The 127440-nt window shown below is 47.9% G+C and overlaps 3 protein-coding genes across 9 annotated transcripts; 2 read left to right on the top strand and 1 right to left on the bottom strand.

Annotated features, from left to right (window-relative positions):
* Positions 1-3107: 3107 nt before the first annotated feature.
* Positions 3108-4801, bottom strand: EGR4 (early growth response 4). Its single transcript, XM_042812710.1, has 2 exons — positions 4663-4801; positions 3108-4390 (listed from the first exon to the last, which is right to left on the bottom strand). The coding sequence occupies exons 1-2, from the start codon at positions 4799-4801 to the stop codon at positions 3108-3110; spliced, it is 1422 nt and encodes a 473-aa protein (XP_042668644.1).
* A 23488-nt stretch (positions 4802-28289) lies between these two features.
* On the top strand, positions 28290-79924 carry ALMS1 (ALMS1 centrosome and basal body associated protein). Of its 7 annotated transcripts, none has more exons than XM_042811944.1 (19): positions 28290-28378; positions 31884-32018; positions 32961-33156; positions 40194-40311; positions 41533-43672; positions 46866-47025; positions 48644-50188; positions 50898-51028; positions 56894-58631; positions 59958-60068; positions 61362-61532; positions 65000-66150; positions 69611-69713; positions 70600-70857; positions 71910-72154; positions 72733-72916; positions 73112-73175; positions 75780-75879; positions 79582-79924. In XM_042811944.1, the coding sequence occupies exons 1-19, from the start codon at positions 28325-28327 to the stop codon at positions 79624-79626; spliced, it is 8649 nt and encodes a 2882-aa protein (XP_042667878.1). In that variant the 5' UTR covers positions 28290-28324; the 3' UTR covers positions 79627-79924. The 7 variants fall into 7 exon arrangements, with proteins under 7 accessions (XP_042667878.1, XP_042667883.1, XP_042667882.1 ...); XM_042811949.1 differs by having other exon boundaries at positions 70600-70779; XM_042811948.1 differs by having other exon boundaries at positions 69614-69713.
* A 6374-nt stretch (positions 79925-86298) lies between these two features.
* ADAM33 (ADAM metallopeptidase domain 33) lies at positions 86299-110865 on the top strand. Its single transcript, XM_042812620.1, has 24 exons — positions 86299-86443; positions 88593-88675; positions 94062-94138; positions 96453-96528; positions 96854-96930; positions 97159-97345; positions 97820-97885; positions 97995-98066; positions 98513-98679; positions 98781-98865; positions 99464-99606; positions 100789-100966; positions 101347-101436; positions 101785-101980; positions 102732-102840; positions 103295-103499; positions 104584-104661; positions 105566-105674; positions 105896-106046; positions 106666-106759; positions 107139-107384; positions 107735-107898; positions 108681-108698; positions 109772-110865. The coding sequence occupies exons 1-24, from the start codon at positions 86320-86322 to the stop codon at positions 109821-109823; spliced, it is 2847 nt and encodes a 948-aa protein (XP_042668554.1). The 5' UTR covers positions 86299-86319; the 3' UTR covers positions 109824-110865.
* The last annotated feature ends 16575 nt before the right edge of the window (positions 110866-127440 follow it).

Below are 127440 nucleotides of genomic sequence, written 5' to 3' on the forward strand. Positions count from 1 at the left end.
CCCCGCGGGCAGCACCTCCATGGGGCCGGGGAAGGAGAGGGAGCGGGGGGGGGTGTAGGGGGGGGAGCGGGAGGGGCGGGAGGAAGAGGAGGAGGAGGAGGGCAGAGGCTGAAGGCCCTGCTGGGAGGAGGGAGCGGGGGCTCAGGGGGGGCTGCGCATGGGGAGCGGGAGGAGGATGGAGGGATGGATGGAGGGATGAGGGATGGAGGAAGGAGGGTCGGCAGGATGGAGGGATGGAGCGCCCGCAGCCGCCGCCTCCTCCTCCTTTGCAGCTCGGAGTGCCGCTCGCTGCTGCTTTCCTCCCGCACAGCTCCCTCTGCCTGTCTCCCCACGAACACCGCGGGCCCTCCGCCGGGCTTCGCTGCCATGCGGCACCCGCATTCCCCAACACGCATCCCTCCTGCCCGCCCTTCCTCTCTTCTGCCCCCCCACAGCCATTCCCTGCCCTCGGCAGCAGCCGCCTGGGATTGCCGCTCAGCACCCCCCCCCACAGCATCCCATGGGCGGGTGGCCATGGGCATCTGCACCACTGCGTCCCCCATCCGTGGGCGCAAGGAACACGGCTTGGTCCTGAAACGGTCCCTGAGCATCCTGGCTTGACCCTGGACTTTGTCCTGCTCTGATTCCTGAGCCCCTGTGTTTGGTGCCCAAACTCCCAGGCAGTCCCCATGCTTGGTCTCCATCCAAATCTGAGTGATCCAGGCTGCATCTCAGCTTGATCATAATCTGGTCCCCAAACAGATTAACCTGGTCCCTGAGCATCCTGGCTTGGATCCCAAACACCGAGCTCCCCATCTTGGTGCTGGTCTGGTCCCTGAGCGCCCAGCTTTGTCCTGATCTGGAGCCTCAGTCACTGTCTGGTTCTTAGTAGAGTCCTGGCCTGGATCATGGTCTGGTATCAGAGAATGCCTTGGGTTGGAAGATCTCAAAGACCATGTAGTCCCAACCCAAAAATCTCATCTTGGACCTCGGCTTGGTCCTGATCTGTCCCCAAGCACCGCACAGCAGCCCTTGCCTTATTCCTCCTCCAACCCCAAGCACTCCAGCTTGGTCCTTGGTGCCAAAGCCACCCAGCTTTGGTGTTCCTTTCTTTGTGAACACAGCTGTGGGGAGATGGCATGGGGAGACCATCCCTGGGGACAAGCAGCTGTCCCCATGCCCAAGAAACCCTGAAAGGTTGGGGTACAACCTGCCCCCATCCTGCCCTGAGTCAGCTGCATCCTCCATCCCTTCCTCCCTCGATAGCTCCGCTCATGGAGCAGAGCTTGGAGGCTTTACAGAGCCCAGAGCTTTTGCAGAGCTTTCAGGCTCTCATCAATAATGGATGAACCTTGGGAGGGGTATTAATAAAGCCTCATGCATGATGCATGGCTGAGTGGCGTGTGGGAATTGCGTGTGCCCTCTCCTGGTGTGGTGCTGCAGTGGGTGCCAGCAGGAGCGCACCCAGAGGGGATGAGCACCCTTGGGTGCCAATGGGGGCCTGAGACTTAAGGACAGGTGCAAGGAGACTTTTAGGACGTAGGGCACCAGGTACAACTGTCCACATTCCACCTCTCCGCAGCCCTGAAAGACCTTTCGTCCAAGTTCCCAAATTCATTTCCCACCCACGGCCACCCCATGGTGTGGGGCAGGGGGTTCTGTGGGAATAACACGGGATAACGGTGTCCCTCATAACTGTGTCCCTCATCCCAGGAAGGATGCTGCAGCCCAAACGCCAACAAAGAAGCTGAGGGATACCGAGGATGGAGCAGGAAATCTCTATTCCTCCGTAAAGCAGTTTTGGCTCAGATCGCCAATTTTCTGAGATGGTAACGAGGAGAAAAATAACCTCGATCCCTGAGGCCCATTTTCCCCCCGTTTCTTGCAGGATGCCTCCTTCTTGCCCTCTACCCAAGCCTTGCTGGTGCTCAGAGGCACACATCCTTTCCACCGCTTGCATCGAGACCCCCGGGATGCCGTGTCCGTGCCTCCTTCCCGCAGCACAGCCCCACAGTGCCCCCATAATACCGCAGGGAGCGCGGGTTGGGGCCGCCCGAGGCTGAGCCGACTGCGGGGCTCCAAGTAGGACAAATCCCTCCAGGAGCAGCGCTGGGCTGGTGCCCAGGGCACAGCATCCGCAGCCACGTTGCTCCCTGCAAAGCAACCCAGAGCCACGGCGTCCTTCTTGCAGAGAACCCCTTCCCCTCTGTGCCTTGGGACAGAGCTGCCCACCCTGCGACAGGGGGGTGAAGACCATCCCCGCTGATGGGTTCTCCATCCCTGCTGATGGGTTTCCCCTCCATGCTCAGTTATTTGGGCCCTTTCCCCCCCTCCTCGTGATGTGGCAGCTAAAGGTCAAAACAAAAAAAAATGCAGCAGAAATCCCACGGCCATCGCGGGTTTTGAAAGGCAGAGAGAGCTGGGATGAGAACAAAGCTTTAATTATAAAAATAGACACGGCTCTGCAATAGTCCTGATAGATTCTTTTTACAAACAGGAAAATATTTATAACCGGAATTACGACCATCACCGTTCCTAAAGGGGCGCCGCCGCTCACCGCTCTCCATCGTGAAGCCGCGCGGCGCCCGCTCCTCTGCCACTGCCTTCCATTGGCAAAGCACTCCGTGCGCCCGGAGCGCCGCGTGCAATGCAGGCGAGGCACAGCTTGCTGCAAACGCAGCCCCAGCCCGTGTGTCCGTGAGTATAAAAACGGTGGGTAATCCCCTTCTGTACACTGTATTCGGCCCTGTTTTCCTCCTTGGAAGAGGAGCTGTAGGGATGACTCAGTCTCTGCAGGTTGGAGATGGCTCCATTGGCTGGAGGTGTTGATTGCAGTGGTAATGGTGGAAAGTCTTGGTGGCAGATGGACTCGATGATCTTAGAGGTCTTTTCCAACCAACCGTTCCGTGATTTTATGGCAATGTGAGTCGTTCTGTCCAGCGCTGCCTGGTCCGAACCTCTCCTCCCCAGCGCTCCTTCTGCGGCAACCTTCACTGGCACCTTCTCCATGGCTGAACCACCTGCAGGTTGTTCCCACCATGGGATGTTCCCACCACGGGATGCTCTTCCATGGGACGTTCGACGTCCTCTATTGGGAAACACCACCTCCCATCACCAACATGGGGCTTTCACAGCGTGCCGAAGGAGAGACCCACCGAGAAGAACCCCAAGCCTTTGAGCTTCTCCTCCGTCCGCGCTTTCTGCTTCAGGTGGACTTTGCTGTGTCGCTTCTTTTCATCGCTACGGGCGAAGCGCCGCCCGCAGGTGTCACAGGAGAAGGGCTTCTCACCCGTGTGAGTGCGGATGTGGGTGGTGAGGTGGTCGCTGCGGCTGAAGTTGCGCAGGCAGATGCGGCACTGGAAGGGTTTGTGGCCCGTGTGGATGCGCAGGTGCCGGTTGAGCTCATCGGAGCGGGCGAAGCTCCGCACGCAGTTCTCCACTGGGCAGGCGAAGGCTTTCTCGTGGGGCTTGGGGCAGAAGCATTTGGAAGAGCACTTGGTGCGGCGCGTCTTCTTCTTGGGCTCGGCTAAGGTAGGAGGGGTGGGCAGCAGGGAGGGGACGGAGGTTGGCACGGGGTGGCCTAAAAAGTCCGTGGGGGGCACCGAAGGTGAGGGATGGGGATGGAGGATCTCGGTGGAGCCCATCAGACCTGGAAGGACGTCGGGTTGTGCCAAGGAAGAGTCGAACTCCGGCATCAGCTGGGCAGGGAGGTTCTGGATTTTGGTATCAGCAAAGTTCTCCGGCTCACAGCCAAAACCCAAATTGGTGCTGGGGAAACAGCCAGGATCCTCCGTGAGGCTTCCGAGCTCTGCCTGGCAGCTGATGGTCAGCGCATTTTCCATCTTGGAGCCCAATGGATGGAACATGGCCTGGCCGCTCTCCCCCGCTGGGAAGGTCTCGGTGGGATGGAAGCCAGTGGGCAGGAAGGGTTGATGCGGGGTGATGGGCTCCCACTGGGCACAGGGGGCTTTGAACTTATCCAGCGCTGTGGAGCTGGAGGGCAGCTTGATGTCCTGCTTGGTGTCCAGCAGCTTGCTCTCGAAGAAGCACTGGGAGGTGGTTCCCAAGGAGGGCTGAGGCTGCAGCGGGTGCACGGCGTCCGCAGAGGGGAAGCTGCCGTAGCTCTGCTCGGCGAAGGGGGCTTGCATGGAGCCATTCATTTCAGGCTGGCAGCTGGGATAGATGTCCATCTGGTTGGGTGCCACCTCAGGACAGGGATAGAGCGCATCCAGGTGTCTTTGGTGGCCTTCAGAGGTGGCGAAGGGGGAGATGCCCAAGATCCCTGACATCAGGTTGAAGAGGGACTCCTGGTCCTGGGGGTGCTCAGGCACAGCCTTGATGAAGAAGCTGCCGGTGTAGCTGAGCGAGGGGGACAGCTGGCTGCCCAGGGGGGGGTATTCCAGCAGCTCACCTGGGGATGCAGAATGGAAAACGTTAGGAAGATAATGGGGTGCAGGCCGGGAGACAAGAGGGAACGGTGGGAGTCGGATGGTGCGTCACTGTGTGGTTTCCCTCCCCCCCCTCCCCCCGGGGACGCACAGGGAGCCGTGGGCTTCACCTCCCCACCCCCACCCTGGGCACTGCCTGACCCACAGCCAGGGGCTGCAGGGCAGAGGAGGGGATGCGCTCGGTTCCAGGCAGAGGAATGCAGTCCCAGCAGGGTGCCCCCGGCCCTGCCCTTACCTCCGAGGAATTCGGCCTCTTCCAGAAGTTGCTGCTCAGGCTGCCCCAAGCCCTGCAGGTCCCCGGCTTTCATCTCGCAGCTCTCCTCGTACTTGGAATACAACTGGTCCGAGCAGGAGAAATCCATCACGTTGAGCATTTCGCTGGGATGCAGGGATGGATCAGACGGAGTGGGCTGGGGGATGCTCCGGGTGAGCCGGGAAGGAATGCTCCAGGGATGCTTCAGGTTATCCAGAGGATGCTCTGCAGTACCCGAGGTGATGCTTGGGGTTATTCGGATGGTGCTTGGGATGCCCTGGAGGATGCTTAGGGTTATGCAGAGGATGCTCAGGGTGCTCCAGGAGGATGCTTGGGGTTATCCAGGCGATGCTCCGTGGTGCCCTGCGTGATGCTCGGGATGCTCAGAGTGATGCAGGGGATGCTTGGGGTGACGCAGGGGACGCAGGGGGTGCTCGAGGAGCTCGGTGAAGGTGCCGAGGACCCTGCAGGGGAGCAGCGAGGCGCTGGGAACAATCCTAGAGACGCTGCAGGATGCGTAGGGCAATCCGGAGGGTAAGGAGGAAGGTGCCGGGGGGGCTCGGGGCGGTGCTGGGGATTCGGTCGGGGTTTCCGTGCCCGGGGGGGCGGGAGGGGGCCGGCGGAGCAGCGCAGCCCGTGCGGACACCCGGCTCTCCCTCCCCGCCACCCCCTTTATAGCTGCAGCGGGGCTGCTCCGACCCTTCCGCCGCAGCCATTTCTGGAGTCCCCAGTGAGGCTGCCGTGACGTAAATGCCCATACATGGACTCAGGATGTAGGCTAGGGAGTCCCAATAAGGAAATCTCTCCCGTGACGCGCTGCCCCTTCCCTCCCCCCACCCCTCCCTCCGCCTTTTCTCTCGGTTGTTTTTTTTCCCTCTTCCCCCCCCCCCACTTTCCCTTTCTCCTTCTCTTTCTCTCTTTTTTTTTTAACTATCAATCTCGAGATCTCAACAAATCGTTGCGAGCCGCGCGGGCGCTGCAGAGCCGCGGTGCCTTGGCTCCGCGTGTGCGCGCTTGTCTGTGCCCGCTCCGTGTGCCCGTGCATCCGCGTGCATCAGTTCACTCGCCCAGCGACGCGAGCTGATGCGCGCACACCTCTATCTGTGCGCATTCACGTGCACTTCCATGTTATCTCTGTGTATTTCTGCACGCGTCCCTGCGTGTGCGCGCAATCCCCGTGCCGTGCAAGCGCGCACACACACGCACACACACGCACGCACACACACGCACGTGTGCACAACCCCCCCTGGGTCCCTTGGGAGCCCCCAGCCCCGCTCTTGGGACGCAGCGCCCTCCGGATGCGGCCCCGAGCGTCGGGCTTCTGGCTCCGCTCCCAACGTGGGCTGCTGTTCTTCCAGATTTACATCTCCCCAAGCTCTTATTCGCCTTCTGCTATATCTTTTTTTTTCTTCCTTCCCCGTGAATTGCCTTTTGTTGCTCTTGTTCCTTCTAGAAGCGTGAAAGGTGTCGGCTTTGAGGTTTCTCCCTCCCTTCCCGAGGAGGTTTTTGCAACGCTTTGCCGTTCCTGCTGGCATTTTGCGCTCAGATCCCGGCTGTGCGGCTGCTCCTGCGATGGGGCGAGCAGCCAAAGGCTGCGGGCAGCTCCTCCTGCTCCCCAGCCCTCCCCGCACGTGGCTCCCACCCAGCACGGTGCCACATGCACGGATTCAGGCTGAGAAAAGGCACACTGACCCCATCGATGCGCCCAAAGGAGATGTTTTAAGGGTAGACGAGACAGGAGCAGTGATTTGGAAGGCTCTTTCCAATGCTGCTCTCAGCATCTTGAAATCTGCACTGAAGAAAGCCCGCTTGTCCGGCTTCATCATTTGGAGATTTCCAGCTTCCCAAACTTTCCATATTTTCAGTTTTCCAAATTTCCAAAAGCAACGTGGATTTAAAGCCCAGCCCAGCAGTGGCCATGCCTTGGTGAGCTGGCATTGAGCACGGTTGGTTTGGGCAAAGAGGGGAAGGCTTTCTCAAGGTGATTTGGAGCCCACTAGAAAGTAGTTGTAGGGCAGTATTCGCAGTGCAGCCCAATGGGAAAGTCAGCATTGGACGTGAGCACTGCATGTGGGATGTGGCTGCGGTGGGAAGGAAGGAGAAAGCTGCAAAAGGGCTGGGAATTATAGAGCCATGGGATGGTTTGAGTTGGAAGAGAACTCTAAGGGTCATGCGGTCCAACTCCCTGCAGGGAGCAGGGACACCCACAGCTCCATCAGGCGCTCACAGCCCCGTCCAACCTGATCTCCATGGGGCGTCCAACACCCCTCTGCAAGCTGTGCCAGGAAGGGATGAGACCCTGCTCCCCAGCAGAAGCATGGTTACAGCTTTGCTGGGATGCCGGGTGCCCACGGCTGCACCTACGGGACCAAGCAAGGGTGCAGTGCTATTTGTGGCTGGGCCGTGACTCATGGCTGCACCTTGGGCAAAGCACTCTCAGATGTGTCTCGCAGAGCTTCTCCTCTGTCAAAAGCACCGAGATCTCTGGCAGAGAAGTGCAAAGAAGCATTAAGGCTGGCTGGTGATTCAGGGAGTGTCAGAGAATAGGCTGCGAGGTTGGGGATGGAAACAAAACAGCCCCCACCCGACCCCAGCACGTCCCTCAGTGCCGCATAGAACCAACCACGGAATCCTCGAATGGCCTGAGTTGAAATGGACCACCATGATCATCCAGTTTCAACCCCCTGCTATGTGCAGGGTCGCCAGCCACATCTCCACTCTTGTTTTATTTGGGTGTGCCGAGCTGGATGTGGTTTGTCAGCACTGCGCAGGGGGATGTGGGGTCGTAGGGTAAAGTCCTCACTCTTGCGAGGAAGGCAAGACCTCCTTTTCTCCTGGAGGCAAAAAAAAATTGCTCCACCTGTGTATCTTAAAGTAGTGGCGGCGTTTCAGTTTGAGGCAGGAAAACGTTGTGTTGTCTGCAGATTTTGTCTGCAGAATCACAGAATGGTTAAGGTTGGACGAGACCCCTAAGAGCATCACGTCCAACCATCAACCCATTAGCTGCTGCTAATCACACAGGGGTGGCTGCAGTGGTTTGGGTACGGCCCTGTTGACCCAGTTCTGCTTAGAATGAGAGAAACAAAAATGGATCGGCATTAGAAAATCAGTTCTGCAATCTGTAAAGGACTCCTTTTGTTGGCAGCTCCCACTGCGGAGCTGTGGCCGCGTTGGCGAGGGCGGCATCGGCTCTGAGCAGGGAGGTGACACCACCAGAGATGGCTCCAATGAGGTGCATGAGGTCATGGAAAACGTGACTGGGAGCACAGCCAGGCCCTGGGGCTGGCTGCTGGCACCAGGCTTCGGTGCACAGAGGGGCACTTGGCTCAGGAGGACGTGGGATAGCCTTCCTACGGTGAATCGTGTCGTCACAGAGGGACGGGGAGGAAATCCATGCACCGGGGCCAGCTCTCTCCCTGTTTTGTGGGGAGAGCAAATGGAGCTCGTATCTTGCCCCAGTTTTCAGGTCCTGATGTTTCCCAACGGGGTTTCCAGCATGGAAACGAAGTTCTAACTCTTGAGTTTGTCCCATTTCTCCTTCAGTTTTCACCCTTAGGAGCATGATCTGGGCTCTTCCCTGTGCTTCCAGGGGGATTTTATCACAGCCACAGAATGGGACTTTAAAGTCCCCCCCCTGGCCCCAACCCCTGCTGTGGGCTGGTTGCTCCCCACCAGCTCAGCCTGCCCAGGGCCCATCCAACCTGGCCCCGAGCATCTCCAGCTCTGGGCAACCTGTGCCAGGACCTCACCTCCAAGTAAAGAAGAACTGTGCTCAGGCTGGAATCCATCTTCCCAAAGGGATGGGCTGAGCACAGGCTCATGGCAATGCCACTGCCACAGCCAGACTTAGTCCTGTGTAGTCATAGATGATGTTCAGGGTAAAAGATAACCCCCATGTGCCTTCTTTCACACCCCAGATATTCATGGCTCATGCTTCTCCTGCATTAAAACAGTGCCCTATATTCAGTAGCTCTTGGTATTTTTTTTTCCCACTGTCCAGTTCCTTTTTGAACCCTCAGTGCTGCGAGATGAGGAGTGGTTTTGGTAAATAAATCTCTTTGTTAATTCAGACATGCTCTGAGGATTTAAGGCTTGCAACTGGGTGAGCTTTAAGGTCCCTTCCAATCCAAGCCATGCTATGATTCTATGATTCTGTGATTCTATGATTCTACGATGTGGAGGTTGGAACTGGGTGGGTTTTAAGGCTCTTTCCAAGCCAACCATTCTATGGTTCTATGATTCTGTTATTTAGGGGTTGGAACTGGGTGGGCTTTAAGGTCCCTTCCAACCCACGCTATGCTCTGATTCTGTGATCCTATGGTTTGGGGATCGGAACCGGGTGTGCTTTAAGGTCCTTCCAAGGGAACCGACCTATAGTTTGATCTGTGGGATTGGAACTGGATGAGCCTTAAGGTCCCTTCCAAGCCAAGCTATGCTGCGACGCCGTGATTTGCTGGACACCCCGGGTTGTGACGGATGGAGCAGCGATTCCTCATGGCTCGCCCACAGGAGGTGACACACCGACGGGCCGCTGCCCCACTGCCACATTTCCATTCCTCGCCCCACATCTCCTCCAAACATCGACATGCCCTTCCAGGATAACTTCCCAAACACATCGCTCTGCATTTCCATGGCAACTGGCACACGACCAGCCCTGCCGGCTCCGCAGCAAAGCCGTTCCCAGCTCTGCATTGAGGATGCTCGGTGACAGAGGGGATGACATGGAGGGGTCGAGGAGATCGCCTGCACCGCCTCTGCATCCCTCTGGGGGATTTCTGCCCACCATCACCTTCCTTCTGATGGCTACAGCAGGTTTAAGCAGCAAGGCTCTGCGAAATGTCTGCCAAAAGGGTTTTTATCATTGCCCAGCACGAGTGAGGTTTGCTGGCTGGAATTTCAGCGCTGAGCCCGGCGGGAGGTCAGGGCGGATGGCTATCTGCCTCTGGGTTTTATGTTGCTGTTGTTGAATATCACCATATTCTTTGGGTGCTCGGCTATGATGCTGTCTCTTCCTGACCTCACCCTTTTGGGCTTGCATCTCCTGCATGCTTGCTGTTCTACCAGCTTTGGGGTGAAATCCCTCCAATGTGGGAGCAGGCAAGGACAGCGGGGCAGCCCACCTGCCATTGAGCCGCATCCTAAAAATAGGGTTGGATGAAGTCAGCTCTTCTCCTGCCCCAACAAACGATCGTGTCCAAACTGATCCTAAAGGCAATGTGTTGATGCAGATTTCCTGCTCTCCTTCATCCTGTGTCCCAGCCACAGTATTTTTAGCGTGTGGTTTTGCAAGTGCTTGGGCTCAGGACAAGCATGGGGAGAAGATGGAACTGTCAGGAGAGCAGTGACTTCGCTGGGCATTTGTGGGCACAATTCCTGGAAGTGAAGCAGGAGGGGCTGATTTTCTCAATTTCTTTCCAAATTCACATTTTCCTTTAAGATTCTGTCTTAGCAGCATGCTGATGGGAAGCTGCAGGCACTTGAAGCAAGCCCTCCTTCCAGCCTGAATGAAATGATTCACTGAGCCCCAAATAAGCCTTTCTCCACTCATTCTCACGCTGGTTTTTCATCACCTCTAGAAACGCAGTGTATCGTTTAATAAAACGTTACTTAAACCATTGAACTGCTTCATTTTTGACTTCTGAAACCTCCAGAGAGCTTTGACCTCAAAGCCTGAAACGAAACAGCAGCGTTGAGCTCCATACTTGGGAGCTGCCTGGCTCCCAACCCAGCCAGGATGAGCCAGCGGAGATGCCCCAAGCACGACATAAAGGCTACCACCATCCTGAAACAGAGCTGCCTTGCCATCAGATAAAGGCATTCATTAAGAAACCATTAGAATAAAATCCCTCTAAGGAAGGACACATAAGAACGGCTCTGCTGGCTGCAGTGCTGTCTGGTTCACATGGAGCACATTTCTGTGCCTCCTGCGCTGGCTCACCTCCACCCATCCCTTTCTCCATTGCATCTGGCAGGTTTTGAGATCCAGCCACCATCACTTCAAATCGGATATTAGGAAAAGGTTCTTCTCCACAGGCTGCCCAGGGGGGTGGGAGAGTCACCGTCCCTGGAGGTGTCCAAAAACCGTGGAGATGTGGCACTGAGGGATGAGGTCAGTGGGCATGGTGGGACGTGGTGGGGTTGGGCTTGGGGATCTTGGAGGTCTTTTCTAACCTGAATGATTCTATGATCTCCCAGTGCCCACAGGATCTGGGAATGGGCAGAGGACATCCTTGATAGGCTCCATGCCAGCAGCACTATTTTCTGCAGCCACTGGCACAAACTAAGCGGCACGGCCAAGGGCACGCAGAGAGCCTGGTGCACAAACAGTGGCCAAAGCCATGCTTCGTGTAGACAGTGCTGCTTTTCTAACTTGCAGGAGGTACCTGAATTTATTCCCGTGTTCTCATTAGTGAGGGTTATTCGTTTCCTTGACCAGCTCACTGCTCTTCCTCAGGAATGCTTCCAAGACGCTCTCCAGAACCATTAATCAGAGCAGCACAAAGATATATTAACTCTCTTCTCCACGAAATAAAACCATCAGCCTCCCAAGCTGCCTTTCTGTGCCATCCATCCTTCCTTCCAACTAAATTTCAGTGCTGTCGCCGTCAGCTGCTGAAGAAGGCAAACCCATCTATCAGGTTCTGCTGTGTTGCTTGTGGTTACAGCATCGTGATCTCGGCGCTTATCCCAAATACAGCTGTGATGCTGTGATTTCGCCGTTCGCTTTCATAACGCTACTAAAACCCCTGATGATGTTCACATCAAAGGTTGGAAATTCATGGGACTCTGCAAATTAACTGCTCTGGCCTCTCGGCATAGAATTAAGAGAACTAATAAATATAGCGTGGTATGCAAATGAATCCAAGTTGTATCTGTTCTCCAATGCCCCTGCCTAGCTACGGCAGCTGCAGAAGTTGCCTTCTTTGTACAACCCCTGAAAGGAGGCTGGAGAGAGGTGGGGGTCAGCCTCTGCTCTGGGGTAATGGTGACAGCAGGAGAGGTGATGGCCTGAGGTTGCACCAGGGGAGGTCAGGTTGGTTAGTAGGAAACATTTCTTCTTGGAAACAGCAGTCAGGCACTGCCCTAGGAGTGGTGCAGTCACCGTCCCTGGAGGTGTTGCAGAACCATGGAGATGTGGCACTGGGGCAGTGGGCAAGGAGGGGTGGGTTGGGGCTGGATTTGGGGATCTTAGGGATCTTTTCTAACCCTAATGATTTTGTGATTCTATGATTCTCACTTGTAGGAAGGAGGCGGCTCAACTCAGGCATGAATGGAACAAGTGTCACTCTCAGATATATAGGTTAGAAAGCACTTTTTATCCCAAAACCCTCACTGGAAAAATGCCATGGGAGAAAGCTGGTTTTGCCTACTGCTCAGTATGCCTGAAACCGCATCTTGAAGGTAATTGCTACAGATTGCCAGCACCTGGAAGGAGACAGCAGGGGAACACAGGTGCAGATGAATATACCCTCCTCCAGGCATCCATCAGCAGCCACTGCCAAAGGACTCCATGGCCCTGTAGATTGACTTGAAGTGACGGAGCCTGCGCTGCTGCAGCAGGAAGGCATTCCACTGCTGAGGTGCAGGAGGAAGGACATCCTCTTGGGCATCCCTGCTTTGGACTTAGAATCATAGTCATTAAGTTATGATCCCCAAGTCCAAGCCCAAACCAACCCTCCCATGCCCACTCACCATGTCCCCAGGCACCACATCCCCATGGTTCTGGGACACCTCCAGGCATGGTGACTCCACCAATGGAGTCAGTCCCTGCTGGAGTCCATCTCGGCCCTGCAAGAGGATAATCCTCCAGTTTGAGAACAGGCCATCAGGGGACAGCTGGGACTGCTGGAGCTGGGGTGAGCCAGCATGTGTTGATGTGGATTACCTGGCTGCATGGTGTCTGGGTTTGCACTCACACACCCGGTTGGGTCAACGCTGCTTCTGCATGAGTCTGGAGTGGGACAGTCAGCACGGCTGGATGGTGGGATAGATGCTCTTGGAGGTCTTTTCCAATCTTAATGGTTCGGCGATTCTATGACTCTGGAATCAAATGAAGCTGGAACAGAGCTCTAAACAGTGCCATTAGGGAGCCATATACAAATGTTGAGCTGAAAAATGAGGGCCAGGGGTTTAAACTTTCCTATGAACATACAAATGGCTCACGATGCAAGAAACACCCATGCAGCCTGAAAGAGTCGTAAAGACAAAGCATCTCACGTGGCCCACTGAAGGGCCCTCCGAGGGGTCTGTGCTTTTGTTTTGTCTCCTCTGTGATGTGTTCCACAGAGGACCAAAGCTGGCTGCTTCCAGGCGAAGGGGACCCAAATCTCTTTGCCACCAGTGGGGAAGAATAAAACAAACCCAACCAGCGGGCAGTCGTAGCGAGTTTCATTGCTTGGTGCCCACAGCTACGGATGGAACAGTGGGAATCCTGCCTTACTCCAGTGTGACAGGGCAGGGCTCATCTTGCTACGGCTCACTGATGACAATTAACAAGAGTGGACAACTGATGGACATGGAGCAGCCACCTGCTAGGACACTGCAAGTCTCCATAGGAACCCCGACAAGAGCCCAGCGCTGACGCAGTGATGGCAGGGATGAGGCTGCAGCAGGCTGGTGGTGTGGGCTTCCTGCTCGGATGTTTCAAGGAAAGCAGGATGCAACTGCTGGAGACAACACAGTGAGTGTGGCAGGGGACAGACCCAGGTCTGGGTGCTGTGACAGCGGGTGGTGACAGAGGTATGCTCAACTCATGCTGGCTTCCCCTTTGCTGCTCCAGTTCACGGCTAAAAATAAGCAGAAGAAGGAGCTGAGTCTGCTGCGAGGAACTGTGGAGCAATAGACAAATAGAAATAAAAAGCCATGTCCCTGAGCAGAGACATTCCTGTTAAATCTCTGCTTTGGAAACATCCCCAAATTAATGCATTCCTCCAAAAAGCAAGCATTCCCTTCCAGCATGGTCAGGGAAAGCCTCTAGGATGAGGATGCAGTCAGAGAGGACACTCATTTTCCAGTTTGTCCCAGGCAGAAGAAGTGTCTGGATGATGCTCTCAGCCATACAGTCTGATTTTTGGCGTGTGTTTTGTGGAGCCAGGAGTTGAACTCAACAATCCCCATGGGTTCCTTCCAACTCGGGACATTCTGTGATTCTCTGATTTATAACCCAGCAGTCCTCAGGGCACAAATATGATCACAGCTACTCACTCTTCTGTTGGAAACAGAGCCAGCTTTGTCACGGACCACGCTGATACGCTCTGCTTCCACTTCCACGTGACATTTCCTTCTATTTTTCCTTCTCCTTTCAGAATTCAGATTCAATCAGTGATAGCAAAAGGTCAGATGCCCCCAACACACTGGAAGCGCGGATGCTTCAGAGGAGGAAACGTGCTTTGTTTTCCAAGCAGATGAAACGAGACCGCGTTTTGTTGGCACTTCCACGGCACTCTGTGGTGACCAGATGAACGCCTCAAACGTGGGCCGTATCAAACATCACAGCTCTGCCCTCCCTCCTTGCTCTCTCCAGTGACACAACCCCTCCGCAGTCACTGAGCGCGGTGATGAATCCCAACTGATATCTCTCCCATGAGCTCAACCAAATGCCGTGCCATTTTGCAAATGCCAGGCTCTCGCTTGAACCGAGAGTGGAATGTTTGGTTTGTTTCCGACTACCAGGTTTCATTTCCCCTTTGTAGCGTTTAGCTTCATGGAAAACAGGCGTTGCATTTTGATTTCCATTGAATCGCAGAGCCAAGCCCAGCGCTGGAGCCAAGCGGTTGACACCGACAGAAGATCTGACTCATAACACTTGGCTGGGGTTGAATTACTCTTCCAGAGAAGACCGAAGGCTCTCAGCCCTGAGACCTGGTTAAAACCCTACGGCGCTCTTTGCCAGAATGTCTGTGTAGCTCTTCATTATCACCCCCAGCACTTGTTAGATCAGGGTAATTTGGAACGAAAGCTATGTAATGCGTATGCTAAATGCTTCTAATCAACGCTTCCAATTTTTCTGCCATTCTTCTGGGGGAGCTTTCCCACAGCAACACAAACAGCATCTGCCTCCAGCTTGCACAGCACAGTGTTGCAGGATAGATTTCCCTGGGTAGGAAACGCCAGAATTCATCAGGGTGACACCAGCTGATGTCAAAGCTACAGGAACGTGGTACATGCCACGAGATCCTGGTCCCAGAATGATCTGTGCCAGAGGACAGTTATAGGCTGGATGTGGCTCTGGGCAGCCTGGTCTGCTGGTTGGTGACCCTGCACATAGCAGGGGGTTGAAACTAGATGATCACTGTGGTCCTTTTCAACCCAGGCCATTCTGTGGTTCTGTGATTCTATAGCAAGCCCTGCCTCCTTTCTGCCTCATCTATCTCTCCCTACCTCTTTGTTCCTCCTACACGAGAGAAACAGACCTCACCCCACCGTGATGCCTTGGGAAGAGGTGGGCAGAGTCCTGCCTTCGTGTCAGTTCTTGCCCATATCATCCTTGGCACTGGCCAAGAAAGTTCTCCTGAGCTGCTGTATTCCTAACGCAGGAATTGGAGCAGGCAGTAGAGCGCGTGTTGTTCACACTCAGGAGCTGTGGAGGGCTGAGATAGACTCAACCAGGGCAAAACAGTCACAGATCCTGTCTGTCAAGCTGCCATAAATCTGACCGAACTCAAGAAAAAAAGCCAGGTTTGTTAAAGGCATCCACCTCCCTGGGCACGTTGAGGTGGATTTTCCCAGGATAGGTATCTCCCTCATCATCCCACGTCTTATAAGATTCCAAAATACTTTTCAATCTAACTAAACAACGTACTCTTTTCTTCCCCTCATTCCTGAAAACCACAGAACCGTTTCATCTGAAACTTTACAGCTGGAGAGAGGCATTTGGCCCAGAAACGTCTTGCCCAAACGATTACTCTTTGGCAGAAGTTCTGAGCACCTGAAATTGGGCGTTGGAAATGGGAAAAGCCTCGATGAACAAAGCAGGAGCCAGAGGAGCCGGCAACGGACCATATATGTTATCTACAGCAACGGGTCCTTCCGCTTTGTTCCTCAAAGCAAACTTCATTTTAGTTAAACGTTCAGCATCAATGCCTGCAAAGCTCAAAGTGGCAAAATGCAGAAACACCGGTGCGCCTCCTACTTGTCTGCACTGCTTTCTCCTGGCCGTTGCCTTGCCTAAAGGCCAAAACCGTGGATATTCCAGCCCTTATGATCCAACTCTGCTTCAGCTGTGAATGAATCCCCAAATAGTTGTCTTCTCCTTTGGAGGAGGTGGGTTTCCTGGGTCTTCTGGTTCAGGTGAGGCAGGCTTTGTCTCACAACAGCAGGCTCCGAACTTGGGTTGTATGGATTTCCGAAGGAGACCAATTCCGAGCTTCTAAAATCTTGGTATAGTGAATTTCCATCTGCTCCACAGATGGAAAGATACAGCAATCGTGCTGATAAAATTACTGAAAACTGCAACACGCCCACAGCACATTGGCTACCAAATTTTTTTTGCATGCAAATTCGGGTTGATCCTGTAGCCAAAAACGGCAACGGGGAAAGCAATCTGAGGGGACGCATTTCCTTCGTACAACATGGTGCCCAAGAATAACGACGTGTGCTTTGTGTGGCTGTGTGCTGAAGCAGCCAGGATGATTCATCAATTGGCAAAACGGGAGCGTTAATCACCGTGAGAGATCAAGTATTGGAATATCACAGGCATGGCAAAGGCAATTGAAAACCGAATAGAAAAAGGGTTGTGCAGGGGGAGAGAAACTGAGAAGGGGATGGGAGTGGAAAGGGGATGTCGCAGACAAAGAGGACTCTGGAAGACGAGGACAGCTGCATTACAGGCAGGGGGTGACAGGACAGCGGTCCTGAATCATAGAATCAGAGATCTTGGGTTGAAAGGGACCTTAAAGGCCATCTAGTTTCAGCCCCAAATCTCCAACTTCTTATTTCCCAGTGCAGGCTGTTGGTTGGGCTGAATTTCTGCTCTGGCTTGGGATGGGATCCTTTTGGGATCCTTTTGAGCTGGGTGGCTGCCTGTTTGGCTTCATATTCTACTTGTAGATCACAAACTGGAGTACAGTCTTTCCCAAAAGTGCAGAGGTTCCTCTGAATGACAGAGGTTGGACCAGTGTCTACCACTCGGCGTAGACACCTGTGTGGTGGCTGCAAAGAAAGAGCACTACAGTGGGCAAACTATTGCTTAAGCTTGCCTGGCAGGTAACTCGGGTTAACTCAGCTTTATTTTGAGTGTAACACTGGGAACACGAGGCCTCCACGCACAGTGAGCTTTGCCCACAAAGAGTGATGAGCCATGTAAGTGAACGAGGTGGGCAGTGATCAGCAGAACCAGTGAAGCCTGATGTCCTACAGAGCTGTAGCTCATAATTGGGTCCCCCGGTGTTTCAGAAGGCTCTAATTAACAGACTCTATAAAAAGCCTCCTGCGGCTGGGCAATTCACAACATTTGCTTGCAGCTTCCCAATGGCTATCAGCCAGTTATTACTTTATCCCTCCTAAATCAGGAAGATAAACAGAAAGAGAAATGCACACATAGGCAGGATGCAGTCACCTAAGCCTTGTTTCCAAGGAAGCCGGGCTCACAGATGTCTCAAGGAATTAGGACGGACATCTTACACTTCTCAAGTGTGGGTTCACAAACTCCCACACTGAGAGTGACCTGCCAGACAGAAGTCAGCATCATGCTTCTCTATAACAGGCTCCGACAATGCAAGCGTGTGAAAAGGCAGCTTGGCGACATCTGAAGAGGCATGAGAGGGAGTAAATTTTTTAGTCAAGCATTTTTAGTCAATCACAGTTTTAGAGCTGTTTCCGTATTGAAAGGAGTAATGGAGAATAGGAGAAGATTGAAGGAGCACAGCTCAAGCGATTCACCAAGAACATATGGGTCAATAGGTGGGGATGGGCTATGAGTTTAATCTTCTGTGTTGGGATTTCAGGATATTAATGAGGTGCTGATGACTCTCTGCAACGCAGAACCATTAAGGTTGGAAAAGACCTCTAAGATCCCCAAGCCCAACCCATCCCTCCCATGCCCACTGACCACGTTCCTCAGTGCCACATCTCCATGGCTCTGGGACACCTCCAGGGATGGTGACTCCACCAATGGACTCTGTTGGAGTCCATCTTGGCCCTGCAAGAGGGTAATCCTCCAGTCCAAGGATGGGACAGCTGGGACTGCTGGAGCTGGGGTGAGCCAGCATGTGTTGATGTGGATTACCTGGCTGCCTTCTGTCTGGGTTCACAACTCGGACACTTCAATCTGCTCAGATGGTGCACGGCAGAGCAAATGTAAGCGTTCCAGGGAGTGTGAATCAGTCCATAGGCTTCATTGAGAATGCACTGTGAATCCATCCACAGGTCTGATCTCCATTGCCTACATCGGAGCTTGGATGCCTGCTGTACAAGAGAGCACCCCCATGTACATGTGTGGATCAAGGTCCAGCTCATCTGCTTGTTTTCTTCCAGTATAGATAAAGTGGTGTTTCTCATGCTTGTAGCCGAAGGAGAACAATTTATTCATTGGACTACATCTAGGATAACCCAAATAGCATCATAACTATGAATGAATAAATGAATAAATGAAAGACTGGTTCAGATAGCACCACTTTGAATTGTCCTGTGTGGAGCCAGGAGTTGGACTTGATGCTCCTTATGAGTGCCTTCCAACTTGGGATATTCCAAGATACTGTGATTCTACTTATTATGATTTCTATGACATCACAGGAAGCCCAGGGACTGAACATGAGAATTTAAAGGAGTTGGCTTTGAACCTGGCTTTGTCTGTCTTAAGAAGAATCCAACATAGGGCCAACCAGGATGATTAAGATATTGAAGCACTACTATGAGTCCGTAGAATCACAGAGTTAGAAGGGACGTTTAAAGGCCACCTGGTCCAACTCCCTGCAATGAACAGGGGCACCCACAGCTCCATCAGGTGCTCAGGGCCCCATCCTACTTGACCTTGGATGTCTCCAGGGACCAGGTATGTAGCACCTCTCTGGGCAACCTGTTCCATAGTCATCTATCGGTTATCTATAACACTGGGATATGTACAAACATATTACCAACGCTTCTTCCCAATCTCCAGCACTGTCTTTAGACATAAACAAAATAGGTGGTCATCTGGAATAGCTTTGAGCAGCACAAAGCCAGCTCTGAACATCCCACCTGCAGCCACAGCGCCGTGCAGCTGACACTGGGTTAGAAGCAGAGCGGACAGCCCTCACAGGGAGGGGACAAGCAGGTCAGGATCCTGGCAAGAAGTGGCCCAAGCCTTCCTGGCTGTGCTCCATGCCTGCTATGCTCCATGCCTGCCGTGCTGCAGACGGAGAAGCAGTGCAAGGAAATCAGTTTGTGCAGAGCAGATACAATTTTGCCTGCGGCGCTGAGAGCGCATAGCCAGCTCTGCCAGCTCCTCTGCCTGCAGAATGAAGAAGCGATGATAGCAATATTCAACACGAATTCCCACCTGCCTCACATGGCTGTGCTGGGCTTTGAAACCTTAGAAAGCTGCATGTAGGAGATGCTACGTAAGCACAAGTTATTATTATTATTAAAGAAAACATTACAGGTGAGCTGTTAGTCCGACAAATGGGATTATCAATGGAATTACACTTTTTATTGATCACCTTTCATTTTGTTTCATCTCCTATTTCTTTTCTTGCCCTTAGCCCCAGGCCTGCAGTCCCAATGGTGCTCCTGATGCTGCAGATGAGCAGTGAGCTGTCAGCACCAGCTGATGAGAGCATGTTGTAACCCAACCAGAGCCCATCAGCAGCAGGTGATGGTGATTTAGAACTGATGATGGCTGAGACCTGGTGGACATCTTCTGCACCAAGGTTGGCTGTGCTGCCAAGTAAACGTCATTGTCACATGAACTCAACATGTCATAGAACCATAGAATGGTCAGGATTGAAAAGGAACTCAAAGATCACCTAGTTTCAACTCCTCTGCCATGGGCAGGGTCGCCAACCACTAGAGTGTCAAAGCCAAGTGCACATCTTCAAGGAAGGCTTTTGCACAGTGCGGAGCTCAGTGCCTTGCTCTGCAATGAATGGGTGGCCCAGCTCATGACAGAAGAAGAATGGGAAGGTTGAGCAAGGAAAGCTCATGACTGCTCTCATGATGGGAACAGCAGAGGCAGTTCCTCCCTAAGGTCAGGGATTTTTCAAGAGCCAAGCCCCCAACAAGAGTTCTGTCTCCATCACAGTGCAGTTTGGGTTATTATTTCTTACGCCTTTCATGTGTCAATCATAGAATCATAGAATCACCAAGGTTGGAAAAGACCTAAAAGATCATCCAGTCCAACCGTTCACCTATTCCCAATAGCTCCCACTGAATCATGTCCCTCAACACAACATCCAGTGAATATTTCCTTCTGTGCTTGGACAGTGCTCAGTACAACCAGTTTCTGTTTCCGGCTGGGCTTTTGAAATGATCAGATAGAAATAGATGTTTTTTAAAACCACATTTCCTTGGAGTGATTTGGTGTCTAGAATTGGCAAGGTTTCAGGTGTAGATACCCGGCTAAAAAAAAAAAGCATGGGAAATGAGAATGGAAATGGTAATGTAATCCTCATTTCTGATCAAGGAAAATCTTGCTTCCTTCTTGATTGTACTGGGAAAGAACAAGTGGGACAACGGGATCCTTCAGAATGCACACCTGTGACTGTTGCTTTCCTACCACTTCCCCTTCCCAACCACCCCATCTGTCCAGAATGTTCATTATCTCCCATTTGCTACATTTTCTTTTAATTGCTACGTCTAATTTATGATGCTGTTACATTCTAAAATAGATAACCTGTGTGGCAGCATGCATTCCTAAAATAATCAACTTCATTAATGTCATTAAGATCCGAATCATCTCCTGCTTCTGCTCCTCAACGTTAAATTGAGGAATGAGTATTTAAACAAGACAGTTTCTCAAGTTGGTCCCTTGCCTTTATCAAGTATAAAAACTCAGTTAATGTTAAAGGTTTCTATCTAAGAATAGTACTGCACTGTATTTAATAGTAAAATAATAATTAAAATAAAACCCCAAACCCTTCCATGAAGTAGGAAACAGAATGTTAAGCACCGTAAGTTTCCAGACATTCGTGGCATGACTAATAGCAAAGCGATGATTTTAGAGTGGTCAGAAACCAAATGACAAGGATTTTGTATGATACCCGACTATGAGAAGGAGATGATTGTGCATTTAACACGGGGTGACGGTTTATGATTCGTGGGACTTTCGTTGCCAGGCTAAATTTAAATCGTTAATTTGCTTAAATTGAAATTGCTCAGTCTGCTTACAGCCTTTTCTTAGCCAAGGCTGAATCCGAACTAGAGTTCTATGTTATTAGTCTTACTTCAGAGTTTGATAATTGCAGGTAATTTGAGGACGATCAGAAAGTTAAAAAGGAGGTTTTCCCATTACCCCAGAAGAGGATTTGGGGGATAGAGGTCAAGTCTTATACAAAGCTGAGGCCTTTTTTCCTGCTTTTGAGAGATGAAGGCTGGGTGGCCATCGCTGTGAGTGAGCTGCTCTTATTTTATTGAACACGTATCATTCAAATGCCTTTCAGCCCTGCACACAGACAAGTGCTGCACCATGGGCTGCACGAGCGCAGCAATAAAAAAAGGCAGTCTGCCTCTCAAAGGCTACGGACTGAGGATAAGGCAAGAGATAACAGATGGAAACAGACAGATGGAGGAAAGCAAGAAAACAATGATACAATGTCAGCCAGCATGACGGGAAGTCAGCTCAGCACCCCAGGAGGCTGTTGGGCAGCTTTCTGCAGGAATAGCAGCAAAATGCAGGCAGTGGCACGGCAAAGGGCTTGAAGGTGCTTATCTGCACACCAGCATGGAGGTTGGGCAGCAGCACAGATGAAGCAGAGGCTGGCGACGCTGGCAGAAAGAACTGCCTTCCTAAGACTGATGTAAGGTGAGGGATGCATGGCAGTAAGTAAAAAGGGTCTTGGAAATGAAGAGCAAGCTCTCGAGTTGGAGGCAGTGGAGAGGAGGGAGCCAGAGGGTGCAGCAAATAAAGCAATAGAGCAAAATGTTGGGTTTTGCAGCTGGCTTTGAATAAGCACAGGGGTTAGAGATGGTCCAGAGGAGAGCCACGAAGATGATCAGAGGGCTGAAGAACCTTCCCTATGGGGGGAGCTGGGGCTCTTGAGCCTGAGCATCCAGCTATTGAAAAGGATTTGTGCTGGGAGAATCCAAGACAGATTTGGTATCTCTATCCTCGGAAGCATTTACTGCACAAAGCCCTAAGCAACCTGGCCAAATTGGATCTGATAAATGAATTCCAAACAACCCTTCCAGCCCTAACCATTTCTATTGTGCATTCACTGAGTGTAGAGGTGGAGAGAGAAAGGAAGGTGGGGCAGGAATGGGGGTGGCAAATGGGTTTCAGAGGGGGGGTGATGATTAAGATGATAGAATATGGAACAGGTTGCAGCTCTGATAGCACTGGAACAGGTTGCCCATGGAGGCTGTGGATGCCCCAGCCCTGCAGGCATTCAAGGCTGGATGTGGCTCTGGGCAGCCTGGTCTGCTGGTTGGTGACCCTGCACATAGCAGGGGGGTTGAAACCAAACAATCATCGTGGTCCTTTTCAACCCAGGCCGTTCTATGATTGTGTTATTCTATAACAGACCTTAAGGCATGATTGTATTCAGTGACAAAGAAGATAAGCAGTGAAAAATTAAGAGTGTAAGAAAGGCAAGGGATGAAAGGGAGAGCAAAAGAGATCAGTAGACAATGTGAGATTCTCAATGCAAGTGTGGGGATGATAAGGAACTCCTGCATCAGTGACCACGGAAGAGAGAAAGAGGCAGACGGAGGGCAGAAAGCACAGACACAGGGCAGAGTCATACTACGTTCTGTGCATAAACTCTTGGAAGTATTGGGCAAGATCCTTTTCTGACAGAGAAGCAGATCAAAGAAGAAAGGGAACCTCGAGGAGCTAACAGTGCAAGAATCGAACGGTGTATGAGCCAGGTAGCAGAACTCAAGATTGAGTGAATTAATTCAAAAGAATGAGTGTCTAATGGATGAAGTCACCCTTGCTCTTTAATGTCGGGATTCATCAGACCAAAGATAGACTTTTATAGTACAGGTATTTCTATTTGAGCAAAACACCCCAGGTTCCCTTTAAAGTCAACAGAGAACAGAAACTTTGCAGGCATGCTTCATCTCATCCTAAAATAGATGTTTAAAACAGATCAGCTGACTCATGCCCTAAAAGAGCATGATTTTTCCCCACAGATTACAAAGGGAGCTGACACTCCAGAGTTCAGATTAGAAGTGCGTACAAGGAACATAACTTGAGGTGACTGCCACGCTGCCTGTCCATCCCAACCAGCCTGCATCCTGGTCTCAGGGTTGAGTGAAGCCTGGGCAGCCTTGTGCTGGGAAGGAAGGGCAGAAGAGGCACAGATAAAAGAGAGGGAAGAGAGAAAGAGAGATGGAGACGAGAGAGCTGAGCACAGAAAAGAATTCGCCAGCGCTGCTCATCCAGGTGTGGTGGAAAATCTGTCTGTGGCTTTACAGCTAATGCTGAAAGAGAGCAGGCTGCTTCAGAAAGCCATCAGAGATCGTGCCTGCAGAGCACTGAGTGAGTGGCTCCCCTTGAGAGTGCTGCAGGTACAAGGCTGGGGCTCCTGATACCAGGAGCATGTCAACACGCAAACATCTGCAACCAAACGAGGTTTTTACTTTCCCTTTACGGTCAATTAAAATCTGAAGATCAATTCTGTTGCCCAGCCATCGGCATCGGGTGCTACTTGAGATGCCCAGCGGTATCACGTGTCCATTTCCATAAGGGCACAGGTCTCCCATAGGTCTGGTGTCAGATTTACCAGCTCCGGATAGACATGCCGTGTTGTCTGCCCCATCTCAGGTGGCAGTAGATGTGGATAAGCAGCAAGAGGAGAACCTAGAGAAGCACAGGAATGATTCAAACGACCTGACAGGAGAGAGCCCATGTCAATAGCTGAATGCCCACCGAAAGCTGTGAGTGAGAGACGAGGCACAAACGATTCTGGGGAGCTCTGCCACCAGAGCTGAAGGACTGATGGGTGGCACAGACAGAATGTGTACCGCAGGTGCTATCCTAATCCTGTGCGTAAAAGAAAGATTCCAGCTTCCAGCTTCCAGCACTGTCAGTTTGTCATTCTTTGTTCCCACTAAATTCACTTATTTTTTATTTTTCTACCCCTTTTTTTTTTGTTTAAACTTAGCACATAATTCAAGGAACGTAACATTTTAGTTTGACAAGTGGTTTATTCAGGCAGCTGATTTACCAAATCCAAGGCTACTCCCTACAGACTGCTACCAGCAATGTAAGCGTTCCGGTGTAAACCTCTGATTTAATTAAAGAACAAGTTAGACCTCCAAACATCATCTCAGCTGGAAAATCCATAATTAGTTGTACATTTTTCTGAAGGAGCTTTTCCCCCCCCATTTGTCTGAAACCAGGAGAAGGGCTCCATGCATCCATCATAATTTCCCAACGCTTTCAGCTCAGGCATTAGAGACGCTGTGTGGGCAGATTTAATAGGTTCTTTCTAGCTTCCTGGTGGGGAGGATTGCATAACATGTGAGTCAAGACACAAGTCCTCACACTGTGACTGTGACACTCGCAGGAGTGGCACTGTCTGTTGTCAGCTGGGATTACAACAAGCAGCACACCATCCTGCTTGGGGTCGCTGGAGAAAGGCTGATAAAAGTATTCTGCTTTTGCTTCAAAGCAGGGCTTAGCATCACCCACTCTTTGGGAGGAAGGTGCTGGAGCTCCTTTTCTTATCCCAGCTTATCCTTTCACGCTTGGCATTGGATCCTAAGCTTCCTCATTCAGAGGATAAAGCTTTTTTTGGTGATGAGCCCTCCTGCTGAACGTTTTAGAGTCCTGATTTCCTCACAATCTCTTTGGGGTTGATTTTGGCCCTGATTCAGAGCCTTCTGATGCAGTTTTCCCCTCTAAATGGGATAGAAATTCAACATATTATGCAACACTGATAGAAATTTCAAGCTTTCTACACGTTCAGGTCCCTCAAACTGGAGTCTACTTCACAAAATCATACAATCACAGAAAGGCCTGGGTTGAAAAGGACCACGATGAGCATCCAGTTCCAACCCCCTGCTGTGTGCAGGGTCACCAACCAGCAGACCAGGCTGCCCAGAGCCACATCCAGCCTGGCCTTGAATGCCTCCAGGGATGGGGCATCCACAGCCTCCTTGGGCAACCTGTGCCAGTGCTTCACCACCTCTGTGTGAAAAACTTCCTCCTAATATCCAACCTAAACCTCCCCTGTCTCAGTTTAAAACCATTCCCCCTTGTCCTGTCACCATCCACCCTCATAAACAGCCGTTCCCCCTCCTGTTTATGTGCTCCCTTCAAGTATTAGAAGGTCACAATGAGGTCTCCCCGGAGCCTTCTCTATCTGTTTTAATTAAACACTTTCACTGAGGTCTCAACTGGAGCCTCAGTTTCTCGGGTGCTTTTTCATGAGGCAGAATCCAATGCCAAAAGCTCTGCCATTAACGTCATCAGCACGAGTCAAGACCTCATTTCTCACTATTTCTTTCATTGTAGTAATGAGGGACACCTCTATTTTATACTCTGCTTTGCAACGAGTGCATTATTTAAGAGTTATATTTTAATACATTATATTTCACCTTTAAAAGCCCTTGGAATTCATGGAGTTTTGGGCAAAGCAAAAGGCTGTGCTGGTTGGGCCTGTTTCTCTCTGATAATCTTCCACAGCAATGGGCTGCTTTTAATTCCTGCCTGATCTTCATTTCAAGTGACATTTAATTGGAAAGGATTTTAGCATATTACATCTCAGACTGAGTAAAGCTCTGGATATTGTTAGAAAAATTAATAAAGAATTTGAGCAGCTTCCTGTATGATGTGCAAGCGATAAACATTCAGAAAACCCTTCCTCCACCCCTCTCTGCCTGTGAATTGCTCTTCTAAAAATAAAGGGTATGACAGAATTTCTGTATTGTATGACAAGAGAAGCCCTTCAGTCATTCGCAGCTGAGAAAAGCAAATGGCAAGCTTTCTCACAGATGACATTTGGAACTGTTATTAGCACTACAACGTATGGGCTAAACTCTGTTCTCCCTTGTACCACTGTAATTAGGGGAAAATGGCACTGAAATCAAACAGGCTATTCCCTGTACTTCCCAGCAAAAGCAAGGATGGAGGCTGATTCTTGCGGAGGCATCCACTTATTGCTGCCTCTTCCTCACTCCAGGCGCGCTCATATAAAGCACTTTCTTCAGCCTCACCTTGTTAGGTGATGGCTTTTGGGGATGTGTGTAAGCAAGGATGGCCCTGAAACCAGCAAAATTCATCGCCTTTGTAATAGCAGATGGGTTTGGATTTAAAGCCGCATTTCCTTGTCAGCATTTTAATTATTTTCAGGGATATTTTCCTTGATGTATTTTGCTCTTCTGATTTATCTAGCGCTGAAAAAACAACACCCAACTGACTGCAGCATCAACAGAGACAGAAATGAACATACAGTGCCCTTTGGGAGATGTTACGTTGGATACGTGGCAGATAACTGCTGTGAGGAGAATAAATAACTCGGGAGGCAGAATGTTGTGGAAGCTCCTTTATTTTTTCAGCCTGTTTCAGCTTCCTTCTGCTTAGCAGAGAATGAAAACTGGTGCAGTTATTTATGGTCCGATACGTAGAGAGGTGGACAGTCGAGATCTATATGTGTATGGACAGCTGGACATATTGCTTATAACAACACCAGAAAAGCGTAATTGCTTTTGAGAAGGAGCTCAATAAGCTTATGGATGATTAAATCATGCTCTGTCTGTGCAGCATGGATTGCAAAGCTTCAATCAATGACCCTTGAGACTTCTCACTCCTCCGTAGCTCTCAAGCCACAGGGGAAGGACTGTGCCATGTCAGATTGATGATCTGCATCTGCTGCTCTGGCTTCACCTGCTCCTGATCCTTTAGAGGAAAGATAAGCAAGGAAAACCCAGCTGGATGAATGGGAATGAAGGGGGAATTCCTCCCTCATCCTTGCCGATGAGCAGCCAAAACACAGAACATCACTGCAGATGGGAGCAGTTGTACCGAATGGGAGCGCTGGTGTAAAATGTGGGGCTCACATTCCCTCATGGCATCTCAAAATGAGAACCATCAGAGGAGCTCAGTGGCATCTGGACCTAATGGGGGCCTTGTAGAGACCCTTCTTAACCTGGAAGCCTGGTAAGGACCCATCTTGACTCGGAGGCCTTCTCATGGAATCACAGAGTCATTAAGATTGGAAAAGACCACTAAGATCATCTAGTCCAACTGTGAGTCCATTGATGCTCGTAGGAACTCATCTTGACTTGAAAGGGTTGTAGGAGCTTGAAGGGAACAGACTCTTTAGCAGATTGTGTTGTGATAGGATGGGGGAAGAGGGGACATCTAGAGTGGATAAAAGGAGAAGGTTTTTACAATAAGGGCAGTGAGGCAGTGGCACAGGTTGTCCAGAGAGATGGTGAGTGCCCCATAACTGGAGACATTCAGGTCAGGCTGGATGGGGCTGTGAGCATCGACAGAGCTATGAGTGCTCCTGTTCACTGCAGGGAATGGGACCAGATGGCCTTTAAGGATCTCTTCCAACTCAAACCATTCTATGATTCTATGAACTCACTGAATCAAGCGCCTCGCAGAGCCCCATCGTGACATGGCCAGTGGGCATGGTGGGGTGGGCTGGGGTTGGACTATGTGATCACAGGGAGGTGATTGTCCCCCTCTGCTCTGCTCTTGGGAGGTCCTATCTGCAGTGCTGTGTCCAGGTCTGGAGTCCTCAGTACAAGAAAGGGAGCTGTTGGAAAGGGTCCAGAGGAGAGCCACAAAGATGAGCAGAGGGCTGGAGCACCTCCCTACAAAGGCAGGCTGAGGGAGCTGGGCTTGTTCAGCATGGAGAAGGCTGCGGGGTGACCTCAGTGCAGCCTGCAGTGCCTAAAGGGAGCCTACAAACAGGAGGGGAATCAGCTCTGTGAAAGGGTAGATAACAGCAGGACGAGGGGAAATGGTTTGAAGTTGAGGGAGGGGAGATTGAGGTCGGATGTGAGGGGGAAGTTCTTGACAGAGAGAGTGGTGAGGTGCTGGAACAGCTGCCCAGAGAGGCTGTGATGCCCCATCCATCCCTGGAGGTGTTCAAGGCCAGGCTGGATGGAGCCCTGGGCATCCTGGGCTGCTATGAAATGTGGAGGTTGGTGGCCCTGCGTGTGGCAGGGGGTTGGAGCTTCATGATCCTTGAGGTCCCTTCTGACCCTGGCCATTCTGTAATTCTGTGATCGCACCGGTCTTTTCCAACCCAAATGACGGTAATACTCCTACTGACTCCAGCTCGCTCTATGGCAGCCGTGCCGTGCAGCCACCACACCCACACGTGTGGAACCCCAACTCCCATCCCCCACGCGCGCACCACACCGCCCGCCCACTTTTTCCCGCGCTCTCCCTCAGCCGCCGCTCGGCGGCGCCCCGCCCGCTCCCGCCTCCAGCGGTGGCCGTTGGCGCATGCGCGGGGCCGCGACGAGTCCTTAGCGACGGGGCGGCGGCGCATGCGCAGAGTGGGCGCGCGCGGAGGGCGCCTGGTAGCGGGGCAGCGCGGCGGCCATGGAGCCGGGAGAGGAGGTGGAGGATGAGGAGGAGGAGGAGCAGCGGGTTCCTGTGAGTATGAACAGCGCTGAGAGGCTCGGTTAGACGGGTTTTGAAGGGGTTATCCGGCAGGGAAGGTGTGGGTGGGGGACGTGAGCCCCCACAGGCCACTGTTCTCCTTCTCTGGGTAGAGAGGGGCTGCAGCTGGCCTGGTCCCTCCCTCTCCATCCCTTCAGTGTATGTGTGTGTGTGTGACATTGGCCTGCTTGCTTTGTGCCTTCCTGGCTTTGTGCAGTGCGGATGGAGCAGCCTCTCAGAGCCCCCTGTGACCCTGAAGGGCTCTGTGTGATTTGCAGCACTGGAGATGAGGAGATTGTGGATCATAGAGTTGTAGAATAGCCTGGGTTGAAGAAGACCACAATGATCACATAGTTCCAACCCCCCTGCTATGTGCAGGGTCACCAGCCAGCAGATCAGGCTGCCCAGAGCCACATCCAGCCTGGCCTTGAATGCCTGCAGGGATGGGACATCCACAGCCTCCTTGATAGGTGGGGAAATGATTTCCAACTCAAAGAGGAGAGACGTAGACTGGGTTTGAGGAAAAATGATGCTAAAGGTGGTGAATCGCTGGCACAGGTTGCCCAGAGAGGCAGTGGGTGCCCCATCCTTGGAGGCACCAAGGTCAGGCTGGACAGGGCTCTGAGCACCTGGTGGAACTGCGGGTGCTGCTGTTTGTTGCAGAGCAGTTGGATTAGGTGGCCTTCAGGGTCCCGTCCAACTCAAAACAATTCTCTGAAACCAAAAAGCTCACTGCAAAGCTTCACCTTGGAGCTCTGAAGGATCTCTGAGGTCGCACAGTGGTTGCTGTCACACTGTCTGCAGACGTTCCCCAGGAAGAATGATGGGTTGCTACAGGATTCAGTCTTACCTGGGCAATCAATAGGAATTAAATGAATGGAAGCAGTCGGTTGAGTAAGTGTGACATGGTAAATGCAAGTCCAGCCTCAGCACATGTAAGCAGAGGGGTTCAAGTGGAGCAGTTTGGAAGCTTTTTGATGAAAAATGTTCACAGTGTGACATTAGGAAACAGAAGATCTTATGTGATTGTGTGCCCTTATGTATGTTTAAGTAGAAACGAAGTTTATCTGCACACTGATTCGCAGACATAACTTTCCTCATTAACATCACATATAACTTGTGAGAAAGTTACAGACCAGTGAGCTTGCCTCCTGCGTCTCATTTTGTCTTCTTGGTGTTCATCATAGATCAGATCATTTTGCCTCGTTTGGGGTTCTTTGTTTTGTTGTCTCATGGTAGCCATCGACTTCCTTCTCCACATTTGTTTAGCCCTGCGGTTTTGCTGCTGCTCTGACAACCAGAGCTCCGAGCTGGGAATCCCAGATGGACCTGAGCCAAGCATGCTGCCAGCACACTGCCTGCTGTGAGTGGGGGGGATGCAGTGCAGATGCCAGCTGCATCTTCTGCTTGTCCTGCTGTGGCTGCTCTTACACCTTTATTGTGTTTTTGTTGCAAGAGGCGTTTGCTATAATTTCAATCAGCAGAGAGAGGCTGGCTCTGTAAGCCCATCTTTGTCAAAGTTGTCACGCCCAGGGCTGTAGTTTTATGAGTGCCATATATCAGCAAGCTTCTACTGAAAGGACTGAGCGGTGTGTGCTACCGTGCCCTGCTTGCTTCTTCTCTGTAGGCAATAAAGCAATGCAGCTTGGTAGTAGCAGGCTGTTAACTGTGTTCAGAACTGCCTAAAGAAACATGTAGTCGACTTACATACCAAATTTTTGCTTGCTAAGGAGGAACAGAGGCTCTACTTTCCTTCTGAAGGGCCATTTTATGGTTGTTGAAAGACATTATGGAACTTCTGAAAGGTGTTGAGCTATGAAAATGAGATGGAACTCTGTAGCCAACGTAGTGCTACTACTTATTGTTTGTACAACTTCACAGTCGATGAAGACAGTTTGTTTTTAATTGTGAGGATTCTTGAAGCCTTGCCTTATTTTGAGTGGTCTGTTGGTCAGAATAAAGCAGGGAGGCTTGAGTTTCGGTGTTCAAGCATTTGATGGTGCAAAACTGAGAAACTTTCATGTTTCTTTCTTCATCAATGATGAATGTCAAACAAGAACTGTTCCTTTGGAAAGGAGAGATGATTTCCATTATGGTGTTCATATCATGTGAGGTTCCTTTGAAGAGCAGTGCTACTCATGTGCATGAAGCTGCGCTACCCAAGAATGAGAAACTACAGCTGTGAAGTGTTACGTTCACAGCATCATAGAATGGCCTGGGTTGGAAAGGACCACGATGCTCATCCAGTTCCAACCCCCTGCTATGTGCAGGGTTGCCAACCAGCAGACCAGGCTGCCCAGAGCCACATCCAGCCTTCCAACTTCCTCCTAATATCTAAAGCATTCTCATAATGCTGAGCTAAGCTGCATCTCTTGCTGATGAGCCATTTTGTCCAAGATACACATTTTGCTAATGGTCTGATGCTGATGATATATAACGCTTGGCTGTGAGATTCATCTCGGGGTCAGCTTTGGTTGGAGGCCTGCTGTTCAGCTCTCAGTGCTTCAGAGACTGCACTAAGGGATCGAGATGGACAGGGTTTGCTCACCATAGGTTATTTTAAAGAGGAGAGTAAAGAATAAGATGCACAGTTCTGTTGTGTAAGTCTTATGTTCATTGTGTGCATCTTGCTGTCATTACTCATCCATTCTTCTGTTCTCTAAAACACTCAGCTAATTACTTATGCTCAGCATAGCTAAATAAAATCAGTACCTATTTCTTTTTGGCACAGTTGGGTCCCCTACCTGATGCTATTAATTTCCATCTGAATTAATGAAATTGTCCTTTGAAATCAAATTTTCAGTATTACACCTCAATTAAATTATGGAATAGCTGCTGGAATGTTCTGAATTCAGAGCTGCTGTCGTGTGCACTTCAGTGCCACTTCTTTTAATTACTTGATTATATGAAGAAGAAAAACTAAGGGAGTGCAATGCAGTAGTGACTGAAGGTATGGGTGCAGGCTGCAATTATTGCCTTTAGCTTTGTCACAGAGCCCAAGCTAACTTCTGTGTGTGCAGAGAAACGCTTTGAGACAGTGTTGGACAGCTGCTCCCTGTGTTCTGGGTTCCTCAGTGCTTCAACACCTTGTGTGGAAGGGAAATGTGAGCACAAATATTCTTGCTGTTCCAAGTGATTTGCTTTGTTGCCCTGTACAGAAGCTGTAGGTGCAGTTGTGTAGGGCTCCCAGATGACCCATAGCTGCCTGCAGGCAGCATGTGGGATTCTGGCTGTGGTCAGCAGTGCTGGGCTGGCTGCATTCACAAGCAGCCCCCTGGGCTCAATTTTTGTGTTTTAAAGCAGCAAATGAACCTGCCCTTCTTAGCTGAGTGTCTGGACCCTGTGGAATTTCAGTCACTGGTTAGATGTGGTGGTAGATGACTATCTTACGGTACTGGAGATGTCTTGTGTATTTTCTTTTTCAATAATAGGCTATGAAATACATGTATACATACCCAGAAATTACATTTTGCTTTAGAAATGTGAGTTTTCCTTTCAGCCTATTGCAACAACTCCGCCACGCCGCACTTGGAGGGAGGAATCCTTAAGCCAAAGCAGCAGTGAGACCCAGGCCTCAGCTGCCAGCGGGATCTCCCTGGGAGAAGCAATACGTCAGAGAACGGCTGCTCATCAGGTATTTGGGTTGTGCTTCTATGAGTTGTGGCTGAAGTTTACTTATGGGATTTAAAGTAACACAGACTGCTTTATTTTGTGCAATTGGGAAGTGCTTTGCTTAGTAGTTGCCAGCTGCACGCTGCAAGCCGCCTTTACTGTGTACTGTTGGGTACTGTATCACCCAGCATCTTCCTGAAGCATTTGTCTTCATCAGGGCTGTTCTTTCTGAGTGAGAAATTTCACAAAGATGATCAGAGAGGCTGCAGCACCTCCCTACAAAGACAGGCTGAGGGAGCTGGGCTTCTTCAGCCTGGAGAGAGAAGGCTGCAGGGTGACCTCATTGCAGCCTGCAGTGCCTAAAGGGAGCCTACAGACAGTCAACTCTTTGAAAGGGTGGATAACAGCAGGATGAGGGGAAGTGAGAGAGGGAAGGATTGAGGTTGGATGTGAGGGGGAAGTTCTTGAGAGAGAGAGTGGTGAGGTGCTGGAACAGCTGCCCAGAGAGGCTGTGATGCCCCGTCCATCCCTGGAGGTGTTCAAGGCCAGGTTGGATGGGGCCCTGGGCAGCCTGGGCTGCTATGAAATGTGGAGGTTGGTGGCCCTGCGTGTGGCAGGGGGTTGGAGCTTGGTGATCCTTGAGATCCCTTCCAACCCAAGCCATTCTATGATTTTGGTTTGGAAAAATTTTCTGCTTTTGTCAGATTTGGAGAGAGAGCTCAGTTTCTGACAGGAGATGGAAGGCTGGTGATCAGTAGGTGGTAAGAACTGACAACAGACTTCAGCAGTTCATGACTGCATTGTACTTCTTTTACATCTAAAAACTGAGTATTTGCATAGACAGTATAACTTAGAAGCAACAGTTTTGCTATTCTACAGCATAAGTTTTATTTCCTTGGAAGTGCATCTGATAAAATTTTCTTCTTGATCCTCGTGCACGCTTTATCTCTCTGCCTGTTCTTAGGAAATTGACTCATGGTATCAGCTTCCAGCAGAGGTGGATGCCAGCCATTTAACTGCTGCCTCAGAGACAAAGCTTGGCCTGGCTTCTGATAGGAATGACCTGACTGAGTTCCCTACCCTGGAGGAAGGAGTGTTGCCTTCAGCAGAAACATCGAGAAGGCAGCATCCTGAAGATACAGTGCATGGCTTGCTGCTGGGTATGTTCAACATGGCACTTCCTTCTTGACTTTCAATTTAAATCTGCTGGATGATTAGGATTTTACTCTTCTTTAAAAGCAGTCTTCAGCCCGGATTTGTCGTCTCATTTTGAGAACTGCTGTTGACAAAATACATTCTCTTTAACATTGTTGTCAAATCACATCTTCAGAATGAGATTGTTTGTACCCCTTTCTCATGAATTCAGGCTACTCTACGCTCCTTTCTGCAAGATGTGTTCAGATAAGTGGTAGTTCAGCAGCCACACACTTCTATAATGGTACTTGATATTCTGTTAGTGGTCCTAATGACTAACACTAGAGTTTGGGTACAATTTATATTATTGTCAGAAACACTTTCTAATTCTAACTGGGAAAGATAAGCCTTTCTGTGGCTTCCCTTCACATCTAATCACTGTGATGTAGTTGAAGATTGATCTGAAAGTTCTCATCCATTCTGGATTATGTTTCATTTTCATCCATGTGGAGACAGAACATTCCATTTAATTCTATTTCTATGATGTATAATCCTCATGTACTAGCAAATCTTATGAGACTTCTGTTAGTATCACAGCATTATTCTCTGCATCTTAAGACACCAAGAATGACACAACCCTACTGATTTATTATAGTAATTTGGAATTATCCTCAAAATGGTGGAAATGAGACGATTTTTTTTTTCCCCCTTCATTGCAATTAATCATAGCAAGTGCATCTGTCCCCAGCAAGAGATACTAATTAATTGTGGAAGTGGAGCCAATTTTGATTGGATCTATTTTTCTTTATTGCCTTTATTTATTAATTTTTAGTTTTTTTTTAAATCTTCAACCTTAAGCTCTGGCAATTGATTTATTAAGGGAGAGAAGTGACTGGAGAGCAGCTCAGCAGAAAGGGACCTGGGGGTGGTGGTGACAGCAGCGTTCCTGGCAGCCAAGAGGATAAACCATGTTTTGGGGTTAAACTGCATTTAAACAGCACAGCATGTGGATGCCCCATCCCTGCAGGCATTCAAGGCCAGGCTGGATGTGGCTCTGGGCAGCCTGGGCTGCTGGTTGGTGACCCTGCACACAGCAGGGGGTTGGAACTGGGTGAGCACTGTGCTCCTTTGCAACCCAGGCCATTTTAGGATTCTGTGATGGCATTTCTGTTTCCTTGCATCCAAGTTACCATATTAAGACTTCACCCACCCGTCCCTCAGCCACGCTCCTTGTCCATTGGGTGCAATACAGCTATTGCATGTAGGCCTAAAGTTGTGCTATAAATGTTAGTTCTTTTCTTTCCTGACACCCCATCAAGGCTCCTTTTATGCACCTACTTGCATTTACTTCTTGAAAACTCACTTCTGAAGGATGCTGTTACAAAATCTCAAGTGTTTCTTTTTGTATTGATTTTCCTTAGAGGTTCACTGCAAGATCAAGTGTTACCATTATGGTATTTTTGTGACTCACTTTTCCAGGATGTAACTGACATTGCTGAATAGAGCTGTCTCTAAGGCTGGTTTCACTGCGCCACTGGGCCATTCTTTTCAGGAACAAACAAAATAATTACAGGCAAATAGCATGATTGCTTGTGATATTTTAAAATAAGCCTCTGTTTCTTCCAGTTAACTGCAAGTTCAGCTTGCAGTTTGCTGTTCCTCTACCTGCTTGTTCTCATGCTGCTCTTTGTTCTGAAGCTGCTTAAGGGGATGAGTTTGGAGTTGCCTTGGGGGTATAACCTGCTAGGTATTCATGGCTCCTACAGGCCTTATGGGTTCAGTGGTGAATATCACTGTGCTGTAATGCTAATCTGTTCCTTTTTCAGGAAGTGTTTTGAATCCCCTTTTGGTGGTAGCAAGAAAAAATAAGAATGACAGTTGTGTTGAAATAGTTCCTGCTGCATCGTGGAACAGATTGACAAAGCCAAGAAGGTTTTGTTTTTGTTTTGCCTTCTTTTTTTTTTTAATCTTCCACAAATGGCAATTTGACTCTGGCATTCAGGATTGTCAGCAGGCTGTAAGATAAAATAGCATGCCCAGCTTTGCTTGTTCAGTGAATTCAACTGTGAGGAAGCTTTTGACCTTCAGAGCGACAGCAGGAAGAATTACTGTTTTGACACAAGATCCTCAAAGAGTGTCGTACTGACGTCACTTGCTGCTTTAAGCATCAAGCACCTGCTTCTCTGCCTGCAAAACCTGGGTTATGGCTGAATGTAATGAGCCCCTCCATCATCGTAAGCATCCAAAATATGATAGCAGTGATCTTTTTCCCTCTAGAAGAAAGAAAGTTACTGAAAGCATTAGACTTTGTGTGCTGTAAGATCGGAGAAGGTTAAAATAAAAAACCATGCAAGGTAAAACATTTGACGTGGGTGGAGTTGCATGGCATGAAATGTCACTTTTGTAGCCCTGTTAAATGTCAGCTGTTGTGTTGATGAGGGTGGTTGTGCAGGGGACAGGCTGGAGGAGAGGATTTCCACCAAGGATGTGACTGCAGTGAATCTCAATGACTCCCTTTTCCTCCTTTTCTCTGTTCCCTTTTTCTTCCCTCTTCTTGCTTGGCCTTATCAGTCAGCTGCTGCTTCAAGTCACTGCTCACCACTGCTCCTGTGATGGGAAAGCTCTGGGGAAGGTATTGTCTGACAACCTAAGGCACATCCCTGCTACAGGGCAAAGCCAGAGCCCTCTTTGAATCAGGGAAGCAAGACTGAAGTGGAGGCTAGGCTGGGGGTGCAGTTTTGGCTATATTTAGTCAGCTGAAGGCTGCTTCTGAAAAGGAAGAGCCTGGATTTGCGTCGTTTGTTCCTGCTGCATCCTGTAGCTGTGTGAATCAGTGCAATCAGATCAGTTTGCTGTTGGGACTGAAATGTGGCCATCTCCATTTCTAACTAACATTACGTTTTGTTTGGCTTGAAGTACTGCTGTCTGTTCAAGGGAGGGAGAAAGAAAAAGAGTGAGGGAGCACATCCTTGGGCTGGTGTGGAGTGACTGGGGCTTTCTCTTGCCGTAGTGCAGTTCTGATGCTTCAGGTGCTGTTGGAGAACTTTGGGGCTCCTGTTCAGGAGTTCTGAAGGAAGCTGAAGAGGGAAGGAAGAGAGAATTGAAGCAAAACTTGTGCTGTTGAATATAAATGCTGAATCTATGAATGTTCTATCTGAACTGCCTTGCATGTCCTGTAGAGAGCCAGCAATGTAGGAACATGTTGATGCATTCAGGAGTATCTTATTTGTCATCTGAGGTTTGCATAGCTTCAGGGTTTTATGTTGGGCTGCTGTTATACGTTGTCTGAAATGCTCCTAACTACCACAGTTCTGGTCTTCTGTACATACAAGATGTGATTAGGTTGCCCTCCTTCAATACACTGAACAGGTCTAGCAGGCACCTGTGATGACAACTGGGCCTCAGTTATAGGAAGATTTCTATGATTTGCCATGCTGTGCTGCCAGGTGACCCAGAGTGCCCAGCATCAGCGATGCAAGCTGCTCATTGCTTGGCAGACATCTGCTTCATCCATGTGCCTGCTTTGTAAGAACACAGAGGTGTCTGGAGGCCAGTTCAATGGTTGCAAACAGGACAGGGCCAAGAATGGCTGCTGAGGGGACAAGATGCACAATAAAAAAACAACAATATGAAGACATTTAGCCCTGCAGAGAAGGACCTGGGGTGTCCTGAGGGATGAAAAACTGAATGTGAGCCAGCAGTGTGCTCTTGCAGCTTGGAAAGCAAATGGGATCCTGGGCTCCATCAGAAAAGGGGTGGCCAGCAGGGACAGGGAGGTGATTGTCCCCTTCTACTCTGCTCTTGGGAGGCCCCATCTGCAGCAGTGTGTCCAGGTCTGGAGCCCCCAGTACAAGAAAGACAGGGGACTGTTGGAGAGGGTCCAGAGGAGCCACGAAGATGAGCAGAGGGCTGGAGCACCTCCCCTGTGAAGACAGGCTGAGGGAGCTGGGCTTGTTCAGCATGGAGATGAGAAGGCTGCGGGGTGACCTCATTGCAGCCTGCAGTGCCTAAAGGGAGCCTACAGACAGGAGGGGAGTCAGCTCTGTGGAAGGGCAGATAACAGCAGGACAAGGGGAAATGGTTTGAAGTTGAGGGAGGGCAGATTGAGGTTGGATGTCAGGGGGAAGTTCTTGACAGAGAGAGTGGTGAGGTGCTGGAACAGCTGCCCAGAGAGGCTGTGATGCCCCATCCATCCCTGGAGGTGTTCAAGGCCAGGCTGGATGGAGCCCTGGGCATCCTGGGCTGCTATGAAATGTGGAGGTTGGTGGCCCTGCCTGTGGCAGGGTTGGAGCTTCATGATCCTTGAGGTCTTTCCAGCCCAAGCCACTCTATGATTCTGTGATGCACACCTGTGTAGTGAGAATTTCCTGTATGTCACTGTGTGGAGAACGCTGATCATTTTTCATCACTTTGAGTTCTAGGTTGCATTTCTTAGCGCAAATACTGAGCAATACTTACATTTGATCAAGTATATCCTCAAAGCATGGATTTATCAGCCAAATGTTGTGACTTTGTGTGTGTACATACACATGTGTTTTATCAGAACGTGTAGATGCATTAAAAATTGTTTGGCAGGATCTGTTTTTGACAGCAGTTGACACTTTGTTTTCCCAATTACTTTTCAGTTCCCTCCCTCGTAGTCTTTTTGTCTCTTCATTTACCAAGGCAGCACTCCCAGGCTGCATGGTGCTTTCTCTTTAATCACTGCTGATTCTCAGTTTAGCTTGAAAACACTTTTTCATTCAAAGTGAAGAAGTTAAGCTGAAAATGGAGAAAAGCTGCTTCTATTGTGTGAGTAAAGTAAGTTGCCAGTTCTGAGAAGGTGAGGTCTATCGTGATGTGCGATGACAAGTCCAATTCAATAACTGCAATTACTATTTCCTTTGTTCAGTAATATCATTTTAAATGCAAAACCAGATTTGGGAGGAAAGAAGTGCATGTAATACAGCTAAGGGAGTTTGGCTTCCAACTTGCTTAACATTTCTTGAAATAAATGCTACGGTTTGCCTGTTGTTTCAGTATTTTCAAGTATAATAAAAATGAAAAATAATGACTTGAATAAATATATAGTGAACAGAACAAATGTTTGATTAAATAACACTGTAAACTTTGTCTGTTCCCAGTTAGTGTTTGGGAATGAGAAATCTACTGTGCTGAATGTATTTGATTCTAAGCCAGTATCAACCACTGAAAGCAAGCCTCTGTTTTCTCTAAGCCTGAAATGTTACAAATGACAGTGGATTAAATCAATCTCCTGTTCCTTGGTTTTTAAATCATGATTCAAACCATGAAATCACAAGTACAGATCAGTGCTGTAAATGTGGCCACGCTCCTGATAGCAGCCTGACGCTGCTGTAAATGAGACATCCCTGACCTTGCTCCCTTTTGCCCTTGGATCCTGCTTCTCCTACGCTGCTGCTGTCAGTGTTTTCTTCTCCTCTTTTTGTTCTTTCTTTCTAACTACTTTTTGTACCATTTCCATGCATGCTGTAATTTTTTCACCCTGTTTTGCACTGATGCTTACCAGTCTACATCAGAGCCTCTTCTGAACGCTTTCTTTTACCAAGTTGCTCAGAAGCAGTGCTACTTTTTAATTATTGTTACCACTGTGTTCCTCAAAACTTCTGAAAAAGCAGACAGCCTATCTTACTTTTCCTATCTGTTTGGTATTGCAAATATTTAAGACGAAAGTGCAGTGGAGTGGTGAGTAATGCAGTGCATTTACCTAACGAAGCAGTGGGGAGAGTTGAGCTTTGGAGAGGTACTGGATGCTGGGAAAACAGATTCCCTGCTTGAGTTGCTGCAGCATGCTTGTGCCATCTGTACTATAGATGCTAAGGTTTAAGTTTGGCTTCCTTTAGGAGACATTAGGCCTGCCATGTGGTGCAGCCAGCTGCTGAGGTAGAAGGGAGTCTTTGAAACTGTGTAGCATCTATTATTATTCTGTCTGCTGATGGGATGGGAAGTAGGGCATTGCTGGGCGATGTAGAATTATTTCTGCTCTGTTAGTTGTGCTCTTGCTATGTAATATTCTAAAGTAATTAAAGACGTTAATTGGAAGTATTAAATTACAAGTGAATCAGAAAGGTCATCTTGTGGTTGGATAACACTCATCAGGTGATGTAATACACTGTGTGGAAAGCCTCAGGGTAAAGCTGACGTATGGTTGAAGTTGATTCTTTGTGTGTAATGGCTCTTATCTGATGTGATTATGCTTCTGTCAGTGATGCAGAGTATAGTTTGTTTGTGATGCTTGAGAACTGAAGAACCTAATTGAAATCAGTGAGAACTCTGATGCTGAAATTGAGACTCTTGATGACAAGTTGCTTTTTAGCTTAAAAGCGTGTGTTTGCTTACAGCAGTATTGTAAGTAACTGTGTAGTCATTTCTGTCTGTCAGATGCAAGTTTGTAGTTGGTTTTCTTTTTGTGGTATAAAGCATTTCCCTTTGTTTTTGTAAGCATGGAATTAGAAAGGTTAGATGTGCCAGGTAGCTCAAAGAAAATCAATAGAAACTCAACAATAGAAACTCAAACTTCCTCCTACGGTAGTAAACAGTGGTAATAATATCATGGTGGTGACTAAATGTTGCTATTACTTGCATCTTTAAACTCGAAGGGAAACTGTACAGCCTTTGCTGTAGTCAAAACTTACGGTGACTGGAGAAGACAGCAGTGTTTTATTGTTGCAATGAATGGTGATCTGGGTGGAAGCCCTGCAGATGTCCTCCAAGTATGCATGGAAATCACTAGGGGAGGTGCTGACTGATGACTGGAAAAGGACACAGGTGGGCACAAAGATAAATCGAAGGATAAGAGGGTAAGTTAGGGATGTCAGTGTCAAGCAGTGCTTTGAGATTGGTGAGAAGGAACCTGAGCTGTGTAGGTAAGACACCTGAATTTAGCACATAAGGAAATAATGCTTCAGTAGAGTGATTGGTGGGGTTACGTCCGTTTGTGTGGTTGGCATCCATCTGGGTTTGAAAGCTGTGTTAGTTGCCATGTCAGTTTAAAGAGGGATTGCCTTACAAACTTTTATTACTGTGGTGGTGTTATTTTTAACAGGTATGCAGGACAGTCAGTTCTCTCCCTGTCTTCCATTGCTGATGTATTCAACACCAGGCCAAAGGATTTTGGATGAGACGCTTTTCCAGCAATCAGAAAGGGATTTCATTCATTTAAGGTAGGATCAAGTTACCTGGTGCCATGGCAGAATACAGCATTTTTTTTCCTGGCTGGCCATAACTTGTCCTTCCTTTCATAATTACCATTTTACAGTCACAGAAATAGGACAAAATGGTTTCTTTTTTATTTTCCTTTTAGTAGAGAGAAGCCTTTGTTAGAGTTCTTTGCTTTATTTTGCCTACAGAAGAGTTTGAACAAGAGGAAACCTGAACAGACCTCGTGAACTCTTCATTCCAGTGTACCTGAAAAAAAATGAGCAAATGAAGAACTCTGCCCTCCCTGACATCTCTTTAGATTCTGAAATAAAATGTATTGAATTCTGGGGATAAAAATCTGATCCAACTTGTATTTCAAATAATAATGAGTGCATTTACAGGCATGCATGTACTTTATACCTTCTGCCTGGAAGTATTTAAGGCCAGGCTGGCTGGGACTTTGAGCAAGCTCATCTAATGGGAGGTGTCTCTGCCTGTGCCAAAGGGGTTGGATCTAGGTGATTTATTCTATATGTGCTTTGTGTGTATTAATGTGTGATTTAAAAACTTCATTTGTTTAATGAAAAGTACAAATTACTGCACTAGCAATTTCCATGAAGTCCTTCTCAAAGCCTTCATATGAACGCGTGGCAAATGACTCTCATGTGAAGAAGGCAAGAAATCTTTACCCTCTTATTGAAGAGGGAAAAAGTCTGTGTATAAACATACATATCACAATGTCACAGAATCATTAAGGCTGGAAAAGATCTCTGAGACCACCTAGTCCAACTGTTCACCTACCAACAGTGTTGCCCAATGAACTGGTTGCCTGACAGTGTTCCTTAGTACATATCACATACAATATATATGTTTTTGTATGCTTTTGGAAGTATGTGAGCAACTTTTCTATTTTCTTTGGACTTTGTCTGTTTTGCAGTTATTTAACTAATATGCATTTTAATTTGTGACATACAAACAAGCAAAATCCTCCAGTTTTAAACTGACTAGAAAGAATGATGTACTAAGTTGAAACTAATTTCATTTTCTGATTTTTATGTTGCAGTCAGTAGAGCTCTCTGATATTATTGGGACTCTCCCCTTTATAGAGGTTGCATTTATGTGCATGTTACTAAACCCTAATTGGATTAAGTCCTCTTTTAGCCTCTTACACTAAAGCAGAAAATACAGCTGTTGAAATGGAAAAACGTCACCAGAAATGTTCTTACTGTGCCCCTTTCTTGTAGAGGAGTTCCTGATGTTTCTGGTGCTTCCGAGCAGCGTTCAAATCCTTTGCACATCCCAGAAGCTGCCTGGCTGACAGATGTTGAAACGCCCTCTGATGCTCCCAGTGACTGCTGCTCCTTGTCCCAGCATCCCCTTTCATTCCAGCAGGCAGAACCTAGTGATGCCAACTATTTGTCTCAGCAAACCTCTCGTTCTTCTGAACCACTTATGAACAAGGAGGCGAGTGAAGACTGCAAAAATGATGTTAATGAGAGGGCATCGATCCCCAGGATGGGTGACAAAGCAGTGAACCAAATGGAAGCTTCACTTGTAAAGCAGACCTGTGGTACTTCTACAGAAGGTGACTTTTTCACTTGTGACAACAATGTGCTGGCTCCAGTTTTTGAGCTTTCAGGGAAAGAAAAAGAGTTACTGAGGCGTGATGAGTTCTCATCTTCTGAAAGCTCCTCTTGTAAAACAGCTTTGACAAAGAATTCAGGAAAAGGTGAAAGAGAGATGCAAATGGAAAAGGTAAAAATGGCTGAGAGTGAGTCAGAAGGGTGCCTGAGACATCCAGAGAGGCTGGAAAAAGTTCCTGAGCTTGGTTCTTCTCAGATGTTATCTGATGATTTGAAGAAAGACAGTGGTAAAAGTTCAGGTACACAGGATGTGTTTTCTGCAAAGACTTCAGAAATTGCTGGAGAGTCCAGGGGGCGCCGAGTGGATTTGAGTGACTTTGGAAGCATGAAGTTTGTAGCTGTTCCTAATGAAGTCCAGGGAGCTTTCCTGGATCGTGAGGAGAAGCAAGGTTTGAGAGAGGAGGAGTTGAGCCCCATTGTGCCAAGCACCAGTGATAGTGCCCCCAAACAACCAGTCGTGACCAACATGGAATCTCCTCCTTCCTGCAGTGAGAATGCCCATGTGGAAGTGGAGCCTGGAGTTCACAAGGCTGAATTAACTATTTCAGATGTTTCCATAGAAAGGGGACATAAAGTTACAGACATTTCCCCTTCGCTTAATTGCATTGTAGATGATGGCTCGTTCTTTAGACACTTCTCCCATCCAAGCTATCAGTCTACTCCAGGGATACTGTTCAACAAAAATGTCAGGGCAGAAGTGGGTGCTCGTGTGATCAAATCAGATGTTCAAGCCTCTCCTTTATGCCTAAACGAAGACAATTCTGGGAAGTCATCTACCAGTACACCTACATCTGTTGAGAAGCAACGTTCTCTCCAGTGTGCCCAAAAAGAAAACAACAAGCACTTGGACTCCTTAAAACTGAGATATCCTCACACTGGAAGAATTCAGTCGCTCCCATCCCTTAATTTCATGGAGAAGGTGGGCACTTGGAATCTGAGCCAGCCAGAGAATATGCCTGATGTGCTGGCTTTAAGTGACCAGGGTGGAGTTTCACATAGAAAGAAAGCCTACAGTGCAATTGCCAGTTCTGCAAACAATATTTTGTCAATGCAAAATAGCAGCAGAAACCCTGAAGATTATATTGCTGCTCCTTCTGGAGGGACACATTCCCTGGAAAATATTCATTTTCATGATAAAATCTCAGAGCCTGTCCTCCCTCTTCCTAGGTCTCAGTCTGACAACTCAGTAAATGTTGCAAGTAGGAACAACTCCCAGACTGATGTTGTTCAACCAGTTAATACAGAAGCAGTGCAGCCTCTAGAAGAAAAAAGTAATGTTTCAGGAGTGCCTGAAAACAAATTAGGAGGCTCCTTGGTACACCAGCTTACAGCTGAGATTGCTTCTGGGTCTGTTGATAAAGGTAGCAGTGTGGAGCAAACTTCATATCCGGATGCTTTCATTTCCAGTGAAAGAGTTGCTCTCCTCATCAAAGAGGATGGAAACTCTCCAACTGGTGACCAGGAAAAATGTGATGGTCTTGAAAATCCAAAACTGCCTCGTAACTTAGATGTTGGTCACGTCGGCGTGGACAACTGTGGTGATATTTCCCCAGACAGTCTGAATCTTCCTGCTCGTTCTGGGGAAAGCAGCCACGGGGCCTCAGGCTCCCCAGGGTGTTCTTCAGTGGTTTCCAAGCCCTTCTTCACCAGTGCAGAAGATGACAACTTTATCTCTGTCGGAGCGACCGCTGTTCTGGAGACTCCAGAGAAAGGAGAGCTTAATATTGAAGAAAGGATCCCTGTAAGTTAATATCTGAGAAGAACTTGTAAGTCCTATTTATCTTTTGATTAAGAAGAGATCTGAATACACTCAGCTGCCTTAGAGTAAATGGGACAGTAGGTAATCCTGGTGCTGCAGGATGGGTTGTCTGAGTTGAGGCTGTTACTTGTATATCTAGTTTCTGATGCTCAGTCGTGTAGGGAGCCTGTAAAGCAATAGTCAGTCTTTCAAAAATACCAGTTGACACCTTTTATGAATGCCTAATAAATCTTCAAGGATCCTTTTTCAAATTCTAATTTTTTTTTTTTAGTGTCAGAGTCATCTCAGTGTTTTTCCCACTGTTCTTTTATGGTCTACATCACTAAATTAAATGGGTTTTGTACTGGTTTGCATTACTGGTGAACCTCACCCGTGATTGTAGTTCAGTTGAACAAAATAACTTTCAGGTGACATTGAATATAGGAGAAGAAAGGGCAGGCATAGGAAAGAGGATACGTGTGTGTATGTATGTACTTTTTCCTCAAGGTATAAATGATGGTATCATAGTAACAAGATGCAAAAACATATAGATGGGTGGCTAATGGTGGTGGCAAATAAAAGAACCAAGAAAAGAACAGGGCACAACATTAGTGGAAGGTGAAATCTGCTTGATACAAAGACTTGTAAGTAAGATGCTTACAGCTCTTTTAGCAGAGCATTGATCAGCCTTTTCTAATCTTCCAGCTTCTTTCATATGATCAGGATATAATTATCCAAACACGAAGCTGAGACTCAAATGCTGACTAAGGAAATGTTAGGCTGCACAAGAGGGAGCTGAACTTCACACGCCCACAGATCTGCAATAATAGCAAAAGCAACACGGAGCTCGTTGGCAAATTAAATTGCCTTTTTCCTATAAATACTCTTGCTTGTTCACTTTGTTCCAGTACCTAAGACATAAATTCCTGATTCTTTCATGCTGCTCTTGAAGGGTATTCAAAGCTTCTGCGTGCCTTTTCTCCGTTCTATCCTATGTGCCTGATGCAGATTTCCTTTTCCCTTTCCCCTTTTGAGGATATTTGGTGAGAACGGAGGGCAGATTGTGGCAGCCATGTTAACTTCTAATAGCTGTTGAATGTTGGAGAAAATCAAATGCAGATTTATATTAATGATAAACATGTAATTATCTTCTGAGTAAGTGGCTGCTCCTCTCAGAAGATGACTCCTGTAATCATTAGGTCTTTGGAACTGTGTTGTAGAAGCACTCTTCTCTGAGTTGTCTCAGAAAACATGCATTGAAATAACTACAAATATTGTGATAAGGATATTTGAAGTAGTATTGATGAAATATAATGATTATCTGTTACCTCCATTTTTTATGAATATAATGAGGCATGTTCTCCAGCCCTAATTGTGAGGAATTCTGTTCTCATAAACCACTGACAAAGTAAAAGAGATTAGGTCACATATTAAAACACACATATTATGTGTGTTTAGTTTAAAAAGAAAAAATCATAGGAAATAGTTGGTGGAGATCTATAGTCTGCTGTATTGAGATTAGAAGTACAAGTGCTGGCTGCCTTTCAAGAGCCACCTTTGAAAAGCCCAGGAGCCTGCAGTTCCACTCCACTGCAAGTCAAGCCAATGGGGCAGAAAGAAGGTCTGGCTGAACAGGGAATTCCTGTTGGAGCTGCAGCAGGAGAAGAAATTACTTGAGGGCAAGGTCAGGCTTCACGGGGAGGGCACAGAGCTGCAGCATCTGCAGGGAGGAAACAAGAAAAGCCAAAGCCCAGATTGACTCCCCACTGGTCAAAGTGGTGTCAGACAACAATGCAAAAACACTTGTGAAAGTATGTAATGGCAAGAGAAGGTCTAAGAGAAACATCTGATTGAGGATGTTCTCCTGAGGAGTAAGAATGAGGAAGAGGTGGAGGCATTTAATGTTGTCTTGGCCTCCGTTTTTGGTAGTAAAGGTAGATTTTTTTGGACTGCTCTGACTTCTGAGTTGAAGGACTGTGTGTGGGGCAGTAGGGATTTTCCAGTCGTGGTCGGTGAAATTGTGAAGGAATGGCTGTGTCAGCTGGATGATGGTAAACCTGAGGGCCTGATGGGATTCACCCCAAAGGTCTGAGGGACTTAGGGAATGATGGACCCCCTCAACAATTTACCAAAGGTCTTGAGAGTCTGTTGGGGGTCCCCACTGACTGGAGGCTGGCCAACGTTACACCCATCTACAACAAGAACGTGAGAGAAGGCCCAGGAAACTGCAGACCTCTTAGTGTAACCTCTGCCTGGAAAAGTTATGGAGAAGATTGTCCTGGGGGTATAGAAAGGCATTTAAAGAACAAAGCTATTATCAGGTGTAGTCAGCATGGGTTTGTGAGGGGAAGGTCCTGCCTTGGTGATTTGTTCTTCCATGAAAAGGTTGCTTGCTTGGTGGGTGAAAGAAGAGAGTGCATGTAATCTGTCTGGATCTAAGTAAGGCCTTTGATGCTGACCCTCACAGTGTCCTGAACAAATTGTCCAGCTGTGAGATGAAGAGGTTCGTGCAATACTTGGTGATGAGCTGACTGAATGGCAGAGGTCAAAGTCTTACAGGGAATGAGGCTACATCTGGCTAGTGGTGTTCCCAAGGAACTCAATTCTAGGGCCAATGCCATTCAGTGCTTTTATCAGTGATCCTGGATGCTGGAGTAAAGTGCATCCTCAGCAAGTTGCCTGCCAGTACTAAACTGAGAGGTGCTTTTGACTCCCTAGAGGGGAAGAGGCATTGCAGAGGGATCTGGTTTGTTGATGGTTGTTCCATGCTCTAACGTGAAATTCAGTGAGGGCAAATAGTATGTGATGCACATGGGAAGGAGCAGTGCTGGATACAGACACTGGGAAATGAGAGGCTGCAGTGCTGGACCTGGGAGGGGAAGTGAAGGAAGGTGCCAGTCACTCTGGGTACCAATGGCAGGACGTGGGAATAGCACAAGCAGCACTGAGATTATCGAGGTCTGTACTTGATACTAAGAAATATTTCTTAAGGTGAGGGTGGTCAAACACTGGAATGAGCTTTCTGGAAAGGTGAGTGGTGCCTGATTTCTGCTTTTGGTTTTCTGGAAGCAGTCAGGCAGTTGAACTCAGTCTTTGAAGATCCCTTCCAACCAAACTATTCTGAGGATGGGAAAAACTTGTGCAGCTTCAGAAGTGATTGATGTTCTTAAGAACGCAATGTGTTTCCTTTTGCCAGATCTACCTTCGCAACCTTGGCATCGACCAGTCGCCTGGGACCATACTGACTCCTTTTGTACCCCGAGGACCAATGAGGGAAGTTGAATTTTCCCCTTCAGACCTCAGGACACTGAAGGGCTCCACTGACACGCTGACAAGGACCATTCAGCAGCCACGAGGTATGGGGAAGGAAGGCCTTGTGATGTGCAAATCTTAGTCAGCACATAGCTCTGAGATTGTTCTTGGCCTGGCAGTGTCAAGTCTGTTTCTTCTCCTATGATTTGATATGCACTCCTTTTCCTTTCACTCAGAGGGTGCTGAGGCACTGGAACAGGTTGCCCAAGGAGGCTGTGGATGCCCCATCCCTGCAGGCATTCAAGGCCAGGCTGGATTTGGCTCTGGTCTGCTGGTTGGTGACCCTGCACATAGCAGGGGTTGGAACTGAATGAGCACTGTGGTCTTTTTCAACCCAGGCCATTCTGTGATGCTCCAGTTTCATTCACATTATTTGATCTTCAGCCAGCAGAGGTGTGAGATTTTTGGCATTTGGAAAAATAAGGATTGAAACCTTTGGAAACGTGCTTTTTTGCTAAGAAATTCGGTGTTTGTGACATCTTCTAGCCAGAGCAGTGGCAGTTTACATTTATTATTTTTTTTCCTCAAGAATTCTTATAAAGCAAATGCTTAGCAAAGATTGTGTGACCAGACCTTTTGTTCCTGTGAGAGCAATGAGTCTTGATTTCTCTTTGTTCTTGAGACTTCCTGGGCTCGCTCAGTGTGACAGGAAGTTATAGACACTAGAACTGATCAGTCCATCTCAACATCAAAGAAGTATATGGATACAACCTGAAGTGTTGACTTGTTTCTATATGAAGAAAAGCTAAGGTTAAGATGTTCTTCTGTAGCATGCCCACACAGTATGTCATTAAAATGTGTATTGCAAGTACTTAAAATGTCCTTGGCATATTGTTTGGCATTTGCCCCTTCAATTCACTGGGGAATAAAAGATCTGCAGCCTCTTTACAACAAAAGCCTGTCTTTAAACAGACTTTCCAAATACCCTGTGCTGACCCATCTTTCTGATCAGCAGTGATTAAATGCATCTTTCTTAAGGCTGTTGGGCTTGCTTATTTTCTGTTACTATTTCCTCCTTTAAGCAGAGATTTGGTGACTGAAACAACCTGACAATAGGTTCAGGGGCAGAGTGTCTGGGTGACTTAATGTCCTTGAAGATGTCAGTGACTGGGACGTGAAACAAAGTAGTGCTTAAAACGAGCAAAATAGCAGGCAGCTGTTGGCAGCTGGCTGTTCACTGTACTGTTAAGAACACTGCACTTAAGTTCATTTCTAGAGCAATTAGGTATTACATATCCGAATGTTAAATGTTCATCCTGTCTGCTTCTTTTTAACCAGCTGTAATAAACAAATCTACCTGTACTATGTAGCATTTTGGAAATGCTGTCCCACATTGCTTTTTATATCTTGCAGAGATTCTTTTATAATCCAAGTGTTCATTTAGACATGAGGACATCATGATGTCCCTTAGCTAAGAACATTTATAATATATGGTCACCATTTATTTAAAAGCAAGTTACTGAACTCCAGTTCTGTTGTCTCTTTGATTTTATTGTGGTCCAACAGCTTGCTTTCAGTAGACTGATCTCATGGAAGTGTTGTCCCAATATCTGTAATTCTTCCTTCCCTCTACAAGCCCTTTAGTACAAGAAAAAGGAGTCTTTACTGATGTGCCTGTATCCCAGAGCTTCCAACTTAAAACAATCTTCTGTTTCTTTGTAGGCGAGTTGCTGGCAGCGGTTGATGTTACACAGACGAGTTTCAACTCTGGCACTTCCACTGTCAGCATTTCAATTCCAATGGATTCGGAAACTGGTTCTGATACTTTCTCACCCAGAGAACTCTCTCCTCGCTTCTCGTTACCTTTTGGAGAAAAGCCCGTGAGTCAGTGCACTGTGTCGTGCCACAGAGTAGAGGTAACTGCTCCTCGTTCCATGCAAGTGGAGACAGAATGTTCAGCTGTCTCCAAACTAGCTGAGCCAAGCCAGCACCTGCAGACTGTTTCACTTGATTGCCATTCTAACAGAGAGAGCCCTGTGCTTGTTGCAAAAAGTGTTCAGGATCTGCTAGCTAAAAAGGAATCGAAAGATGTGAATGGAAGCTCACAGAGATGGACTGTCAGTTCTTTGGCTGGAGTTAAAGATGAAAAGGAGAGAGGATCACAAACCTCAAGTGCAGGGAGTGAGAAAAATGAGGGTCAAGAAAGTGATTCTGTGATTGGATCTCGTGCATTGCAAGAAATACGTAAACTTCTGGCAGAGGCAGAGAGCATAGCTGGCAGCTGGCCTGACCCTGTCTTTTCCAATGCATCTTCTAGAGAAACTGAGTCTTCCCCAGTGCAGATTGAAAAGGAGGATGGCACCAAGGATTCTGACTTAGTGAAAGACAGCGTCCCTCAGTTTCAGAAGGTCGTGTCATGGGCTGAGAGTATGAAGCAAAGCAGTATCCAAGAGGGATCTATACCAGAGCCTCTGGATTCTTGCAAAGATGATTTAAAATGGGAATGTTCTTTTGATGCCAGTTTGTGCAGTTGTGAAGGTGTGGTGGAGATGACCGGAGAGTTCAGGACAGGAAAATCTGTAGGAAGGTCTGAGCCAGAAGGCTGTAGCAGTGTAACTACAGACAGAAACCAACCTGCTGTTGTGGCTGTTGCACGAAGCAATGCAAATAGTGAGCTCAGCACTGAAAGACCTTCAGAGTTGGAGAATCCCTCTCCATCAGAGCCTCGAGGAAGTGTCATCAATGTGCCAGGAAGCTTCCAGAACGAGTTATCTAAAGCTGATGTTGCTGTAAGCACGGCAGGAGGCATACAACAAAGCAGTGGCAGTAGCAGTGGAGATTCGTTAGCTGCCCGTGTGAAAAACCTTCTGGGGAATCCTTTGATGCCTGTAGGCAGCACTGCTGATATCTCAGGAGGCTTCCAAAGCATGATGTCAAAAACAAGTGCAGCTGGAAGCAAAGCAGAAGGCGTGCAAGAGAGTGATGGCAGTAGCAGTGGGGACTCACTGGTTGCCCGTGTCAAAAACCTGCTGGGGAATCCTTCAGAGACTTCAGGCAGCACCACCAACGTCCCAGGAGGCTTCCAGAGCATGTTGTCAAAAAGAAGTGCAGCTGGAAGCAAGGCAGGAGGCGTGCAAGAGAGCGATGGCAGTAGCAGTGCAGACTCTCTGTCTGCCCGTGTCAAAAGCCTTCTGAGAAATGGATCGTCTCTAGTGCCTGCAACACCAATTCTGAGGAGTGATGATGAAGAGGAGAGGAAAGCACGAGGTAACAAATGGTCAATTAATGGTCAATGTCTTTTAGTCTTCCTATGAAAGACAAGGGGGAGTGGTTTTAAACTGAGACAGGGGAGGTTTAGGTTGGATATTAGGAGGAAGTTTTTCACCCAGAGGGTGGTGATGCACTGTTACAGGTTGCCCAAGGAGGCTGTGGATGCCCCATCCCTGGAGGCATTCAAGGCCAGGCTGGATGTGGCTCTGGGCAACCTGGTCTGCTGGTTGGTGACCCTGCACACAGCAGTGGGTTGGAACTGGATGCTCGTCGTGGTCCTTTTCAACCCAGGCCATTCTATGACTCTATGATAATAGAATGGGACAGCATTTTACTCGACTAATTTGAATACCTTTTCTTGCCAGTGTTGATACTGTGGTTTTATCCACGTAGCCATTAGAAATGTGCTAGGTTAAGTGACTGGGAAGGGATTGTGTGAGAAAGTGTTGATTTGAGCCAAGGACTGTAAGCATCTCACAAGCAGGCAGTAGTTCCTTGAGCCATCTTTACAAATAAATTCTCAAAAGCTCCTTTTTCAAATCATATTCTTGGTTAGTCTGTCTGTGTGCTTTGTATATTCAAACAGCTGTTTGATACTGGTCTTCATATCCTTTGTCATGGCTACTAGAAGTGCATAGCATGCTTTTGATGTTAAATTATAAAAAGAAAAGCAATCTGCCTTCTGTTCTGATATTTTTGTGTGTAGCATGGGTGAAACTAAAGCTGGCCAGCAGATCTGAGGAAGCTGCGTTGGACTTGAATGAAGAGGACCGACAAAGGATAGAGGAAATAAAGGCAGAACTGCTGCTGAGTGCCAAGAGATCTGGACAAGCCGAGGTAGAAGGGAAACAAACCAGCTGCTCTGCAGAAAAGTGTTTTAAGTGGTGAAGTCTTTCAGCTTACAGTGGTGAATTGTGTTCTTGCAACGTTTTTAGAGATGGATAGGCAGGGAGAGAGATGCAAACTATTGAGAGTGGATGAATTTGTTTCTTCTTTGAGCCTGGGTCATTGAGTTCCTGTCTGGGTTTTAGGATCTTGTATGAAGTAGAATCATTGAATAGTTTGAGTTGGATGGGACCTTTAAAAGCCATCTAGTCCAACTCCCCTGCATGGAACAGGGACGTCTCCAGCTCCATCAGTGCTCAGAGCCCCATCCAGCCTGACCTTGAATGTCTCCAGGGATGGGGCACCTCTCTGAGCAATCTGTTGCAGTGCTTTGCTACCCTGACTGTGAAACACTGTATGAAATGAGTAGGGGGTGGATGATCTATTCATGTTATTCAGGGTAGAGAACCCTGAGTTAGTGGAAGAGAGGCTGGATAATTAAAAAGAAGGTTGGGGCAGTTCTACTTGTCTGCCTCCACGTTGGCTGTGCATTGTTTTATCCAAATTCAGAGTAAGACAAAATGAATCTTGTTTTTTGCAAACCAAGCCTCCAAGAAATTACTTTAGGTCGACCACAATGCTTTCTGCTTTGATCTTGGGAATGTTTTACAATAGCTTTAATTTGAAATCCAAAGTAGTTCTGAATTTGCAGAATGAAGGTAGCTCTTTTTTTGCCATGCTAGATTAGATCCGAGCGGATTTTTTCCTCCGAGCAAAACAGTGTCACTGAAAAAATAGATTGTGGAAAAGAAAACTATTTAGCTGGAAAAAATGCAGCCAGTTTGATTGCTGACCAAATAATCTGCTGTAAATTCAGTGGATGCTGTTCTGCAGAACACCTGCTGAATTCAGAGCGAAGCTGACAATGCGTTGACTCGAACAAAACAAGGAATATAAAAGGATACTTTCCTTCTCCCAAACTTGAAAGGTTCTGAAAGGCAACCTGTTCCTAGCATTCACATGAACAATTCCTTTGTCAGATCATCATCTTTATTTAGTGCTTCTGATACAGGCTTACGATGAGTGTTCCTTTCAGAAAGTTTAGGCTCTGCTTCTCATTTTCACAGGCGACAATTCACATAATATACCACCAGGATGTTTTATTGTTTCTAGCAGGAAACTTGTGAAGCTTGCTTGTAAAAATAAAGTGCAAGGAAAGAGCGGGACAGCTTGGGAGAGTTCTTCAAACATTGTTCCATCGTACTTTTGGGGTATTGAGTGTCTGCTGTTTGTCACTTCTGATGTGTTGGATAACAGATGCTCTAGAAAGAAAGTGCTGTGATTTCTCAAGTCCTGGCTGAGCTGAGTGTTTCAGGGAGGTGATTGGGACATGTGCATGCAGGCAGGCTCCAAACATGCACCGAATGCTGCCCCCAAACAGGAGCACGAGAACAGCATTTGCTTTTGAAGATGCATTTTGGATAGCAAGCAGTTCTCACGGCTGTAACTCAAAATCTGAATTGTTTGCTTTGCTTTCTCTTCTGTAAAACTGACAAACCCTGCGTTGTGGAGGAGTCCTATGGATTTTATAGCTTGCCCATTGTACACTAGGTGAGAAATACTCATGCTGTTACGCCTTTATATTGACCACTAAAACTTTGGAGGGATGCTGAGGGATGGATGGCAAACATGGAACTTCTGACACCAGGCTTTTTTCCTAAGTTTTGTACTGACTCCATTTTAGTGTTGATTTGTAACTGGCTGCTCCAGGAGAGGGGAAGTGCAGTGCATTGGGCTGCTTTGGGAGAGTAGCACAGGAGCAAAAGCATGAGGATGCACTCACTGCAAATGTTATGTGAAGGGGCCTAAGAAGAGTTGCATTTTAGGCTGTCTGGAGATGGGCCTTGTGGCACACAGGATATTCTGATTCTATACTTTCTATAAGCTTAGCTTTACAGCATTGTGATGGAGGGAGGCAGGGAGCTGCCTATGATGTTAGATGAATAATTTCTATTTCTGTAGGCAGATGAAACAACCCAAAAACTCACAAGCAGCATTCTGTTCAGGACTATTGTCCTGCCTGTGTAACCTGCCTGTGCCTTTTGTGTACATTCGAGGCCCTCAGTTTGAACTGAGGGCTTTGGGGTGAACCTTTAACACACTTAACACTGTTTTGTCCCTCTAAATTAAGGATCTTTTAACTCCACCTGTATTGATATGGCTGTCCCTTGATCTACCTAAGTGTTCTCCCCTTGGGTGCTGTATTCTTCCACTGTATTTTTCCATTCCTCCTTCTTTTCTTTTCCAGGAAGTTCACGGAGTTGTAGCTCTAAATTTGCACCGCGTTCTCTTGTGGATCATATGCCAAACAAATCTTTTTTGGAAAGATGACACATAAGGAGCACAATAAAACATGTGAAAGGCTTGGGTAGATGAGTTTATCACAACTTCTGTCACTTTTGGTAGTAGGAGTTGCTGCGTTCAGGCAGTTGAACTGGTATGTGTTTCAGGGAAGATTGTCCAGGGAGCTCTCCTGCCCTGACACACAGCTGATCTTTGTCCTTGCGTGCTTCTATGGTTACTCATTGTCAGCTGCAAGAAATACATGGGCTCAAATAAGCTAAAATACTTGCTTAGTATAGATAAGGCCACAGAAATGCACTGCTCTGGAAGAATAATGGATGCCCCATCCCTGCAGGCATTCAAGGCCAGGCTGGATGTGGCTCTGGGCAGCCTGGGCTGCTGGTTGGTGACCCTGCACACAGCAGGGGGTTGGAACTGGATGAGCATTGTGCTCCTTTGCAACCCAGGCCATGCTAGGATTCTATGATCTGTGTTGCAATTTATTAATGAAATACACTCTGCAGTTTCAGCAGATGTTCCAATCAATAGGGGGGAAAATATATATCTATATCTATATCTATATATATATTTAATTAAAATAAGCCCATCTGGATCATCTCACTGGCAGTACACTTAGCTCAGATTGGCTGGCTGCACCTCAGTGAAAATCCTATAATTTTGAATGACAGTAAAATTAGGGAAGTGCAGATAGCAATAAGTTGATAAAATGGTGTCCACACTTAAGAAATTCCCCTTAAACTATAGGCTGTCAAATTTCTTTCAGGTTATGTGGTTTAGGTCAGATTTCTTTAGGTGAGGGGAGTCTCAATGTGCAGTGAAATGGTCCCTCTGGAACTGCTACAGCTGCTTCCAAAAATGGCTGTTCCTGTTGTCTTGTTGCTGCCCCTCATTGGGCATGCCCTCCCTGTAGCTGAGCAGAGATAGCAAGTCAGGTGAGTAGTTGCATTAGTTTGCTTCAGGACAAAGTCTGATGTGGTTTCTGATCACTGTTGACAGTAATTTATTAGCTGTGAAAGTGAACTTCAGCTTTTGCCAGCATTTTGGAGCTGCTTTTGTCCTGTTCTGTTTCCAAGGGTGGATAGTGATAGGACAAGGGGGAATGGCTTCAAACTGAGACAGGGGAGGTTTAGGTTGGATATGAGGAGGAAGTTTTTCACCCAGAGGGTGGTGAGGCACTGGAACAGGTTGCCCAAGGAGGCTGTGGATGCCCCATCCCTGCAGGCATTCAAGGCCAGGCTGGATGTGGCTCTGGGCAGCCTGGGCTGCTGGTTGGTGACCCTGCACACAGCAGGGGGTTGGAACTGGATGAGCATTGTGCTCCTTTTCAACCCAGGCCACTCTAGGATTCTGTGTCCATTCTTACATCCTGTTTGATCCATGGGAAGAAGGTGCAGAAAGTCAGGCAGTGAGAGATGTGAACCAGCCACAGAGAGAGGGCCGTGTTTTGTCTGTCCACCTTACTGCATTACCTTACTGCATTACCTGCATACCTTATTGCAGGTGATGAATGTTCTTTGTTAGTAACCACTCTATGTAATGATGTTGAGATTATGTTCAGACTTCATCAATGTCTTTGGACACGTCTCTGTGTTGTTTCTCAAGGCCTTACAGCCACCTGCTGAGCCCTTCATACCTTCTCTCTCTGTTTGGGATATGTAATGCTTTATCTGAAGAAGATGCAGAGATTTCATTCTGAGATGCCAGAAAGCAGCAGCATTTCCTTTGAGAGCAGAGGCTATAAACAAGAAGCACACGCTGGGAATTCTCCCATTAGCTGCAGTGCCAGCAGCACAACACAACTGTGTGCCTCATCAACAGGTAGCTGGGAGGCAGTAATACCATGTGAGAAGCATACCAAAAGGAGGGTATGGTTTTTTGTTTGTTTGTTTGTTTTTAAATCTGATTCTCCTGTGAAACTATAGCCTATGTTGCTTTGATTTGGTTTACTAGCTGCAATAAATTATTGCTGTTGGGGTTGTTCTGTTGGTGGCAGTGGGCTTTGAGGTGGAGGAGAATACAAAGCAATGAGGACTGGAGATTGTGCTGCTTAGTGAAATTGGACAGGAAAACAAGGGAAGAAGTTAGAACAAAAGTAAATTATTAGCTTCAGCTTCTTGCGTGACCATGAGCAGGCAATATGTATTTGTGGCAAATGTGTCTGTTCTGATGGGAGCATGAAAACAATTTGCACCTGAAACTGGGAGAGGTTTTACAAGTCATCGCTTTCCTTGAAGAGCAAATGAAGGATCTGATTATTTTAAATCATATTTTAATAGTCAGCTGTGAGTGGTGATGGAAAAAATAAGAAGTCTTATTGCAGTTCTTGTCTGAAAGGGAAATTAGCATGCTTGTTTTACAGGAAAATAGAAATAGCAATTAGGCAGAATTAAAGCTTTTCTAATTAAACATTCTCGTGCTTTCTAAACAGCACCTTTCTTTTCTTCCCTCTTGTTCCCATGTAACAGAATTCCTTTCACTTCAGTTCCAGTTCACGAATGCTGGAGTTGAACCGTTTGAGAGAAAACCTTTATACAAATTACTGTTTTGTATTGTGGTAGGGCATAGCAAAATGTCACATCCAGGACTATTCCTGTCACCTTCAAATGTCACAGCACAGTGCTTTGATTGCATGGAGTTGGGCTCTACTCCAAACCTGTGTTTGTTAGCTTGTGTCTGCAAACTGATTGCTTGGAGGTTGCCAGCATTAAGCATCACGTGTTTGGTTAAGGTTTGACTACTTGTGGCTGGAAGCAAGCATGGGGGTTTTACTGCATTCTGTACGTGTTCCATGGAGCTATGGAAGGTTGCCTTCCATCAGGAGTGTAAAGACTGCAGGTAAAGTTGTGTATAAAACCTCTCCCCTTAGAGATTCGTGAAATCTGAATGGTAAATCCCTCAGCATGCTGTTCCAGTGCTGAAGGTAGTTGTATTTAAAGCAGGAGATTGGACTGGAGGCCTCCAGTCTCTTCTAACCTAAATGTTTCTGTGAACGTGCAGCTAATTGATACGTTATTTTAATTAAAAAAGATGATTATGGAAATATGTGTGTGCCTCTAAATCCATTTGAACGTAGTGAACAAACATGCATTCATTATTCCTGGTGTTTTGTGAACTGGGCTTATGCTAAGTCAGCTGTGTATGAAGCAGACCCAGAGGTAGAATGCTTTGACACAATAAAAAAACAACACAGGTGACAGCTAGAACTCAGCTTTATAGGTTGTAAAACTGAAAGGTTCTGTCTCTGTCAGGCTAATTAGGCTGTAGATACTTCTCAGCATCGCTCGCTGGTAAACAAAAATAACTGTTTTCCAATTTGCTAGCACTCCAAAGCAAAATAAAACAATTTTCTTAGTTGCATTAAGAAATAAATTCAAGAGAAAAGCGTGTGCTTATTTGTAGTACAGACTTTTGATGACTGGCAGCTCTGTTCTTTCTTTGAATTCTGAGATTCTGACTTCGGTGAGAGCAGGAAATTGTCCATGTAACCTGTATGAGATCTTCTGTGTTTTTCAGGGTACACGGAGTTACATTTCAGAAGCTGCTTCTCTGTATAGCTGTAATCAGGAAGCAGACAAAGAGCATTCCAGAGCTTCAAGTGACAAGAGATTTCATTCTGACAGCCACACACAAGCCTCGGGGACTAAGGAGATTTTAAAGCCAAGCTTACAACACGTTGTGCCATTGTATAGAGCTGAACTTTCAGACTGTTGTTTACTGAAGAATACCCAGCTTAAATCCTTAAGTACTGCAGAACCTCCTACCTGCAGGCAGCATCAGGCCGTTGCAAGTAGCCATTCTGGCTGTGTTGGCCTTCATCTGCCACTGCAGAAGCAGCAGGACACACGTGTGAGGAGCTTTACGGCTGCTTCTGATGCACAGACAGAAAAAGTCCCTTCACCAGCACAGAAGAAGCTGTCTTTTCCAAAGTGCTCTGAAGAGATGTCAAAGCAAATTACATCCATCACCTTTTCATCCCGAAGGCGTTTTCAATCACCGTTGACTTCCGTGGTCCTCGATGGCTTTTTTAGTGGAGATGATCTTGATGAGATAATGCCTTTGGAGACGGATTCAGCCACTGCTGAGGAACAGAGCCATGGCAAAAAGCACTGGGAGAGATCTGAGATCTGTCCTCCTTCGAGTCCGGCTCTGGCTGGCTCACCATCTGATGAAATTGCATTTCCTGCTGACAAAGACACGATTCGTGATGTCTCTCCTGACGGTAACAGAGATGGAGCTTATCAAGAAACAGACTGTTTGTCAGATCGGGAGTCTGTAGCCGTCTATGCTGATGAGAGACAGACTCCCAGTGCAAAAAATCTTGACGCTCTGTCTCAAGATGTGACTGAATTGGGCAGGCATGGCGCCAGACTTCTGGGGCTTGACTGCGATAGAAAATTCAGTCAAGGGATGAAGGGCCTTCACGAGCCCCATTCTATAAGCTCTTACCAACAGGAGAAAAGCAGTCCTACCAGCCATGTCCAATTATGTGAGAGCTTTGAAGGTTCTGATCCAGCCACACAGACTGATTTGCCAAAGGACCGTGGGAAGCTGTTGGAAGAAGAGAAACGTCCTTCTGATGCAGTGCCTCTCATTCAGAAAGAAGGTGCTGGAGAGCAAACTGGTGTGTCTCAGCATTCATCTCCAGATGAGATTTTATCCACCATGTCTCCTTCATCACCAATTAAGAAAGTACTGTCTTGCGTCCACATCACTCTTTCCCCAAAATGTAATAACTCAGAGCCACACAGGGACTTGAATACTGAAAATGAGATGAGACTGGGGGACAAACTTGAAGTGAATTCTCAACCAGTGCCTTTAAAATCTCCAAAAACTTTATTAGAAGCTGTTCCTAAATTACCCACTGCTGAGCTCATTCCAGAAGATCAGAGATGCTCATCTTTCCCAGGGCCTTCAGCAGAGCCCTGCCTGGTGTTTTCCTCTGTTCCAAGCACTGCAGGGCGAGAGCTGCCTTTGCATGGCAGTGAGAAACTGCAGGCTGTGAATTCAGGTGGTTGTAGCCTGAAGAATATCTGCAACTGCACAGATCCTGCAAAAAGCAGGAAAAGCACTTCTGATGCTACCACTCAGATCACAGAAAGCCCTGGAAAAACAACCTTCTCGGCAGAGATCTATGTTAATTCACAAGACCCTGAAAGTTCTGCCCATCAGTCTTCAATCCAGAAAGCAAAAGAACTTCCCCAAAATACAACTTCATCTCTTAACAGGACTTCCTCTTTCCCAAGGCAGGGTGGTGAGCAAATCAGTGTCATGTATTCCTGTGTTGTTTTGCATCTGTTCAACTGCGAGGTACTGATGGGTACTAAAAACCAACCATACAGACAGACAGAACAAAAAACCCCAAACTTTTTGTGGAAGTCACAGTCTGGAGATGATTCTAATGTTGATATTTGAAGTTCATATGAAACGAACCCTTGAAGTTTACATTCTTGCTTGTAGGGAGCTGTATCCATACGGTTGTGGTTCAGTTCAACTTAATTTGAAACTGAATCTGTTGGAGGTGGACATGGTTCAGGAAAGTTGTACGGTTTTACAGTTTTAGATGACTGATATGGGTCAGTGCTTACAGCTTACCAAGGGCTGTGTCTGATTACTGATAGACTCTCTAATCAAAGTAGTATGGAAGCAAAGAGGGAAGGGTGAGGGTTGCTATTCTAGAATAAGATGCATAGAACAAAAGAGAGTGTGCAGGGATTTTAAAATCTGTTGCTGGAGGAATGTGAATCATATTATCATTGAATGGCTTGGGTTGAAGGGACCTCAAGGATCATGAATCTCCAACCCCCCACCACAGGCAGGGCTTCAACCTCCACATTTCACAGCAGCCCAGGCTGCCCAGGGCCCCATCCAACCTGGCCTTGAACACCTCCAGGGATGGACGGGGCATCACAGCCTCTCTGGGCAGCTGTTCCAGCACCTCACCACTCTCTCTGTCAAGAACTTCCCCCTCACTTCCAACCTAAATCTTCCCTCCTTCAACTTCAAACCATTTCCCCTTGTCCTGCTGTTATCTACCCTTTCAAAGAGTTGAATATGGATGTTTTAGTGTTCTTTCCATGTTGCTGTTTTGTAGTACTGATGCATGTAGATGTATTTTTTTCTGTAATCCAGGCTTTCTTTCTGTCTCTGTACTCAAGGCGTTTAAAATAACGAGTTGAGAACTAATTACTTAATTACATCAGAATACACAAATGTGTCAGCTATTTCATCACTCATTTTCTTCTCTGTCAGAAGTCAGCTAATATTATAGTCCAAACATTTGCTGATGTTCCGATGACACGCCGTATTTCTTGTCTTGAGAGCCAGATATCCATATTCATTTAAAATTATTTCATTAAGCATGGGTCAGTAGAGGCTGTGTGGGTATATGAGTTGCAAGCAAGCTACTTTGCCAGTCCAATTGGCAGTCAGTCTTTTATCAGTTTGCTTTCCTGAAGAATGAGCTGTTTCTCCAGATTTACTGCTGTGAACGATTCCGTTCCTTTCTGTAGCTTTTATCATCAGTCGCATTCAAGAATTGCATCCTGACTTCTGTTAATTGCTTTGCTTTCCACCCCAGCAGGTCAGCCATTACTGCTGCCATATAAACCTTCTGGAAGTACCGAGATGTATTATGTTCCTTATCAAAAAACAGGAGCCAACATTTCTTCACTTGGATCAGAAAAGAGCGGTGAGAGCTTTTACTCAAGCACTTACTTACTTTAGGTTTCCTAAATGCGATGGCTGAGGTTTATTTCCAGCAACAGCTTTCTCAGGACTGAATTTCTGTCCTCCACGTTAGGAGATTTCACTGCAGAAGCTGCTTCTATAAACAAAGTAATTTGTAATTGTGATTTAAAATATGCACTCATCTCTTTCCCCGCACATCTCCCTGTAAAAAGCACTTGTGACAAAAAGGATCAGCTGGGATTAATCAATTTCTGCTTTACCTCTTGTTTCTTAGTCCTGTATATGTAACAACCACATTGCTTAAGCCTTACAGGACTTGCACTGTTTTCAGGCAGACCTTTTTGACATACAAAACCATTTGTAGCCAAAATTAATATTACAAAGCTGTCCAGCTCCTATCTGATGCCCTTCAGGGAAATAGGTTGGTGCAGCAGCGATGGTAGGTGCACAGATTAGCTGTTGTAGCCACAGGTTGTGCTTGTGATTATGTCTCTGCTCATTACCTCTCTGCAGTGTTGCTGTTGTAATATGGTTAAAAGGAGAGAAACAAACGTGATGTGAGTCTGTTGTTTTGCAGAATGTGAGATGCTAGCTATAAAAATCCAACACGCGTATGAGATGGTGCAAGGTTCTAGAAAGTGTACAGAGGAATTAAAATAAATATGGAGTTGTTTTGAAGCTCCCTGCTGCAGCTTGGATTCTCAGCTCTGAGTAGCAGCTGAAGGAAGCTGAGTGAAGTCTGCTGTTTGTAAGCAGGTGGTGTTGACAAGAATGGTAAATCAGTTAGGGGCCATCTTAGGTTTCCAACATTAGGAGACAGCAGTACTAAGAGAACTCTGCTGCTGTTGTCTTGAATTCTTGTTTAGAGGTTATGCAAGACTCTTGTCTTGTAGTCCTTTGCTATTCAAAGCTCAGAAGATACACGTTTACATCAGTCACTGAAAATGTGTGCAATTTGAATTTGAGCAGGAGTCTGAAGTCCTTGGTCTGCCTTCCTAGCAACTTGTCTGATGCTAAAAGTTTCCTGTGTTCTTTCCTTCCCATTAGTGGGGTAGGTAAAACTTACCTGTGTCTCACAGAAGAGCCTTGTCACCAAAATTCATGGAAAACAACATTGCAGCACCCACTGCTTTATTAGAACTGCTCTCTAGGTATCATGATGGCTGATTTCTGAAGATGTTGCACTGATACTTGTGTGACGGGATTTCTTTCAGACAACTTTGCTGTAAGATTTGCCTCTATTTTTCCTGTTTCCTCTTTTTACTTGTAATTATTGCTCTCTTTTTTTCTGCAGGATCAAATGATGCTCTTCCCTCGGGGCTTCCAGCAGATGTGCTTGGTGTACAGGATGATAAGCCTCCAGGCACTACAGCTATCAAGCATAAAGAGGGAGTCTGCTGTAAGAGAGCCAAGCCCAAGCTTGCCTGGGCTGAAGAGCAAATGACAGCCCAGGAAGGTGCTCCAGGTAGCTTTTCTAACATGTCTTCTCATACATATAAAATAAATAAAAGCATAAAATCTACATGATTTTTTTGGTCTTATGCTGGCACTCTTTAAAGTGCTAAGTATGGAAAGGATGCACAACAGAAATTCCTTGGTAAATAAAAGCCCATGGAGTGTATCTGTATATTGGGTAGGAGTTTTGTTCCTTCTCACAGATACTTTGTGACATCACAAGATCGCAGTGTTTCTCTGTAACAGTTGTATTTTACTCAGTTCTAATTGGATTTGACTGTCTCTTTCTTCTTTTCCTCCATTAACCTTGTTGAATGGTGCTCCTGAGGGATGAAGGTCAGTTTTGATACTCTAGCAGCCTACTTTGAGGCAATCTTGCACTGTTGGAACGCTGACAAAATGAAATTACACTGAGCTAAATGACAATTTTGTGTGGTGTCTCATGATAATAACTAAAATTAATCCTGATGAATGCTTCTCTACCGAATCTCATCCAGTGGTTTTTGAATTTTGCCATGTGTGAGTTGGGATGAGGGTTTTTTTTTTTTGTTGTTGTTGAGTTTGTGAATTGTATCCTTCCTGGACAGAAGGAACTGTAAAAAAGAAAATGGCATATTCATTGCCATCTCTTCTGGATAAAGCTGTGAGTTATAAGGGAAGGTGCTTATTGTGCACAGTCCAGTGCTTGCAGCAGTACTTGCTGAATTAAACAGAGTGAGCAGGTTGCTAGAAGGCAGTGTAATTATGGCTGTTAATGATGGATGGCATAATGGATCCTGAATGACAGAGTTCTTAATCTTATAGGCAAAGTCCCACACATTATTTCTGGGGAGCCCAAAAAGAGAAAATAAATCTTTTGGGTCATGGTGGTAGAAATGGAGGGGCAGTGTGTGGATAGAAGGGAGCTTTCTAAATGAGTTTCTGCAGCAGGAAACAAAATACTGTGTTGGAATAGCAATAGAATGGTGCTGTGTGTCTGAACAGCCTGGATAGAAATGAGAGGGGAACACAACTGTTAATGTAAAATTAACTTTATTTTTCTGTAGCAGTGATATTCTCAAAACACAAGTAAATAAAAGAGCTGTAAGTAGAAATGGTCTTTTGTTAAAACAGTACAGCTGGAAGCTTCAGAAGGCTTTCTGAAGGAAAACCTGCATTTTTAACATCTTCAGACTCTTTCAACTATATTTTTAGCAGGTCTAATAAAAGATTACCTCTACCCACAGTGCTTGTCTAGAGCTTAAATTTATGCAAGTTATGTATTTGTTTTTTAAAGAAGTTTATCTGTATGAACTTTGTTTTATTTTTTGGATGTTTGCATTCCTTCTGTCTTGTTGTTAAAACTACAGAAATAGCAAAAAATCTGCATAGTATTCCCAAGTCTAACCTTGTTAGTCAAGAGGATCATAGAATAATAGAATGGCCTGGGTTGCAAAGGAGCACAGTGCTCATCCAGTTCCAACCAACTGTGTGCAGGGTCACCAACCAGCAGCCCAGGCTGCCCAGAGCCACATCCAGCCTGGCCTTGAATGCCTGCAGGGATGGGGCATCCACAGCCTCCTTGGGCAACCTGTTCCAGTGCCTCACCACCCTCTGGGGGAAAAACTTCCTCCTCATATCCAACCTAAACCTCCCCTGTCTCAGTTTACAACCATTCCCCCTTGCCCTATCACCACCCACCTCCTCCTGTTTATACGCTCCTTTCAAATATTGCAGGACCACAAGGAAGTCTCCCCAGAGCCTTCTCCTCTCCAAGCAATACATTAAAACAGTACAAATATAAGCAAAGCAAGCAAGGAAACCAGTTCAGCATTGGTACCTAAAACAAGCATTCCTAACAGCCCTCACTAGCTCTGTCTTCCACAGATAGCACAGGAGGAAAAACCAAGTACTGAAGCCACGTGGGTATTGAAAACTACACTGGAAGGAAATGATCTCTTGTGATCAGTTGGCTACCATAGAATCACAGCATGGCCTGGGTTGCAAAGGAGCACAGTGCTCATCCAGTTCCAGCCCCTGCTGTGTGCAGGGTCACCAACCAGCAGCCCAGGCTGCCCAGAGCCACATCCAGCCTGGCCCTGAATGCCTGCAGGGATGGGGCATCCACATGCTGTGCTGTTTAAATGCAGTTTAACCCCAAAACATGAGATTGCATCTGGCCATGCTGTTGTCCACGTAGAACTGAGGTTTTGTAAAACAAAAGGCTGTGATTCTTGGTAAGGCAGGCAGGTGTGTTTCTCAGTGGAACAGGGAGAAGCTCAGCTTTGGGAATCTTGCTGACTCAGTGGCAAAGCTTGCTTAAAATAGAAGAAGACTTGGGTTCCTGTTCAGTGTTTTTGCTACAATTGCAGGAGGAGTAAAACAGGAAAAGATTGCTGGAACCAGCAACCAAACATTTGAGAGCAGGAGGAGGGAGAGTTAGAAATGGTAGTGAAGGAAAAGGTAAATTGGGGGTAACTTATGCCAATGATGGAGTTTGATATGCATTTGCTGGCAGCTCACCATTACCTAATCACTGGCATTGCCATTAGTAAATGGACTATTCTGTTTTCTATTAACTTTTTGAGTTAAAGCTGTTATAATGAAGTTATAAAAGTATATACAGTTTTATATAGTATATAAAGTTATAAAACTTTATAATGCATTTTTAAGCTGTGCCTGGCTCATATGGCATGAAATAACATTGCAGGAAGCAGAGGGGCTTGAGAAGCTGTTCAGGCACTAGCAGCTATTGTTCCTGCTTTCTTTTTGGATCATTATACAACTACAATTATATATAACATTATATAACTTAGTCATGCTAAGGACGTAGCATGAAACATTTCTCCTGTTATTAAAATGTCATGGCTTTTACAGTTTATAGCAAATGGCTTTAAAATTGGCTTGGAGTACTTTTCTGCTAGTATGTACTGCATGCATGCTTAATGTATATCTTTTAAAATGGGTTTATAATTGGATTTTCTGCATGTAGTCCTCTGTAATTTCAGGTAGCAGCATCTTCTGGGGAGGGAATTCACTACTACTAGCTATAATGTGTTAACTGAGCTTCAGAGCAAAGCAGAGCTAGGTGCTGGTATCCTATCAGAGAAGCTTCCAGAGCTGTAGAGGAGGTGGTGTTGGTTGTTTTATACATTGTGTTTCTCTGAATTACTTAAGAAATAATGCTTAAGCACAGCCTTTGGCAACACTTGTACATCCTGGGCATTTATGTGAAAGGCACGCTGAGTTGTGGTTGATTGTGTTGAGTTTCCATGAATATAAATGATGGCTTTGACCAAATTTTGATCTGGGTAAGTACGTTCAGCGTTCTCTCACACTGAGCTGGATACAGCATTCTCTTGGATTCCTTACTGCAAATGATAGAAAAGTCAGTTACGTTTTGAGAATGGGAGTGTTAGGATGAGAATGACCCTGTTTAAGAATTGCCCTTTGCTGCCCTGCAAAGGACCAAAATTAAGGGGTTTTCTTCTCTTCTAGAAGGAAGTCATCATTTAAAGTCAGTGAACACCACTCAGTCAGTCTTCAAGTCTGCACAGTTCTACCTCCACCATCCAGTGCCCCTCTTATCCCACAGCGAGCTCTCGGAGGACTCTTCTGGTGTGGGACACACTGGAATTTCCTCCAGCACTGTCCTTCAGAATTGGAGGAAGGCACATCGACAGAGACGTGTTTTGTCTGCCCACCGGAGGGAAGATGGCGACCGTGAATTCTTCCCACTCGTTGCAGAAGCAGATCACAGCAAGAACGAGGATCTAAACATCCATACATCTTTGAGTAACGAAACCCCAAGAGAGGAGTTGCTTCAGCGGGGCGGGAGAGAAGCAGAACAAATGGCAGCTCGTAGCCAAACGAGTCACCTTTGTGAGAATGTAGTTAAAGACCTGCCCGTGAGACAGAGAACCCACTCTGCTGGTAGCTTAGATGAGCTCTGGGTTCAGTTTTTGGAGCGCCAGAAGAGGTACCAGCAGCAGGATTTTCGGCGTAAAGGTGAGCTGAGCCTTGTTGAACGTCTCGATCGATTAGCCAGGATCCTTCAGAACCCCATCAGGTATACACTGACAGCAGCAAAATCAGAAAGGAATGCTTCTGAAAAACCAAGAGAGGAGAAAACAAGAGTGCTGGAGAAGAGCGTGCCTGAAAGTACCTCGCAGCCCCATGCAGCACGTGTTAAAGGGAGGCCACGTATCAACTATCGTGAAAGAAGCTTTGTTGAGCTCAGGAAAAATAGGTCAGGAGAGAAAGTTACCTGCCACACTAATGAAATTTCAGAACACCAGCAGTATTTGGACACTTCTAGTGACACTTGCTCAGAGAGAAGGCTTAGTAAAGAACTCTGCACCACAATCAGTTCCACCATCTCAGAATCAGATGCGCTAACACAAACGGACATAGAAACGACGACTCAGACTGAGGTGAGCAGTTCTGTTTCCACCATTGACACTGCCAGACTGGTCAGGGCTTTTGGGCACAGAAGAGTGCAGCTGTCACCAAGACTCTCCCAGCTTTATCGTACCATCCACCAGCAGAAAAGCCGCTCTGAAAAGTGGGAGGAGGAAGGCAGCGGAGTGAGGGGTGTAGAACATCCAAAGGTTACTTCTGAGAGACACAGGAAACAGAAAGAGACCCAGGTATGTACACTAAAAGACAATTTTGACTCATCTTCACAACTGCTCTTAAACTGCACAGGAGTAAGGTTTGTTGTTTGGAGAATCACTTAAAGTTTCCTGTAAAATGTTGCTTGTATGGTAGAAATATGGAATCACCAGGGAGAGAAAAGACCTCTAAGGTCATCCAGTCCATCTGTCCACCTATCATCAATATTTCTCACTAAAACATTTGGCAGTTTAAGCATATCAAAAGAAAGCCTTTGCCCTGAGCATTCTAGACAAAAACTCTGCCATAAAACTGTTTCAGAGCTGAGGAAAGAAGACTTTGGTTGGGTTTTTCTGTGGCCCCTTAGAGGAAGTGAATTCTCCTAAAAGGGGACCTTCATAGAACGGCCTGTGTTGCAAAGGACCACAATGCTCATCCAGTTCCAACCCCCTGCTGTGTGCAGGGTCACCAACCAGCAGACCAGGCTGCCCAGAGCCACATCCAGCCTGGCCTTGAATGCCTGCAGGGATGGGGCATCCACAGCCTCCTTGGGCAACCTGTGCCAGTGCCTCACCACCCTCTGAGTGAAAAACTTCCTCCTCATATCCAACCTAAACCTCCCCTGTCTCAGTTTAAAACCATTCCCCCTTGTCCTATCACCAGCCACCTCATAAACGGCCCTTTCCCCTCCTCTTTATACGCTCCCTTGTTATGGATTTGATGATTGCATTAATAAGTGTTGGTGTTCTGTAATGGATGTTGATACTGAGACTAGGAAATAGCTTGCTTCACATTTTGACAGAAGAAAGTGATAATGCCTCTGCTAGCAATGTATTTCCTGGAAAAATATAGTTTTCCTGTATACCAACAGCTAAAACTCTTCTGTCAAGCTATTGAATAGACATCTGAGGGAAGATAGGATTTTTCAAGGCTAAGAATTGTTTCAAATATGATTTTATTCCATTGTGTTAAGACTAATCATTCAGTGCCTGGTTGGACCTTAAAAGCAGCCTCTAATCTTTGGCTGCTAAAATCACCCGTGAGATAACAGGTTCCAGTCATTCTTAAATGAGAATTAAAGGACTGGGAACAGTGAGCTGAAGGTTGCATTGATTCTGAAAGCAGTATCTTTTATCATGCCTGCAGGCATTCAAGGCCAGGCTGGATGTGGCTGTGGGCAGCCTGGTCTGCTGGTTGGTGACCCTGCACACAGCAGGGAGTTGAAACCAGATGTTCATTGTGCTCCTTTTCAACCCAGGCCATTCTGTGTCTCTATGATGTGATGATGTGGTGTGTGAAGAGATGTGACCCACCTCAAGTAAGGATGAGACAAAATCAATGGCCAAACGCAAACTTTGTTTTAAAATCCAAGTGTAGGTAGATTCAATGATACGCTGCAGAAATCAAGATAATTTTTGGTTTCATGTATCTGTGGTTCAGATAACTTATTTATAGCAGGAGCCCTATTCCCAGAGGCACTACTGTGCAAATCTTTCAGACAAGTGCTCTGTTTTTTTGGGCGCCTATTGTCAGCTCTGCTTCTGGCAAACTCAACTGCAGCTTTTTTTTTTTTATATTTATTTATAGATGCTGAACCCATCCCAGAAGGTTTTTCTCTCTTCCAGTTTCTGTTTATTTCTAAAACAGTCTTCGAGCTGCCATCTGGTAGCAGGTACAAAGCTAAAGGTTGTGCTATATAACTGCTGAAGGGCTTTGAAAGCACTGCACTGAGTTTTCTAGTCCAAATAGCAACATGCACGTCAGTATTCAGTACCAAATTGCTGCTTACATTTATTTCTGCAGGCTGATATGCATGTGCATGTAAATGGGTTATCTCATTTTTAACTTTACAGTGTCTTCCCCTTTTGAGAGCACATTGAAATCCGTTCTCTGAAAGGAGATGCGTATCTCCTATGTCTGTCTGGTGTGCTCTATCAGAGCTCTAATAGTTTTATGAAACTAAAAAACAGCCCTTGTCAGCATGTGGGAGAGTAAAAATTGCCTCCTTTAAACGTTGAAACTGTGTTGCATTGAAGGGATGATAGCAGAGGATCAATAAAAAGGTAATTAAAAAGCCTCTGTTCATTTCCATTGTGGCTGGCGCTATGAGTTGCTAATAGGATACTAATTGCTAGGAGCAAGCAAAAAAAAAAGAAAAAGGAAGATCTGTTTCATAATTAAAAATGAAATTCAGCCAAGTTGCAGAGATTGGTCTGCACTGCGCCGCTGGGCTTGAAGCCTGGGGAAACTCTATCAGTTAATTGCTGTTAATAAAGCATTAGCGTTCTCTGTGCTTTATATAAACGAAGAAGCTCGTAGAGCAGATGCAATGCAGAGTGCAATCCATTTGACATGTCTGTAACATTACATCGTAAAATGGAAGTGAATTTATTGTAACAAAGTCCTGCTGCTTACTGTCTTTGTGGCTGGAATCATATAGACTCACAGAATGGCCTGGGTTGAAAAGGACAACAGTGCTCATCCAGTTCCAACCCCCTGCTGTGTGCAGGTCACCAACCAGCAGCCCAGGCTGCCCAGAGCCACATCCAGCCTGGCCTTGAATGCCTGCAGGGATGGGGCATCCACAGCCTCCTTGGGCAACCTGTGCCAGTGCCTCACCACCCTCTGGCTGAAAAACTTCCTTCTGAAACTCCTGTTTGTATGAATGTTGAAGACTTGAAACTAACATTGTGCTTAAGCCGTGCTCTTACTGTGAACCCCATGCTTCTTGCTTTCCTTGGACTCAGTTTTCTCTGCCTGGAGAACTGGTGTGCTGAGGATTATAAGGGTGAGAGAACTTCTCATGCTTTGAAAGGATTTGGCTCTGTCACTCCAGTGTTGCAGAACTGGAGTTCACAGTGAATTTGCAAAGCAGCATGTTACTTTTCCAAGACAGCTTGTCCCTGCAGCAGTCCCACAACCTTTAAAGGCTTTTGGTTTGAGAGGGTGGGAATATAGGATTCAGTTCAGATGGTTCTTCTCCCTCTTCCCACAGCAGAAATACTTTGCACTTTGTGATCTGTCCTGAAAGTACAGCCAACAGATCTTGCTGTAGCAAAGGCCTTGTCTTGATTTGCCACACTTATCCTTGAGCTTTGGGTGAGAGAACTGGAGGATGCCCAGCACTGTACAGAGTGCGATCACGAGCAAGCTCTTGCCTACAGGCACTGTGCCACTCTTTGTACTAGAACAGGGTTCTGGAAGTATATTGGTGCACGAGGATGAAACGAAGGCTGGCTGTTATGTGGCACAGCAATAAGTGACACTGATCAGCCTGTGTTGAACCTTGTTAATAATCACAGAATGGCCAGGGTTGGAAGGGACCTCAACGATCATGAAGCTCCAACCCCAGCAATACCAACAATACTAGTCTCAAGGTACAGTAAATAAAGAGCGCTGACAACTTCCTTGCTTTTTAAACCCCACTTTCTGTTCATTTCAGTTCTGTTTTCAGGAGTTTGCTCTCTTCCATGTTTGTTCTTTCTTCCCCTCTAGAAGGCATTGGATCAAGCTTTGACAAGCAGTGGTTCCTGGGGACCAAGCTCAGCTCTCAGCAACAAGCGACGCGCACGGATGTTAAACAAAGGTATCCAAGCAGGTGAGTTGTTGGGTTCCAAACTCATAGTTTGTGTGCTGGCTTCTTTTTGTCTCTTTGGAAACAGTTTGCCAACATCTGGTTTAAGTTTCCTGTAGTGGGGATGAGCGTGCATCATTCTTTAAATTCACTTCAAACGCTTAGAGAAAGATGTTATGTTCTAATTAAAATGAGCCCTTCGGCCTGCTTCACTAGTAGCCAGCTCTCTCTCACTGTTATGCTTTGTTAACCTAAACTTCTCCATTTAAATTGTAAAGGTGGACTATTTCTATTTTTTTTTAATATGTTGTTTTCTCTGCAAGGCATCTGTTGCTCACAGAATGTATTTTGTGGGCATATGCTGTTTCAGAAGGCTTGCAACTGCAGAGTTTCATATTCCTCTTAGTAATATTTTGGATGTTATATTCTATTTCAAATTTAAGCTCATCCTGATCAGGTCTAGATAAAACTGCAGTTCTTTTGGCCTGAATGTAAAGCTGTATTTATTCCTGCCACTGTGTCTTTCAGCAACAGGTTGGATGTTGGTTTTTCAGACCTCTGCTCAGGTCCCCAGCAAGGAGCACAGTTGGTTTGGCTCCCACACCCCTATGTGTGTGTGTGTGTGTGTGTGTGTATATATATACACTCAGTGTTTTGCCTGAGGGACTGAGTTCACACCTCTTCAATTATACCTGGATTATTACATATAGTAACAATCTTAGGTAACTGCAGACTTGCACTAAACTTAAAGTGGAAATATAAAAGATTTTGCCTTTTGAAAGGAGGTAAAGAAGGTGACCCTTGAGCTTCAAAGTAGGAATTGAAGGCCGCCCACTGCACTGTGGTGTTGCTGCTGAAGTACTTGTAGCTGCTTTAGAGTAAGGTATTACTGCTTCATTTTGAACTACAGGAGACTTGGAGATTGTGAATGGTGCAACGAAGAAAAACACTCGAGATGTTGGTGTGACTTTCCCTACCCCAAGATCCATCCAGTCAAATCAACGGCCGCGGGATCCCTGGCATCGTGTCGATGGTATTTTTGGAGAGTCAGATGGTATGGTCACAGATCACCAGGCAGCAGGAAGCAAGGGTAAGCAGAAGGGACAGCCAGGCAGTTTTTTCATGGAGAAAAGGACAAAAAGGAGCAGACTGCTTTTACCACAACAAGGTCAGTCCAAAATGTACTTTCTGCAGAGTGGAAAAGCTCTACGTCTTAACAGCAATCCTCAAGATGTGTGAGGAGGATTAGCTGGAGCACAAATTACTCACTGTCAGTTTTTATTCTGCTTTTAATGAGTGGATCTTAAACAGAGAAGCTTGCTATGCCAAGTGAACTTCCTGAGAGTTTATTATGATGCCATTTTCAACCAAGCTGTTGGAAGTAACCTTACTAATAATGGTGACAAAAAAAGCAATGAAGGAGGCAAGGAAAGATGAATAAGTTAGGAATTACGGAGATGCTTAATTTTGATTTTCAAATTATAAAAGGTTCTGTTAAGATCTGAGTAACTGGATGCTGTAATTTGTATGTAGTGCTTCAACTGGACTTGTGTCCCTCTTCCAACTAGAAATGTGAGTTTTCTGGGGCTGGTGGAGCAGTTTCCTGTTTTTTAATATTTCCTGTCAATCTTCACAGTGCCATGATGAAATATTTCAATATATGTTCCTTAGTCATCATTGTTGTTGTAGGGACAAATGATTCTCTATCATACCAGTTTAATTTAGAATATCTGATCAGGGTACTAGCTGATGTATTCTAGTCCCATTATATATGTTAACTGTGAGTAATTGAGTTCTTGTATACATATTCAACATTTGCAAGATGTACACTATTTGCTCTTGAAAAATATCTATTAAAAGCCATAAGGTTTAGGACAGCACATAGGCTCCTTAAAAACGTGTAGTTGCTGATAAATAAAGCATTCCTTCTAAAAAGAGAGGAGCATGAATGTAGGAAGCCATTTTGTACATTTCCTGAAGGGTTATTTCATAAAGGCTTGCTGATTTACTGACACTTGGCAAAGGAATTCTTTGAAACCACCAAAGTTGTCTGACACCAAGTCACACTGAAATCAATGCAGTAACTGAAGTGTTTACTGCAGTGTTAGGCATGGATTGTGTTAGCTGAGGTCTTGGGCATGAAAGGCTACAGATGAGGATGGAAAAGGGGCATGTGCATTGTTTGCTTATCTTCATTGTCTTCTGTGGTTTCTTCAACAGGGATTTCATGGTTTGTCCAAGCAGAGGATTTGAGGTTTGAATCTAGGAAAGAAAACTGTTCCAATTCCATCCCTGGTCCTGGTTCATCTTGGTTTGAACCCTTCACCACCATGAAGCCCTGGAGAGAGCCTCTGAGAGAGAAGAACTTTCAAGAGCAGCAGTGCAGCAAAGTGACTCAGCTTGCAGCTCCAGAAAGAGATGCTGAGACCAGGCCCATCCAGCCACTGGTGAAGCTTACGCTGCAGGTAAAGGCATGCTGGGGTCCCTGTGACTTCAGCACTAATGTTGAAGCTTGTGGAAGCACTTTTTATTCCTCTTCTTCCTTCTTTTTCCTGACTGCTTTGTATTTACTAGAACCCAAACAAAAAGTGGTCATCAGCCTCGTTTGCTTGTGGCAGCCTGGCTTTGCACAGTATAATGATCTATTTGAATTGAGCAGTGTGGAGGGAATGTAGGAGAAGTGATGTCAAGTCATTCTTGCTGCCATGCAGAAATAATAGTATGATGTACATAGTGTGTAGTAAAAATAGGCTTTAACTCATGTGTTGCAAGCAGTGTATGCATGTATATTCATGCATGTACATACATCAAATCAAGTGTCACCACTATATGTTTGTATTTTTCCACAGGTATTTAGTGTGCATAAAGATTTCTGTAACAGTTATCTGCAACAAGTGAAATTAGATTGATAGTTTCTGTTCAGGTGCGCTTGGGAGGTTCCTTTAAATTCAGTTGCATCTATTCCTGTTGTGCTGTTTTGATTATTCTGATTGTAGGGAGGCTGTGTGGCCACTTCAGATTTTGTTTCCTCCTCCCATCCTAGGAGGCTCTTGCAGTGCATCGCCCTGATTTCATCTCCCGCTCCGGTGAGCGCGTGAAGCACCTGAAGCTTTTAATGGAGGAGAGGAGAATGCAGAGCGTGCTGCAGTCTGAACCAGAAGAGCTTTTTAATCCTCCAGAGAAAAGGAAGGGCTACAGGAATGCAAGTCATGTGCTGGCTGACAGAGGTACCTCTGTGTTTCTTCTCCTGGTGTCCTATGGGAATTAATTCACTTCCCCGTTCTAAGGGATGTGTGTGCTTTTAATAACAGTGTTACGTTTATGTTATGTATAAAAAGCCAGAAAGTCCATATAGGAATAAGTTGACACAACAGTTTTCTTTGTGGTAAGCAGACTTGTACATTGTTTTCTTATCTATTTAGGTTATCTGATTAAAGAAGAGAGAAGAGCAATTCCAAAGAGTGAGATGGTTCAAAGATCTAAACGGTAAGGTTGAGTAAATGAGGAGGAAAGAGGGATGAGTTGCATCTGAGGAAGAAAAGAGGGTGGGGGGACGGCTTGGGGGTGACTCAGCTTTTACAGTTCAAGGAAAAGGCACTTTATCAGAGTCAGAAAGCACCTATTTATAAAATCCTAGAAGTAAAACCACTTTGAAATATGTATATTTTTTAACCTGAGTATTCTGTAGCGGTATCTGGGGTCCAACCACTACAACTTTCCAAGTGCTGGATCCCAAAAGGAGATGAAATGTAGGGTGCTGGAGTGTGTAGTTTTAAACCTGGTGGTGGGATAAGCAACAGTAGTAATGTGTTCCATTAAGGGGAGAGATGAGTGAATATGTTTTTCTCAAAGAGGGTGGTGTAATGCTGGACCAGGGATTCACAGAGATGGGAAAATCTCAATCCTTGGAAATAGAGGTTGTGACAGGATGAGGCCTGAGCAACTCAATCTAGCCTTGAAGTTGGTCCTGCTTTGAGCAGGAGATTGGACTGAATGACCTCCAGAGGTCCTTTCCAACCTAAATGACACAGTGATTCCACAAACCATCCATTGGAATGCACAATATATAAAACAGACCCTGTTTTGTATATGGTGGAAGGAAAAAAAGTGTTTTACTTGAATGGCCTTTGACATTGAACAGTATTTTTAGGGCACTGATAGAGAGGTGACAAAAAATGGTAAGTATGCCAGCTCCTTCAGGAACACACCTCCATGCTTTAGTTGAAATGGAAGGGTTTGGGTTCAGGTCACTTGAACCTTGTGGTTGATATGTCTGAACTCAGCTATTTTCAGAAACCCTGGTTTTGTAACACCTAAATCAGCAGGATTTCTATGGAGACTGATTCAGGCAAGTCACACTTGGTGGCATTTTTTTGTTCTTACTGCTGTCATACTCCAGCTCTCAGTTGGATCTGAGAAGCAATTTATTCCATTCTTCTGAAATCCCTACCTGTAATGAGTACAGAAGCTTTTGCTTTTTCTCTGCAAGGGAATAAATGGAATTTCTCATGGTAAATTAGCTAGAGCTAAAGAAAACAATTTTCAATGAATTGACCCATAATGCCAACTTGTCTGCTTCTTGCTTTAAATATCTTTATGGGGGGATGAATCAGTGAGTGGTAAACCTTGATCTTTCACTCAGGAGAGTCTTGGGATGGTGAAAGCTTTAGAGAAGGATGATATAGTAGTAAAGTAAAACTCCAAATCCCCCCTTCAGTAGCACTTACATAGACCTGTCACCCTCTGCTGCCCTACAGACAGATGTCAGAGGTGGAAAGTAAGCATCCAAATGTGATTTACTTCATGTCTTCTGGTCAGTATTTGAATCTGATTCCTTGCTTTCTCAATTCCATGTATTTAGTGGTTTTGTCTGACACCTTCCTGTTAGTTTGTTTTCCTGCTGGCTTCTATTCTGTCCTTTGAAACATGGAAGTGGCACTCAAGTCATACTGCCTAAAAAGCAGCTCAGTGCCAGCTGACACGTTTGCCTCCATCACTGCTCGTGCCAGTCTGGAAAACTACATATTTTTCTGCTGTTGGGACCTACAGGGCTGTCAGAGATACCCCTCCTCTCTCCTGGATGGTGGGCTCATTTCATTTGCAGTCTTGAAAATGAAATGTGTGAAGGCGCTTTCAGATAATAAGAGTGGAAGGCACGGATGTGTTTAAAATATTCCAAGTGAGCAGTAATTATGGCAAGTTGTTACCATATTGACGTAAGAACGGAGCAGGCTTTCAGAGGTTACCTCAGCAGTATTGTAACAAGGTTCTTTCTTTTTCCTTCCCCTATTTGCTGATTATCAAGTCATTATTTTGTAAGGGGACTGTTCTGGCATCTATCTTTAGGTATAATGAGACTGGAATTTTTTGAACGTGGTTCAGATCCACCTCCAATAGGCCGTAATCTTCTTTTGAAGCTTTCTGGTCCTTGGCAACCACTGTCATGAATTGAGCCCTATGATCTTAAAGGAAGATTTGAGGGAAGCAATGTCAGCACTGCTGTTCCATTATAGCTCTCAGGTCCCTCCTTTAGGTGGCAGCATGTAAAAACAGCCTACTGCAGCACTGCAATAAGCACCAGCCACCCTTATTTTGATTCCAGAGCATCCCTTGCTGTTTGTCTCTGCTGTGGGAGTAGTTCAGCAGGGGAGAAGATAAAGCATTGGCTTAGACAAGGCAGATAAGATGCCTGAACAACTTAATTCAAGTTACACTTGTCACAGAGATGTTGCTGTCAATGGATAAATGTGCTACTCAGTCTGTATACCCTCACAGCAATGAGGCTGTTCTGCACTGATATTAAAACTACCTGATCAGATCAGCTGTGTGGCCATTCCAGTGTTATAAATAGTGTTTTTAGGAGGGTGCTACTTGTAAGAGATGTGGGATGTGGGAATTTCTGGTGTCCCAACTGCTGTGTATTCCACACTTTCCATGCATGTGACGCTGGTAAACCCCCCAGATAAGTTTTCCTTTGATGTGACTGACCAGTAGCCCTTAACAGAATGTGAAGGAAAAAAAAGGTGGTGTTTTTTATATCATTAAGTTCCTTCCTTCCAAGTCACTGTTTCTGTCTGTATTTACACCAAGGATCTATGAGCAGCTGCCAGAGGTGCAGAAGAAGCGAGAGGAAGAAAAGAGAAAATCTGAGTACAACTCATATCGCCTGAAAGCACAGCTGTACAAAATGGTAGGTGTTCTGGTCAGGTATTCATATTCAAACAGATTAGAATATATATATATATTTTTTTTTTGGCCTTGAGGTCATCAGCATTGTAGTAATATTGTGGTATTTGCACATTCTTACATGTGTGTAGAGAAAAATAATGAGGAAGCATGGGCCCAAGTAGGAAGCATGCAGAAAAGGCCATGTGCAGTGTTGTGAAAACAAGGCAGGCTGTGGAGCATATTTAATGGTTTTCCACAGAGAGTTCTTCGAGTTGAAGGCTGCTGTTTAACTCGTGGCCACTCTCACTGTAGATGGCTTTAGCCTGCAGGATTCATAGTGAACTTTGCAGCCATGCTTAATGCAGCCCTTAGTTGTCATTCTTCATTTGTCTCCAGTGAAGAATTGGCAGTCCTGATGGTGATCTGTTAGCTCTGGGGGCTGTGGATTTCACCATGAAGCATTTGGCTGATAGCTCAGTGCTGCTGTGCTGGCACTGATGGGCGTGGGATCAGCTGTGGCTGGCAAGCTGCAAAAGAAGCTGTTATCTCAGCATGGGTGTGACTGCCTCTGAACTACAAACACTTGACCAGCAGGTTGTTTTCCTGTGCTAGAAACTCACAGTACAACCAACAACAGCCCAAAGGTGAGGTGAGGGCTCCAGGATTTTGGTGAGCAGGAGAGGGAATCGGTGGGGCTGATTTTGCTGTAGGGCTTTGCTGAATCCTGTCTTGGTTTGTCATAGTGGTGACTTTCCTGGAGGGAGCTGCTTCTGTTCCAGCCAACAGCTGCTATTAACACTTCCTCCTTGGCTGTCCAGTTTGATTAACAGGTGCTTTTTGTCTGTCTGTTAAGCTCAGGTTTTGTTTGTGGCAGAAAGACTGTCCTGGATTAATCACAATGAGAAAGATGTGTGTTCCTATCACCTCCCATATGTGCACCTTATTATCTGATCTGATGTGTTGCACAGAAATATGGAATTATATGCAGTGAATGATGTGATAAATATCCTGATAAAACTGAAGAGACCCATCAGTCCCTTTTGTGAAGTGCATCTCTGGCTGACCAGTGTATTGCTTTTTGAGCAGCATTGTGGGCATTCACATGCTTTGCTTTCTCTTAAGACAATAAAAACTGAAAGGTGAGAAACACAGACAGTGTTGAAAGCACTGATGCTCAAACCTGATGCATCTTATCATAGAATCACAGAATGGCCTGGGTTGAAAAGGACCACAGTGCACACCTGGTTTCAACCCCCTGCTATGTGCAGGGTCACCAACCAGCAGCCCAGGCTGCCCAGAGCCACATCCTGGCCCTGAATGCCTCCAGGGCTGGGGCATCCACAGCCTCCTTAGGCAACCTGTTCCAGTGCCTCACCACCCTCTGTGTGAAAAACTTCCTCCTAATATCCAACCTAAACCTCAATGTTCTTGCTGTCTGACACATGCCATAAAAAAATAGCCTTCTGCAAAGCTCAGGAAGCAGGCAATAAACTGCATTATAGGCTTCACTCGTTTAAGGACACGCATTACATTTGAAAACTGGTTTCTTTTTCTTCTGGATCTTAAGCTTACCCTTCAGTTTTTAGCATTGCAACTATTCCTTGGCCACGTTGTCCTCCCAGAGCTGGAAAAAGTTATTAACTGGATGTTTAAAAGCAAGGGCTTGTAACGGATGTATTATTTGGGATACCTTCCTAATCTGACTGGGAGTTCTTACAACAGGAATTACCTCCATTTCATGCTATGTTTTTGCAGGATGTGCTCAGAACGTATTTTTTTTCCCCTAGTCTGAGAATCTCAGGTTCCAGTATGGTATGGCCTTATGGTTAATGAGTGCAGGCAGTTGCTGACTCCACTACATAGCTGGCAGAAGACACAAAATCACATCACAAGTTTTGTGTGCAGGTGTGGTGTTGACTGATATTGGTGACTCCCAGGTCAGTGCTCAGTGGCATGGCCTGTCCTAATGATACTTGCTGTCCTTCTGTCTTTGGGTTTTGGTAGGCAAGCACTGGATGTCTTGATTGGGGAACGATGTATTGGTGCCACAGCCACTCCAGGTGTGGGTGCAGCTCAGGAGGTTAACCATAAATGTTAATAGGGCAGGAACAAAACAGCTGGGGACATGGGGCTGTCTTAGACTGCTGCACAAGCTTTTGCTCAGTTACTGAGTGCTTACTCTCTCCTCCCAGCACCAGTGGCTGAACTCTTTGTGATAATGATGACGTCTATTTACATCCTAAATTCACTGCATATTGGCCATGACATAACATGGCTCTGGGGCATTGTCACTGGTGATAAAAGAGCAGACATGTAAGAAGTAAAACCAGGTACACACACCATGGATTGCAGTCCAGCTGGCTCTGAGGATGGGATTAGCTAGCACTACCAGGTGCATGCTGTTTCTGCAGGTCATCCAGGGCTCACAGGTTAAGAATATGTAATGTTTGGGAAAGGAAGAGGTGAATTAAACATCTACACACACCCATCTGTATGGATATGGTGAATTAAACATCTACACACACTCATCTGTATGGATATGGACAGAAACTTGCTAAAGAATCACTTGCCAGTGAAACCCTCACACCAGTGTCTACAGGTACAGTTACACCTGTCAGTGCTTTGAAAGGGAAACGTGCACAGCAGTTTCTGTAGGAGAAAACAAAGCTTTGTGTTTTCAGTGTGAGCAACAGCTGCTGTTATGTGGGACACACTGCTCCCTGGAGGCAGCATGTCTCCTGTTCTCAATTCCATTGAGAATTTCCTTTTAGCAGATAGGGTTTTTTTCCTCTCCTTTATGTGAATGGGCCATTTCCTTTTAAGTCAATGTAATATAGGAACCACAAGGTGTCACTGCCTCAAAAGAAAAGCAAACTCAAAAGAAACTCAAAAGTGTTTCTGGAGGTATAAGACTGAATTGCACTTGGTTGCTGCACTGTGGTATTTTTTGAGTGTTTGTTTTTCATCCCCTTGGCTACGTTTTCCCTCTTGTCAGCACCATGTTAGGGTTCTGCTTTGTCTTGTAGCTGCTTCCTGGAAGTGAAGCAAAGAGGGTAGATAGCATCTAATTGCTAGCTGAGTTTGCTGATTAGATTGCAGAGTGGGCTGGGAGCTGGAAGGAATGCTCAGAGGCTTCATGCTGTGATCATGGGGACAGATTCCACACTGAGACTCACGTCAGGGGCTTTGCTTTCTGTATGTATAAATATATATGTACATATACTATGTTAGCATGCATACTGTGTGTATAATTCATACATGTGTGCTGCCAGGGAAGAACAATCAGCATTAGCAGTGCTTCTCTGGAGTGCTCCAACATCTCGTGTGATTATGACCAAGGAGAACTGAGACATCTTCAATAAACTGATGGTTTTTCTTTCATCAGTGTGTCTGCTTGTTCTGGGAGGTATAAACTCCTGGTGTTTGCAGCACTAAGGGGCACTGTTCCGTGGTGTAATGTTCATCAGCTAATGTCAAGGTGCTTTCCAGCACTTCAGGCTTCTTTCTGACCACTTCCACAGCAGTCAGCACGGGGATGACCCTGTGTTGTCCATATTGCTGAGTGGGAAGCAGCGAGGCTGCTTTAGCTGTGCAGAGTTGTTCCTTTGAGTTGTGTTACATGCTGATACGTTCTGATCAGAACTCTTATCAGCACTACATTTATGCTTGTGATTTTTTTAGAAGGGTGAAACTGATCTGTGCCACTTTGTTTTTTGTCTTTCAGAAAATCACCAACCGTGTCTTAGGGAGGAAGGTACCCTGGAACTGATAAGGATCTCCTCTTCAAATAAAGACGTGCTGTGCTTAGCAAACCTGCAGAGAGATTGATGTGAAATAGATAAGGCAGCAAATATTGTGCAACACATGCTTTGTGGAATTCAGTTACATCTTTCTGCACTAATACAATCTTGCCATATTTATAAGATACTAAAAGATCAGTGATTTGATGCAAAAGACAGGTTTTTAAATACATGATGGCTGTGGGTAGTGGTGGGGTGCACTTCCAAAGCAAATATAGTTTTAGGAAGTACTTGGCTCATAACATATTTATAATTATGTGATTGAAATAGCAGTTTTATATGTATTTTAAATAGCTTTTAACAGGGATTTATTTTTATTTTTTTATTTCCTATCTCGATGTAGCAAACTTATTTGTAATATTTTGTACTGAAGAAAAAAACCAACCCTCAAACCATAAATAAATAATGAAGCCATTTGTAGCAACTGTTCTAGCAATCATGAAATGTCTTTGCTGTCCTTACAGATAACATCTTCAGAATCCAGGCTGTTTAGTTGCCTCCTGCTCTGCACAACACAGATCTTAAGAACTTACTGTGCATCTGTATGACAGCTATTTAAACTGGATGCTATTAGTACCTGAAAGAGTGGAGGAGTCATGACTTCATTTAGTTTTTGCTTGGTTTGCTATCTTTCTGTATTAACCAGGAGAATCTAACCTGAGGTTTTTATTTTTATCTTGTTGGGTGTTTTTAAGGCTTGGCTGTGAACGTGCACCCTCTGGGATACTTGGTTATGCACTTCATGAGCATCACAGTGGCAGAAGATGAAAAATAAAGGTTGTGGTTCTTGGTGGTAGGCCTGAAGTCTCAGTTTCGCTTCATTTTGCATCACAAAAGAGTTAACCTGATGTATAAACAGGAAAAGGCACCTGAGGTGTCCTCTGCTCACCTGGGCCTGCAAACAGTGCTTTCCTATTTTCATACCGTGCAGTTTTATGTACTTAAAATCTTCACAGCAATTTAGGTTGAGGAATAACTGCAAGAGTAAAGGCTGCATTGAGTCCTCTACAAATCTCATAGAACTTCTTGTTTCACCAGAACTTCTTGTTTCACCCCTGGCTGAGGCAGAGGTGGCCTTAACCCCTGCAGTTCACATCAGGATGCAATGAATTAAACCTTAAATGATGGGAAATAATGTGATTCTCTTGAAGGTCTGTACACCCCACTAAGTTACACGAGTCAAAGATTTGGCATAGTATTTTTCAAGCTGTGGTCTGTGCTGATGGTAGCACAGGCTGTTAAAGCAGCTGTTACGTTCTAACAGAAGGAAATAAAAGTCTGAGAGTATGTCTGGCTGTGCTTAGTAGAATAACATGCAAAAAACCAACCACCACAAAACCAAATCAGGTGGAAGGGTGACTGGTTTGGTCTTAGAAGCCTGCAGTTAAAAATGTGGTACAGAAATGTGTAGCTGCAGTAAATGAGCTCTGAGAATGACTTGTGTCCTTACACCTTTCCAGTTTTCCAAATCTGCTTTTTTTTTTGTTTTAAACCTATTTGCTCCTTCTACAACCTTCTCTTTGGATCCAGTTTGGATGCAAGCTGCTTTGTCTTTGAGTGCTGTTGGAGGGCCGAGTTGCTGAAGCAGAAGATGCTAAAATTGCTGGTACTAAGACTTGTCCTGTGATTCCCTCATAAACATATGAATAGGCTTTTTCCCTGCTACAAGAAATGCAGTTGTGTTAGTCATGAGAGATGCTGCCTCGCTGGATGCTCATTTAAAGCCACTTAGCTTCTTAAACACACTTTAAACTTTCAGCTGACAGGAAAGGAAGCACTCTAAGGGCACTGCTGCTGCCTCAGGATGGGCTTGGAAGTCGTCTTGCATTTGGATAACACAGCTGGTGGTTATTTATACGTCTGTAGTGTGCCTGTGTGTTGCTCCCTCACAACAGGGCAGAAGTCAACCATCAAATACAGATCAAAGAAGGGTGGAGGTGATCCATTCCGACAGGTTGGAGTACTGCTCCTCGTGTTTTGTGCATTGTAAAACCTTACAGAACAAAAAGCTGCTGTGAAATGAGAAAAAACAACGAAAAGAATCCGATGGTCACCGTAACTTTGTGTATTGTTAGAGTTTTGCAGCGTGTCAGCTTCAGTGAGAATGAGCTGTTTCCTCCTTTGACAGTAATGAGGAACCCCTGTTGTAGCATTTTTCCTTTGCTGGGGGAGAAGTGGTTGCTTCTGTTAAAGTCTTCTATTCAGACACACTTCATATATGTGAAGAATATATACAGGCGCAGCCTTCAGGTCACATTTTCTTATGCTTGTCTTGGGCTGCACAGTGTTAATTCTCTTTCTGAAGTACTGTAAGGGAAATGTGCTCTTTGCTTTGCAGAAGTGAAAGCACCTGTGAAACCTGGGAGAAGCTGCCATCTCTACAAGCTAAGAAAATGAAGTCTATGGTGAGGTTCAAAGAGCTGAGTCCTCGGACTGCGCCATCCTCCGTCCTTCTCATGGCTTCTTCGTGGTGGAGTCTAGTGAAGATGACTCACGTCCTTTCCACTTTCAACTCCTTGTTGTCATCAGGTCAGATAAAGCTTGTGCTGGATGAAAGGCATCTAGTGTTTACAAATCTGTGGATAGAAGCTGTTGACAGTCAGAGTCATCGGTTCCAAAATGGGAAAACTTCTTTCCAGAAACTCAGGATATCGTACTTGTCTTGTGCTGATTCCAAAGTGGAGTCATCTCTTCTTAATCCACTGCTACAGAAAGACATTTAGGGTAAATTCTGAGAAGCTGCAGAAGTTCAAGAGGACAAAACTGCTTTCTAGAACCTTGGAGGTGCAGGCTTTGGTTCTTAGTTAATCAGAAACGTTCTTTGATCAGCATTTGCCATACCCACCCCGTGCAACAGTTACTGTGTGGGTGCCAAGTACACATTTGAGTCTTACCAACAGTCCTGTTATCTCAGCTGCTATCTCATAAATGGAGGTAAAAGCAGCATGGCTGTCTTTTGAGTTGTCTCTAGAAACTGAAAGCAGCTTTGATCTAATCCTGTCATCGTTCATATTTACCATGTTCATCGCTGATTTAATGTAACGCCTGATGTTTGGTGTTGGACTGTACCCTCACCACAGTGACCCTGAGGAGAGAGGCTTGGATCCGTGCTCAGGTGGCCAAGGCAAGGAAACAGTGGGGGAAGGGCTGTAGAAAGCACCCTTGTGCTTTGAAAGGTGCCTCTTTCAAAACAAGAGGCCTCTTTGCCCTCTCAGAACAGTTTCAATTTCTCCTCTTGTCATCGTTTCCACAAGTTCTACGTTTTGAACTGTAAATGCCATCCTTACGGCCTGGTGCACGCAGTTGGGTCCTGGAGGATGTTTTCCTCCTCAGTCTACACTACTGGTGCTAAATTTGTTAGTGGTTGTGTGACCTCCTATAGGACAACGCAACAAAATGACTTTGAAGAGGAAGAAATTGATGAGAGAGATTTGCCCTGTGCACACAGGTAAGCTAGCTGCTTCCATTTGCCTGTTAAAGCATATGGACTTATGATTCACTTGAAATGAGATTCCTAATTAAAAGAAATAACGCTTCCTGGCTGCTTGTTGGTTAGTCTGGACCGGACTTCAATACAGTAAAGAAGGTTTGAATGCATTGCTTCCTTTGTGCAGCATCTATTTGCTCACCAGCTGGAGGGCTGTACGTGCCTAAAGCCTAAACTCATCGGACGCGCTCATCGTGATCTCAAGGAACAGACTCAGCTGAGCTGTGGTAAGCAGGGAGGACCTTTTCACACAAGCATGGTTTGAAAGTCAAACTTTTCTTAATATTTTTCTCCCTACATCAGCATATAAATGGAATTCCCTGGGCCAAATTAGACCCAGTGGGAGGGTGAACGACCTCCACATGACAAATGAATGCTGCGTTGATTAATAAGCTTTTGGAAGGCACTCAAATTCCGTGGTGATGAGGACAGTTGTAAGGGGACTTGATAGGGAAGGAGGTTTTCTTCTTAAACAGTCCTATTGTATTTCTGTGCCCCTCTGCTGCACCCTGGTCTTGTTCTTGCTGTTTTAAAGCTACTTGGAACTCGTCGTCTTGATGCAAAAGAATGGAGAGACTCCAACTCTGCATTGGGTCTTTTGCCCAGGTTTGGTTTGCTGTGTCCCATGGAATCATAGAATGGCTTGGTTTGAAAGGGAACCCAAGGATCATCAAGTTCCAACCCCCTGCCACAGGCATAGGCCGCCAACCTTCAGATCTGGCACTAACCCAGGTTGCCCAGGCCTGCATCCAACCTGGTCTTGAACACCTCTGGAATGGATGATTCTTGTTGCTGGCCTTGAACCTACCTCTAAGCTTGGCAGCCACGACCTTCCTTTGGAGGAGGGTGTTTGCTGGGCTCTGAGACCTGCTGGATCTGCAGGGGACACGACATGCCATGTATGCTCTGTGGCTCGTGCACGAGGGGGTTGGTTGATGATAGTGTATAATTGTTTTAGTTGGACATGTGGAATTATTTCCTCTCATAGAGTTTTCTGATTGATGTAGAGCTGCTTTATTCCATTACAGTTGTTCTGTGCAGGAGGATCCATAGCAGGCTCATAGTGAAGACCCAGCAGTGATAGAAGACCAAGTGTGAGTGCCTGGGTGGCTCCTGTGCCCAGCTCACTGTGCTGTTACCTCCTTTGGCTATGAAGAATGAATGCCAACGAGGCAGGAAGGAACACCAAGGAGTGTTCTCTGCCTTAATTCCACGGCTGTGAGCCATCCTCCACACGTGCTGCTCTTGGCTTAGGCTGGGATACAGAAATCCCTGTTTGCAGCCTCAGCTGCCTGCTGGCGTGACCCAGCTGCAGTCCTGGTCAGTGCCCTGGCTTCTGTAGGCTTTTGTCAGCAGAGATATCGAGTGATTGTGCTGTGTGCAGGGGGAAGGACGCCTGTCCCTATGCACAAAAAGGCTTTTTATGAGCAGCTCTGGATAACTCCATGCCATTATGATCCTAAGGCTTGTGCAGGACAAGTGGGTTCTGGTGCTGGCAAGGGGAAGGGAGACTTCTGCTGAAAGAATGGAGGAATGAGAAAGAATAACACTTAACAGATATGACTTCACCATGACTATATGTTACAGCATTTCTTTGGGCAGATGCCTCACGTGTGAATCACTCTGGATGTGCTTTGTGTCTTTGGGAAGTGAGCGGGGCTGCTATGGGAAGCCTGAGAATTCCAGTTTGAGAAGGTTCCCTTCAGTTCCTTCCCTTTCTTTCTGCCACAAGATGCCCTTTTCTTAGAAAGACACATCTCTGGACGTTGGTTGTGGTGCTTTCTGATGGCCCACAGCCCTGTAGTGTGCTGGAAAATCTGGTTGTGTGCCAGGATGATTTAACAGCTGCTCTCGCTGAGCTGGATGGGATGGCACTGTCCTCTTCTTGGGATGCTTGCACAGGTTTATTCTTTGGTGTGATTTTAGGTTGTTTGGTTGGTTGGTTTTTTTTGCAGTGTCTTGCTGTCCTTCCTATCGTCCCATGGAGCTTTGGTAGGAGACCACCTTCAGGCTTTGGGGATCCCTTTATGGAACTCAGCCCAGAAAGATGCTTGGGACAGCTTATGGCGAGAGCAAGGCTTTGTTAAGTAGCACTTCCCCATCCCAAAAATGCCACGTATGAGGGTCTGGGAAGCTCCCAAGGTGCTGCTGAGCTGAAGCAGCCTCACAGCATCCAGATGTTCCCATCTGGCCGTCCCCCTTCAGGACCTCAACACACGTCAGAGCACCAGGAGGCTGTGACAGTGCTGCTGGGCTGTTGGATTCCCCATTTGTGCTGGGAAACCCCTGAAAATTTCCCTATCCCCTCCTCTCCCACGGTGTCACCTGAGGAAGGGGCAAATGGAGCTTATATTGGACATGTGTGCCTGCAGCTGTCCCTAGTACGCACAGAGTGAAAGCTTTAAATAGGAGGAAAGCTTTGATTAATTAGGAAAACATTGATTATTGGGCTTGATCAATATAATTATTAGGGTTTCGGTTGCTATTAATGAATCCTTGCCCCGAGCTCTGGTGGGGGCTGAGTGCTTTGGGAGTGGGGGGAGGATGGAGGCGGTTATCACAGAGCAGCGGAAGCCCTGCAGTTTGGGCTCGTGGGCAGCATCCGTCCCCCACCCCATGCAGCCCAGCAAGCCCTACAGCCACTGGGTAAAACATAGAATGCTACTAATGATAATTAATAACGACCGTAAGCAGGCTGAGGATTGCAGGCAGGTCTCTGTGCTATCTCACCCCGGATGTATGGGGGGGTGAAAGAGGTTATTTTAATCCTTTTCCCCCTTCCTCCTTGCTGCTTTTCCATGGGGTCGGCGAGGGGCTGCTGCTGGGGCTCCGCTGGGACGTCCTGGCCGAATGAGGGGAGGGATGAGGGGGGGGGGGGGGGAAGAGCTTGGGAGCAGCCTTCCCTCCCGTCTGGTTTCCATTAGTCCGCCACGCTCAGCCAAGAAACACAGCCATAAATAAAGGCGAACAATACCAGCCCCCTCCCCGCGACCGCCCAGCCCAGGACGCAGCCGGGTGCCTGGGAAAAGTGGGCTCCGGCCATTGGGACGGAGGGGAGCGTGAATGGGGCTGGTGGGGGGAAACGGGACGGAGGGGAGGGCACCCGAGAGCATAAGAGGGAAGGCAGGGCTGGCGGCGGGAAGCGGAGGCTGTGACAGCCGCGGGGATCGGCGGCATGGCGAGGTCGGCCCCTCGCGTGCCCCCTAAGCAGGGGGGTTTCGCTGTCACTTTTGGGGACCGCGTCTTGCTGCTGGGGCTGCTGCTGCTCCCCGGGCACGGGGATGCTGCTGGGACACGAGGTAAGGGGGTATGGTTTGTGGGGGGGTGGTGGGGAGGGAGTGTTACCCTTCGGTTTGGGGATACCAGCATGCGGATGGGGGACCCCAGATGGCGTTGGGGTGATGCTTGCTGTGCTGTTGAGGCTGCGTTGGGGGCACGGTTCCTCATGTTGGCTCTGCAGCTGTGCTGTGAGGGGGGGTCCCCCAAGCTGCCCACGTTTCTGTGGGATCCCCTGATCCTCCCCGGCATTGCACAGATTGCTGGGTGCTGCTGATGCCTCTATATGGTCCGATCCGGAGCAGAGAGCTATGAGCGGCCGCCCAACCCTGAGAGGAGGAGGAATGGCTCCTGGCCCCCCCCATGGGACCCTCATGAGGACCCTCTTTCCCCTCACCCCACACCAGGGACCCGTCGGCCCCCACAGCCATCTCAGCTCCCCGAAACAGAGCCAGGCTGGTGCTGCTCAGTTGCGTCTTGGGGCAAAACTTGGCCTTTTTTTAATTACTGAAGAAATACGTTATTTTCCCCTAAGGTTTCCAGCACTTTCAAAAACAGTTGTATGCTGAAAGCCTCGTTTAGCCCATTTAGGTCTGTGTTCTCCACCCTGTTTTCTTCTGCAGCCCCTCCAAGGAGCTGAAGGCACAACTTCTGTTATTGTTGTTCTCTGTGTTTTGCCGGACGCTGCGCTTCCAGCAGCTCCGAGTGCGCGGTGGGAGCCCTGAAAATCAGATAAACTCCACATAAATCCCTTATCCGAAATGCTGAGCGCTGCAGGGATGAATCCATCCCAACAACCAGCGCTCCCAAAAAGGGCAGGGAGTGAGTGTGTTTTCCAGGAAAAAGAAAAAACACCAAGAGAAAGGGGTGGGAATGCCCCTCCGCGCTGCTCTCGGGTTTGTTTGAGTTGGATTTTCAGGCCCTTGCTCATTCTCTGGGGCTCTGCCATTCCCAGCACAACCTATGGGCAAACAGTTCATGCCGTGGGCTCCCTGCTCCCAGCCCAGGGGGAGAACAGCTGTTAGGTTTTTTCCCCATTTCTTTGCATTGGGCTGGTGGCAAATGTCACGGAGCGCGATGCGCTGTGTGGCCGTGCCTCAGTTTCCCCATATTTATAGCTGTGCTTGGAGGCCCCGTTCCCCTTCTTGGGGGACAAGGGAGTGTGCCACTGCCTTATCTGCAGTTATTCCTGGAATCTGATTAAACGCTGTGTGTAATGAGAGCTGATTAAATGCCACCGGGCGATATCGCCAGGCTCCGTGCTGGGACTGCTCCCACCCGCAGCTCCTTTTCTTTCCCTCTTTTTCTGTCTCAATAACACCATCTTTCCCCACCCCGATCCCCCCCACATCACTGCAGGGGAACCAAAACAAACGTATTCAGTGACCACACCGTCAGCCCCCTCGTTCGTCTCCCTTTGCCATTTATTGGGGAGGGTTATGGGATCCCAGCTTCCACTAACATTTCCCTTGGCAAGGTGGCCCGGCGCCGGCCCTCATCCCCTCTCAGCAGTGTCTTCAGCAGCAGATTTCATTTTGTTCCGTTGTTTTCTTGGCTTAAGTCATCAGGAGCCACTCACTCTGCTGCAATCAAATGCAGCCACGTTGTTTATGAGAAGAAAATCTTAGAAAGTCTGCCTGGCTCCGGCTGAGCCCCAGGACTCTGCTGGGATGTGTTGGATACAACCCAAGATGGGGGTTTTTTTTTGTGTGTGATTTTGGGAGCAGGCACGTTTTTGGGGCTGGGAGAGTGGAGATGCTCCTGGGAGCTGTGGTTTTGTGCTGGTGGCCAACCTTGCAAACCTGAGGAGCCCCCCAGCCCCATTTCTTTGGGGAAGAAATGCTGCTTGGATGTGCTGTGGGAGCTCCCCAGCTCTCTGTGCTCACCATAACCACGTGAATCATGGAATCATTCAGGTTGGAAAAAACCTCAAAGTTCCCCAAGCCCAACCCATCCCACCGTGCCCACTGACCGTGTCTCTCAGTGCACAATTCTGGAACATCTCCAGGGATGCTGACTCCACCTGGGCAGCCTGTGCCAGTGCCCGACTGCTCTTTTGGAGGAGAAATGTCTCCTAATATCCAACCTGACCCTCCTTTGGTACAACGTGAGGCCACGGGAGCTCCCCAGCTCCCTGTAGCCCAGGTGCTCACCAACTCTTCTCTCCCACAGGGCCGATGTCCCAGGGAGAGTGGGTGACACCACATTGGCTTCTGGGGGGTCGCAGCCGGCGAGCTGTCAGCCTGGACGACGAGGTAAGGACACAGATGGCTTCTATCCTCCCCACTGTAGGGTTGGGTTGCGTGATGCCAGGGCTCGGATGCAGGGCACGTGTTGGAGTGCCCAATTTATGGCATCCGTCAGTTCAGAAATGAAATCGGAGGCTTTAACAGTGGATTAATTAAATACTGGGTGGCTGGATCTCAGGTTGGCACAGACTGAAGGAACACATCCAGGCAGACTTTGGAGGTCCCCAAGGAGAGGGCCCTGCATCTCTCTGTTCCATGTGCCAGCACTTTGGCACCCACCCAGCACAGCAGCGCTACCGTTGGGCTCCGGGCTCAGCCTGCTGCCTGGCTCTGTCTCCCTGATATCCAAGAGCCATGTGCTGGATGGGACACCCCAAAGCTCACTGCTGGCTGCCACACTGTCCCCTCCATCCACACCTCCAACCCCCGCTAGATGACGGAAGGAAACTGCTGAGGTTTGAGGTTTGGTAGAAGACGCAGTGCTGGGAAGTGACCTCCTCTGGTGGCATCTATGATGGTGACGGGGTCTGAGGACGCAGCTTTGAAACCACCTGAGATGTCTCCACGTGGCACCTCTTGGTTGGTGCCTTTCACTTTCTGGGTAGCGCCGCTCGCACAGCAGCTGCTGCTGGGAATCGCATTTCTCCTGCAGCCAAAATAGCTGCAGTGTGCCCAGCCTCACACATCTTATCCTGCTGGGGACGGCAGGGTTGGTTTCCAATCTGTGAGAAGCCTCCCTGGGGCTATATTTAGGCTGGAGGGTATCTGAGAGGCAAGTGGTTTATTTATACGCTTGCTGCCCCACATTGCAGTGGGATGTGGGGGTTCAATGCATCCCCGCGGCTGTGGGGCTGGGGAAGGGGCGGTGAGGAAGGACCTGGCACTTCCTGGCATCTGTTCTGCTTCCAGACAGCCCGAAACAAGGAGCTGCTGTTCAGCAGGGATGTGGGGAGGGGCTGCAAGCCAGCAGAGGGGCGTTTTGTAGGGGAATTGCTGGAGGAACCGAGGAACAGGGCAGGGGCGAGCAGGATTCTGCTTGCACGTCAAGACCCGAAGCATTTCTATAACCTCTCCCTTACAGCCCGGCCTTTTTGTCCTTAAACCACCACCAAGTGCTTATTTTTGGGATAAATCCATTCTATTCTGTCTGCTTCTGCCCTTCAAGCAAAGGTGCTGGAAATAGTTACGTTGGCTTGGTGAGGATGTGACACGTGTGGCTGTCCTGTTGCCCTTCCCACTGTACAAAGAGGCTGTTTGTCTCCATACGGCCGCTTTTGGGGTCTGCAGTGTGCTCCTGTATGGCCTCAGGACACGGGAAGGAGGAGATGAGTGAGGAGGGGTTTTATGGCATCAGGATTTGGGGCTCCTCTTGCAGCGTCCATGGCCACAAGCTGGGATGCATTGTGTTGAGATGTGGGCTGGATAGCCTGGAGCTGTGAGTGCAGCTGGCCTGTGTGCATGAACCCCAGTGTGGTTGAACCCATGTTTGCCTCCTGAAGGTGCAAAACATTGGGTTCTGGCATGAAAGGTTGGGTTCTGTCACAACATGTAGGGTTCTGGCATGGAATGATGGGATTCTGGCAATGGAGCAATGAGTTCAAGCCCAAAGCAATAGGGTTCAAGCACAAAATGTTGGGCTCCGGCATGAAATGATGGGTTCAAGTGCAAATCAGTGGGTTCCAGCACGAAACAATAGGTTCCAGCCCAAAATGATGGGTTTCCATTGTGAAACAATGGGTTCAGGCCCTTAGCAGTGGGTTTAAGTGTGATGATAGCAGCAGGCAGGATGCTGCAGGGTGGCCCATGCCACTTTCCCATCCTGGGAAGCACCTAGAGGACACCATGGTGTCTCCTCTTCCCAGTGATGGCTCCATGAGGTGGCCTTGGTGGCCCTGCACAGCACTGGGCATGCAGGACCCTGTTGTTAGGGCTGAACTCCCACAGGCTCTGTGGCTCCCTGCACACGTGGAAGTGATTTGGGAGAGGCCAGGAGGAGGTCATGAGGACCCTGATTGCAAACAGCTCCCTTGTTACTGAATGGGTGTGAGATCCTGTCCCCATCAACCTGGTGGCTGACAGGATGGTTGTGCTGCCTGGGCTACGGGTTTCTTTTCCCTTTGCAGTCGCTTGTTCCCATGTGCCTGGGAAGCATCACCAGCACTGGGAGGAGCAGGAAGGGAGGAGTGGGATCACCCGATCCCTGCCCAGGTGCTGTCACCCACTCCTGCAATATCTGTTTCCTGCAGGGAAGCCCTTTTCCCTCTGCAACATGTGGCAGGGCAGACCAAGCCAGCATGTAGCTTCTGAGCTGGATTTGCTTCGAAACAACCTGAACCCTGCCCCTTTATCCGAGGGCTGGGTTCTCCTGGTTCTCCAAGAGCTGGCTGCCCCTAGGATGCCCTTCCAGCGAATGGTTGGAGGCAGAGGATTGCCCTGGAGGTCTTGGATTTCCATCCTGGTCTGCATCGAGCTGTGCTCTGCTGCATGTTTGGGTGATGAGGAACTCTTGAAACCCAAACTCTGCTGCTGAGCTCCAGCTGTGCCTGAGTGTGGGGAGGACCTGGCTCTGCTGTGATGCTCCGAGTGGGAGCTCAGCTGCGAAACCCATCACTGTATCCTCTGCGGAGCGTCCACATCCCCGTGGTGAGATGGGAATCCATCTTCCCTTCCTCTTCCCTGCATCCACACTTGCATGGGCTTACCCAGGACGTCAGGGCTTGTGGGACTTGGAGCCATGGAGAGACAAAGATCGAATAACAACACAACCCTCTTGGCCTCAGCTTCTCTGCTGAGGTTTTTCTGATCACTGGATTGAAAGAGAAAACTGGAGCCAAGCTCTGCCCCGTGGGCTCCTCGCCAGGGCGGGTTCATCCCAGCTGCTCTCCCAGCACAGCCCATACTGGGACTGGATTTGTGGGATGTGCTGGAACGGGGCCACCAGTACATGGCCTGGCTGCTCCTGCAGCATGCAGTGGGGATCTGTGGGTCCTGGAGACAGACGGTGGTGTTTGGGTCAGGCAGGATGGTGCTGGAGCTTTGGGACGGTGTTGGAGACTGGGATGGTGCTGGAGTTTGGGTAGGTGCTGGAACTGGGGACGGTGCTGGAGATTGGGATAACGTTGGAGCTTGGGGTGGTGCTGGAACTGGAGATGATGATGAGAACTGGGATGGTTGATAATGATCCATTCCCATTCCTGGTGCACACAGCCACATCTAGCAGCTCTCAGGGAGCCAACCGCCCATCACTTAGGCTCAGGACAAAATTACTGGTGCTTAATTAACACATAATACATCATCACCTTTCCTGGCCTAACAGCTGGGTTATTTGACTTCTGCCCAGCACGAGTGTTGCACTCTTTCTCCTTTCCCACATTTTCCTTATGTACTGCTGTTTATTTCTGCAGGGGTCCATCCGGGATAATTCCCCTCTCCCTGCTGCTTCCCCATCCCTGTGGGGGAAACTGAGGCACAGGGAGGGACAGCCCCTTGCAGGGTCTGAGTGCTGACTCTATTGGCAGTGAGCTATTCTCCAGCCTTCAGTGGTAGCACGGGGGCTGCAAGTATGAGTGCTGCCCTGAAACACGTATCCCTTTAAGGCAGCAGCTCGGGGACAAGCATTTTGCCACAAAGGCCCCAAAGTCGAGGCAGGGAGTAATTGCTGGGGAATTCAAACCAGGGCCTGGGGAGGAGGAGGAGGAGGAGAGGGCTCAGGGGTGGGAGAAACAGCCTGGAAATACAGGGAGGCGGGGGAAAAGCAGGGAAATTGCAAGAAAAATGAGCAGACCATGTTTGGCCAGAGAGCGATGTTTGTATAAGATCATGTTCTAAAAATACAGCCCGTTCCCACCATCCCTGGAGGAGAGGAGCCTTCGGCCCTGGTTTCCTCCTCCTCCTCCTCCTCCCGCGTGGCACAGGGCCCCTTGTTGTGGCTGTGCCTCGGCCATGCTGGGGCTGGCGGGGACCTCAGCTTTGCTTTTTCTCTCTGCTTTTGTTGGTTTGTTATTTTTTTAAAGTGCTGCCTCTGGGCTCCTTTTTTGGAGCTGGGAAGATGGCATCTGGGGGGGGGGGGGGGGGGGGGGCGGGGTTCAGCCGTCAGCACTCCATCACTGCGTCCTCATGGCGCCGTGGGGCCAGCATCTCCCCATCCTTACCCCATCCTATCCCAAAACATCCCCCTTTGGGCAATGTGAGCAGCTCAGTTTGGGGAGCTCTTGCCCGAAAGAAAATGAGCCTGCCACCACAAACCCCACGTGCCCCACAACCTGAAATGCTTAGTGGTGATGCTGTCCCTAAGAACGTCCCTGGGGCTGCTGGGGTGCATGAAGACCGACGTCCCACCGTAGGGCCAGGAGGGAGGATTTGGGCCGTGGTTCAGCCCTTTATGGGAAAATCACCCCCACCCCTTCGCATTCCTGGTGAGAAACGCGTGATGTTTGGAGCAGTGAGGCCAGAGAGCTGCTGGGACGGCTCCTTCCTCTCCCATTTATCTTCCCAGCTGGGAAAACCTCAGCAGCATGGCAGCCACCGGCCCCATCCCACCACAGCCATGGTCGGGCAGGAGGGGGGGGTCAGCAGCAAGTCATGGATGGGGAAGGATTGGGTGGGGGATTGGATCCAGAGGGAGGAGATAAAGGTGGGAAGGGTTCCCTTGGTTCTGCTGGGCTCCTGCAGCTTGGGGCTGGAGAGGCAGCCCAAAGTTGTGCGGTTGCATCCTGGTACGAGGAATCTCACCCCACGTGGGCTGGTTTGGATGGTCTTAAGGGATATCTCCAGTTCCCATCCTATGGGGAAATATTGGTGCTGCCTCCTGCCTGTGTCCCAACCCTGCCTTTTTATGCATGTCACCTCCTGCCACTACTGTGCCATCGTGGTGACATCCCAGCCTCAAAGGGATCCAACCCATGGTGGGGCGCAGAGACAACAAGCACTGCCACGTGACACCAGGGACATTTTTCATGTCCCCAGCACTGGAGCCAGGGAGGGGACACGAGCACGAGGTCTCACTTCTGGGTTGTGTCACATCCCGTTGTGCACAAACCAATTATGTCGGCCTGGATGCGTGCTCACGGTGAGGAAACCAGTTCCCATTAGGCTCCCTCCAAAGTGAGGGATTGAGTAAAGCCACCAGCATCCTGGGGAAGCTGAGTCAATCGCTTCCTCCCGCTGTTCCTGGGTATTTTTATCGGTGCCGTTACCGCTGCCCGGATGGTTGCTATTTATTCCCATGGCAGTGGCACAGAGATGCCAACCAGCCCTGTCCCAGCACTGGGCGCCTCCTCATGCCCTCCTCTTTTGCTCCCCTCATGTAGGTCCTACAATAACACAGAGAAAAACAGGGGGCATCTTGGGTCTGTCTCTCCTAACCCCATTCCTCCTTTGCTTTCTTCTGCAGGTGCCAGCGCCGGCGCGGGCAGAAGTGGCTGTGATGGCAGAGGGTAGAGAGCTCATTCTGGTGCTGGAGAGGAACCAGTAAGTGTTGGGACTGGTTGGGGAAGGGGTACTGCTGCAGGATGCTGGGTTAGGGCTGAAATGATATTTTCCATGGCTTGTGCCTGCATCATACAAGAAAAGGGCTGGGCAGTGCCATGGTGCAGGACAGTGTGGGTGAGGGATGGAGAAATCCAATGGGGTGGTTCTGCAGCCCTGCTCTAGGGTTGGTGCTGCAGGGTCTTTGGTGGCATCCGGATGGCGTGGAGGACGTTTGGAAACCTGTGTTGCTCTCCTGTTGGTCCAGTCTTGGTGGATCAAACAACCTCAAGATGACCCTTGGAGACCTTGTGGTGTTTGTTCTGTTGTGTTTTTGGGTTTCTCCTGGTGCTGGGTGGCCTTGTGGTCGAGCAAAATATGGTGTCATGCAGGAAGCCCATCCTTACAGGTCCAGTTTTGCTTCTGCTTTCTTCCAGCTGTGTGGATTGCATGCTAATATGCAAAGCCTAGCCTAATTCCTATTTCATTTCTTCTAACAACCCTATTTCTCCTTCTGGAAGACATCGAGAGGGCTAAGGCCTCATCAGCTGGACATGGTGTTGGGTTTGCAGGGAAGTGTTGAATTGGGTATATTGAATTGCTCTGAGGGTGACCATGCATGGTGCCCAAGACAGTCTGAGGTACTCGATAGCATCAATAGCACCCAAGGCCATCCAGTGTACCCAAGAGCATCTATGGCACTAAAATCCATTCATATGGCTCCCAAGATTGGCCTAGCACTTGCATCTGCTGGGAGGACCAATGCAGCCATGGCTGTTGGAGCTGCTGTCTTGTGCCAGCTAACAGGGCTACCTCAGCTCCCAGGCTGTGCCATACCCCAAATCTTCTCTCCTGTGATGCTGGGAGAGGTGGTTGTCCTCTGAACCATTCCTCATGGTCTCTTCCAACAAGATCTTCCCTTGTGAAGGAGGAAGAGCCCCATCTCCTTGCTCTCATGGGAGCGGGATGCCATCATGGTGGAATTTGCAGCATCCCAAACTGGAGATAAGCTCAAATCTCCCACCTCCCTCAGCCCCCAGGCACTGTGTGGAGGTTTTCACATCTCAGCCAACCCCATCCTTGACCCCATTCCTGTGGCACCCCTTCCAAGACCCAATCTGAGCTCTCATCACGATCCTCTGCTGTACTGGAGTTACTGGTGCCAGGCGTCTGCTCACAGGGATGTGGATTTGGATGCCAGGACTGTCCCCACAGCAATATTTTTGGAATCAAACTAATCACAAAATAGAAACCAAGAGGCGGGGAAGCCCAGCACTGTTCTGGGCTGTCTGCTGGCAGCGTTTCCTTCTGTAGAACAAAACCAGAGGGTCAGCAGGGGTGAGCCCAGCCCTGCAGCTGGCCGAGCCCCTGGTGTACTCAGTGCCCATCATCCCAGAGTCTGGGGAGGACACATCTCTGCTGCTTTCCCTCTTGTGCACAGGCATATGGGATGTGGGCTGAGCTCTGGCTCTTCTTGCCCGGCGGCAGGAAGCAATTTGTCAGCACAGGGCTGTGTCACTGCAGGCTTGGGTGAGAGACGGCCAGCAGCTGTGGGGACAGGCTTTGCTAAAAGCAGTCTGAGAGTTCTCACCATCAGCTATTAGGAAAAATTTATTCTCAGAAGAGCTGTAATGCATTGGAACTGGCTGCCCAAAGAGGTGGTGGGGTCACCGTCCTTGGAGCTGTTCAGGAACTGTGGAGGAGTGGCACTGAGGGACGTGGGCATGGCAGGGATGGATTATCAGAGTTGATATTATAGGTGTTTTCCTACCTTCTATGATTCTCTGACCAGCTCTGCTCTTTTGGGACATGCTGGTATGATGTTGGTATGGTGTTGCATCAAGAGCATCGCGCTCATTGTGCCATGGGTTGAAGTGAATGGATAGAGCTAGTGGGGCTGGAGACCCCAAACCTGCCATGCTCTGAGTCTGGACCCCAAGGATGGGACTGACTCCATCTTCTTCAAGCTGATGATTCCCCTTTGGGGTTTTGGCTTGATGGTGGGTTTGGAGGCTGTTGTTTCACTGGGGTGGGGGCAAAGGGAGACTTATTAGTGCTGAGGACCTATGGATGGGCTTGGTCCTTGTGGAGAAGCCATCACTCCATCCCTGATAGTGACCCCAACCCTGATGAGCTACACAAGGGGGCCTGGAGACTTCAGATTCTCCATTCACATCTCCTGGGGCTAAGCAGCAGAGGCACTTCCTGCCCCTTTGGACCCTCTGTTCCACTGTGTCCCCACTGACCACAGGTCCCCAAAGGGTCAGTACATCCCTGGAACACCGTTGGGTTCCTCACTGCTCTGCTCTCTCTGCAGGCTGCTGGCACCAGGCTATACTGAGACGCACTACACCACAGATGGGCAGCCCGTGACGGTGACCCCCAACCACACGGTGGGCACATCACTCATCTCAGAAGAAGGGGGACAGTGGTTTTGGGGTGCCCCCAAAAGGATGAACCCTGAGTATCTCTGTCCCTTCTCCGTGCCAATTCCCTATCCCTGATTTGTCACCCACGTGGCACATGGAATCCTGCCCCAGGCTGATCCTCCAGAGCTGGCAGCATCCCGGCTCCATCCCTCCTTTTCCCTGGTCCAGATGGGTGCTGCTTGCTGGGAAGCATGAAGTGGATGGCTTTTTTGGGACAAGAAATTGGGATTTATAGCTGGCTGGCTCTGCGTGGCTGTTTCTAACCAGGGTTTCTGTGTCTTTTTCCCAGGACCACTGCCACTACCATGGGCACGTTCAGGGCTACCGCAGCTCCTGGGTCGTCCTCAGCACCTGCTCAGGAATGCGGTATGGAGAGTGTGGGAGAATCTGGGGGTTCTGAAGGGAAATGATGGGTGCACTGCCTGAGGTTTTAATGCTAGGGATGTATGAGCTCATGGACCTGCATTCATCCATCTCTTCTTTCTGCCCACCTGGGTACCCAAGCTGAGGTGTGGAAATCGTGGGATCTCGGCAGGGGTTGCGTGAGCAGTGAAGGAGCTGCAGGAGCTATTTCGGTCTGTTCTCCATCACCAGGGGCTTGATTGTGGTGAACAGCAACGATACCTACTACCTTCACCCTGTGGGGACACCCGAGCCAAACCACCACCTCATCCATCGAGCAGAGCACCTGCACATCCCTGGTGGCACCTGTGCCCACGGCGGTGACTTTGGGAACACCATTGGTGACATCGCGCGGCTCTTCCAGCTGGTGGACCACCGGGTACGGCCAGCTCTGGGTCCTTTGCTCATGGTGGGGCAGGAGGCTGGGAGTGGGGCTCTCTGCGTCCTTGTCTGGTGTCACAGAATCACAGAATGGCCAGGGTTAGAAGGGACCTCAAGGATCATGAATCTCTAACCTCCCTGCCACAGGCAGGGCCACCAGCCTCCCCATTTAATAACAGACCAGCTTGCCCAGGGCCCCATCCAACCTGACCTTGAACACCTCTAGGGGTGGGGTGTCTTGGGTGGACAGCTCACATGGTTTGGTTTTAGGCAGGAGACCTCAAAGGGAAGCCCTTGTATGTGTGGGCTGGGACTTTGACAGACAGTATGGGACATGATATTGCCATGCAAATTGTCCATGCCTCCTTGTGCCTCAGTTTCCCCTCTTGGACATCCTTTCTGGGCAGATATAGGAAAGTATGATGCACTTTGGGCTTCTTCACACCTCCAAGCCTTGCTGTCTGTCTTGCAGGTGAAGAGAGATGCCTGGAGGACCATGAAGTACATGGAGCTCTTCATCGTTGCTGACCACACGCTGGTGAGTGTTGCAGGGGCAGGAATCTCCTCTGGCAGAAAAGCCAGGATCCTGCTCTGTATCCATCTCTGCTCTTGCTCTGCTGACCTTTCCCACCCCCTTCTCTTTGCAGTTCAGGAACCAGAACCTCAACTTGGGCCTCACTAAGCAGCGAATTGTGGAGATTGCCAACTATGTGGACAAGGTAATGCCGGTCCCTTGTCACCATCTCTGTCACTCCCAGTCTGTCAGAAGTGCCTGAGCTCAAGGGGAACGAGGGGGACTGAGGGGACTGTCCCCATGTCACTGGATCTAGGAGTTTTAGGTGGTGGTTGAGAGTACAGGATGGGAAATGCATTCCCAACCACCAGTCATGGGGGACTCTCAGAGGCCAGGATCAAAGCTGGCACTGACGTGAGTGCAGTGTTGTGGTTCTCCAAGCCTAAGTACAGACAGCGCTGTCACTTGGTGGATGGGATTGTGCCACCCTGACAGTGTTGGTGGTAGAGCTCATGTGTGCTGGTGGATTTAGGGCAAGCGTATCCCTGAGTCAACCAACCAGAAGGAAAGCATGGAGACCCACCGGCTGGAACATCACGCGTGGGGATGGTAGATCTGCAGCAGATGTTGATCCCTGTCTCCTCCCTGAAGTTCTACAGGTCGCTGAACATCAAGGTGGCCCTGATTGGCCTGGAGGTGTGGACGGAGAGGGACCAGTGCACTGTCACCAGCGATGCCAACACCACGCTCTGGGCCTTCCTGCAGTGGAAGAAGGCTCTGAGGGCTCGCAAGAAGCACGACAACGCGCAGCTGCTGACGTGAGCACCTTGGGGATGGTGGGGCAGGGCACCGGGTCTCCATACTGATAACTGATCTGGTTGGGTTCACTAATTACCCTTCTGTTCTTTCTGGTGAGCAGCGGGAAGACGTTCCGGGGGACGACCATTGGCATGGCTCCACTGGAGGGGATGTGCAGTGCAGACAACTCTGGAGGGGTCAGCGTGGTAAGGGAAGCACGGGGGTCTCCATTGCCAACCCCCCCCTGGCCTGAAGACCCCGTTGTCACCCAATCCTAATGGGATTGTTCATGGGCTTGGAGAACCAGCCACCTGGGTTTGGTCCTAGGATCAACCAGTGATGCTGGTGGCCCTCTCGGATGCTGGCCAAGCCCTAGGAAAGGTGAAAAAGGGAAGGTTTAAAGGTTTTGTGCGCTGTGTACGCTCCCAGCAGGAGTGTTGGGGTATCCTGCATGGCTTCTGTCCTTTATCTTAAGTACCATCTGCCCATGCCCTCTGGTTTGGCAGGGCCATCTCCACCCCAGATGGTCTTTTTCCCTCTCCTGATGGGGTGATGGTGATCCTGAGGTCCTTGGGCTGGCTGAGGCAAACAGATTCCTGTTTTTTTGGGACGTGCCTTTCAATGTCCCTTGTTTTCGGTGGTTTGCTCCAATAAAAGATCTTCCTAGAGGTCCCGTGGTGGGCTTTTAGGAAACAAAATCCCAGCTCTCCCATAGACCCCATTCACTTGGGACACAGGGGACAATGATGTGTGGGCCACCCCTTTTTGCTGCCTAGAGCTGACGCAGCCCCTACTCCTTGGCAGGACCACTCTGAGCATCCCATCGGAGCAGCAGCCACCATGGCCCACGAGATTGGCCACAACTTTGGCATGAGCCACGACAGCCAAGGCTGCTGCGTGGAGGCCACCCCAGAACAAGGCGGCTGTGTCATGGCAGCGGCCACCGGGTGAGTGGTGGGGACAGGGACAGGGATGGGGACAGGATGCCCCACAGCAGGAACATGTCAGACATTTGTTTTCCTGCCTTCTGCAGCTCACATGCAGAGCTCTCCAGGCTGACCGCGTCTTCCTGCCACATTTCTTCCTGCGGTTTTCTGCTTAAAATGTTTTTCCCCACGTGGGCAGGAAGGTCGTTTTTTGACTGTCTGCACTCTGTCCCTGTTTGTGTGTTCATGTACCAGCTTATGGATGTGTTTACTTGCTTAACTTACTTGGACTTAAAGGTTTTTTCCTGTAGCCCAAGAGATTTACCCCAAAGTTCCCCCCAAATCCTTGCTTCGTGTCAGAAATGAGATACGCTGATATGCAAAGAACTGTTTGTCAGCAATATGAGGAAATGAAAACAGCCCTGAAATGAGCAGAGCATATCTCCTATGCATATATCCTGTGCTCTGCTTCCTCCTTCTCAGTGCACCATCCACAAAGCACTAGAAACTTATGCAAAATTGCAGAACTGTTCTGTAGATGTGTCCGTTTCATTGCATGGGAGTTGGACTAGATGGCCTTTAAAGGTCTCTTCCAGCTCAAATCATTCTGTGACTCTCAGAGCTGCTGTAGGAAATCACCAGGTTCTGCCAAGCCCCTTGTAGGAAAGGACACTTGGGCTGCTCAAGAAATGACCATACGTGCACTAACTTCTCACTTTTGCCTCTCAGGCCTTGTGAACAATTCATTTTCATTCCTTTTTCTTTCTTTTGCTTTAAATTTTTGAAAGGTTTTTGTCTGTCTCAGCCTCCAAAGTATTGAAATAGACCCAAAGGGGTATTTCCCATCCTCCATTGAGTAATAACAGGCAGATAGAGGCTGTCCACGTGGAGACCTGATCCGGACCATTGAGTCTCCAACCTCCAGGAGGCATCTGCTGGAGATGTGGTGCTCTGGAGGTGGCACTGAGCAGCTCTGCTCACCCAACACAACCCGTCTCCCAAAATATTTGGGTTCAGCATGGTGTCCCCTGGTTTAGTGTCTGGGTTACCAATGCAGGTTGGGGTGGGAGATGGTGGTGTGGATGCAACAGGACGACGGTGTTTGCTGCTTGTCCTTATTTCCCAGCTCTGACTGTGGTTTTCCACCTTCTCCTGGCCCCACATGCCCTGGTTCCCACCCTTCCCCATCTGTCTCCCATACAGACACCCCTTCCCACGTGTCTTCAGCTCCTGCAGCAAGAGGCAGTTGGAGAGCTACTTCCAGAAGGGAGGTGGCATGTGTCTCTTCAACCTGCCCGACACCAAAGACCTGGTAGTGGGACGGAAATGTGGCAATGGCTTTCTGGAAGATGGAGAGGACTGTGACTGTGGGGAGGTGGAGGTACGGTGCTGGAGGGGTTGGTTTGTATCTCAGCTCTGCTGGAGGTTGTAGCATGGAGAGGGGTCTTTGCAAAGGGAGTGGGTTTGGGATGCCATCCCAAAGGCAGTGCTGTGATGGGTGGAGAAGAGACTGAGAGGGCGGTGAGGCTGTGGAACAGGGTGACCGTTGCACTTGTGGATGCTCATCCCTGGTGGTGTTGAAGACCAAGTTGGATGGGGCTTTGGGCAACCAGATGGTGGGAACTGGATGGGCTTTAAGGTCTCTTCCAACCCTAGGCACTCTATGATTCTATGAGAGCAGTGATGGGAAGGGGGAAGGGATGGACTCATTGAGCATTGTTGCTGTCTAGAACTCTACATCGTCGTCTTCTCTGCATACAGGAGTGCACCAACCCGTGCTGCAATGCACACAACTGCACGCTGAAGATGGGGGCCCAGTGTGCCCATGGTGACTGCTGCCAGAACTGCAGGGTAATCCTCCCTCCACCCAATGCCCACCTTGGACCAAGCACTGAGACTCGGTCCCCATGAGACTCACACTCTGCATGTCCCCAGGTTCAGCCCTCCTGGTGCCGAATGATGAGGGTTATGCAGAAATACGCATAAGATATGCATAAAAACTGTGTCTTACAGGGAGCCTCTGCTTTTTGGCTGGGGTCCAGTCCCAAAATCTGGCTTTATACATCAAAGCCCCTTACAGTCCCAGAGGGGACATTATAGATGCTTTATGCCCCATGCTGTGCCAGAAGGTCGCATCCATCTGAGCTGATCCCATTTGCTGCTTTTGGGTGCTGATGCTTCTCTCTTCTCCTGTGACAGCTGAAGGTGGCTGGGACCATCTGCAGGGAAGCAGCAGGATCCTGTGACCTCCCTGAATACTGTACGGGTGCCTCACCCTACTGCCCAGCCAACGTGTACCTGCTGGATGGCTCGTCCTGTGCCTATGGTGAGGCATACTGCAACAATGGCATGTGCATGACCCACCACCAACAGTGTGTCCAGCTCTGGGGACCAGGTGAGCCTCAGTCCTATCCCACAGGCATCCTCGTGGCCCCTTACTGGAGCAGGAGCCTTGCTGGGTCTCTGTGTTGTGTCTCAGTGGAGTCCTTAGGCCCCCTGCCCACAGGGGTAGGGTGTAACAAATGGAAAGTGTTTGTGTTTGCATTCAGGGTTGGATTAGTGTCTGTGGGGCTGGGGTGTGGAGAGCAGAGCATGCTGCTGTTGCACAGCCTGTTGCCTGGTCCTACACTGTGCATAGCTCATCATAGAATCATTAAGGTGGAGAAGACCTCTACAGTCACCAAGTCCAACCATCACCCCATTGCATATGGTCCCCATAGTGCAGGTAGCCCATACATTACATGCAGCTTGTATGGCCCCTGTGCTGCATTGGGCTGCACCTCACCCCTTTGCACACTGTGCTCCCCATACCAACATCCCTGGCATCTTGCTCCTATCCCATAGCTTCCATCCTAATAGGGCGCAGCTCCATCTCTGCATTCACACAGCACACTGCCAATCCCAGGGCCAGAAGAGCTGCAGCGGGCATAAAGGGGAGGAAACCTTCTCCCACAGCCAACATCTTCTGCAAGACCCCAGAGCAAAGGGACTTTTATCCTTCTTGTCTTGTCCTTGACCCAACATCCACCTTAGAGCCTTCTCCAAGGTGTTTTCCCCATGAGCATCCATCCATTAATTGCAGTGCTGGTGTTTCTCCCTGCTTTCCCCATCCTGCTGATTATGAAGGACTTTTTTTCCCCTGTCAGGAGCCTGGCCTGCCCCAGCTGCCTGTTTCCAGGATGTGAACATGGCTGGCAACACCTATGGAAACTGTGGCAAAGACAGCCAAGGGCGCTACGTGAAGTGTGACAAGAGGTGGGTGAGGCACTGATATGTGCAGGTACTCCATCACCTGTAGGTCCCACTACCCAACAGTGGGGCTGGCAGGCTGTTTCCCACCTTCAACATCACTGTTTTGGGCTAGAGGAAGCCATCAGGTCCTTCCCAGGCTTAGTTCCACCATTACTGTGAGGTCGCTGTGTCACTGCTCAGCCCAAAGGGAAAATCAAGCATCTACAGGAGAGCCCGTTTAGGGAATGTGTGCTCTCCAGTATTCCCAGTTAGTCAGTGATCTTAGAGGGGACCCCCTGCCTGTTCACTTCAGCATCATTTTGTGCTCTCCATAGTTGATCTAAGCCTTTCTGAACCTCTTCTATCATAGCCTCCAATGGCCATAAATTCAGAGAGGTGAGCTAGCGGGCAGCAGGATGAGGCAACAAGGATGAGTCAGTCTTCACCTGCCTTCATCTTGGCTTTGCCCTGCTCCTAGAGATGCCATGTGTGGCAAGATCCAGTGCCAGAGCTCAGCCAAGAAGCCCCAGGGGACCAACACAGTCTCCATTGACACGACCATCCGCTTCAATGGACGGGAGGTGAAGTGCCGGGGCACCTACATGTACACTGCCAAGGATGATGAAGAAGACCTCTCTGACCCTGGGCTGGTGATGACGGGGACAAAATGTGGAGATGGAATGGTGAGTGCCTTTTCTTAGGGTTGGGGTTGTCTTAGGGAGCCAACCAAGCTTCGTGTCCCAGCTCCACTGTGGACAATGACAGTTCTCTATGTGATGACTGGCCCCCCACCCGTGGTTTCCTCCACATTTGCAGGCATTGCCCTGATCATATCTCAGCTGTGATATCACAACTCATAGAACAGTTTGAGTTGGAAGGGGCCTTCAGAGTTCATCTGGTCCAACTCCCATGCAATGAACAGGAACACCCACAGCTCCATCAGGTGCTCAGAACCCTGTCCAGCCTGACATCTGGCCACACATCACCAGATGTTTATGTGTAGGCCATCAAGTCCTCTTCTCTTTGGTCTCTGTGTTAATTTTCCCATTTAATGAAAAGTCAAGCAATACCAGCAAGAGATCCATCCCCTAGGACTTGATGAATGGGTTCTGCCTCCTATGACTAACTTATTTCCAGTGGGAAAACTGTTAGGAATCAAAATACCTATTTGGATAGATACAAAATGTGCTGCTAACTGAGCACAAGTCTCTTTTACAGCACCTGCATCTCTAAGTACTTTACACGGGGTCAGTGCAGCTTAGAATGGGCAGAAGCCTGGTAGACAGCATGATAGCAGGGATGCATGCCAGACAGAGCTGGCTGGAGAGATACAACCTTCACTGTTTGGCATTTTCCTTGTGAAATATCCACCCCAGTCTGCGATGGAAGGCCAAAATGTTGACATTTTTATGAGAAAGGATGGCTGTTTTTGAAATCCAGCATTGGTTTTTTTTGGCTGGTGCCCAGCTTTTAGGGCTGGATGGGATGTGCCTTCTCCAGCAGCTGCCAGGTGGGCCGTCAGGGCGGGAGGTGGCACTGGTGGAGTGTGTCTCTACTGAGCCGCATGGGATTGGGAATTGTTGGGGATTCCTGAGCTGTGCTGCAAGCTGGAGTGAAATACATTCACTTGGGACAGTGAGACAACCAGCTTGCACTGTGTACGTTCAGTGTCTTCCCAGAAGACTCCTGTCTGTGAAGCCAAAACATCAGTGTCCTCCATCTCTTGAGCCTCTCCTGACCTCTTCTCTTCTCTTCCCTTCCTCTCAGGTTTGCAAAGACCGCCGGTGCCAGAATGCCTCCCTTTTTGAGCTGGAGAAGTGCGTTTCCCAGTGCAACGGCCATGGGGTGAGTTTCCATCTGAGACCTACAGCAGCTCAGATCCTTACGCAACACCAAGTCATCTCCCATTGGGATGAGCTTTGCGACACAGCGGGCATCTGCTTTTCGTAACTCTTCACTTGGAGGTCAGCTGTGGGTGAGACCGAGCTGAGGTCTTTGCTTATCTGCGTCCAAGTGAGAGGGAGAAAATCATTCTTGCTGTAATGTCCATCTGCAAAATTTGGATCGGGGTATGGTTTGAACTGGAGGGCGTTCAGAGCTCGGAGCAGGTGTCTGTTCCCTCTGAGAACAAAGCAATGATCAGAAGCTCAACTGGGACTGCAAAAAATGCAAGGAAATTGTTCAGCAAATAGAAAAAAGCCACTCTTGTCCAAAGCTTAAAGGCTGCAAAAATGCGACGCCTGCAGATGAGGACTGCTTAGACCATTGGCTTTGTCAGGTAAAGAAACAACAAACAAAATGCTGCTTGGTTATGAAAAAGGGTAATAGGTAAAACAGTCAACACTCAGCCTAGTTAAGGCTCCTGGTTTGGATTCTCTGCTTCAGCAATGCTGTGAACTGGGGGGACATACCCCAAGGGGAAGGTGTTTAATGAAATTCTGGCTTAGCACAGAGCACCGAGGCACAAAGCACTAAGTGTAAAACTGAAGTTATGAGATACCTCTCTGCAGGGTTTATACAACAAGGAGCAGGAAAAGTACTGCCAGCAGGAAAATATGTCTGTACATTGCAATCACAGATTTGAGGGCAAAGTTGGCATGATCCAAGTGATGTCCAAGGGGTGAATGGTAGCAGGGTGAAGCTCCTCCTGCCCAGATTCCTGCCGTTGGCACCTGATTTCTGCCCTGTCCTATGGATCTTCATTTTCATCTATTCCTGTTGGTCTCCAGCCCTCTTTCTCCCCCCACAGGTTTGCAACAGCAACAAGAACTGCCACTGCAATGCGGGTTGGGCTCCTCCATACTGCGAGAAGCCGGGCTTGGGGGGCAGCGTAGACAGCGGACCCGTGCAGCATGACAGTGAGTGCAGGCTGGAGCAGTGGGGTGGAGATGGAATCCTTGAGATTGGAAAAGGCCACTAAGATCATCCAGTCCAACTATCAACCCGTCATCGCCATGCCTGCTACGCCGTGTCCTTAAGACCGAGCGGAGCCATGCTCTGGATTTGGCCCCTACCAAAGCAAACCCAGAGGCTGATGATTCTTCTGGCCCCGTGTTAATCTTTGTGCTTTCCCTGACAGATCATGAAGCCATCTTGGTAACAATTCTGCTCATCTTCCTGCTCTTCCTCCCGGCCCTGGTGGGGAGCATTTACTTCTGGTACCGGAGGGAGAACTCGCTTCTGAATAAATGGATCAAGGAGGCGAGGAGGAGGAGCCGGGAGACATACAGGTGGGTGATATGTCCTACATTTCTTCTCTCTTGGGGGCCCAGTTAGACCCTGAAACCTTTTATTGGAAGCAGCCAGTCTGGTAGGATGGGTGGGGGATAGAGCACAGCACCAGCTTTAATAAGATCTGAGATTGCTTTGAGATGGAAAGAGCTTTTCCTGGGGACGGTCTGAGACTTTCAACTCTCCTGTGCAGAGGACAGGAATGATCTGTTGGACGGGGTGACCCTAGAGAGTGATGATGAAGGCAGCCTGGTAGCAAGGATCTCCCTTGCCATCTGCTCCTAGCAGGCTGCAAGAGCTGGATGGGCTCTAAATGAACACAGAATTTGAGTATTCATTATTTCCTTTCCCAGCACGGACTCACACACATATCTCAGATACAAGCATTTGAGAAGAAAATGCAGAGCCAGACATGTGCCTTTTTATATGCCTAGTGATTTCATAAATGCCTTTACTCAAGATTGACTCGTTGTCCCTGCCCTCCTAGCCCTGCCAGGCATTTCCCTGTCTGTTCCCAAAGCCAGGACCTTGCTGATATGCAGGCTTTTGGGAGGCAGCTGTTGCAAAGACGATTGCTTTATTTTGCCCTCTGTGATTTATGTTTATGATCCTGGGCAGGAACACAGCCTTTGGTCGGAAGGCAACAACCAGTGGCCATTCCAAAGCTGCTTTCACCTTACGGAACATTTCCACCTCCAGCCATGATAACAAAGTAAGTAACATCCCAGCATCCAGGTTTGCTTTCCTCCCTGGTCACGATATTGTGGTGTGGCATTTCCCTCTAGCAACGGGGCTGGTGTTATTCCTTGTGTCTATGGTGTGAGCCCTTTTAGCCTTCCTGCTAAAAATGGATCTTTTGAGCTTTGTGTGCCCCAAAAGATCTCATTGACTCCTAGGATACTCTGCAGGGAATTGACCCCATCCCCATGGCAGAGTGAAGCTGATGGCTTCTCACTGTTTCTCCAGGCAGGCAGACACTTCTGCTGGTGGTTGCTGCATATCTGGTGGCCTTGGGATCGCCCAAGCCAAGAACCTAGAACCTGTCTCCCTAGGAAAATGCACTTAAGTTTTTCCTTTTCTCATCTCTGCAGGCAACGCGGGCTGCATTCCCCCTCAAAACCTGCCCTCGCCAACCCGGCTTCCAACCCATCAATGTTGTCCATCCCTTTCGTCCACCTCCTCACTCCATCCCTCCACGCCCAAGGGACCCCAAGCCTGCCAGGCCACCTCCTCCAGCTGGCAAGTCACCCCTGGTGCCCACCAAAACGGTCGTCTCTCAAGCAAAGCTGCCTCCTCCTAAGAAACCTCTTCCATCCAGCCCTGTGAGGACCCCAGTGGTGAGTTGTGTTGGCTGGCTGGTCTTCCCTGCCAGAGTTCCCCCTTTTTGGCTGCCTGTGGCTCTGTTGGAGTGGACACTGTTGAGGAGTTGCCATGGCATCCTCAGAGATGAATCTCTTGCAGTGCTGAAGAAAGCTCGTTAGATGCTGAGAATATTTTAGGGTACTTTGGGTACAGTTGTATGCTTTGAAACATGCAACAGGGACTGGGACGTGATGATCCTTGTGTGTCCCTATCAGCTTGGGGTATTCTATGATTCTATGACCTCAGCTCTACAAAAGGGGTTGTAAAACATCACTGGAGGCTTCCCTAAGGACGTTGTCTCTCCTTAAACATTCTGTGATTCCAGGTAGGTCCAAAGCACCAGCCACCACGTCGGCCACTGCCTGGATGTCCTTTTCTGGCCAAAGAGCTGCCTCCTACACATGGACAGACCCTGCTGGTCACGGTCCCTCCTACCAACTTCAAGGCCTTTGGTACAAGTGCCATGAGCCACTCTACGAGGCCATCCAAGTAAGTTGAAGGAGGAGTTGAGTTACTTCCCAGCACACCGGGGCCATGCAGGCAGACACAGCAGGGTCTCATGGGTCACGTTTGTGTGGGACGTCCTAAATTTCAGCATGGTGTGCCCTGGCTTGCTTTTAGTTCCCTCATCTACAGCATGGCCTGTATTTTGTGGTAACTCTGTTCATGGCAGGTGGGGTCAGAACTAGATGATCTTTAAGGGCCCTTCCAATCCAAGCTGTTCTATGATTCCATGATTCGATGATTCTCATAGTCCTCCCCAATATGTCTGGTGTGTTGGGGATCTGTGCCTGCTGCTGGGGCTGAAGAGCAACTTGAAGCCCACCAGGCTTGAGGGAACCTGGAAAATGGCTTTGGTGCCCAGCTTCTAGGGGCAATAGCAACAAATAGGAAGGAAATCAGTTGATCCCCCAAATCCTGCCATGTGGGGAACAACTGCAAGCCAAGAATTTACCCAAATGTTGACCCTACCATCAACCCCATGCCCGTAGTGCAGGAGAAAAGCCTTCCTGTGTGTTAGAGCACCCAGTGGCTTGGAATCTGTGGCCATGCCTCCACCTGCTTGGACATTGAGGGGTTTGGCCAAGGTTGGTCAATGGTGACCAGGGTTTGAGTTTTTGGTCCTGTTGGGTCGTGATGGATTAAGGGGAAACCATATTTTGGTTGGTGCATATGGCTTCACCTCCTGGAGCGTGAGGACTTCTGGTTTGCTGCTGGGGGACAGTGGAGAGATGGACAATGATGGTCTCTTTCATCTTTCCTCCCTACAGGCCGATGCCACCTCAAAGGTGAGTTGCAGAATGCAGGAATATAGGGGACCTAGTGCACTAGGTTTTGACCCGTCAAGCTGGAGTTTAAATGTCTCCCTTCCCAGAATCACATGGATGAATTCCTTTCAACTCGTGCTGTACTGCTGAATTCGATGAAAATGGGTCAGTGGGCACTTGTGTATCCCCTCATGATAGCCAAGGCCTTATCCAGCCGTGGAGGGAAGATGCCACATTGAACTAACGTTGACCCTCATCCCCAGACGGTCTAATTACTGCTTTGATCTTCTTAAACTATTTTAGGTCCATGTTCCTTTGTGGTTGCCACCACAAGGAGGCTGAATGTGCCCCAAAATTCTCAATGTAATTCAATCTCTACAAATTGTCTCTCCTAGCAGGTAAAATAAGCTTGTTCTCTGGTCCAAAAAGAGAAAGGTTTGGCACATGTCTGCAGCTAGACCTGGCTCCCTCCAAGATAAAGCACTTTTTCCCTTGCTGTTTTCAGCCATACAATTCTGAACCAATGCCAGCTTCAGGAAGTGTAGACTGGCAGGGCCAGATGTGCTGGGAAGTGGGATGTACCATATCCCAGTCCTGATTCATTACTAGGCACTACCAGCGTGGTAAGAGATAGGGAAACGTCCTTCCTGGTTGGCTGAGGTGAGAAATGTCATGAGTTCTCAGACTGTGGGGTCTTTCTCACAAAGGCTGGCTTGGTGACATCTCTGGTAGTGCACAAACCGCCTTGGTTGTTCTTGAGAAACTGAGAACCCCTTGGGGGACATCTCTCCAGCAGCAGGTAGGCTCCCAGGTGTCACCACTGGTTACTGCCTGGTGCCAACATGTGCTTTTGTCTCCTGTCAATGTATGGAGGATATGCCTAAGGCCAGCACCTCAAAGCAATACAGTCTGGGACTGTAAAAAATGAGAGAGGATGTCTATGACCAGGACAATCTTGGATCCTCTCTGATCTCAGAGACAGCAGCAGATCTTCCCTTCCTGAGATGTGAAAGGATGGTTGTGATGGAGATGGTGGATGCTTGGTCTCTCTGCGCTCTGTTGAATTGTTTCCTTTCTCTTTTTACTTGCTCTAGGCCAGTCCCAGCCATCAAAGTCCAATCAACCTCCTTCCCCTTGAAGAAGTGACAAACCAAAGGACACCTTAAGCCCATCCTTCCTGAGCTGGCTCTCCCGATTTGCACTGCTGCTGGCGACAGGGGTCTTTTATTCCTCTCATTTTATGTGTTGTTGGGTTGTTTTTTTTTTAATTTTTAATACCAGAGGACTATTTTTATAAGACAGAGTGAGTACTCAGCACAAAACAGTAGTGGTGGGGGGAAGAGAGGGGAAATTGGTACCATGGTATAACTAAGGGTTGCAATGTGGGGTTACCATGGTGGAAACTCCACTGCAGCTCTTGCCATCACTTCTTTGCCAGTTCACCCACCAGCTTTGATTTCTTATTGACGTTGCACATGGGCTGGTTGGGGTGACCTGGGGTCAACTGAACATCCAACACTGATGAAAGATGCTGACAACGGCAAAAGCTGTGTAAGATCCTTCTAGCTACCTCCTCCTTCTCCTCCAGTCATGGTGAGATCCCCCCCCACCACCCATGGCCACCAGAGTTCAATGCTGGGCATTGTCTCCGGAGAGACATTTGCCATGAGACAAAAACAGTTGCCAGTTTGGATTGTGCCATCTGGTGCTGAGACATATCCGTGAAGGATCCAAGTTCTCAGGCTCTTCCTGGCCCCTTACCTGATTGCACAAGAGCAAACAGTGACAATCCTGGGGCCGCACCTGGAAGGAGAAGCCATCTGGGAAACGGTTTAATGTCTGCAGTGCTGGTGACAGCTGGTGCTTTCAAGGGGCTCAGGAGCTCTTCAAATACGTTACGTTTTTCCCCACTCACGGGACAAGCCCAGAAGTGGTTTGTGAGCTGCTATCACTGCTGTCTGAAGTGGGAAGGAGCCACAAGCCAGGAACAAGAGCAGGAAGACATCCTGCCTGTGCTTTTGGCTTGCACAAAGGCCTTGGCCAAGCCATTGCGTCTCTCTGTGCCTCAGTTCCCCCCGCCTGTGAAATGGGGGGTAATGCCTACCTCACAGGGATGTTGTGAGGTTTGATGAACCGATGTCTTGAAAGGGCTTTACAATCCTCAAATGAAAGGTGCTCTTGACTTGCACAGTACTATTCCGTGCCAATTTCCTTGACATGCGGCTCTGTCAGGGTCTGTAATGAGAACAAGAGTACAGTCCCCCAGCTCCTCCAGCTGTTCTCTTGCTCACAAGTCCCCCAGCCCTCCAGACATCAAGAACTCTGGTTCTCCCACCATACCACTGCAAACAGCCATCCCTGCAGCCCCTCCATTGGCTTACACCTGGGGTTGTCGGGTCCAACGCATCGACAAACCTGGGTTAGATCCCACTGTGCCTAGGATTAAACTTTTTGGGATGTGTCCAACCAATGACCATGTGCCTTGCTCATGGTATAGGCTCAGGGACGGCCCTCAAGAAAGCATTCTGCTGTTTCGTTATCCCCAGTATTACAAAATGGCTGTGGTTAAGTCAACCTAAAACATCCTTTCTCTCATGGTTATTATTATTATTATTTTTAATTTTGAAGTATTTGCTCATGCTTACTGGTCTTGTCTGAAGTACCTTCACATGATTCACATCATTCCATACCAGATCCAGCCTCATGGAATCATTTAGTTTGAGGGAGACATCTTGAGACCACTCCCAGCTGACCTCCAGAGGACGGGATAAATGAGCAGGTCTATAAACCTGCCCAAAGTCCTGTTCTTTTCTGTGATCTCCAGCCCACACAGCTGCTGTATCCTTCTCTGTGTAGGTGTTAGAAGAGGGTTAAACAATTGGAGAGTGTTTGGAGAAGTCACTGCAATGATGAAGGGACTGGAAAACATTTTCTTAATTACTTGGATCATTTAGCTTAATGACAAAGTGAGAGATGTGGATGCTGCAGTCAGAAAACTGCCTTACTTTGGAGGGGGCACTTGGATGGTTGCATCAAACTGGTGCAATGCCCCTTGCCTTGCAGTCTTGCCCTTCACTGCCATCCCACTCCCTTTATCTCCTCCTGTTGCAGGTGGGGAGCAATGGGGATCTCGACCTCTACAGCTGCCCAAAACTCACCAGCATTGAAGAGGCAAGAAATGCACCTTCAGGAACTAAATTTAAGTTATTCAGGCTGGAAAGCAATTGATAGAAACTTCAGTTTGTGATCTCAGGGGTCCTACAAGGTCACGATAGCACAGGGCTCTGCTCAGCAGCAAATGGTGTTTTCACTCTTCTCAAAGACCATCTACCTCCCTGGGAGTTGTCTTAGCAGGCACCAATGGCTTTTCCTCAACGCAGACTGGTGCAGAACCATCAGAAGGGATTGTAATTTGGGGATGGCGCGTGGCAATCTGTTTGATAGCTCTGACCGACCTGAGATGGTCACAGGGAGTGCAAATAGATGATGTCCACCCTGATGCACCGACAGCTATAACACGTGGCTCGTGGGACAGGCAGGAATTGCGTCCTGCTTAGAGAAATTAATGCATCCATGGAGGGTTTTGGGGTGTTGGGATGACACTAGGTGGCAGCAGATGACCAGGAAAACCCTGTCCTCAGCCTTTCGTCTGAATGCTGCTGGGATATTCCAGGGATGAGAGCTCCAAGAGCAGTTTTTCCCCCTTGTTCTCTCCTCCAGCCCCATGATCTGCAGTCCCTTTAGAAGTATATGCAAGTATCAGCTTGCTCTGCTGACACACTGAGCACGAAGTTCAACATTTTCATTGGAAAATGGCAGCAGAAAGCAAAAGAAATCCACCAAAAAAATCCCTTTTTTTTTTTTTTTTTTTTACCTTCATCCCCTTGATGCTTGTGGGCCTTCTCCCACCTTTCCTGCTGGATCATCCAACTCAAATGTCACACTGCATTATTCGACACTGGTGTGGATGTCTCTCAGGACAAGTATCCACCAAACACTGCATCTCTTGGAAGGTCGAGCCTGGCTGTTTCTCCACCAGGGAGAACCTGAGGCTGTGGTTATGGAAAGGTGCTGGATCTCCCCTCCTTCAGAAAGCACTTGAGTCAGGGCTGAGGCTGAGAGGCTCTGACTAACGCTGGAGCAGTGACTTGAGCAGACCTTCTGCACTTACTGTGCCCTGATAGTTGTGCTTACCATGTGGGAGAGCCTTGCAAGACTGCAAGATCGAAATGGCAAACACAAAACATCCTGACTTGCTCACAAGGAAATGTCTACATCAAATTCAACAGCTTTACATTGCTGGAGGGAGCAATCGTGTTCTTACTTTCCAGTAGCAAATTGGAAGACAGTATGAGCCACCCCATGGGTTCACCTAGCCTGTATTTGATTTCCAAAGGCAGTCAGGGGAGATGTGGAACAAAACCCGTCTGCTTTCAGATTTTAGCCTGAGCCCTGATAGATTCTAGTGTCAGCTCTTTACTCTGATTCATGTAATTGCCACTGTGTTCTTCAACTGTCCAGGGGTGGAGGACCCAGGGTTTTGCGTCTTCCTACCGGGTCCCTAATGTTTTCTCCAGTTTTGGTCTCATTTATGAGTCTTCCTCCTCTTGCACTGAGATCATAGAATTCACAGAATCGTTAATTATGGAGAAGACCTCTCAGATCCCCAAGCCCATCCTCAACCCATCCCACCGTGCCCACTGCCCACGTCCCTCAGTGCCACATCTTCATGGTTCTTGGACACCGAGGGATGGTGATGGTGACCCCACCACCCCATGGTGATGGTAGGGATGGTGACCCCACCACCACCCTGGGCAGCCTGTGCCAATGCATTACGCTCTTTCAGAGAATAATTTTTGCATAATACCCAACCTGAGATGCTCCAGATCTTGTGCAGATGAAGTGAGTGAGAAGCAGAGCTAGGGTTACCTTGGCTGAGCCATCTTTTTCTTTGCACATCTGCTCTTCCCTTGCTGGTCTCATCCCCATTAACATTCTTGTTAACTCTTCTGGGATCCCTACACACCAGGGAACAGTACAACAGTAGAACTGAGAGTTTGTGATCTGGCCTGCTATGAAAGTAGTAGGGGCCTATGGGCTTTCTGGATGCTTTCACTCTAAGCAGGGTTGAATAGGGATTGTAGGAGTGTGCATGTGGGCGTCTCAACATCTTCCTATTGACACCATGCCCTCCTTGGAATGAAACATCCAGGTGATATGACAGGCACAGCATGATCCTCAAAGAAAGGTCATGATGAGCTGATAGGGCTCATTTGGAATCACAGAATCATTAAGGTTGGAAAAGACCACCTAGATCATGAAGTTCATCACTAACAAATTCAGGGGTGTTCTACTCCTGGCGGTGGCCAAGGAAGAGTGATGTTGTAGGGGGAAAATCTCAAGTAAAGGTAGAGAGGAGGCTACAGCTGGCTTCATTTCTATTGTGGCAACACTGATGGTCACAGGTAGACCTAGCCAGGACAGTGGCACTGGATTAGAATCATGGAATTACAGAACGATTTGAATTAGACCTTTAAAGGCTATCTTGTCCAACTCCCCTGCAATGGACAGGAGCATCTACAGCTTGCTCAGGGTGCTCAGAAGTCCTGCCTCCCTCCACACTAGCGGTGACGATCTCCTTGCCTTTGGGCAAGTTACTGCCTCTCTGCACACCTCAGTTCCCCTTATTTGTGAAATGCAAACATCTGCTGCTGTCCCACTCGTGTCTTTTCTTGCTCACTTACCCTCGAGGGCAGAATGCCAGCAGGGCAGGGGAGAGCCTCCCATGTTTCAAATGCTTCCGTATACTGGAGAACTCAGTAGGACCAGAAGTGTCCTTCTTGGCTGAAGCCTGAATTTCAAGGTGCACCATTTGCAGGGTGCATCTTTTCCTTGCTCCTTGGCATGCAGCACGAGGTGGCATTGTCAGTATGAAAGCATCTCATCTCCCCCTTGTTTTGTGCTGGAATGGTTGAGATGAGGGGGACAGGATTTCAAAGTGGGACTGGGCAGCCATGCTCAGTGCTTCTGGACACACAGAGCTGCAGGCACATTCACCAAAGGGAACCGAAGGGTAAAAGAAAAAATAGAAAGAGGAAGAAGAAAAAAAGCAGTAAAGCAGTTAATGAAGAGGCTCCTGCAGCCGAGCAAGTCGAACAATTCATCATTTTCCAGCACCTTTTCTTTCACTTTGTTTGTCTTTGGCAGAAGGCTGTTGTGCTCGCCATCCCTCCCTGCTGTCCAGGGGGCTGATAGCTCCCTCTTTGGAGCCAAGAATGGCCCCATTAGAAATGAAAGTGTGCAGCACAGCTTGATTTTAATTCACTGCATCAACATTTCTAGATATATACGGAAAGAAATAAATTTGTAATATTATACACGCATGCTAAAGACCGGGGTCCTGTTGAGTGCTGTCACTGAAGTGTTGATGCCTTATCTCACTAATTTCCAAGTATTTCTTCAAGAAGCATCTTTCAAGTCCCAGCACTATGAAGTACAAAGTGAGCTTAGAGATGGAGCAGTTCTGTGTCAGCAGTGTCAGAGCAGGATGCAGCTTCCTCTCACCAGCTTCCCCGTCTGTTTTAAGCCATTTCTCAGAGAAATAAATGAAGAAGCAGAGCAAGCTTGAGCAATGTTTGGAGCAAACTGGTCTAAAACTGCCTCCAGTGAATGAGGCACTTTGTGATCCCTAAGCTTTGCAGAGCAAGGAGGTTTGGTCATGTCTGTGCTCAGAGCTCAAATGTCTTTGGGACGGTTTTGGAGGTCCTGAGGCCAATGGCACGAAGCAGTCTTCATCTGTGTAATTAAATTGTCCTGTCTGCAGAACAAAGTGCCCAAAGTCAGCCAATTTGTGGGCCATGCGATCCCATGCATGGATCATACAGGGCTGTGAGAAAGTCAAATGTGTGCCAGGAGTTACTCACAATTCAGCAGCTTGAGTTCAATGCACTGTTCAGTTCTCAACTATAGACACAGCTTTTGGGACTGGGCTGGAAATGAATCTATTTCATCTTTTCAAGGATGGTCCCTTCTTGAACCTGTAACTCCATCCCAGTAAGAATCAACTCAGTGCAGCCTTTGGACTCTTTTTTTTAGAAAGGTGTGGATTTACCCCCCTGGTTTTATAGCACAATTCTGCTAGCATCATTTTTCCTGCTGTGGGAGGTGTGTAACAGCACCTGCCATGGAGGTGCTGGCATAGAGCTCCCCATCAAGACCACTCCTGCTGTCCAAAGGTCTTCAGCCATAGGGATGACCATGCATCAGGTCAGACACATTCAGGACAGCAAATAGTTATCCACAACGCACCTGGACACTGGGGTGAAGCCATGACTGAGCACCAAGTAGTCCTCAAGATACTCCAAGGCATGGATCCAACCTGCCGAGCCATTCTGCTGGCGTTGCTTAGCAAATCCAAAATGAGCCACGATGGATAAACAGCCTCATTTTCCCCTGGGCATAAAAATAACAGCTACCTTTTGCAAGCATTTTTTTTTTCTTCTGCTTCATTTTGTTGGATTTTCTTTCCCAGCCTGCCTTTTCCATAAAGAAAAGCTCTGACTACAAGACCAACTTCAGTCATTCTTTGAGTTTCAAATCGTTCTTGGCATGCTTTTTCCAACACACAGTCTCCTCACAGAGGCTTTCCTAGGAGGATTTTGCAGGCGTGAGGCTTTTGTATTGCAGGCATTTCAGGTCTGAATCAAGGTATTAACGTCCATCTCTGTGGGGCTCTGTTGTTGGGCACGTTATTAGCATCACTCATGCAGTTTGGTCTTTCCGTGTTCTTCGTTTTTATACCAGCAGTGAAAATAACTCCATACCCTTTGATGTTCCCTGGGATGGAGCTCTTTTTTTTTTCTTTTTTTCCTTCCACTTTTAGAATAGAAGCAGAAGAAAATCAATTTAAACAAGATGCAGAAAGGTTTCAAAACACAGTCTTAATCAAGTCAGTTTTGCTTCCCGTATTCCTCCAGCTCAGCTCTGAACCACCCCCCAAAACCTGGCAGTTAATGACAAAGGAAAATCAGCGATGACACACTTTGAAATCCTTGGCACTGAGTGACATGCACAACAGCTTTAAAAAAAGCCCACAAAACAATTGGCTGGAGAATTTTCTCCACTCAACTTCAGGAAAAAAAAACCATCATTTTCTGGTATGGGAAATGGCTTTTCTGATCTGTCTTGTTAGGGAAAGGGCCCTTGAGCACAGCTAAATTGAGCTCTGCTGAATTTTCAGCAGGAGGTCAGGATCTTCACCAGAGCTGGGTTATCCCAATCATCTTGGTCATCGAATCATAGAATGGCTTGGGTTGAAAGGGACCCCAAGGATCATGAAAGTCCACCCCCCTGCCACAGACAGGGCTGCCAACCTCCAGATCTGGCACTAGACCAGGCTGCCCAAATGATGCTGGTGATGCTGTCCCTCTCGGATGTCCTGCAGTGCACTGGCAATAGCAAGTGGCTGGGCTTGAAGATGGGCTTGAAACACAACTGAAAGTGGCACGATTGTCCTTTCAGATGCCCATCAGCTGTGTGCTCATCCTCTTTCAGCTTTTAGATGGAAACTTTGATACCTGCTGACTCTTTTGTCTGTGAAATGTCAGTAGCATCACACTTGGTCTGGACTCTGCTACCTGGATCTTGGCAACCTGCACGTTGGAGGTGTTTCAAGTAGAGATTGCAATGTTGGTCTCTCCCTGAGAGACAGAGAATGACCATGGGGTGACTGGCAGCCATCCCAAGGCAGGATGCATCTCTGGTGCTGCAGAGCTGTGTGACACTCAGGATGGTTTGCGTGGTGATGCACTGGCACAGCTGCCCAGGGAATGGGAGAGTCACCATTCCTGGATGTGTTCAGGAACCATGGAGATGTGGCACTGAGGAATGTGGTCAGTGGGCACGGTGGGATGGGTTGGGGTTGGGCTTGGGATCTCTTTTCCAACCTGAATGATTCTGTGATTCTATGATTCTACAATCTCAGTGAAGGAGGAAGAAGACCCATAAATCAGGTTTCATTTTGGGTTTCAGCCAGGACACCTTGGGGGTCCTTTCATCCCTTGTCTCTTGAGGACAGCTGTAAGTGAATATATGTGGGTTACACTAGCTACTAAAGTGGGGCTGTTCCAGCTCTGAAAGTGGTAGTTCACTTTTTCACCATCACAGACCTGCCTTGACCCTGCCCTGCAGCCTTGAAGATGCAGCACACTGCCACCAGCCTCCAAAACTACATCACACTTGAAGTCTTTAAGACTCTGATGAGTGGGCTCCATGTTTTCTCCTTGATCCCTGATGACCAGCAAAACTCATCCTGGACTGAAAGCAGGAGAGAGATGATTTGCAGCAGAATACCAATTTTGATGATTATACGCTGCACCGACACACCATCAGAATAATGGGGGCAGCTGATGGATTTGGTAGCACTGGGCGCTTAACATTCTGCCTTGTTTTGCCTCCTGTCATTTCGTGGTGTTAATGGCTTCGCTGTGATTTGTTAGATTGCATGACCTCAAGGACACCCAGCTCCCTCCTTCGTTTCTCTTCCTTCCTTCTCTCCCTGCGTGTGTGTACGTGCACCTTTAATGGAAGGCTTTGTTTTAATAGAATCTAAATGACATGTCTCTGCTTTGGACAGAGTTCAGGAAAGCCATCACAAGGACGGAGAAACCACAAGCATCCTATGAATGATTTCAGCTCTCCCTTGATAAGCTGGTGACCTGTTCCAGCGATGAAGCTGGGGGCTATTGATTCAACTCAGGGCAATTGTGCAGGTTTTAGCTGAATTGACTTGGCACGTTGGCTGGAGATTGCACCTGTTTTCATGACAAGAATGAATAGCTGCTGAGCTATTCTGTCTGCCTGTCACCCAGTGGGTATGGGGACTGAGGAGCTGCTCCACGAAGGGTCGGGGTATCAAATAAATACTTCCGGGGCTTCCAGTCATAGTCTTTGATTCTCTATCCCAAGTGGATCAGAGATGGTCTGTGGGCTGGAGAAACAGGTCTTCCTGGTCCCAGGAGAAGAAATACATCTTAGCTGAATCCTGTCATCCACATAGGAGTGAGATCAGAGCATGCACTGTGCTATCTCACTGCCCCATCTGCAGAAAAGAATCACGCCTGGTTCAGAGGTGAACCCTGCATGAGTGTTAGCAGCAGAAAGGGAAGAGTCCCATTTAGAGGCAAGGGCAGCCAGACAGCTCAGTTGTAGAGGTATCGTAGAATCACAGAACGTTTGGATTGGAAGGGATCTTGAAGCCCCACCCAGCCTCATCTACTGCTGTGGGCTGGCTGCCCCACCAGCTCAGTCTGCCCAGGGTCCCATCCATGGCCTTGGGCACCTCCAGGGATGGGGCAGCCACAGCTCTGGGCAGCAGCACCAGTCTAAACCTTCTGCCTTTCAGTTTAAAACCGTTCCCCTTTTGTCTCACCACTGTGGTCTAAAAAGTCCTTCCCTATCTTATTGGAGTTGGGCTCCATGATCCTTACGAGTCCATTCCAACTGAGGATGTTCTACCATTCTCTGATTGTTTACGAGCTCTCTTTAAATACTGAAATCAAGGGCTTTTGTGCAAATCAAAGAGCTATACCCTGGTGCCAAGGTAATTTGGCTCTGGTCTATTCCCTCATGATCTGTCTGGCTTGGCCTCACCATTCCCCAGTCTTCCTGCTCCCAAAGAAAGAGTGTCTTCCATACTCTGGGGCACAAGATGTTTAAGTTCAGGCAACTGAAAGAGAGCCTTTGGTCTCCTTTGACTGTGGCTGTAGAAGTGTAGACGCCTACACTTTGGCACTGAAACTGATGTGTTTCCATCTATCTGCTAATTCTGCCTAGGGATTCAATATATTGTTAATAATGTGTCTAGCAGGGGAGGAGAGAAGTGTCTCAATTTTCAGGCTTATTCAGCCTTGAAAACATCCTTGCTGCGCTGTTGGGAACTGTGGTGACGTGGCTGCTTGCAGGGTGTCTTGGAGTGGTGAATGCTTCAGGTTAGCTGGGAAGGGGGTGGTGGAGGATCTTGAAGCACAGGTGAGACCTTTCAGCCTGGCCAAAGGGGCAATGCAACCTGATGGAGCTCTGGGTGTCCCTGTTCTGGAGTTCGACCAGATGGCCTTTAAGGGTCCCTTCCATTCTATGAGTCTGATTTTATGTGCAGGAGGGCTGTCAGGGAAACCATGACTGCAGCAAAGAGAAGTGGCCCCCAACACCTCACTGCCCCATTGCCTGAGGGAGGAGAGGGGGGTTTGTGCAGAAAGTTGTTTCACTGGAGGAACAACCCAAGCAGGCTGTGGATGCCTCATCCCTGCAGGCATTCAAGGCTGGATGTGGCTCTGGGCAGCCTGGTCTGCTGGTTGGCGACCCTGCACATAGCAGGGGGGTTGGAAGCAGATGATCATGATGGTCCTTTTCAACCCAGGCCATTCTGTGATAACCCAACCAGTCCCCCCTGCAACTCCACAAGGAATAACCCTGTTGCCTTTGCAGCTTTGTCCCCACTCCCATGTTGCTCCCACCCTTGAGAGAGGAATTATTCAGTGGCAAATAATTGCACACTGCACTCCTCTAGCCTCCACAGCTCGGTCGACTGTAACAGCCCACTGTGCTCTATTGCATGGGGCTCTTTCCTTTCTCCTTTGTCTTCAACTTCCAGATTCCTCTGAAGGTTCAGAATGGAAAGATCCCTCCTCTCTGCCCTTATCTGCAAGGTGAAAGGAGGGAGAAACTGTCTTCTGCCTTTGGGAAGATAAGTCACGTTGGACTCTTCCCCTTTCGAAAACTCTCTAATGCCATTTATCAATTAATTACCGGGTTGCATTTATGCCCATTAATTCCCCTTGCTGTCTTTCATTTTTGGAAAGGTCTGTGCTGCCCAGGATCTAATTGTCCTGGTCTTACTTTGCTTTCTTTCTCATTTTCAAGCTAAGTGGATGCCAGAGCCTTCAAAAGCAGCTGTCTCTTCCCCCTCCTCCTCCACCCTGGCCATGCTCAAAGTGGATTTGGCTGGGCTTGGGGGAAATCGATTAATCTGTGTGGCCCAAGCTTAAAATCCGAATTCTACTCCCAAAACAATCATTGCCAGATGCAGGGAAACATTTTTACCTGGAATTTTTTGCCTGGAAAGAAATACTTTCAGGTCACCTGCAACATGCTGGGGTTTTATATCAATCTTGGTTCATCCTTTGGATCCAAATAACCAAACCAGACAATTTTGAAAAGAAATGATTCAGTTTACCTTTGTTTGCACCCCCCTCAAACAGTTTAATATCTCCCTTTGAAACAATATTTGACTTTCTTCGCTTCAAGTTAAAACACAAACGTATTTATTTTAAATGGAAATAAGTTCCCAAATAAACAAAATGGGCTTATTTTGTTCAAATGATTTTCCACAGGAAAAAAAATGAAAAGTATACCTTTTGGATAGATCCAAAAATGCTTTTCTTCAGTTCAATCACTTAATCACAGAGCTTTTCCTGCCCCCTACCCCACAATCACCATCCCCGATGCCATTGAGAAGAGTGCAAATGCTGCCATTTAAGCCACGTTTCAGCAGGGAAAGATTTTCTCATCTTTCTTGTCTTAACCAAGTCAATTTTTAGAGCCCTGAGCAGAGTCTGGTCTCTAGGGCAATGTGCTTGGATGCTCAGATCCAGCAAGAGCCCAGAGTTTCACAATCCTTTTCCCAGAGCGCCCAATGGGCTTTGGATGGCGTTGTGCTGAAAGCCAATTAGAAGAAAATCTTTTGCAAAAGCCCTGGCTTTGGCCAGGAAAAGAAGGCCGTGATACACACAAATCCCATCAGTTCCTACAGAGAGATGAATGTGTCTGGAAAGCACAGAGGTGGTTGTGAGGTCATAGAATCTTAGAATGGCCTGGGTTGGAATTGACCTCAAAGCACATCCAGTCCCAACCCCCTGCCATCAGCAGGGTTACCAAGCACTAAGTCAGGCACCGGATCAGGCTGCCCAGGACTGCATCCAACCCAACCTTGAACATCTCCAGGGATGGAGCATCCACAACTTATCTAGGTAAGAACTTCTATGAGTTCTCCTATTACCGTGTCTCACTGGGGACCAGAAATAAGCTTTCATGCATGGGGTGGGCTTCCTTCTAGAGTGTCTTCACCCAACCCATGGGTTTGTGGTTGCTTTTCCATCTCTAGAGTCTCAAGAATCTATGAGACCTCCACTTAAATGAGGAGAAATAAGCATTTCTCAGCAGAGGTATGGATGAACCAGATACCTGAAGCAAGGTGGGTTTGTCCTAGCTGTCAAGTAAGCGCAGCAACGACTGTGTGAAACTGTTATCCAAAAATATGGGACATTTCTGGGCTGTAGCCCCAAAGCAGGTGGGCAGTTATCTATGCTGCTCCCCGTGGGAGCTGTCACACCAAGGTTGTTGCTTTGGGGATGACTGGAGTCTGACCATGCTGGACTGCAAGGACCACAGCACAGATATCATTGGTCTCCTTGCCATTGTTACTGATAAGAAATGCTTCCAAGAGGAAGGTATCCAAACTCAGGGGGTGCAAAGCCAAATGCATCTCTCAAACCAAGCATCTGGAGTTGGAAAAGCATTGCAAGCCCTCGTATTATAGGTAGATAAGCACATATGGCTCAATTCTAGCCATGAGTATGGTGCTAAAATTGCTCCCTGGGGATAACATGTGAAATGTGCAAATGCAGTTTGCACCTGTGCAAGTCCCAGGAGTGCATAGATAAATTAATGATCTGCCAGCACTGTCCCTGGCCTTTCTAACTCCAGGCAAGTCATAGAATCACTGAATCATTAAGGTTGTAAAAGACTGCTAAGATCATCAAGGGTGGCCATCATCCCATCCCCACCATGCCCACTGAACACCTGCCAGTGAATCAGTTTCCCTACTGGGGAAAAGGTGATAGGGATGAAGTTATTTTTCTTGCTTCCTAAGAACACTGGCATCTTTTAGTCCTTAACGATGCTAAGATACAGGAAGAGCTGTTAGCAGCATCACTGTTTACATCTCTCAAGGGAAGATGAGCTGTTATGCTTGGACTTAAAAACCTCTTGTGTAGCAGCATGTGGCTGTGCCCTGGGTCAAATGGGACAGATGCTTAGAAATTCACTGTTGGAGAAAATATAATGGTGAGGCAGTGGTGGGAGACCCTGCTGCTGCACTTGTCTTCAAAATCAGGTTGAAACTGTGCAGGTCTGATGCAGGCTCTTCCCTTGGCCATGAGTTTCACCTGAGAAGACTGACAAAAGTATCCCAGCTAAGCAGAGGGCCAAAGCCACCACACCAATGCTGCCTCAGCTACCATTCCCATTGGCTCCTTGCTTGGATTTCTGATCACCCATCTTTTCTTTAAGTTCTCCCACCCTGCAGGGTGAGTTACTGCAGGGCAGCATATCTCTCTCCCATAATTGCCCCTGCACCATGGGGGGATTTATTTCGCTGGGCTATTTCCAGCCGTCACCATTCCAGGCTCCTTGCCAGCTCTGTGCTCAGGTCTGTCCCTTCCCTCATGGGAACACACTGCTCAATGGTGGAGACCCTCGGAAGACCCGAGGCCAAGGCCATCCCCATAAACGTCATCCAACTGTTATTTTTCATTACAAAGAGGATGACATGCTCAGCAACTAAAATTTCTGCGCTTCCTTGCTTCTCTCTGCATTTCCAACCGTCTTCCTTCTGCATTGCTGGAAAATCAGATTGCTCACCAAGCTCTGGACGTGACTGTGGTTGGGAGGGTTTGTCACACTCTCTTTTTCCTTGGGAATAAAACAAACCCAATGGTATCTGCTCCAGCTCTTACTGAAATTACAGGAAGTGTGAGAAAAGGACCTGTTAGCTGGTGGCAGTTCTTGAGACTGAGACTTGAGAGTGAGCCAGACTTGAGAGTGAGAAATGGAGTAACGCTGCAGTGCGTGGCTGCACTGCCCAAAGAGCCATTAATTGTCTTTATGGCTCCTCATACCAAGGTGAAGCAAAGAGTGGATGCTGGTTCCCACCCTGAGAAAATGAAGTTTCTTCTTGTTCTTCAGGGTGTTTGAAAAGGGGTAGGGTTAGGGTTAGATACGACCAAGATCTGGAGGAGGAATCAGAGGGAATATTCTTGAATTTCTTTTTATTTCCTCCCTCCCTTGGGTACCATGATGGCAGAAGGAGGAAGAGAAGCCAAGCTAATGCCTGAGGGGTAAGGAGAAGGTGAACCCATCATAGAATCATAGAATAACCTGAGTTTGAAGGGACCCATAAAGATCACTGAAAGCAACTCTTGGCTCCACACGGGATCACCCATAGAATCATATAATCATAGAATGGACTGGGTTGACAAGGATCACAATGATCATCTAGTTTCAACCCCCTTCAACCCCCCTGCTATGTGCAGGATTGCCAACCACTAGACCAGGCTGTCCAGAGTTGGTGCAGTTGGACCCTGCAATGGAATTAGGAAGTTTTGCTGAAGTCCCTGCCTTCTCAAGGTATATGAATAAAGGAGGAATAAACCACACTTGTGGTTTCCAGTGATTTTCCTTTGTGGAGCCAGCCCTCATGTGTTGTAATAAAAGGGCAAACCTGTAAGGCTGTCCTAGCTGAGCTTACCTTTCTTGGGCACCTTTTTCCCCTGGAAAAGCCCTAGGAAATCTGTAGGTTGGAAACATCTAGAAGAGACAGAAAGATGACTTGTGATCCAAACCATGGATGTGATCCAAACCAGATGTGGAAAAAGTAACAGCTATTGCCATGCTTAACATTTAATTCTTAGAATAATGGAGTCATCAAGGTTGGAAAAGACAACTAAGGTCATCTAGTCCAACTGTCAACCCTTCACCACCATGCCCAATAAGCTACAAAACCCATTTCCCAGTGGGCTGGAAGATTGGAATTCAGCTGGAGGACTGGAATGCAGTGTGGGCAGTGCTCTGCCATCTTCACTTTCCAAGCCTAAATTTAAGGATGGACAATATTCTTAGGAAGCTGTCAAAGTCCAGGTGCCACCTTCCTCTAATCGATGTGGGCTGCCTTTGGTCAGCCTCCCCACCTGGACTTTTATTTCCTCCTCCAGACCTTCAAGAAATGGTTTCTTCTTTCCCATCTCCAGATGGAAAAGCCAGAGAGCAAAACCCATCCTGGCTCCTTGCCACTCCTATTTTGCATCACCAGCTGTGCCCATTTTACTGCACAAGCCTTTGCTCGCCTTCCTCTTCTCCCTCTTGCCCTCCCTATTCCTTCTCTGGACATTTGCTGATGCCAAGCCAGCATCCTGACAGCCAAAGTGACATTGTAATTTTCTCCCTGGCAGTGGTCTGGGTTGTCTGAGGACACAGACAGCAGAAAGGGAGGATGGGATCTGCTTTGTAAGGCTCGCTGTAGTTGCAGAGGGGGTTTGGTCTGCCCAGGAGCATCGCGGTTGCCTCTAGGATGGGACCCAAAAAGTCAGAAGGATTGTGAGGCTCCGATTTCACAGTCTGTATTCGTACTGAAAATCAAGATCAAGCCACCTTTTGCCTTTCTGCTAGGATGGAAAGCAGATTTGGCAGTGGAACACGGCAAGTTTGGTGATGGAGGCTTATTCTCCACGTGCCAGCCCCAGTTTTTGCCATACCCTCCCCAGAGAAGCTGTGCACTTCCCAAGCACCTCCACTCTCAACCCATCCATAAGAAATCACCATAATCCAGCTCAGTGGGTGGCATTCCCCTTCATTTCATGCCCATGATATTCACTCTCCATTAATGCCTGCCTTAAATAACTCGCAGGGCGGCTCTGCAATTTGGGCAAAGGAGGAATCTGTATGTGTGAACGGGAAGAGATGGAGCGAATGTGTAATTGGGCTTAATCTTTCCACACTCAAAGAAGCAACAAAACATCTCTCTTCGTCTATTTAGTCAAAACACGGCAACATCATTGCTCTATTGCTCAGGAACAATAAAGATGCAAATAATGTCAACGTCTCCCAGGCTTTTGCCAGGACGTTTACTGGGGAGAATATTATTGCGTTCTGATTGCTTTGTATGAAATCCACTATCAGTGCCTGCACGTGGCTCTGCTTCTTGAGGATGCTGAACTAAATTGGAATGAAAATGAGGAGCACCGTGTCTGCTGCTCTATCTTGATGCTCTGCCTTGTGCTTTGGTGCTGGAAGAAGAGCTGGGAGGGAGGGCTTTGGCGGTGATTCTGAGCTATGTCCAGGTTTTCTTTTTATCAGGAAGTAAGGGAAGTTTTGGGGCTTAATTTTTCCTTGGGCATCACTGGGACATGGTGGAAAACAGTGGGCAGAACCATGATGTAATGCTTGGGTGTCACAGCCAACTTGTCTGCTTGAGTAGTCTAAGGAAATGGAGCTCTTTTACTGGATAGGTTTGGGGAAATCCCTGTCCAGTACCAAGCTAGAGTGATGGATAAGGAGCATGGGCATGAGGAGGTGTTTGGGTTGGAGAAGAGGAGGCTCAAGGGAGACCTCATCACTCTCTGCAACTCACTGAAAGGAGGTTGGTGGAAGGTGGTGGTTGGCCTCTTCTCACAGGTATCAGCGATAGGACGAGAGGCGTTGGCCTCAAGTTGTACCAGGAGGGTCAGGTTGGATAGTAGGAAACGTTTCTTCTCCAAAGACTGGTCAGGCACTGGCACAGCTGCCCAGGGGATGGTGGGGTCACCGTCCCTGAAGGTGTTCAAGGATTATGGAGACGTGGCACTGAGGGCCATGGTGAATGGACGTAGTGGGGATGGGTTGGGGTATGGATTGGGTCTTTCCCAACCCATGGAAAGCATCTTTCCCTTTGAATGATTCTGTGATCCAATCATGGGGATGCATGAGGTGGTCCAAGTGGGAAGTCAGCAAGGTGGAGCTGGCAAAGAAAAAAAAGAGATTTTACAGGCTCAGCACTGAGTAAGGGAGGTTGGAGCTGGAGAAAGACTGCCCTGAGGGTGAGGTGCAGCCAGGCTGCACTGCCAGCCCCAGCACTCATACATCCTGATGGTGCAAGTGGGATCATGGTGCTGGTGTGTCCCAGTGACCTCTGTTCCCCCGGGGAGTCCAGAAGTTGGTGGTGATCACTGTCAGCTCAGTGACTGTCAGCTCCTTCCCCAAAAGAACTTGTTACCCATCAACAACAGCCACGATCTGCTCATCACTTGTGATGCTGAAGGCTGCATCATACGACTTTAATTACTACTGATAGGAGGTAGTGACAGATATTTATCCAAAAAAAGAATCCTTTGCTCCTGAATTAAATATTTAGCTGAAAAGTGAATGGCATCTCTGATAGAGGAGCTGGAAAATTCAAGAGAAGAGGTAAAACGACGCACGTTAACCAGATATCTGACACATGCACGAGGTTCATTTTCTAATATCTAATGTATGAAAGTGTCAGTGTACATCTCTAGCTGTGCAGGAGGAATGATTTCCCTATAGCATGTGGCTGGTTAACAGAATTCTGGTTCCCAAACACTCTGTCTTCCCAGAATAACACTGATACAAAAGTAGAATTAAGCTTTAAGTGGAAGGATTTGATTTTTTTGCCAAGAAATTTTGAAACAAAATAAGATGTGTACTTCAATTTGGCTTGAGTTGCCTTTTTCTTGATTTTAATTGTTGAAATGGTTGGACTCCTCTTCTCTTCTCTTCTCTTCTCTTCTCTTCTCTTCTCTTCTCTTCTCTTCTCTTCTCTTCTCTTCTCTTCTCTTCTCTTCTCTTCTCTTCTCTTCTCTTCTCTTCTCTTCTCTTCTCTTCTCTTCTCTTCTCTTCTCTTCTCTTCTCTTCTCTTCTCTTCTCTTCTCTTCTC

This window comes from Centrocercus urophasianus, unplaced genomic scaffold (genome assembly GCF_019232065.1).
Source record: "Centrocercus urophasianus isolate 14NV4802_14NV808 unplaced genomic scaffold, USGS_Curo_1.0 seq_13, whole genome shotgun sequence".
NCBI lineage: Eukaryota > Metazoa > Chordata > Aves > Galliformes > Phasianidae > Centrocercus > Centrocercus urophasianus.

Bases quoted from the DNA above. Each gene is read 5' to 3' on its own strand.
- ADAM33 (XM_042812620.1), top strand. From the start codon at position 86,320: ATGGCGAGGTCGGCCCCTCGCGTGCCCCCTAAGCAGGGGGGTTTCGCT. The intron at 101,981-102,731 runs GTGAGCCTCAGT...TTCCCCTGTCAG, and splicing joins TGTCCAGCTCTGGGGACCAG to GAGCCTGGCCTGCCCCAGCT. The intron at 106,047-106,665 runs GTGGGTGATATG...GATCCTGGGCAG, and splicing joins AGGAGCCGGGAGACATACAG to GAACACAGCCTTTGGTCGGA.
- EGR4 (XM_042812710.1), bottom strand. From the start codon at position 4,801: ATGCTCAACGTGATGGATTTCTCCTGCTCGGACCAGTTGTATTCCAAG. The intron at 4,391-4,662 runs GTAAGGGCAGGG...CTGCATCCCCAG, and splicing joins AGAGGCCGAATTCCTCGGAG to GTGAGCTGCTGGAATACCCC.
- ALMS1 (XM_042811944.1), top strand. From the start codon at position 28,325: ATGGAGCCGGGAGAGGAGGTGGAGGATGAGGAGGAGGAGGAGCAGCGG. The intron at 61,533-64,999 runs GTAGCTTTTCTA...CTTCTCTTCTAG, and splicing joins AGCCCAGGAAGGTGCTCCAG to AAGGAAGTCATCATTTAAAG. The intron at 66,151-69,610 runs GTATGTACACTA...CTTCCCCTCTAG, and splicing joins GGAAACAGAAAGAGACCCAG to AAGGCATTGGATCAAGCTTT.